At 45.5% G+C, this 144,179-nt stretch overlaps 2 protein-coding genes and 1 long non-coding RNA gene across 3 annotated transcripts; 2 read left to right on the forward strand and 1 right to left on the reverse strand.

The window, feature by feature from the left end:
* The first annotated feature begins 11,809 nt into the window (after positions 1-11,809).
* On the forward strand, positions 11,810-99,155 carry LOC8026679 (nuclear RNA export factor 1). The gene is made up of 24 exons (XM_040498951.2): positions 11,810-11,988; positions 15,290-15,472; positions 19,447-19,552; positions 19,621-19,685; positions 21,278-21,345; positions 66,077-66,160; positions 71,187-71,291; positions 73,745-73,816; positions 75,128-75,286; positions 76,400-76,507; positions 80,015-80,124; positions 83,692-83,728; positions 84,950-85,018; positions 89,814-89,869; positions 89,958-90,018; positions 91,132-91,172; positions 91,287-91,345; positions 92,216-92,331; positions 92,572-92,614; positions 94,256-94,328; positions 94,957-95,014; positions 95,598-95,719; positions 96,154-96,214; positions 98,907-99,155. Exons 1-24 carry the CDS (start codon positions 11,949-11,951, stop codon positions 98,943-98,945), a joined length of 1,935 nt encoding a protein of 644 aa, XP_040354885.1. The 5' UTR covers positions 11,810-11,948; the 3' UTR covers positions 98,946-99,155.
* On the reverse strand, positions 87,197-87,430 carry LOC120851167. The gene is made up of 2 exons (XR_005718252.2): positions 87,369-87,430; positions 87,197-87,272 (listed from the first exon to the last, which is right to left on the reverse strand). It is a non-coding gene; the product is annotated as an uncharacterized LOC120851167 (long non-coding RNA).
* Positions 99,156-102,265: 3,110 nt separating the features above from the next.
* On the forward strand, positions 102,266-105,170 carry LOC8026683 (40S ribosomal protein S12, mitochondrial). Its single transcript, XM_029971467.3, has 3 exons — positions 102,266-102,402; positions 102,617-102,699; positions 103,894-105,170. The coding sequence occupies exons 2-3, from the start codon at positions 102,627-102,629 to the stop codon at positions 104,391-104,393; spliced, it is 573 nt and encodes a 190-aa protein (XP_029827327.2). The 5' UTR covers positions 102,266-102,402; positions 102,617-102,626; the 3' UTR covers positions 104,394-105,170.
* The last annotated feature ends 39,009 nt before the right edge of the window (positions 105,171-144,179 follow it).

A 144,179-nucleotide genomic window follows, 5' to 3' on the forward strand; every position in this document is an offset into this window, starting at 1 on the left:
AATTTACAATCCCATCTGTCATTTGCCCCTCGTGAAAAAAAAAAAAAAAAAAAAAATTCAATGCGTTTTCGTTTTTGCTTTGTATGTTTTCTCCCTTGAAGTAGCTAAAAGAGACGCCGGGCTCTGGGGATTCGAGAGTTGACATGTGGACCGAAAAACACGTTCGGCCCGTTAGTGCATGCGAGGGAAGACAGAAAACAAAGGCCCCCCCCCCCCCCCCCCCCTCTTTTGCAGCCAGCTTGCTGATCAGAAACACAAGATCCTCCCGAAAACGACGTCTTTTAAAAGCTGCGGAGCGCAAAGTTCTTCGCCTTTAATTGGGTCGGGGTCTCATGCAGACTTGTGCATATATCTTGAATACGTTACTCAAGATAGTGTAGTTCAAGTAGTTCTGGTAGAATTTCGGTATTACATTTGTATACCAATACATTTCGTCTAGAGTATTTGCTACTCTATCTTAATTCCATTTCTCACTATATTGTACTCAGTATCTCAAATACATTTTTCAACCTTCGAAAATATTTGTCGACGGAACATTCTATTTGTCGCCGGAACAATCACAGGACCAAACACAAGTACGAGCAAAACGCGATTTCCGAATGCCAACAAAAGATCAAATAGATAGTCCCCTGTACGACCGCCTTTTTCTTTCATTCATTCATTCATTTGTTGATACTGCCAGCCCATTGGGCTATTACAGGAGTGGGTATACAAAAATAAAAGATGAAAGTAACCACTATACAAAGAGTAATTAAACAAGACAATGAATGGATTGCACAAGACCGCTTCATACACTTAAACGCGCACAAGAAAAAGTTACAAAACTGAAAGCAGCACAGGTATTAACATTTCACAAGAAAGCAGAAACTTGGTCCGTATTTGTACGATTACGGCTTTTCACGACAGTCACATTCGACAATATTATGTATACTTTCTAAAAAAAGCATTAAGGGATGTTGACGAGACAGCAGAATCGGGCAGCATATTCCACTCTTTGATGGTTCTAGGGAAAAAACTGAATTTAAAACAATCATTTCGTACAGATGGATTACGAATGAACATGCTATGGCGATGCCTTGAGGATTCGTTAGTGCTGATTTCAAAGTAATCCTATTTGTTGGTCTTTATAAAGTTATGTATAATTTGGAAAAGGAATTTCAATCTTTTGTACTTGGTCCTCGATTCCAAAGTTGGGAGATTTGCGAGTTCACATAGTATTGTAGGAGAAAATGCTTGGCTGAATTTGTTAAGGATGAACCTGGAAGCAAATCGCTGAATTTTTTCCAAGTTATGGCAATTTGTTACAGTATGTGGATCCCACACAATTTTCGCGTACTCAATAATCGGTCTTGCCAGAGCTGTATAAGTCAGGCTTCTTATTTCCGGAGTTGCACTAGTAAGGTTTCGCCTGAGGCACCATAGTGCTTTGTTGGCCTTAAGAAAGACTTTATCAATGTGGCTATTCCAACGTAGGTCTTGTGTAAATACTAAGCCTAGGTATACTTATGCTCTTTTACTCTTTTAAGTCCGACGCCGTCAATGTGATAGTTGTATGCTAAAATATATTTTTTTTTGTAGATACTGACATGAAGACCGATTTTTCAAGATTTGACACCATCTGCCAATTATCACACCATTGTTGAATTTTTTGTAGATTACGATTTAGTTCGTCCTGGTCATCTGGAGTTTCTATTTTATGGTATATCACACAGTCATCTGCAAATAGTCTGATTGGAACGGTTATGTCTTTATGCAGATGATTTATTTATGAATATTAAAAACAAAAGGGGACCCAAAACACTCCCCTGGGGAACCCCTGAAGATACAGGTGAAAGGCTAGACTTATGTCCCTTAACTTCTACAAACTGTTCTCTAGAAGAAAGATACGATGAAAACCACTGTGCGACGGCTGAATTTTTAAAAATGACGTCAATTTTCAGTAATAGTTTAGAGTGCGACCTTTATGTGTCTTGTTGTCCGCTTCTTTTTTTTTTTTTTTTTTTTTCAAGTTATTTTTAAATGGAACTTAAAACGGCGTTCACACCCTTGTGACCGAGTTAGACCGAGAGAGACCAGACCGGTTTTTAAGCCTTTTGCGACTTCTTAGGACTGGATCCAATGCAGCGGAGCTGGTCCTAACAAGTTGCAAGAGGCTCTGGTATCTCTCGGTCGCAAGAGTGTGAACGGGCCTTAACTCTTGGGGCTAGCAAAGTGCTGGTGACGTCATCCGGATTTTACACTTTTTGTCTGAAGCTGGAGTGGTTCAGTGAGCGGAAAATCGTGACGCCAATGCTCGGTAGGTTCACAATGGACCATTTTCGGAAATCGCCGGTTCAGGGGATTCTGGTGTGCTCGAGCACGTTTTCAAGTGAGCACGAACACCCCCTCGGCCAAAAAAGCTAGATCCTGCTGGCCTTATTGAACTGCAGTGACTTAGATTGGGCTTCCCCAAAATCCCTTGTGTGCCTATCGTGGCTTAACTTTGGCTCCCAAGCTCGTTCCAAAACGTTCTTTTATCCGCTTCCGAGTGCGCACATTGCTTCATTACCAGAATCCTCCAACCCAGTTCTCCGCCAGGTGGAGCCAATGATTGAAAGCAGTTTCGTGGGCACCCTCTTGGGTTACTTATATTTTCTTAATCTATTTCTTGACAGTTTGAAGCAGGCGCTCCCCCTCGCCCTTGGCTGGGAAGGCAAAAAAATTGCTCTTGGTTGTTGACCGGCGAAAGAGGCTGTTTTCCTCTAGCCGATGTTTTTCCTGAGCTTGCACGTTTGTCGTTCACTCGCGTACTCATCATCAAGTCTGGCTGGTTGATCAGCTTCTAGCTCGGTGGTTAGGGATATGCGTCAAGTCTGCCGAATCGCGTCACGGCCTTACCGAAAAATCCGGTATAACACTTCGCTATCCGGATTATGGAACCGGAAATCTATCTGGATTTTATCTGGACTCTATCTGGAATTTAGGTTTTCAGAAATTATTCTTTTGTCTGCAATCTGGATTTCGGGTTTCCAGAAACAAATTTCCGGTTCCATAATCCGGATAGTGAAAGGTTATACTGGATTTGTCGGTAGGGGGGATATTACAAACTGCGCCATGGGCCGAGCCTAGTGCCAAACTAAATCACGCCGGTTGTCATGCCTACAATACACGAGTCCCCCTAGTTCCTAAAATGTTTTGGTACCCATTATGTTGCATGTCCCGAATTATTTTAAACTACACTTCGATTGCAGCAGCTAAGTCGGTTCTTGAAAGTCCTAAAGATCACAGCAGAATGTAATTTTCGGCGAAGTCATCACAAGTAGAGCACCCCTTTTTGAATTGTTTATTCTTGTAGCACCATGCTCGCAACCTACTTGCCGAGGATCTTCGCATGTAATTCAATCACTTTCTCAATGTAAAAATAGTCAGAGTGCAGGCGAGCTGGTGTAAGTTGAACATGATTGTAAACCTGAGACTGGGGCAGAAATAGAACACAACAGAAGGTAGTAAAAGAGGAGGCAACGTTGAGACGTTGCCTCCTCTTTTACTACCTTCTGTTGTGTTCTCTTTCTGCCCCAGTCTCAGGTTTACAATCCTGTTTCTCAATGTATTTGTACTCTACTCAAGATAGTTCGTAATACAAGTAACTTCAATACTATTCTAAATGCATTTTCAAATAGGCATTTATTATCTTATCTTAAATACTTTTGTTGCGTATTTGGCAGAACACTCGTCTCGTGCCGCCTGGTGGCGGGCTGTCAATACTTGTCGGGAAGAAGAGGGTGCGGGAGGGGCAGCCAGTGGCCAATGGGGAGCGGGCAGGAGTTACTCAAGGTTCCCATATGACACTCCACCGCTCACTCCACAAGCGCTCTCTCTCTTACTAAGAGAGGAGGTTCGCCAGGATAGGGTGTAATCTTTCATGATGGTTGTTGAAATGCCGTTTGATTCCCCGACACAATTATTTTCTTAGAGTGTATGAATTAGGTTATTTTGACGTGGTCAGGGGAAACTGAATTGGAGTAAAGCTCATGTGACATAAATTCCTCACAATATTTAGCGAGTAAAGAAGGTGAACTGGGCGTAGAGGCCGCGTTACGCCAGGTCACGTGACATCGATTTTTCTCACCGGAAATAGCGGGTAAAATGAATTGGTGTAAGGTCACGTGACATCAATTTTCCCGCTAAATATAACGGGGAAACTGAATTGGTGTACAAGTCACGTGACATCAACTATGCCGCTAAATTTAGTGAAGAAACTGAACTGGCGTATAGGTCAGGTGACGTCAGGGCCCATTTGCTCGAAGCGCTGACCGCGGCTAAAGTTAGCCACAGTACCTAGGAGAGGGATTTTGAAATCACGTGACTGGGGCTCGGTAGGGATGCGGGGAAACATGGCGGTACTCCGGTGAGTGAGCGCCGCTCGCTTTAAAACTAATAGACTCTTTCAGGCAACATTTCATGGGCGCCGCCATCTTGACGTCACGTGACCCTGCCGCCATAGCCGACCTTCAGTTGCTCGCCATTCCTCCGCGTTGTGTGCTGCGCAGGCCACTACCGGAGCTTTGTTTTCGTGTACTTTTACGTTCCGCGTTGAAATTGTGTGTTTTCTTTCGGTCTTTTCGATATCTCGGGCTTTCATTTAATCATTTGATATCTATATTTCAACACAGCTCTTGTATTTTCGTATTTATGAAATGGAATCGGACAGCGAGTGGATCGACGATAAAAGAGAATGGCTTCAGAGACCCATATAAGTTCATCTCATTCTGACGTTTTTCTCGCTAGTAATGGGCAGTCTACAAAATTGCGACATATGCAAATTTCAACCGACGCAGTAAGGCTATCCAGTCGTGCTTCTCGCTGCATGTGCGCGCTCGTTTCCGTAAAGCCGACCCGCATGTAAGCGATTTAGCGTGCGACGAGACGAGTGGTGGCGACAACGATGAGAGTCAGCGACGAGCGACGGAGATTTCTTTCTGTCGCCCGTCGCGTCGCTCCGTTCCTGGGATTCTAGAAAACGTCGCTCACCGTCTTGGTCGTTTGCTCCCGTTGTTTCCATGCGGTTTGCCTCGTCGCGCGACTGACCGAGCGACAGCCAGAGATGGGCAAAATACATGCAAATATGTATCGAAATAAAAATACAAAATACTTAGTCAAAAATGTATTTAATTACAAATCTAATTACATTTCCAAAAAAGCATTTAAGTACAAGATACAAATACAACCAAATGCATTTGGTCTCCTCTAAATACTTTTTCAAATACATTCCTCAAAATTTGCGTCAGCGACTTCAGGGCACTTGCAGCGGGTTTCTGTGTATCTCATTTTAATTTTGCATCGCACACTCGGGAGTTAGTGTGCGAGGCTCTAGTAACGCAATAGAAATATAATAACAAAAAAATGTAATAAGCTTAGACGTAATAGGTGAAAAAAAGTACAGAGCTTCAAGCAGCTTTTTTTCTCGATTACATTTCGGTATAGACCAACAAAGAACAGAGACGACCAAGACGCGCAGCACTAGCCAGAGAATTTTGTATTGTTGCAACTCGCACCAGTTACGAAAATCTGGACGACCCGCGCATTTAGAATGTTCCAGGCAAAAATATGGATGGAAAGCAGGCTGGGAAGCATCACAAGTTGTCACAGGCACTTATTTAGCCAGTCTGCCTGTGAACGTCGATTTCGTCACTATTCTTGCCCTGGACTAGCACCGTAATCAGAAAGTCACTAAACGCTTGTGCTAGATTGAGAGACGCTGCATTCGGTGCAGAAAATAGTTTTCTTCAGGGATGGGCAAAATACATGCAAATATGTATCGAAATACAAATACAAAATACTTCGTCAAAAATGTATTTAACTACAAATCTAATTACATTTCCAAAAAAGCATTTAAATACAAGATACAAATACAACCAAATGTATTTGGTCTCCTTCAAATACTTTTCCAAATACATTCCTCAAAATTTGCGTCAGCGACTTCAGGGCACCTGCAACGGGTTTCCGGGTATCTCATTTTAATTTTGCATTGCACACTCGGGAGTTAGTGTTCGAGGCTCTAGTAACGTAATAGAAATGTAATCACAAAAAAATGTAATCAGCTTGTACGTAATAGGTGAAAGAAGTGCAGAGCTTCAAGCAGCTTTTTTTGTCAATTACATTTTGGTATAGAGACCAACAAAGAACCGAGATGACCAAGACGCGCAGCACTAGCTAGAGAATTTGTTATTGTTGCAACTCGCACCAGTTACAAAAATCTGGACGACCCGCGCATTTAGAATGTTCCAGGCAAAAATATGGAGGGAAATCAGGCTAGAAAGCATCACAAGTTGTCACAGGCACTTATTTAGCCAGTCTGCCTGTGAACGTCGATTTCGTCACTATTCTTGCCCTGGACTAGCACCGTAATCACAAAGTCACTAAACGCTTGTGCTTGATTGAGAGACACTGCATTCGGTGCAGAACGTAGTTTTCTTCCTGCTCTGAACAGTGACAATAAATTTGAGGGATGTATTTTCGCCCACAAAATTGTATTTAATTACAATTGTATTTGAAATACAAATGTTTTAGTATTTAAATACACACGTCAAATACATTACCCAATTTGTAATTAAATACAAATGCAAAATACACAAAGTATTGGAAATACGTATTTCAAATACTTGTATTTGAAATACTGCCCATCCCTGGTTTTCTTCCTGCTCTGGACAGTGACAATAAATTTGAGGGATGTATTTTCGCCCACAAAATTGTATTTAAAATACTCACGTTTTAGTATTTAAATACACACGTCAAATGCATTACCCAATTTGTAATTAAATACAAATGCAAAATACACAAAGTATTTAAAATACGTATTTCAAATACTTGTATTTGAAATGTATATCGAGGCGCCAATGTTTCAATGTTGTGTGCTTGTAAATTCAATTGTAATATCAATTTTCCCACTAAATTTAGCGGGGAAATTGACGTCACGTGACTTGGTGTCACGTCACCTATGAACAAATTCAGTTTCTCCGCTGCATTTTTTTTTTTTCCCGCCACATCATTATTTTGTTTGTTGCTCATGAACACAACCGCATACGTCGACTACTATCATCTCGGAGAAAGAATTTTCAATTGTTGAGCCTAGGCTCTTTGATAAACTTATAACGGAGCATGACTGGAATTCTTTTTTACTAACTGTGTCTCCAGTTGATATTTACGAGCAGTTTGTAGCCCAGATGAATCTCTTTAAACGAGCGGCTACTCGTATGATAAAAATTAAGCAACGTAAACAAGACCAGAAATGGATGTCGGCTGAGATTCTCGTAGCGATAAAAGAAAAAGACTTGCTCTGGGTCCAGTCAAAGCGATCCCCCGGTTGCATTTCGCTGCGGTTGAATTTCAAGCAATCTAGGAACAAGGTGAATGCTATGATTCGTCTAGCTAAACGAAAGTACTTTAGAAATGAATTTAGAGACGCTCGTTTCGACATTAAAAAAAGCTTGGTTGCTTGTCAATAGTCTCAGTGGTGCAAAGACATATGTTACTAATAAAGATAGTTCTGTTCTCTCAAACTTTACTACTGATGGCAGACTGCAGTCAAAGATTTCAATATTTTTTTTTTTTCTGAAGTATCGGGTGTCGAGAGGCAGCATCCAGACTTTTGTACTTACAGGATAGTGTATTGGGCTCGGCTTACCTCCCTTTCCTTACTGAAAACGATCTTAAATCGCTGCTTTTTAATCTGAAACCCAACAAATCCCCTTGGATTGACGGCATCTCAGTTAATGTTTTGGGCAGAAATTACGAAATAATTAAAACGGTTTTGCTCTCTCTCTTGAATAATGTGATCTCTAATGGCATCATCTTATTAAAAATGAAAACTGCGCTGATCATTCCCTTGTTCAAGGGTGGAGCGCGAAATAATGTAGAAAATTACCGTCCGATTTCGATCTTACCTTGTCTTGCTAAGATATTAGAGAAACATTTGTGGAGAGTCATGACAAGCTTTTCAGATAAACATAATATTCTCTCACCCTATCAGTACGGATTTTTACAAGGCCGAGGTACCCAAATGCTGCTGAAAGATTTTTCTGATGAGGTTAATTTATCTTTTTAACGTAATCAGGCGGCCTATGCGCTTTTTTTTTTTTTTTTTTGGACGTTAGCAAGGCTTTTGATGGGGTTTGTCACGATATTTTACTGACAAAGCTTTCAATGTTAGGTTTCCGTGGTTCTTTCCTACGGCTGCTGGAGAACTTTTTGCAAAATAGGCGTCAGTGTGTGTCTGTTGGACAGTTTCAAAGCGAATTTTCTCTTATCAAAGCTGGTGTCCCACAGGGTTCAATTTTAAGTCCGCTTTTATTTAATATTTATGTTAATGACCTACATAAAGTTGTGCCAATTTCTTTATTTCAGTATGCCGACGATACTGTCCTGTTAGCCAGAACGTCCAACTCTTTAGAAGCTATGTCAGCTTTATAATCTGCGGCTATTAAAGTTATGAACTGGTTTGCAGCTAATTTAATTTTAATTAATGCTTCTAAAACTCAGCTTATTTGTTTCCACAGCCCTCTAAAGAAAGTTTCTCTAACTTATTCTTTATTGTTGCATACGACAGATTGTTTGCATTGTGATTGTGTTCCTGTAAAAGATAAATCTTCTGTGAAATACCTTGGAGTGTTTTTTGACGGCGATCTTGCGAGGAATTCTCATCTTTTGCATGTTTGTAAGAAACTTCGTGCAGTATGTTGTATGTTGTATAATATCCGATATTTGATGCATCTTTCGGTACGAAAGGTTGTTGTTCATGCCCTTGTATATAGTGTGCTTCGGTATGGTGTGACTGTTTACGGTCATTGTGCTCTTCGCTGGCAAGATAGAATTAACTGCCTTTTACGTTCTTTGTTAAAAAATATTTCATATGACCTGTGTCTAGAGAAGGATGTCGATGTATTTAAAGTATTGGGCTTTCCACACTTTAGCTCACTTCTGATAGAAACTATTGTTCACAGGCACTATTGGGCTAGCCAATTTAAAACCCCGTACATTCCGCCGCGTTATCTTAGACCCAAATACTCTTACTGTATACCTCGATGCTCAACAAAATTTGGAAAACGAATTCGTAAGTATTACATGCCAGCAATCTTCAACAAACTTCCTTCTAAAATGCATAACATAAAAAAGAAATACCTTAAGAAGTATTAGTTTTTAATATTGTTTAATGAATGTTGTGTTTTGTTTCTGTTTCATTTTTTGCTGACTATATCTGTGCAGTTTCGTTTCACTGACTGCCAGGCGCTGCCAGACAAGCCCGGTGTGGCTTTGGCAGGCCTGATTCTGTACTTTTTTTCTGGTCAAGTAATAAAAATAGTATCATTTATTTATTTATTTATTGATTTAGCGGGAAAATTTACGTCACATGCGGACGACGTGGAGTGCAAGGTATGGAGGAGGGGAAGAGGAGGAGGAGGGGAGGAGGGGGTAGAAAGGAGGAAGAGGGGGAGGAGAGGAGTGGAAGAGGAGGGGAAGGGAAGTAGGAAAGGAGGGGAGGAGGAAGGGCATACTCTCCCCTCTATACTGTCCCCTGCTCCTCCTCAAGAGCTGCGCTCTAATTTCCCGTTACAGAGATTCGTAAATGTCTAACTTCTTTTTTGTTTTGTTTTCAATTAAGTTTTATAAACTAACACGCTGTTTATAAACAAGCCCGTATTTGCTTACATAAGGTGTGGGCACTGCGCGTGCGCAGAAACCAAATTCGGGAGGAGTGAAGCGTCTGCGCATGCGCAGTGCCGTCGACAGCGCCGCCGCATCTGCGTGACGTCGGGGCGGTGTGTTGGTCTATATGAGGTAGCATAACACAAAAAAGACCTTACTTTAAAAATCAAGCTTCCTTGTTTTTGTAAAAAAAAAAAAAAATAGCGTTTCGGAGGAGGAGGAATTACGATTACGCGCAGACGCAATTTTGAAGGCCACAGGTGTAAAAAAAAAAAATTAATTTGCTACAACGTAAATATTTTTATGTGTAAAGCACGCGACCTAAGACATAGTTTATTTAAATGTGCAGTTAAAGTAAAATAAAATGGCGAACTTGGTCTCTTGCTCAACTTTTTTATATTTAGGCATTTTTAGCGATGTTCAGCACTTATTAGAAATAAGATTTTAGGGTGAAAATGTTTGTATACGGAAAAGGTATTGCTTTGTTCATTTTTAACGAAAAAAATTCTCTCAAGTATCTTAAGTGGCTTTGAAATTGCGTCCAAAAGGTTTCAGAAATTTAAAAAAAAGAAGTCAAAAGTGTCAATTTTTGTGCGGTGATTAAAAAAAAATATTTCTCAATTATTTCAGATTTCCCTCGATGAGCCCCCGTGCTCACACGCAGAAAAGAGTTGATGCAATTTTCCGTCGTCACCATTAAATTTTATGTTTCTTGCACTATTTACACAGACAGTTAAGAGCTATAAACGTGTTTTTATACATTTAAATGGCGTTGAGTATACTAACTCCTCTTTCTAAAACAATTTATTTCCAAAAACGATTAACGTCAGAGCAGAACCATGTCTTTAGTTATCATCATCACCGGCACGGGGTATCACGTGAAAATATCGCGTCCCTGGTTGGCCTGCTGCCGCTTCAGACGTCTTCAAATTGCTCCGAGTTGCTCGCTTGTTTTGAGCCGCTTCCGATCTCAGCAATCGTGTCGATCTATAGGGAAAGCAATAGCGAACAACCTGCCAGCAACCCCAATTGCAGAGAAAGTTGCCCCGTCTGAGCGGGCCTTTAATGGGGGTAGCCTGTTGACAAAATGATTTCATTAATTTATCTAGACATCACACTACCCGGTTTCTAAATTCGATTAATTGTAGAGGATTGGCGTTCAGCTAGCTCAGCCTATCTGGCGTACCAAGTGACAACGCGTCACTTGTGCACCTCTCAAATATCACGTGGAGCTCATATGATGATATTTATTTAACCCACAGGGCTGGCCAAACATTACACCTTGAAATATTTTTTAACCCCCCTTTTTTTCGAGCATAGCATGGTCCCAAGCTGTCTGACCACTCAATAAGTGAGTCACAAGTGGGTCGCCCTTTTCGGAGGCGTTGTAGGGGATGGCGGGTGTATCACTGGGGCGAAGCTGCGTAAACGTTTACGCCGCTTCGCGGCGACAGTCTGCGGATGGTCTATTAAAAATATTAACCTACCTGAACCGCCCGTACACGCCGCTTCGCGGTGCCCCGCCGGCGGCCCAAGCCCCGCTGTCCCCCATTGCACCCCCGAAAAGGCACAAGTGGGCACGCTAGTAGTCCCAAAGTCATCCTAGTATTGACTTTGTGACTAGCGTGGTCACACCAAGTCACACGATGAGAAAAATACTAACACATGTTGGTCATAACCGAATTCTGAACAAAAGAAAACGGCATGCTTCTATTCGTTCGAATAGGTTAAAGCCGATCATTTCACTCTCTATTTATTCAATGCATCGCTCACCGATGTGCTCTTAATTACTACATAAAAAACACGACCCCTTCCAAAAGAGAACTTCAGTGAAACCAGCAAAACCAGTGGGTAAAACTGTGAACGATTTTGTTTAGTTTCGGTTTCGAAACCGACATGTTTGAGGCCATGGTTACTGACGCTGCTTTTCTAAAGTTCGCCAACATTGGCGTACTTTAAACAAATTGTAAAAAAAAAATTTTTGCTTTTGAATTTATATTGTTACGTTTTTGTTATTTTACACACTGTTTTGGTGAATCACTAGGTTGGAAAAACTGTGCAACACCGTAATCGTAAAGGTCTAAAGGCACAACCAGCTACAACAGTCCAATCCAATCCAAGCCGTGCTTGTGTTGGTCGCTGATGTTAGTGTAGCAGATAAGGCGATTGCAGATCTCGTTTCCTCGTGTTACCACGTGTTTTGCTTATAGATTGAAATAACGGCACGTTTTATGAACTATAACAAACTCTAGATCGGGCTTATCGCCATGTCAAGTCGGGGATCAAGAGGAGGACACGCTTTCTACGGTAAGGCAACCGCATGATCTAAGCCTAACGGTCTCCGCAAACTGGAAAGATGGCAAAGCAATGTTATCATGAAGGTCCAATTCGCCAACGGTCGTCCACACGTTTACACACGTACAAAAGAAAAAAATGACAGCACATAGCCCCGTTCTTTGCATCTTGTGAGTAGGGATGTCGATATTTTTGCATCGCACGCATGTATGTTGCTTGGAAGCGAGCCCACTCGTTACAGGAAAACTCGTCATAGGAGCACTGGTCAAATCGGACATCTTGTCCTAGGTGACAAGAACGGCCTTATGTCAGCAGGTGTCTTTGGAAAACTTCGATCGTGGTGCCCCCTCACCTTCACCGCATCTTGTGCGCCAAGTCCTTTTGCACGTGACTCTCGAACCTACAGGGTGATTCAAGGAGAGGCCAGGCTCTTTAAATAGACCGCAAAATTCGTTTTCTTAACCTATCGCGCTACGACTTTGTGCAGCGTTGCCCACAGATAATTCTTTTTTTTTTTCTTTTTTTGTAAAATTTGCAAAGAGCGAACTTACCTGAGGGAAAAGTAAAGAAAGAAAACGGCTTAGCTCCTATGGAAACGCAGCGAAGCCACTGGTCTTCAAACAACACGGCGCCGTTTCGCACGGGAGACAAGAGATGGCGCAAGCAGTTGTGACGCCAACTGCCGCCAATGAACGAGCATATGATGCCGAGAGCCGGCGTCTTTAGCAGACAAGAAACTGCAGTTTCTTGTTGTTACCGCTCCTGTTTTTGTTTCTGCGACTGTCGCCGCCTGCGGAACGCGCCGTTTTTGAGTCGAAAAGATTGTCTGCTAAAGACCCTGGCTTTCGGCGCCGTATGCTTGTTTGTTGGCGGCGTTCGCTGCGCCATCTCTTGTCTCCCGTGCGAAACGGCGCCGTGTTGTTTGAAGACCAGTGGCGTCGCTGCATTTCCATAGGAGCTAAGCTTTTTTCTTTCTTTACTCTTTCCTCAGGTAAGTTCGCTCTTTGCAAATTTTGCAAAAAAATGCACCATTTGTGGGCAACGCTGCACAAAGTCGTAGCGCGATAGGTTATGAAACCGAATTTTGCGGTCGATTTAAAGAGCCGGGCCTCTCATTGAATCACCCTGCATACATTTTGGACAAAGACCTGCTTACTCGAATCCGCGTCGCTAGTAGGCATGTCGAGTAGTGACCTAACAGAGATCTTTTGCCTTACCTGTAAGCATGTGCTCCATCCCAATGAGTGGAATGGGCGCTCGGTCAGGGTAGTATCTATGCATGCACTGACACCACGTCGGCGGCCGTTGTGAAGATCCTTGCTGCAACGCGCTTACCTTCTGCGGCAAATATTTTGCACCATCGCATTTGCTTTGCTTGGCAGGAACAAGTAGAAATGACCATTGGTACGGTGTGGTAACAACAATTGCAAGCCATGCACAGAGTAGTCCACTTTTAAAAGGAACGCCAGAACGCGTGGCTTGTGCTCCGCACAATGTCAACTGCCGCCGCCCACGGAAGTTTAGCGTAGATGTGGCTGGTGTGTGCCGTGCGTCAACAGCTATGCCACCCCTATTTTGCACACTGCATCTGCGCCGTAGAGGACGCATGACATACACCACCTCTTGTGCTCTCTGCGTCTGTGCCAAGCTTCGACGAGTTCTTGGAGCCGGCGCTCTGCTGAGCGGCAGCCACACAATCCGGTGTTCCCTTTAAAAGTGTACTGCTCTGCACATCTGTGCACCCTGCTGAAAACAAACATCCTGTTCGCTTTTCTAATTCAAGGAGAAACGGGCAAGGGTAGGTCACGGTGGTGACTGTGACGCCTTCATGTCGGATAGGACAAGGCAGTCATTGTTTGCCTGACGTACGGCGTGACTGACCACACAGGCAAGGCCTGGCAAGGGTGCTACAATTTGCAAATGAGCAAAAACAGCTTTAAAGGGATTGTTTTAGGAGGCAGCTTTCATTCCTTTACTCAGTACAAAGCAGACGACGTCCAGCGAAGCAGCTCGGCAGTGGCGGTGACACTCCAGTGCATCATACGCAGTGTACCCTGTGACGATATTAACCATAGCATTTTCAGGTCACTTTACAGAAATTGCTGCAAAAGAGAACTAGTACCACTGCAGTCTTGCAGTACAGTAGGAGGCAGGAGCTGGCAGCAAACAAACAACGGGAGGCAAAGAGTGTCTGGCCAAGCGCGGCAGCCACGCTATACTTAACCACTTGAGCTACTGCACATGTTGAACACTTAGATGATGATGATACTGCCACTGAATTCTTATGTCACTGCACAGAAAGTACTGCTAACAATTGGGGACTCTATTACAACTCTTTGACACAAACCTGGTTAGGTCAAGACCGGGATAGAAAGCAAAAAACCTGCTGCAAAGGAGTAGTGAGCATTTCAAACAACCCTCTTGCTAAGCGCAAGCTGCCATCATGTTGAAAGCAGTTTTCTTTATAAAACTGGAAGCAATTGGCTTGCAGACTAATAATAATTCCTTTGAAGGGGCATGAGTCGCTACATTCGTAACGTGTTACTTACAGCCAAGTCCTCTGAAACCTTGAGGAAACTCTTAACACTACTCTGTAAGTCTGTGTTACTGCATTTGAACCCTCGCGTGTTGGAACATTGACGAGAAGAAAAAAAAAAACCCCGGACAACCAGCTTTGTGCATATGCACATGGTACACAAAACATATCTGTATAACTATACCCATAAAACACCCCTGCCATGTGCTTGCTTTGCAGTGAGCAAATGAACTGTAAACCAAAAACCACGCCTAATGGAATGGTTACCAAATGTGAATTCTCTACCGAGATTAATCTTGATAAAACAAATTGTAATCATATGGCTAATTCAGACTGTTCTATATCAGGTTTTCCACAGTACATCCAAGTTTCCAAGCACAACCCTCTCTAAATCAAGCGTCCTGGGATTTTGAATTTGCCACAAAATTGTCATTAGATACAATATGTCTCCTCAAGCACGGGTACAAAGGGCACCGTTTCACATCTGTCGGGCCATTTGTCGTAAACCCGACAGGTTTGGATTTCAGACATGTTGAACACACGTTGAAACGTGAACAAAACGCAGCTGCCATGTCTCAGTTTCATCAGTTCAACGTGACGTAGCATGACCCATAGTGTTGCAGGTGGTTCGCTCTCTGCAGGGAAAAAGGTCATGAATGGTAGCGCAGTTGTGCCAATCGTCCAGTTTCCAAGATGCCTATTGGCAGAACTCCTTGATGAGGAACTCGACCCAAATAGTGCAGCTGCGAGTGATGCAATCAGGTCATCCCGTTACAGGTCACGACGATCGCGGCGGCGGTGGCGGCAGCGGTGGCGGCGGCAGCGTCGGAAACGGTGGCCGCGGAAGAGGAAACAATCGGGGCGGAAGGATGGGCAACCGAGGAGGCTTTGGGGGTCCTATCCTGAAGCGCTTCGTCCGCCAGAAGTTCAGGGCACCCACCGGCGCTTACAACACCTACGGTGAGTACGATCGCACTTGTTGCAAACTCAATGACTTCAGACGGGGCTTCTTAAAGGAGATACCGTCGACGGGCCACTGTTTTTTCAGTTTGTATATTTTTATGTTTTTAGTATGATAGGGAATTGGGCTGTCCACTCTTACAAAAAAGACACTGAAATTTAAAAAAAAAAAAAAAGTTTTTTAAGGGTTTTTTTAATGTTTAAAACATTTTAAAATGTTTTTAAGTACTTAAAACTAATATTTTTATTTTTCTAAGAATATCTGCTTCAAAAGCCACTTTCTCTGCTCCGAAACATTGTCTTGGCTGCTCCAAAAGCCACTTCTGCTGCTTGAAAACACTGTTTTGGTTGTTCCAAAGGCCACACTTGTTGCTCCAAAACACTGTTTTGGCTGCTTTGAGAAGTGCTCCAAAATGGCTTAGGCCAATCACATCACTGTCATTATCTACAGACATGTCTCGAGCATGTTCGAAGCATGTTTTATTCGTACATGCGTATGCTTCGAACATGTCTGCACACTTTTTGTGTGACCAATGTGACAGTGTGTGCATACTGTCCTGTACCGTGTGTGAGTGGTGTGACCACGACTTAGTGGCGGCAGCACACAGGTGCCAAAATTTGATGGAGCGGAACTGTCCTGTTTCCGCATAGGCTCACACTTATGCGAAGAGCAAGTCGTCTGCTTCTTGCGCAGGTGGGGTGGTGACGTCAGGACGACGTCGAGCTCTGATTGGCTTTCATGGAAAGAATAGTGGGTAGACCTCAGTGGTAGGTGCCTTGAGGTCTACCAACTATTTTTTTCAATCGGCCAATTAGAGCTCGGCATTCGGACATCATCGCAACACCTATGCAAGAAGCAGACGAACTTGCACCCCGCATTGTCTTCAGCTGGGTTTTGACTGTGTATGCTACCAAGTGTTGTCGAAGGCGGAAAGCTGACGCCTGTGGTAGAGTCGTCGCCAACTACAGTGGCCATTGTTTCTACGGACTAGTCACGACATGTGCAAAGGGGTCGGTGCAGTCAGTTTTTTCGGGCGACTGATCGTTGAATATGTCAGTGATCTGATTGCTGCACCATTTGCGCCAAAGTGGTTACCCTGCTACATACACCCTACCACATTTTACCCGGAATGCGGGTAATTTGTGCCAACGCTGCACCAAAAGCTCATTTCATTTTATCAGAACAGAAACTAATGGCTTAGTCATCTCTACACTGCCAGATTGTTACAGTTAATAGTTTATATGTGACTGCAACATTCTGACAAGTTGCACACATCATTTGTCAGTCTTTTTTTATTTTATTTTTTTATTGAGATTTAGTGAAGGGTTTGAACTTGGGTATTGGGAAGTGGTTGATGAATCACAGGGATTAGGTATAGACCTTTTTCTTGTACTCTTGTCCCCTGCCACCTAATAGGCATATCTGGTGTGGGCGACGGAAAAATACTAAGACGTTTCAACCTGTAACTAGTACAAAAATAAGGGGGAGGCAAAACGATAATGTGTGACGGTTACGCTTATATCCTAAGTGTCTTCCTTCTACTGGCGTGGCGACAGCAAAACATTGTTTTCGCCCATACTGGAAGTGACAACAATTCAAGATGGCAGCGCCCTTGAAGAAAAGGTCTATAGCTGGGCTGCGCCAGAGTTTTTTTTTTTTTTTGTATGTTTAGTTAACACCTCTAGGTAGGCCCCCAAATGCTTGTGAACAGAGTCAATAAAGTTTAGATTTAAATTAAATTGACTTAGTAGTGGAATGAAAACTGGAGAATACCATTAATAAGTTTAGCTGTATTTTTATGACATATTTATTTTCCACATGCTTACTATTCATCATCATAAATCTCCAGATGTAGGATGCAGCTAAAGTGCAGAACTAAATTACCTTTGAAATTTAATTTTATGCTTTGCTATAGATTTTAACAAATTGCTGCACAGAAATGAAAAGGCGAATTTAAAGCACTGTTTTTTTTTTTTTTGTTTTTGTTTTTTTTTTTTTTTTTTTTTTACATGCCAAGTTATGAGTCTTGAAATAGTATTCACAGTAGAATGAAGGGTCTGCTTGTGCTCCAATCAATTTTTTTTATGCTCCGAAATTGACCTCCTGGCTGCTCCAAGGTGCTCCAAAATGACTCGAACCAATCTCATCACTGATATGTTATCTCTCTTCAATTATCAAGCAGTGGGCTTCAAATCGTGTTGCCAGATTTTGTTTCTCTGCGTTTGTGCCTTGGGAACCTTTCTCCAACGTCGTGAGCTTGGCCATGCAAAAATGCAGCTTTCGGTTTCGAGAGGGCCCCTGACACAAGCCGCTTTTAAAGTGGACCATCCAAGCGCCTAGATAAAATGCATGCTTCACATTTCTTACAAGTAACCATTGTTGTGCAGATGCTTAAGGCACTCGCCACGCGCGAGTGCCAGGCCGCCATTTCCTTCCAAGGGCTGCTCATTTCAGTTCAGTGCCACTTTTTGCTTCCAAGGGCCATGCGAGGCACAGGCCTCGTGACGGCCTGAAGCTTCAAGTAAGCAGGCCTCGTGCATTGGCGCACACGTCACTACCCGTAAGACAAACACAACTGCATCGAGGTACTTCCGGCTGCACAACTTTGAAATGCTTCAGGCTTTTGCCACAACGTGGTGCTATTCTGACAAAAAAGTGGTGATTCGAAGCTTGCTCCTTGATTTTGGTAGAGAATCAATCAGCTGCCTGGGCAGCTCCTGTTGTACCTCGTCCCACCTTAAAGGACACATGCAAAGGAAAAAAACATTTTTTTTTAGACAGCTTAGATGGAAAAAGGATGTCATAAAACAATTTTACAACGAAGAAAAAAAAAATTTTAGAGCTATATTTACGGCGCTATACGAATTTGTAGTTGGCGCTCGCGGGAGCCGCCGCTGGTCACGTGGTAGGCCCGCGCGCCGCCGCGCTGCGTCGCCGCCGCACGCTGAGCGTTGTGCGAACGCCGCTTCAACGCGTTTCTCCACGCCGCCGTCGCCGCCGCCGCACAAGTTCGTCTGCTTCGGGGCGCCGCCGCCGTCGTCTGACCGGCGCACAGGTCTATCACGTCTGCTGGCGCTTTTTCAGGAGTTTCCTTTGGGCTCTAAAAGTTACTTATTCATCTTAGTTTTTTGTTGTACTTCAAACAAAGATGAGTACGTTACTTTTAGAGGCCATAGGAAGCTTCCGAAAGAACGCAAGCACCACGTGATAAATAAGAACCAGTCACGTGATAAATACGGACCACTTTTCCGCGGTGCCCGCGGGCGCCAACTACAAATTCGTTTTGCGCCGTAAATATAGCTCTAAAAATTTTTTTTCTTCGTTGTAAAATCGTTTTATGGCGTCCGTTTTCCATCTAAGCCGTTTAAAAAAAATGTTTTTTTCCTTTGCATGTGTCCTTTAAGCCAGAGGTTGGACCTGTCACGTCACGAGATCGGCAGCTGTTACTGTAGCCGCCAACATAATGTCGCCTCCGCCAATGTTGAACACTTTGGCTACGGTGTGCCCTATCTAAAGATCAGTTTTTACTCGGAGAAGAGTATTTCTTGAATGACTATTTTTTTTAAAGCAATAACTTTATGTGGGAGCCTTCCCCAGACCTTGCTTGCTCTCGGTGCCGTCAGTCACACTGCAGCAAGGCCACGGGAGAGTGCATCATTAAAGGAGCGAAGCTGTTGGTTTGACCTCGTAGCTGCTGCAACAAGAAGCAAAGTGTCACGTGATATCACAGTGCCATGTTACATTGTGTTGTCCCGCGATGATGCCTTGTAATGTGACGTCACAATTTCCCTGCCATATTTCGATAAAAACTGTTGCTCATCGCCCAGCTTGACCGAACGTTTAAGCCACGTGATTTTTCACCGTCAGCTTGAGACTCCCCGAACAAATCACTTTCAAGCTTTGGAAGCTATTTGGTGGTCCAGTCTGACTCAGATTGCTTATGATATTGCTACTTGGTTTCGTTCTCTACCAGGTCGAAGAGACGCAGGCGGAGACAGGGCAAGGTTTCAGGATGACGACGACGACATCGACATGCTCGGTGGTGGCGGCAACCTGCCCGACAACATGAGGGGAAGATTGTGAGTCGGTCTCCCCACCCCTAGGTCAAACTCAGCTGGGCTGACACGTGTGCTTTCCTTGTCTGCAGCAAGCCGTATGGACCGTACAACCGCAACCGGAGGAAGCGTGGCGGAGGCAACGAGAGGAGGCCGGGTAAGGGACACGTTTAGAGGAAATCGTAGCACTGGAATGCAATGGAGTATGCTGTAGTTAGCACCGGGAAAGTGCAGGCGCCTGGTGTTTGCACGTGGGCGTTGATCTGGCAGTGGTGGCAGATAGCACAATTTTGCCGATTGTTGTCGTACCTCGAGCCACTGCTATGCTTAGAGCACCGGCGCTCCCTTCCCGGACCGTCTTGCGGACACCGCCATTTTGGTGCTCGGTGCGAACCAGGTGCACTTGACGATCGTTATATTTAGAAAATTGTTTCCTTTGTTGCGGACTCCTCTGTTGCATTTTCCTTTGTTGTGGGTTTCTAGGGGACGGAAACGCAACCCCTGCAGGTTTAGGTGACTGACGACAATGATTTTAAGTACCATGGTGGCAGGAGTGTCGTCGCTCCAAAGCTACGCTTTTTTATCTACTCTAGTCACACCTAAGGTTTGTCACTATTTTGCAGAGTGTGCCCGCAAGCACCTTTTTGTACATCCACGCTGACAGGCCGGATTGACGTTATTAAAGTCCGTCGAGCCAACAACGAATGGCGGCTGTTTTCACTCAGAAAAGTGACAGTTACAACACTCCCGGTGCGACGTAGCACGCCCCTTATTTGTGCGAACGAATGCACAAACATTGTGGTACCAAGGTGGACGCCTGTGTGGCTCCTTTAGTGGTTTTGTTGACTCAGTTGTGCACAAACACGCTCGTCACGGTTTTTGTCGATTCAAGGTGGCTCGATTGTCAACACGTCGGTCGTTCAGCCGTGCCGGCATTGGTAGACCTTTCGCTAAATTACTGGGCATCGAGAGGCATGTTGTGAGCGTAGTTTCACTCGCTGGACATGCTGGTGTCTGCAGCATGTCCAGTACAAGTGTTCCGAGACTGAAACCTAAGAGCAAGCGGCACTTTGCACGAGCGTTTGTCAACGGCGCATTACAATTACTGATTTCAAATCTTCTTTACCGATACTGCGAGCATTTGTACCTACTTTCCCAGCATTCTCCTTTGCTTGGGTAATTGGTCTGTTAGGTCTTTTTTGCCAAGTCTATGTCAGTCTGCAGTCAGACGAGTGGCGCCAAAAGCCCTATTCCGCAGTTAAAGGGCAACTCCGCTCAATTCCAAAGATTTCAGGATAATGAATGATTTCACATTAAAAAGCCCTAGTAAAAGACACTACGTTGTTTGCTTCACGAAAAATGGTATATATATTTTTAAATCAAATTTTAAACACAAGCGGAAATCGAAACCGAAACTTCGGCTCCGTCCGGCAACATTGGCCTCGGGCCGCCAAGAGCATGGCCGTCACGTGGTATGAGATGTCATGTGATCATTTACGCAACGACGGGCGGGATTGGGGCAGGCGTGTGCCAGGCACAAGTGTCCTCTGCACCAAACTCTTCGCGACATTTTGGCGTCTACGACGTTCGACGACGTTTGGACAACTGCGGCATAAGTCTGCGCACGTGGTGTTTGTAGTTTGGACAACTCGGCAGCAGAACGAGGTGCCCTGGGAGCGTTTGGTGGTTCCGCTCATTTGGGGCCCTTGGGAAGTTGTTTCTTGAACCTTGGGTGTGTTTTGTTTCCAGGAAATGAGATGTACGTGCCTCCACACCTCCAGAAGAGAGATGGGGAGCTGGTCTGGTTCAAGGTTGTGGTGAGTGCAAGTCTTGTAACTAATAATCTAAAGCTTAAGAAAAATAATTTTTTTTAAATTTGCAAAAAAAATGTTCAGCCCTTCCACTCTCATGAAGAAGGAAGACCAGCTGAGCTGTACTCGATACACTGTGTGCTTCTTCGTCGTCGTCTGTTTTTCGCGCTGTTTCCTACGATGAATTCCCACCAGCGCGCCCAACTATCCATTCTTCTATTATAGCTGGAAAGGTTGCCGCCATCTACGAGCGACGGCGGAAACCATACTGGTTGTGTGCTTGCTGTTGTCGCTTATAGATGGCGGTAGCTTTCCAGGTAGGTTTGTGTCGACATACACGGACACGATCCTGGGGAACCTAGCCCTTAACAGCTCTGCTGTAAAAGAAAAAAGATTTATGAATCTGACAATTTGTTTTAAGAGGTGTAAGCCAGCAATTTTTTTGAAGACATGTACCAACTTAAAACAGCAATGGCAAGGGTGTTCTTGGACAGGTTTTGCGGTAGGTGTTTGAATTATATACGGGAGCTTTGTCAATCGAGCTGCTTTTTGACTACGCATCTGGTGATAGCGATCCGCTTTTCGTCATATCAAATGCTGTATTGGGTTTACTGGAGCGGCTAACTTGCCGCCACCGTTTGTCAATTGGGGTGTTATATTGCGCAGAAGTATGTACATACGGTGGTGCACTGGCAGCTTCTCAGTTGTAGTCGTCTACAAATTTTGGCCACACTGGGGAAGTTAATTAGACCTGTTTATTCTATCTTGCTTCTTCTTTCTTCTCCTCCCCGCCATTCTTGATCGTCATCCTCTTCTTTTATTACCAGGCTCGCTTCACTACCCCGTACTTCAGAAGTTATCCGTTCGGGGATTATACTGGCAAACATTTCCAGTTCAGGCAGTCTCCGTCGTCTCGTTAAGGTCCAAGTACCAAATCGTCTTCAGTATGCTGTGCAGCAGTTTTCGCAACGCGGTAAGGCCCGGAAAAGACTGGCGCTTGACTGAGGATTTCCTTTTCTGACGAGAACGAGATGATGAACCTTTAGGTTTGGTATCGAGGTGTTGTATTTTTCTATCAAAGTTTTGTTTCAGGTTGCCCCTGTACTTTTGTTTTGCAGCGCCTGTTTTGCGTATTTCTGTCAGTTGCAATTTCTCTGTTAAACTCGGCTTAGGATCGGCCGATAGAAAGGGAACTTTCCCAGTGGCAGCAAAGATCGGGCTACATCCCAGGCCCCTCGTGTACAATCTGTTGTGGTGAGACACAGCTACTTCGAGACAGCACTTCGAGCCTCCTGGAAAACTGGGTACATTTTCACGTATTGCTTAATGTCCAGAATTGCTCATTCAGCAAGGCTGCTGGATGATATGGTGCAGAAAACTTGAGTGAAATACCTTGCTGTCTTGCTCATTGTTTGAGCTTCTTGCTTCCGAAGGCTGGTCCATTGTCGGATTTGATTACCTTGTTGTTCTTCAACATTTCTCGGTTTAGTAGAGCCATGATGCTGTTCGCATCTTCTCTTCCAGCTCGTATAGCTACCATTCTTGTGCATTCATCAATACAGATGAGAAATGCTTGCGTCTGTTTTACTCCTTCGCTCTTCTCTTTCAACTCTGCGAAATTCAGGTGGACAACCCCAAATGGTTCCTTTCGGCACTCTGGAGTTGCCATTACGTCTGTAGCTTGCTTGAACTTTGCCTTGTGAAGTTGACATTCGTGACAAGACTGAATGTACAGTAAACCCTCACTTTGGCGAACGTCGGTTTAACGAAAATTTCAGAATAACGAACTTTTAAAAAAGCCCCGGTGGTTTTCCTATGCATTTGCGCAAAAATATTTCAGTTGAACGAATTCTGGAATGTAGTTAATAATTCAGTTAAACAAACTTGATCGGTGGACCCAGGATTATTTGCAATCAGTTCCTTGAAGTTTTGTGCTCCGCAGTGCTGGCGTAGCCGATGCCTGCCACCACCTCTGCAGTGATGGTGTATCATTGCTGGCGTTTGCAGCGCGCCTAGCCAAAGTGGCGGTGCGGTAGATGAAAAAGAACCACGGTGTGTATCTGTTTTTTTTTTACAGCGGTGCTGTTAAGGGCTAGGTTCCCGAGGATCGTGTTTGGTACCAAACAAATGTTGACACAAAGCTCTGGACAGCTACCACCATCTATGAGCGACGGCGGCAACCGGTTTGCCGGCCTCTTTCACAGATTCTAACGCGCAAGATGTGCGCATTAGAAACATGCAAACGCAGTACACAATGCGAAGGTCATGCGGTAACCTGCTGCAAACTCGTATGTTATGGGAACCGATGCCGCAAATCACGGATGCAGCAGATTTGCATTTCACAGTGCAACTAACATTTAGGATAATTCGTATGTCACAGGAACAGATATCACGTTTGCAGATCGCGGACAAAAAACTCAGGAACCCACTGCTAACGCGCATGCCACGGGGAAAAATATTGTGGACTCAGCAGACTCGCATTCTACGATGCAATAAACACGCGGGATCAACTTGCACGTCCCATGAACCAGTATCATAACGCGCAGATCACGGACAAGACAAAAACGCGGGCAAGGCCAGGATTTTTGGACATCCCATCTTAGTTGTAACGACCGTCGCCACGTGGCGCCTCGATCGTAGCAAGGCCGAGCGAAGAGAACCCTTTCTCGCACCCTTTCCCCTTTTCCCCTTGCCACCTTAGGAGAGAGAGAGAAAAAAAGGGGGAGGGGAAGTGTCCTTCTAAAAATAAAAAGAGGGAAGCTTTTTTTTTCTTTTTTTTTTTTTTTTGGCGGGGGGGGGGGGGGGGAGGGGGGGTCCCAGCTAATACGAGCTAATCCTGCCCAGTGGCCAAATTCGTCAGCTCAAGCGACACGCCAGAGATCGAACGCAGGACCTTGGGAAGCTGAAGTCAACCACAAGCACCGTTGCATCTTTGGAATCCTAACTGAATGTTTCTGGATATTTAGACAGCGCAATGCTTGTCGAATATTCAAGTGGCGACTGCCGCTTGTTAGTTGCCTCTACGATGTTGATAAGAAATTTAACCATTGCTGTATGACTTATAATCCGTTTCACCCTAAAATAGACCGCAGCAAACGCTATGATCCATTGGAGCATATTGACCGCTGATGACGTGTCACTGACATCCCGGCTTGGCAGAACGACATGGAGAAAGCGAAACCGCGTGTCCCGCCGATTGTGCTCGATTGACCGAGACGGCTCATAGTGTCCGCTGCGGACCAGCCCAAGAGAGTACAGACTGTATTTTGTAACGAGCAGTAACCAGTAGTGATACACAACTGCACGGCGGTACGAGGCTCATCCAGATTCAAACGGGCAGGGTCGGGACAAAATGACTAAACTCATGATCTTCGGGTTCTGCAGGGCGAGCTCTCGATACGCGCTCGCTTCAAGCGCGAGCGTGGGGCCCGGGATGATGCTTGCTCTGCACGTGCGCGTGCTTGGCAACATTCAAAGCGCGAGTAATACTCGCTTTCACTTCAAGTGTGAGCGCAGAAGCTACGAGTGCGAGCTCCCCTCTTTAAATTTGCTAAGCACGTGCACTCGTGCAGCGCAAGCACTGTTCAGGGCAGTATGCTCGAGCGTCTAGCTTCGGTTTCGCTCGCACTAAAAGGGATGCTGGATTTTAGTGTCTATAGTAATTGGCTCACAATCTTTCCACGAGCCAGCAGCCGCCGGTGTGCGCGAGCTTACGCAACGAAATTGACGTCATAGTCCCCCATTCACGCTTAAGATGACGGTGAAATGTCTGGGCTCCAGAGAAACGAAGAATAGTGACAAGCTTTTCATCTCCACAGCGGGGTCTGGTGTAAAAGGTAAGCGACTAATTGGTCTAACAAGCACGTAGGTTTTACTTTTGGAGATGAAAAGCCTGTCTTTATTCTGACTAGGCCTAAAGCCCATACATTTCACTGTCATCTTGAGCGCGAATGGGGTACTATGACATCAATTTCGTTGCGAGTGCATCCGCACAGGGGCGGCTGCTGGCTCATGGAAAGGTCGTTCGGCACTTATTATAGACACTAAATTGTTTGGTTCAGTATGCCTCTAAAATGAAACAGTGTATAGCATCGCACCCGCATCTGGTCGTGTTTCACTGCTGCGCGAGGCATGTTAATGTCCCCAGGCTAGCAGTCGTACTAAGTCGGCTAAATTTCAATTCCTCAGGTTAGAGACCTGTTGCCCCTTGCATGCCTGAAAATAGCCGCGATATCTAAATAGTCATACACACGAATTAAAGGCATTAGTTTTGTAACTTTTAGCTTCGATAACAGATGCTTTTTCCGCGGCACCAATTTCAACACAGCATTATCCTTCCCTCTAAGAAATGCCTGCGCATCTGGTTACCAGCAAAACACTCAAGGAGCCAATCTCTGCGAACTACGAAATCAGTTCAGCGAATGATGAGGCGGAAAATCCGTTTAGACTTAAAAATGGAGTCTGCGCTGTGGCAGTACGCAATGCGAATTGCGTCATGCTTGCAGCGCGTAATGCCACAGAGCAGACTTAACTTTGAGGCATAAACAGATGTTCCGCCTCATCATTCGCTGCGCTGATTTTGTCGATTGCAGAGATTGGCTCTTCGAGTGTTTTACGGACAAGTGGACGCGCAGGCATTTCTTAGAATGATGTATTGCCAAGTGACTCGCATGCACTCTAAAAAAAGTCCCGTGCGTCTACTTTCACGCACAAAACTCGGATAGCCAATCACCGCAACTTACGGAGTAACTTCAGCGAATGACGATACCGAAACATATGTTTCGACCGAAAAACGCAGTCTGAGTTGTGACATTAAGCAATGCAAAACGTCACGCTTGCATTGCTTAATGTCACAACTCCATCTGCGCTTTTTGATCTAAACATATGTTTCGGCATTGTCATTCGCTGAGCTGCCTCCGTAAGTTGCGGTGATTGGCTCTCCGAGTGTTGTGCGGGAAAGCAGACTCACGGGATTTTTTTAGAGTGTGCTTAAGAAGCCTTGCCTTATGGCGAACTCCACTAGTTGTTTTGGAGCGCGCCGAGACCGCCTATTTCACTGGGCGATCGGGATCGAGACGGACGTGTTCCGCTCGTCTTTTCGGATCAGCTCCCACTACAGCTCTTGGTCTGAATCCGAGAAAAGCCGCTCCTCCGATTTCTGTGGATTCGACCAGGCCAGCCTTCGGCGCGAACACGTGGCTTCCTTTCTCGCCGGGCATCTCGCATCTCGCCTCGAAAGAATTGGGGTGGCCGCTCGCGAAGTGCTGCCCGCTTTACTGCTGCTGCTGCTTGATGACAGTTCGTCTTCAAGTTGCTCGAGCAGCTCCTCCAGCAGCGGTGGCTCGAGTAGCACGATAACAAGGAGTGCTGAGATAACCTTCCACATACGAGCACGAAGCGAGTCTTCAAACCTTTCAGGAACATTAAAACGTTCGTAGAAACTTCAAAACGTCGCCGTCTCTCTTGCTTTAGACTCTGCCGCTCCACACGGGCCTATATATTTATCTTCGAAATATTTTCGGCTTCTGCCATTTGTAACCACGGTCGGAAGGAGCTCGTGTGGCCCGTCGATAGTTTCTGGCCGTGTTACAAAACTTACTTGATCTAACTCTAGGGTAAAGGTGGTTATCGAAAACCTACCTGCGTCCAGCGTTTCTTTATTTTTTGTTGTCACGTGACATAATCCGCCAGGGTAACTCGGATCCATTCGAGTAGGTTTGGACCGCAGCCTCGGTGTGTCGCGCTCCTGTACGCTATTCGTCGTTTAGTTGCGGCGCTCGGAGTATGAAACTCGGAGCGTCGGAGTAGGAGTGAAGGAGCGCCGACCTTAACGCGCACAGTAAATCCACACCTCCGCCTGCCCTACGCTAGGCGGAAATGAGCACCGAATGATTTCTGAAGACTGCACGCTTGGCGTTTTAGAGTGACCGCGTAGTAAAATTTCCGAAAAGTAGCGCTGCTTCCGGTTGTCTGTCTTCCGTCTTGACTTGGAAGCTTTTGTGTTTGTAGTATGAACGGTTAATTTCTATCAATGACTGGCGTGCTTCTCGAGGCGAATGTGGCACACTGGAGTCAGTTGTTGACGGACGTAAAATACAAACACAACCAGCAACAAAAAAAAAAAGTTTGTGCGTGAATTTTATACTCTGCGTGATGCGATTCTAACAAAAGTTGGATAGCAAGAAAAATATCTTTGATAAAATAATAAACAACTCAATATAAATGCACGCATAAGTATCCTCATTCACTAGTCAAAGGCAAGAAGCCAAGCCAGGTTTTATTGTGGCTTTACTTGTTCGCTCCCTATATATTTCCCAGCGCTGTCACAAATTATATTTTTTACTGTCATTGTAAGATTGAAGTTTACAATTGCAGAGGGTGCTTCCGGCAAAAAGGTGTTCAGTTGGATTGCGCCTCAATTTTGTTTGACGTCAAAAAAGAGTAATTTTATTTATTTAAATGAGGAGTGAGAAATCGACGTAGTAGTTCATGACGCTCAAGGTGTACATGTCACTGGCGGTAGGAAAATTGGATTAGAAGAATAAAAATTAGAGACCAGACAGGGGGCGTGCTACCTTGGCAGGATAGACCCCCCGTTTAATGCGAATATCTCGGGGAGTAGCGGTGAAAGGGTAGAGATGCGCCCGATACGAGGAATCACGAGAACAATGCTCAAGCACGAAAAAAGTTATGTGCTGCAGCAACGGCGTTCCTTAAAGCGCACAATCAGATGTCGATGTTTTAGGGAAGTTCTTAAAAAGATTCGGCGTAACCGGTCTTCGAAAAACAATATATTAAATAATAAAAAAAGTTCCTTTTTTTCTTTTGTAAAGAAATGTTTATATAAAAAAAAGGTCAGAACTGTCCTTTTCACGACAATAAAGGGGGAAAGGGGGATGCAACGAATTCCGGACTTCAGTCAAACATTTTGGGAAGTCGCCACAGACACTTCTAAATAAAGAACAAAAAAACGATTTCGCCTGCGTGTCCTGGTTGTTGTGTAAAAAAAAAAAAAAAAAAAAAGGTAAATATTGGCATATTTCGCACCCCTCAACTCACTCCCAGTCTTCAGGGTCACACCTGGTCCCCCTTCTACTCACGTAACTCGAGGTGCCGTGTAGCTTCCCGTGTGCTCTCTCGGAGGACGCCCGCTTCCTCTCCCTCTCTCTGCTGACATTAGCGGGCGTTAAGCTGCAGCTTAGAGGCGAGAGCGAGGTCACGTAAGCTTTTTGCCGTAATGCCTTCGGCTGCCACTCTCGGCTCCAGGGGGAAGGGGGGGGGGGGGGGGGAGAGCTCGACATTTGCTTTGCGATTAGGCAGCGGAATCGCGACGTTTTTTAATGAAGGAGATTTTTTCTCTATCCTCCGGCACCCGATAAACAACATAAAAATGACAAGATGCAAGTCCTTTTAATCTTGAAATCGTTGCACCCCCCACCCCTTTACTAAACACTCCTTGCTCCGTGCTCAGGGTCAGTTTGCTAGGAACCGTAGCGGACGCAATCTTTTCCAAAACGCTGCAACAGAAAACACAGTGGCGCCAGGTAGCTTCCTCCAGCGGCCTCTCGGAAAGGATTATGTCTCAGCTAAAATATCTTAAAAAAAGCATTATATATATATATATAAAAAAAAAAAAACGAAGCTCTTTCTCTCCTCCCTCCCCTCCCCCGCACGCGGGAGAACATGAAACAAGCTGCAAGTTTGACTCAAGGCCAGTGCGAAAACAGCACCGCCGTTTTTGACGGTTGGCAGTGCAAAACCACAGATGTAACATAAAACCGCCAAACTTACAAACTTGAGTTTCGCGTTAAAATTGCCATTTTTCCTTCACGAGAAAAGTAATAAAAGCATTATATTTTATCTCTGAGCGTGAGCCTGGGCTTCTCGAGTAGATTGTCGAACCGGACCCACACAAAACCGAAAACAAGACAAAGACCGCTTCTTTTTTTATTGATTCAGAACGGATCGAAACCAAACTGCATTCTCATATCATGGGTGCGGGTGGTTCGGTGACAACCTCGCTACAGTTAAATCAGAGCGATACAAAAGCTTTAAGAAAATTATTGTTGCATGAAACAACAATGTGTTAAAAAATATAATATTAAAAGATGGAAATAAACAATTCACGCGCCTTCGAAAACATGGATCAAATATCTTCCTGTTTGTAAGTCGTGTGCAAACAAAACTTGAATGCCCCACACGTGACACGCGAGTAATTAGGCAATAGAGATGATTGCTCTCAGCGGTATGCCAATATAGGGGTATGGAACTATCCTAAAACTCGGGTTTGATCCAAGTCGGGGTTCTAGTCTTTGGGCAGGAGACATGCGCGTTTACCCGAAAATCGAGCTTGGAGAGTATAATTTCGCTATTGTAACCATTGGGCTCCTCTTTAATGACGTGACACGCGAGTAATTAGGCAATAGAGATGATTGCTCTCAGCGGTATGCCAATATAGGGGTATGGAACTATCCTAAAACTTGGGTTTGATCCAAGTCGGGGTTCTAGTCTTTGGGCAGGAGACATGCGCGTTTACCCGAAAATCGAGCTTGGAGAGGATAATTTCGCTATTGTAACCATTGGGCTTCTCTTTAATAACGTGACACGCGAGTAATTAGGCAATAGAGATGATTGCTCTCAGCGGTATGCCAATATAGGGGTATGGAACGATCCTAAAACTTGGGTTTCATCCAAGTCGGGGTTCTAGTCTTTGGGCAGGAGACATGCGCGTTTACCCGAAAATCGAGCTTGGAGAGGATAATTTCGCTATTTTAACCATTGGGCTCCTCTTTAATGACGTGACACGCGAGTAATTAGGCGATAGAGATGATTGCTCTCAGCGGTATGCCAATATAGAGGGATGGAACTATCCTATAACTCGGGTTTGATCCAAGTCGGGGTTCTAGTCTTTGGGCAGGAGACATGCGCGTTTACCCGAAAATCGAGCTTGGAGAGGATAATTTTGCTATTTTAACCATTGGGCTCCGCTTTAATGACGTGACACGCGAGTAATTAGGCGATAGAGATGATTGCTCTCAGCGGTATGCCAATATAGAGGGATGGAACTATCCTAAAACTCGGGTTTGATCCAAGTCGGGGTTCTAGTCTTTGGGCAGGAGACATGCGCGTTTACCCGAAAATCGAGCTTGGAGAGGATAATTTCGCTATTTTAACCATTGGGCTCCTCTTTAATGACGTGACACGCGAGTAATTAGGCGATAGAGATGATTGCTCTCAGCGGTATGCCAATATAGAGGGATGGAACTATCCTAAAACTTGGGTTTGATCCAAGTCGGGGTTCTAGTCTTTGGGCAGGAGACATGCGCGTTTACCCGAAAATCGAGCTTGGAGAGGATAATTTCGCTATTGTAACCATTGGGCTTCTCTTTAATAACGTGACACGCGAGTAATTAGGCAATAGAGATGATTGCTCTCAGCGGTATGCCAATATAGGGGTATGGAACTATCCTAAAACTTGGGTTTCATCCAAGTCGGGGTTCTAGTCTTTGGGCAGGAGACATGCGCGTTTACCCGAAAATCGAGCTTGGAGAGGATAATTTCGCTATTGTAACCATTGGGCTTCTCTTTAATAACGTGACACGCGAGTAATTAGGCAATAGAGATGATTGCTCTCAGCGGTATGCCAATATAGGGGTATGGAACTATCCTAAAACTTGGGTTTCATCCAAGTCGGGGTTCTAGTCTTTGGGCAGGAGACATGCGCGTTTACCCGAAAATCGAGCTTGGAGAGGATAATTTCGCTATTTTAACCATTGGGCTCCTCTTTAATGACGTGACACGCGAGTAATTAGGCGATAGAGATGATTGCTCTGAGCGGTATGCCAATATAGAGGGATGGAACTATCCTAAAACTCGGGTTTGATCCAAGTCGCGGTTCTAGTCTTTGGGCAGGAGACATGCGCGTTTACCCGAAAATCGAGCTTGGAGAGGATAATTTTGCTATTTTAACCATTGGGCTCCGCTTTAATGACGTGACACGCGAGTAATTAGGCGATAGAGATGATTGCTCTCAGCGGTATGCCAATATAGGGGTATGGAACTATCCTAAAACTCGGGTTTCATCCAAGTCGGGGTTCTAGTCTTTGGGCAGGAGACATGCGCGTTTACCCGAAAATCGAGCTTGGAGAGGATAATTTCGCTATTTTAACCATTGGGCTCCTCTTTAATGACGTGACACGCGAGTAATTAGGCGATAGAGATGATTGCTCTGAGCGGTATGCCAATATAGAGGGATGGAACTATCCTAAAACTCGGGTTTGATCCAAGTCGGGGTTCTAGTCTTTGGGCAGGAGACTGCGCGTTTACCCGAAAATCGAGCTTGGAGAGGATAATTTTGCTATTTTAACCATTGGGCTCCGCTTTAATGACGTGACACGCGAGTAATTAGGCGATAGAGATGATTGCTCTCAGCGGTATGCCAATATAGGGGTATGGAACTATCCTAAAACTCGGGTTTCATCCAAGTCGGGGTTCTAGTCTTTGGGCAGGAGACATGCGCGTTTACCCGAAAATCGAGCTTGGAGAGGATAATTTCGCTATTTTAACCATTGGGCTCCTCTTTAATGACGTGACACGCGAGTAATTAGGCGATAGAGATGATTGCTCTCAGCGGTATGCCAATATAGAGGGATGGAACTATCCTATAACTCGGGTTTGATCCAAGTCGGGGTTCTAGTCTTTGGGCAGGAGACATGCGCGTTTACCCGAAAATCGAGCTTGGAGAGGATAATTTTGCTATTTTAACCATTGGGCTCCGCTTTAATGACGTGACACGCGAGTAATTATGCGATAGAGATGATTGCTCTCAGCGGTATGCCAATATAGAGGGATGGAACTATCCTAAAACTCGGGTTTGATCCAAGTCGGGGTTCTAGTCTTTGGGCAGGAGACATGCGCGTTTACCCGAAAATCGAGCTTGGAGAGGATAATTTCGCTATTTTAACCATTGGGCTCCTCTTTAATGACGTGACACGCGAGTAATTAGGCGATAGAGATGATTGCTCTCAGCGGTATGCCAATATAGAGGGATGGAACTATCCTAAAACTTGGGTTTGATCCAAGTCGAGGTTCTAGTCTTTGGGCAGGAGACATGCGCGTTTACCCGAAAATCGAGCTTGGAGAGGATATTTTCGCTATTTTAACCATTGGGCTTCTCTTTAATGACGTGACACGCGAGTAATTAGGCGATAGAGATGATTGCTCTCAGCGGTATGCCAATATAGAGGGATGGAACTATCCTAAAACTTGGGTTTGATCCAAGTCGGGGTTCTAGTCTTTGGGCAGGAGACATGCGCGTTTACCCGAAAATCGAGCTTGGAGAGGATAATTTTGCTATTTTAACCATTGGGCTCCGCTTTAATGACGTGACACGCGAGTAATTAGGCGATAGAGATGATTGCTCTCAGCGGTATGCCAATATAGAGGGATGGAACTATCCTAAAACTTGGGTTTGATCCAAGTCGAGGTTCTAGTCTTTGGGCAGGAGACATGCGCGTTTACCCGAAAATCGAGCTTGGAGAGGATAATTTTGCTATTTTAACCATTGGGCTCCGCTTTAATGACGTGACACGCGAGTAATTAGGCGATAGAGATGATTGCTCTCAGCGGTATGCCAATATAGAGGGATGGAACTATCCTAAAACTTGGGTTTGATCCAAGTCGGGGTTCTAGTCTTTGGGCAGGAGACATGCGCGTTTACCCGAAAATCGAGCTTGGAGAGGATAATTTTGCTATTTTAACCATTGGGCTCCGCTTTAATGACGTGACACGCGAGTAATTAGGCGATAGAGATGATTGCTCTCAGCGGTATGCCAATATAGAGGGATGGAACTATCCTAAAACTCGGGTTTGATCCAAGTCGGGGTTCTAGTCTTTGGGCAGGAGACATGCGCGTTTACCCGAAAATCGAGCTTGGAGAGGATAATTTTGCTATTTTAACCATTGGGCTCCGCTTTAATGACGTGACACGCGAGTAATTAGGCGATAGAGATGATTGCTCTCAGCGGTATGCCAATATAGAGGGATGGAACTATCCTAAAACTTGGGTTTGATCCAAGTCGGGGTTCTAGTCTTTGGGCAGGAGACATGCGCGTTTACCCGAAAATCGAGCTTGGAGAGGATATTTTCGCTATTTTAACCATTGGGCTCCGCTTTAATGACGTGACACGCGAGTAATTAGGCGATAGAGATGATTGCTCTCAGCGGTATGCCAATATAGAGGGATGGAACTATCCTAAAACTTGGGTTTGATCCAAGTCGGGGTTCTAGTCTTTGGGCAGGAGACATGCGCGTTTACCCGAAAATCGAGCTTGGAGAGGATATTTTCGCTATTTTAACCATTGGGCTTCTCTTTAATGACGTGACACGCGAGTAATTAGGCGATAGAGATGATTGCTCTCAGCGGTATGCCAATATAGAGGGATGGAACTATCCTATAACTCGGGTTTGATCCAAGTCGGGGTTCTAGTCTTTGGGCAGGAGACATGCGCGTTTACCCGAAAATCGAGCTTGGAGAGGATAATTTTGCTATTTTAACCATTGGGCTCCGCTTTAATGACGTGACACGCGAGTAATTAGGCGATAGAGATGATTGCTCTCAGCGGTATGCCAATATAGAGGGATGGAACTATCCTAAAACTTGGGTTTGATCCAAGTCGGGGTTCTAGTCTTTGGGCAGGAGACATGCGCGTTTACCCGAAAATCGAGCTTGGAGAGGATATTTTCGCTATTTTAACCATTGGGCTTCTCTTTAATGACGTGACACGCGAGTAATTAGGCGATAGAGATGATTGCTCTCAGCGGTATGCCAATATAGAGGGATGGAACTATCCTATAACTCGGGTTTGATCCAAGTCGGGGTTCTAGTCTTTGGGCACGAGACATGCGCGTTTACCCGAAAATCGAGCTTGGAGAGGATAATTTCGCTATTTTAACCATTGGGCTCCTCTTTAATGACGTGACACGCGAGTAATTAGGCGATAGAGATGATTGCTCTCAGCGGTATGCCAATATAGAGGGATGGAACTATCCTAAAACTCGGGTTTGATCCAAGTCGGGGTTCTAGTCTTTGGGCAGGAGACATGCGCGTTTACCCGAAAATCGAGCTTGGAGAGGATAATTTTGCTATTTTAACCATTGGGCTCCGCTTTAATGACGTGACACGCGAGTAATTAGGCGATAGAGATGATTGCTCTCAGCGGTATGCCAATATAGAGGGATGGAACTATCCTAAAACTCGGGTTTGATCCAAGTCGGGGTTCTAGTCTTTGGGCAGGAGACATGCGCGTTTACCCGAAAATCGAGCTTGGAGAGGATAATTTTGCTATTTTAACCATTGGGCTCCGCTTTAATGACGTGACACGCGAGTAATTAGGCGATAGAGATGATTGCTCTCAGCGGTATGCCAATATAGAGGGATGGAACTATCCTAAAACTTGGGTTTGATCCAAGTCGGGGTTCTAGTCTTTGGGCAGGAGACATGCGCGTTTACCCGAAAATCGAGCTTGGAGAGGATATTTTCGCTATTTTAACCATTGGGCTTCTCTTTAATGACGTGACACGCGAGTAATTAGGCGATAGAGATGATTGCTCTCAGCGGTATGCCAATATAGAGGGATGGAACTATCCTATAACTCGGGTTTGATCCAAGTCGGGGTTCTAGTCTTTGGGCACGAGACATGCGCGTTTACCCGAAAATCGAGCTTGGAGAGGATAATTTCGCTATTTTAACCATTGGGCTCCTCTTTAATGACGTGACACGCGAGTAATTAGGCGATAGAGATGATTGCTCTCAGCGGTATGCCAATATAGAGGGATGGAACTATCCTATAACTCGGGTTTGATCCAAGTCGGGGTTCTAGTCTTTGGGCAGGAGACATGCGCGTTTACCCGAAAATCGAGCTTGGAGAGGATAATTTTGCTATTTTAACCATTGGGCTCCGCTTTAATGACGTGACACGCGAGTAATTAGGCGATAGAGATGATTGCTCTCAGCGGTATGCCAATATAGAGGGATGGAACTATCCTAAAACTCGGGTTTGATCCAAGTCGGGTTTCTAGTCTTTGGGCAGGAGACATGCGCGTTTACCCGAAAATCGAGCTTGGAGAGGATAATTTCGCTATTTTAACCATTGGGCTCCTCTTTAATGACGTGACACGCGAGTAATTAGGCGATAGAGATGATTGCTCTCAGCGGTATGCCAATATAGAGGGATGGAACTATCCTAAAACTTGGGTTTGATCCAAGTCGAGGTTCTAGTCTTTGGGCAGGAGACATGCGCGTTTACCCGAAAATCGAGCTTGGAGAGGATATTTTCGCTATTTTAACCATTGGGCTTCTCTTTAATGACGTGACACGCGAGTAATTAGGCGATAGAGATGATTGCTCTCAGCGGTATGCCAATATAGAGGGATGGAACTATCCTAAAACTTGGGTTTGATCCAAGTCGGGGTTCTAGTCTTTGGGCAGGAGACATGCGCGTTTACCCGAAAATCGAGCTTGGAGAGGATATTTTCGCTATTTTAACCATTGGGCTCCGCTTTAATGACGTGACACGCGAGTAATTAGGCGATAGAGATGATTGCTCTCAGCGGTATGCCAATATAGAGGGATGGAACTATCCTAAAACTTGGGTTTGATCCAAGTCGGGGTTCTAGTCTTTGGGCAGGAGACATGCGCGTTTACCCGAAAATCGAGCTTGGAGAGGATATTTTCGCTATTTTAACCATTGGGCTTCTCTTTAATGACGTGACACGCGAGTAATTAGGCGATAGAGATGATTGCTCTCAGCGGTATGCCAATATAGAGGGATGGAACTATCCTATAACTCGGGTTTGATCCAAGTCGGGGTTCTAGTCTTTGGGCAGGAGACATGCGCGTTTACCCGAAAATCGAGCTTGGAGAGGATAATTTTGCTATTTTAACCATTGGGCTCCGCTTTAATGACGTGACACGCGAGTAATTAGGCGATAGAGATGATTGCTCTCAGCGGTATGCCAATATAGAGGGATGGAACTATCCTAAAACTCGGGTTTGATCCAAGTCGGGGTTCTAGTCTTTGGGCAGGAGACATGCGCGTTTACCCGAAAATCGAGCTTGGAGAGGATAATTTTGCTATTTTAACCATTGGGCTCCTCTTTAATGACGTGACACGCGAGTAATTAGGCGATAGAGATGATTGCTCTCAGCGGTATGCCAATATAGAGGGATGGAACTATCCTAAAACTTGGGTTTGATCCAAGTCGAGGTTCTAGTCTTTGGGCAGGAGACATGCGCGTTTACCCGAAAATCGAGCTTGGAGAGGATATTTTCGCTATTTTAACCATTGGGCTTCTCTTTAATGACGTGACACGCGAGTAATTAGGCGATAGAGATGATTGCTCTCAGCGGTATGCCAATATAGAGGGATGGAACTATCCTAAAACTTGGGTTTGATCCAAGTCGGGGTTCTAGTCTTTGGGCAGGAGACATGCGCGTTTACCCGAAAATCGAGCTTGGAGAGGATAATTTCGCTATTTTAACCATTGGGCTCCTCTTTAATGACGTGACACGCGAGTAATTAGGCGATAGAGATGATTGCTCTCAGCGGTATGCCAATATAGAGGGATGGAACTATCCTAAAACTTGGGTTTGATCCAAGTCGGGGTTCTAGTCTTTGGGCAGGAGACATGCGCGTTTACCCGAAAATCGAGCTTGGAGAGGATATTTTCGCTATTTTAACCATTGGGCTTCTCTTTAATGACGTGACACGCGAGTAATTAGGCGATAGAGATGATTGCTCTCAGCGGTATGCCAATATAGAGGGATGGAACTATCCTAAAACTCGGGTTTGATCCAAGTCGGGGTTCTAGTCTTTGGGCAGGAGACATGCGCGTTTACCCGAAAATCGAGCTTGGAGAGGATAATTTCGCTATTTTAACCATTGGGCTCCTCTTTAATGACGTGACACGCGAGTAATTAGGCGATAGAGATGATTGCTCTCAGCGGTATGCCAATATAGAGGGATGGAACTATCCTAAAACTCGGGTTTGATCCAAGTCGGGGTTCTAGTCTTTGGGCAGGAGACATGCGCGTTTACCCGAAAATCGAGCTTGGAGAGGATAATTTCGCTATTTTAACCATTGGGCTCCTCTTTAATGACGTGACACGCGAGTAATTAGGCGATAGAGATGATTGCTCTCAGCGGTATGCCAATATAGAGGGATGGAACTATCCTAAAACTCGGGTTTGATCCAAGTCGGGGTTCTAGTCTTTGGGCAGGAGACATGCGCGTTTACCCGAAAATCAAGCTTGGAGAGGATAATTTCGCTATTTTAACCATTGGGCTCCTCTTTAATGACGTGACACGCGAGTAATTAGGCGATAGAGATGATTGCTCTCAGCGGTATGCCAATATAGAGGGATGGAACTATCCTAAAACTCGGGTTTGATCCAAGTCGGGGTTCTAGTCTTTGGGCAGGAGACATGCGCGTTTACCCGAAAATCAAGCTTGGAGAGGATAATTTCGCTATTTTAACCATTGGGCTCCTCTTAAATGACCTGACACGCGAGTAATTAGGCGATAGAGATGATTGCTCTCAGCGGTATGCCAATATAGAGGGATGGAACTATCCTAAAACTCGGGTTTGATCCAAGTCGGGGTTCTAGTCTTTGGGCAGGAGACATGCGCGTTTACCCGAAAATCAAGCTTGGAGAGGATAATTTCGCTATTTTAACCATTGGGCTCCTCTTTAATGACCTGACACGCGAGTAATTAGGCGATAGAGATGATTGCTCTCAGCGGTATGCCAATATAGAGGGATGGAACTATCCTAAAACTCGGGTTTGATCCAAGTCGGGGTTCTAGTCTTTGGGCAGGAGACATGCGCGTTTACCCGAAAATCAAGCTTGGAGAGGATAATTTCGCTATTTTAACCATTGGGCTCCTCTTTAATGACGTGACACGCGAGTAATTAGGCGATAGAGATGATTGCTCTCAGCGGTATGCCAATATAGAGGGATGGAACTATCCTAAAACTCGGGTTTGATCCAAGTCGGGGTTCTAGTCTTTGGGCAGGAGACATGCGCGTTTACCCGAAAATCGAGCTTGGAGAGGATAATTTCGCTATTTTAACCATTGGGCTCCTCTTTAATGACGTGACACGCGAGTAATTAGGCGATAGAGATGATTGCTCTCAGCGGTATGCCAATATAGAGGGATGGAACTATCCTAAAACTCGGGTTTGATCCAAGTCGGGGTTCTAGTCTTTGGGCAGGAGACATGCGCGTTTACCCGAAAATCGAGCTTGGAGAGGATAATTTCGCTATTTTAACCATTGGGCTCCTCTTTAATGACGTGACACGCGAGTAATTAGGCGATAGAGATGATTGCTCTCAGCGGTATGCCAATATAGAGGGATGGAACTATCCTAAAACTCGGGTTTGATCCAAGTCGGGGTTCTAGTCTTTGGGCAGGAGACATGCGCGTTTACCCGAAAATCAAGCTTGGAGAGGATAATTTCGCTATTTTAACCATTGGGCTCCTCTTTAATGACCTGACACGCGAGTAATTAGGCGATAGAGATGATTGCTCTCAGCGGTATGCCAATATAGAGGGATGGAACTATCCTAAAACTCGGGTTTGATCCAAGTCGGGGTTCTAGTCTTTGGGCAGGAGACATGCGCGTTTACCCGAAAATCAAGCTTGGAGAGGATAATTTCGCTATTTTAACCATTGGGCTCCTCTTTAATGACCTGACACGCGAGTAATTAGGCGATAGAGATGATTGCTCTCAGCGGTATGCCAATATAGAGGGATGGAACTATCCTAAAACTCGGGTTTGATCCAAGTCGGGGTTCTAGTCTTTGGGCAGGAGACATGCGCGTTTACCCGAAAATCAAGCTTGGAGAGGATAATTTCGCTATTTTAACCATTGGGCTCCTCTTTAATGACGTGACACGCGAGTAATTAGGCGATAGAGATGATTGCTCTCAGCGGTATGCCAATATAGAGGGATGGAACTATCCTAAAACTCGGGTTTGATCCAAGTCGGGGTTCTAGTCTTTGGGCAGGAGACATGCGCGTTTACCCGAAAATCAAGCTTGGAGAGGATAATTTCGCTATTTTAACCATTGGGCTCCTCTTTAATGACCTGACACGCGAGTAATTAGGCGATAGAGATGATTGCTCTCAGCGGTATGCCAATATAGAGGGATGGAACTATCCTAAAACTCGGGTTTGATCCAAGTCGGGGTTCTAGTCTTTGGGCAGGAGACATGCGCGTTTACCCGAAAATCAAGCTTGGAGAGGATAATTTCGCTATTTTAACCATTGGGCTCCTCTTTAATGACGTGACACGCGAGTAATTAGGCGATAGAGATGATTGCTCTCAGCGGTATGCCAATATAGAGGGATGGAACTATCCTAAAACTCGGGTTTGATCCAAGTCGGGGTTCTAGTCTTTGGGCAGGAGACATGCGCGTTTACCCGAAAATCGAGCTTGGAGAGGATAATTTCGCTATTGTAACCATTGGGCTCCTCTTTAATGACGTGACACGCGAGTAATTAGGCGATAGAGATGATTGCTCTCAGCGGTATTCCAATATAGAGGGAAGGAACTATCCTAAAACTCGGGTTTGATCCAAGTCGGGGTTCTAGTCTTTGGGCAGGAGACATGCGCGTTTACCCGAAAATCGAGCTTGGAGAGGATAATTTCGCTATTTTAACCATTGGGCTCCTCTTTAATGACGTGACACGCGAGTAATTAGGCGATAGAGATGATTGCTCTCAGCGGTATGCCAATATAGAGGGATGGAACTATCCTAAAACTCGGGTTTGATCCAAGTCGGGGTTCTAGTCTTTGGGCAGGAGACATGCGCGTTTACCCGAAAATCAAGCTTGGAGAGGATAATTTCGCTATTTTAACCATTGGGCTCCTCTTTAATGACCTGACACGCGAGTAATTAGGCGATAGAGATGATTGCTCTCAGCGGTATGCCAATATAGAGGGATGGAACTATCCTAAAACTCGGGTTTGATCCAAGTCGGGGTTCTAGTCTTTGGGCAGGAGACATGCGCGTTTACCCGAAAATCGAGCTTGGAGAGGATAATTTCGCTATTTTAACCATTGGGCTCCTCTTTAATGACGTGACACGCGAGTAATTAGGCGATAGAGATGATTGCTCTCAGCGGTATGCCAATATAGAGGGATGGAACTATCCTAAAACTCGGGTTTGATCCAAGTCGGGGTTCTAGTCTGGGCAGGAGACATGCGCGTTTACCCGAAAATCAAGCTTGGAGAGGATAATTTCGCTATTTTAACCATTGGGCTCCTCTTTAATGACCTGACACGCGAGTAATTAGGCGATAGAGATGATTGCTCTCAGCGGTATTCCAATATAGAGGGAAGGAACTATCCTAAAACTCGGGTTTGATCCAAGTCGGGGTTCTAGTCTTTGGGCAGGAGACATGCGCGTTTACCCGAAAATCGAGCTTGGAGAGGATAATTTCGCTATTTTAACCATTGGGCTCCTCTTTAATGACCTGACACGCGAGTAATTAGGCGATAGAGATGATTGCTCTCAGCGGTATGCCAATATAGAGGGATGGAACTATCCTAAAACTCGGGTTTGATCCAAGTCGGGGTTCTAGTCTTTGGGCAGGAGACATGCGCGTTTACCCGAAAATCAAGCTTGGAGAGGATAATTTCGCTATTTTAACCATTGGGCTCCTCTTTAATGACCTGACACGCGAGTAATTAGGCGATAGAGATGATTGCTCTCAGCGGTATTCCAATATAGAGGGAAGGAACTATCCTAAAACTCGGGTTTGATCCAAGTCGGGGTTCTAGTCTTTGGGCAGGAGACATGCGCGTTTACCCGAAAATCAAGCTTGGAGAGGATAATTTCGCTATTTTAACCATTGGGCTCCTCTTTAATGACCTGACACGCGAGTAATTAGGCGATAGAGATGATTGCTCTCAGCGGTATGCCAATATAGAGGGATGGAACTATCCTAAAACTCGGGTTTGATCCAAGTCGGGGTTCTAGTCTTTGGGCAGGAGACATGCGCGTTTACCCGAAAATCGAGCTTGGAGAGGATAATTTCGCTATTTTAACCATTGGGCTCCTCTTTAATGACGTGACACGCGAGTAATTAGGCGATAGAGATGATTGCTCTCAGCGGTATGCCAATATAGAGGGATGGAACTATCCTAAAACTCGGGTTTGATCCAAGTCGGGGTTCTAGTCTTTGGGCAGGAGACATGCGCGTTTACCCGAAAATCAAGCTTGGAGAGGATAATTTCGCTATTTTAACCATTGGGCTCCTCTTTAATGACCTGACACGCGAGTAATTAGGCGATAGAGATGATTGCTCTCAGCGGTATTCCAATATAGAGGGAAGGAACTATCCTAAAACTCGGGTTTGATCCAAGTCGGGGTTCTAGTCTTTGGGCAGGAGACATGCGCGTTTACCCGAAAATCAAGCTTGGAGAGGATAATTTCGCTATTTTAACCATTGGGCTCCTCTTTAATGACGTGACACGCGAGTAATTAGGCGATAGAGATGATTGCTCTCAGCGGTATGCCAATATAGAGGGATGGAACTATCCTAAAACTCGGGTTTGATCCAAGTCGGGGTTCTAGTCTTTGGGCAGGAGACATGCGCGTTTACCCGAAAATCGAGCTTGGAGAGGATAATTTCGCTATTTTAACCATTGGGCTCCTCTTTAATGACCTGACACGCGAGTAATTAGGCGATAGAGATGATTGCTCTCAGCGGTATGCCAATATAGAGGGATGGAACTATCCTAAAACTCGGGTTTGATCCAAGTCGGGGTTCTAGTCTTTGGGCAGGAGACATGCGCGTTTACCCGAAAATCGAGCTTGGAGAGGATAATTTCGCTATTTTAACCATTGGGCTCCTCTTTAATGACGTGACACGCGAGTAATTAGGCGATAGAGATGATTGCTCTCAGCGGTATGCCAATATAGAGGGATGGAACTATCCTAAAACTCGGGTTTGATCCAAGTCGGGGTTCTAGTCTTTGGGCAGGAGACATGCGCGTTTACCCGAAAATCAAGCTTGGAGAGGATAATTTCGCTATTTTAACCATTGGGCTCCTCTTTAATGACCTGACACGCGAGTAATTAGGCGATAGAGATGATTGCTCTCAGCGGTATTCCAATATAGAGGGAAGGAACTATCCTAAAACTCGGGTTTGATCCAAGTCGGGGTTCTAGTCTTTGGGCAGGAGACATGCGCGTTTACCCGAAAATCGAGCTTGGAGAGGATAATTTCGCTATTTTAACCATTGGGCTCCTCTTTAATGACCTGACACGCGAGTAATTAGGCGATAGAGATGATTGCTCTCAGCGGTATGCCAATATAGAGGGATGGAACTATCCTAAAACTCGGGTTTGATCCAAGTCGGGGTTCTAGTCTTTGGGCAGGAGACATGCGCGTTTACCCGAAAATCAAGCTTGGAGAGGATAATTTCGCTATTTTAACCATTGGGCTCCTCTTTAATGACCTGACACGCGAGTAATTAGGCGATAGAGATGATTGCTCTCAGCGGTATTCCAATATAGAGGGATGGAACTATCCTAAAACTCGGGTTTGATCCAAGTCGGGGTTCTAGTCTTTGGGCAGGAGACATGCGCGTTTACCCGAAAATCAAGCTTGGAGAGGATAATTTCGCTATTTTAACCATTGGGCTCCTCTTTAATGACCTGACACGCGAGTAATTAGGCGATAGAGATGATTGCTCTCAGCGGTATGCCAATATAGAGGGATGGAACTATCCTAAAACTCGGGTTTGATCCAAGTCGGGGTTCTAGTCTTTGGGCAGGAGACATGCGCGTTTACCCGAAAATCAAGCTTGGAGAGGATAATTTCGCTATTTTAACCATTGGGCTCCTCTTTAATGACCTGACACGCGAGTAATTAGGCGATAGAGATGATTGCTCTCAGCGGTATGCCAATATAGAGGGATGGAACTATCCTAAAACTCGGGTTTGATCCAAGTCGGGGTTCTAGTCTTTGGGCAGGAGACATGCGCGTTTACCCGAAAATCAAGCTTGGAGAGGATAATTTCGCTATTTTAACCATTGGGCTCCTCTTTAATGACCTGACACGCGAGTAATTAGGCGATAGAGATGATTGCTCTCAGCGGTATTCCAATATAGAGGGAAGGAACTATCCTAAAACTCGGGTTTGATCCAAGTCGGGGTTCTAGTCTTTGGGCAGGAGACATGCGCGTTTACCCGAAAATCAAGCTTGGAGAGGATAATTTCGCTATTTTAACCATTGGGCTCCTCTTTAATGACCTGACACGCGAGTAATTAGGCGATAGAGATGATTGCTCTCAGCGGTATGCCAATATAGAGGGATGGAACTATCCTAAAACTCGGGTTTGATCCAAGTCGGGGTTCTAGTCTTTGGGCAGGAGACATGCGCGTTTACCCGAAAATCAAGCTTGGAGAGGATAATTTCGCTATTTTAACCATTGGGCTCCTCTTTAATGACCTGACACGCGAGTAATTAGGCGATAGAGATGATTGCTCTCAGCGGTATGCCAATATAGAGGGATGGAACTATCCTAAAACTCGGGTTTGATCCAAGTCGGGGTTCTAGTCTTTGGGCAGGAGACATGCGCGTTTACCCGAAAATCAAGCTTGGAGAGGATAATTTCGCTATTTTAACCATTGGGCTCCTCTTTAATGACCTGACACGCGAGTAATTAGGCGATAGAGATGATTGCTCTCAGCGGTATTCCAATATAGAGGGATGGAACTATCCTAAAACTCGGGTTTGATCCAAGTCGGGGTTCTAGTCTTTGGGCAGGAGACATGCGCGTTTACCCGAAAATCAAGCTTGGAGAGGATAATTTCGCTATTTTAACCATTGGGCTCCTCTTTAATGACCTGACACGCGAGTAATTAGGCGATAGAGATGATTGCTCTCAGCGGTATGCCAATATAGAGGGATGGAACTATCCTAAAACTCGGGTTTGATCCAAGTCGGGGTTCTAGTCTTTGGGCAGGAGACATGCGCGTTTACCCGAAAATCAAGCTTGGAGAGGATAATTTCGCTATTTTAACCATTGGGCTCCTCTTTAATGACCTGACACGCGAGTAATTAGGCGATAGAGATGATTGCTCTCAGCGGTATGCCAATATAGAGGGATGGAACTATCCTAAAACTCGGGTTTGATCCAAGTCGGGGTTCTAGTCTTTGGGCAGGAGACATGCGCGTTTACCCGAAAATCAAGCTTGGAGAGGATAATTTCGCTATTTTAACCATTGGGCTCCTCTTTAATGACCTGACACGCGAGTAATTAGGCGATAGAGATGATTGCTCTCAGCGGTATTCCAATATAGAGGGAAGGAACTATCCTAAAACTCGGGTTTGATCCAAGTCGGGGTTCTAGTCTTTGGGCAGGAGACATGCGCGTTTACCCGAAAATCAAGCTTGGAGAGGATAATTTCGCTATTTTAACCATTGGGCTCCTCTTTAATGACCTGACACGCGAGTAATTAGGCGATAGAGATGATTGCTCTCAGCGGTATGCCAATATAGAGGGATGGAACTATCCTAAAACTCGGGTTTGATCCAAGTCGGGGTTCTAGTCTTTGGGCAGGAGACATGCGCGTTTACCCGAAAATCAAGCTTGGAGAGGATAATTTCGCTATTTTAACCATTGGGCTCCTCTTTAATGACCTGACACGCGAGTAATTAGGCGATAGAGATGATTGCTCTCAGCGGTATGCCAATATAGAGGGATGGAACTATCCTAAAACTCGGGTTTGATCCAAGTCGGGGTTCTAGTCTTTGGGCAGGAGACATGCGCGTTTACCCGAAAATCAAGCTTGGAGAGGATAATTTCGCTATTTTAACCATTGGGCTCCTCTTTAATGACCTGACACGCGAGTAATTAGGCGATAGAGATGATTGCTCTCAGCGGTATTCCAATATAGAGGGATGGAACTATCCTAAAACTCGGGTTTGATCCAAGTCGGGGTTCTAGTCTTTGGGCAGGAGACATGCGCGTTTACCCGAAAATCAAGCTTGGAGAGGATAATTTCGCTATTTTAACCATTGGGCTCCTCTTTAATGACCTGACACGCGAGTAATTAGGCGATAGAGATGATTGCTCTCAGCGGTATGCCAATATAGAGGGATGGAACTATCCTAAAACTCGGGTTTGATCCAAGTCGGGGTTCTAGTCTTTGGGCAGGAGACATGCGCGTTTACCCGAAAATCAAGCTTGGAGAGGATAATTTCGCTATTTTAACCATTGGGCTCCTCTTTAATGACCTGACACGCGAGTAATTAGGCGATAGAGATGATTGCTCTCAGCGGTATGCCAATATAGAGGGATGGAACTATCCTAAAACTCGGGTTTGATCCAAGTCGGGGTTCTAGTCTTTGGGCAGGAGACATGCGCGTTTACCCGAAAATCAAGCTTGGAGAGGATAATTTCGCTATTTTAACCATTGGGCTCCTCTTTAATGACCTGACACGCGAGTAATTAGGCGATAGAGATGATTGCTCTCAGCGGTATGCCAATATAGAGGGATGGAACTATCCTAAAACTCGGGTTTGATCCAAGTCGGGGTTCTAGTCTTTGGGCAGGAGACATGCGCGTTTACCCGAAAATCGAGCTTGGAGAGGATAATTTCGCTATTTTAACCATTGGGCTCCTCTTTAATGACGTGACACGCGAGTAATTAGGCGATAGAGATGATTGCTCTCAGCGGTATGCCAATATAGAGGGATGGAACTATCCTAAAACTCGGGTTTGATCCAAGTCGGGGTTCTAGTCTTTGGGCAGGAGACATGCGCGTTTACCCGAAAATCAAGCTTGGAGAGGATAATTTCGCTATTTTAACCATTGGGCTCCTCTTTAATGACCTGACACGCGAGTAATTAGGCGATAGAGATGATTGCTCTCAGCGGTATTCCAATATAGAGGGAAGGAACTATCCTAAAACTCGGGTTTGATCCAAGTCGGGGTTCTAGTCTTTGGGCAGGAGACATGCGCGTTTACCCGAAAATCAAGCTTGGAGAGGATAATTTCGCTATTTTAACCATTGGGCTCCTCTTTAATGACGTGACACGCGAGTAATTAGGCGATAGAGATGATTGCTCTCAGCGGTATGCCAATATAGAGGGATGGAACTATCCTAAAACTCGGGTTTGATCCAAGTCGGGGTTCTAGTCTTTGGGCAGGAGACATGCGCGTTTACCCGAAAATCAAGCTTGGAGAGGATAATTTCGCTATTTTAACCATTGGGCTCCTCTTTAATGACCTGACACGCGAGTAATTAGGCGATAGAGATGATTGCTCTCAGCGGTATTCCAATATAGAGGGAAGGAACTATCCTAAAACTCGGGTTTGATCCAAGTCGGGGTTCTAGTCTTTGGGCAGGAGACATGCGCGTTTACCCGAAAATCAAGCTTGGAGAGGATAATTTCGCTATTTTAACCATTGGGCTCCTCTTTAATGACGTGACACGCGAGTAATTAGGCGATAGAGATGATTGCTCTCAGCGGTATTCCAATATAGAGGGAAGGAACTATCCTAAAACTCGGGTTTGATCCAAGTCGGGGTTCTAGTCTTTGGGCAGGAGACATGCGCGTTTACCCGAAAATCGAGCTTGGAGAGGATAATTTCGCTATTTTAACCATTGGGCTCCTCTTTAATGACGTGACACGCGAGTAATTAGGCGATAGAGATGATTGCTCTCAGCGGTATGCCAATATAGAGGGATGGAACTATCCTAAAACTCGGGTTTGATCCAAGTCGGGGTTCTAGTCTTTGGGCAGGAGACATGCGCGTTTACCCGAAAATCAAGCTTGGAGAGGATAATTTCGCTATTTTAACCATTGGGCTCCTCTTTAATGACCTGACACGCGAGTAATTAGGCGATAGAGATGATTGCTCTCAGCGGTATGCCAATATAGAGGGATGGAACTATCCTAAAACTCGGGTTTGATCCAAGTCGGGGTTCTAGTCTTTGGGCAGGAGACATGCGCGTTTACCCGAAAATCGAGCTTGGAGAGGATAATTTCGCTATTTTAATCATTGGGCTCCTCTTTAATGACGTGACACGCGAGTAATTAGGCGATAGAGATGATTGCTCTCAGCGGTATGCCAATATAGAGGGATGGAACTATCCTAAAACTCGGGTTTGATCCAAGTCGGGGTTCTAGTCTTTGGGCAGGAGACATGCGCGTTTACCCGAAAATCAAGCTTGGAGAGGATAATTTCGCTATTTTAACCATTGGGCTCCTCTTTAATGACCTGACACGCGAGTAATTAGGCGATAGAGATGATTGCTCTCAGCGGTATTCCAATATAGAGGGAAGGAACTATCCTAAAACTCGGGTTTGATCCAAGTCGGGGTTCTAGTCTTTGGGCAGGAGACATGCGCGTTTACCCGAAAATCGAGCTTGGAGAGGATAATTTCGCTATTTTAACCATTGGGCTCCTCTTTAATGACCTGACACGCGAGTAATTAGGCGATAGAGATGATTGCTCTCAGCGGTATGCCAATATAGAGGGATGGAACTATCCTAAAACTCGGGTTTGATCCAAGTCGGGGTTCTAGTCTTTGGGCAGGAGACATGCGCGTTTACCCGAAAATCAAGCTTGGAGAGGATAATTTCGCTATTTTAACCATTGGGCTCCTCTTTAATGACCTGACACGCGAGTAATTAGGCGATAGAGATGATTGCTCTCAGCGGTATTCCAATATAGAGGGAAGGAACTATCCTAAAACTCGGGTTTGATCCAAGTCGGGGTTCTAGTCTTTGGGCAGGAGACATGCGCGTTTACCCGAAAATCAAGCTTGGAGAGGATAATTTCGCTATTTTAACCATTGGGCTCCTCTTTAATGACCTGACACGCGAGTAATTAGGCGATAGAGATGATTGCTCTCAGCGGTATGCCAATATAGAGGGATGGAACTATCCTAAAACTCGGGTTTGATCCAAGTCGGGGTTCTAGTCTTTGGGCAGGAGACATGCGCGTTTACCCGAAAATCGAGCTTGGAGAGGATAATTTCGCTATTTTAACCATTGGGCTCCTCTTTAATGACGTGACACGCGAGTAATTAGGCGATAGAGATGATTGCTCTCAGCGGTATGCCAATATAGAGGGATGGAACTATCCTAAAACTCGGGTTTGATCCAAGTCGGGGTTCTAGTCTTTGGGCAGGAGACATGCGCGTTTACCCGAAAATCAAGCTTGGAGAGGATAATTTCGCTATTTTAACCATTGGGCTCCTCTTTAATGACGTGACACGCGAGTAATTAGGCGATAGAGATGATTGCTCTCAGCGGTATTCCAATATAGAGGGAAGGAACTATCCTAAAACTCGGGTTTGATCCAAGTCGGGGTTCTAGTCTTTGGGCAGGAGACATGCGCGTTTACCCGAAAATCGAGCTTGGAGAGGATAATTTCGCTATTTTAACCATTGGGCTCCTCTTTAATGACGTGACACGCGAGTAATTAGGCGATAGAGATGATTGCTCTCAGCGGTATGCCAATATAGAGGGATGGAACTATCCTAAAACTCGGGTTTGATCCAAGTCGGGGTTCTAGTCTTTGGGCAGGAGACATGCGCGTTTACCCGAAAATCAAGCTTGGAGAGGATAATTTCGCTATTTTAACCATTGGGCTCCTCTTTAATGACCTGACACGCGAGTAATTAGGCGATAGAGATGATTGCTCTCAGCGGTATGCCAATATAGAGGGATGGAACTATCCTAAAACTCGGGTTTGATCCAAGTCGGGGTTCTAGTCTTTGGGCAGGAGACATGCGCGTTTACCCGAAAATCGAGCTTGGAGAGGATAATTTCGCTATTTTAACCATTGGGCTCCTCTTTAATGACGTGACACGCGAGTAATTAGGCGATAGAGATGATTGCTCTCAGCGGTATGCCAATATAGAGGGATGGAACTATCCTAAAACTCGGGTTTGATCCAAGTCGGGGTTCTAGTCTTTGGGCAGGAGACATGCGCGTTTACCCGAAAATCAAGCTTGGAGAGGATAATTTCGCTATTTTAACCATTGGGCTCCTCTTTAATGACCTGACACGCGAGTAATTAGGCGATAGAGATGATTGCTCTCAGCGGTATGCCAATATAGAGGGATGGAACTATCCTAAAACTCGGGTTTGATCCAAGTCGGGGTTCTAGTCTTTGGGCAGGAGACATGCGCGTTTACCCGAAAATCAAGCTTGGAGAGGATAATTTCGCTATTTTAACCATTGGGCTCCTCTTTAATGACCTGACACGCGAGTAATTAGGCGATAGAGATGATTGCTCTCAGCGGTATGCCAATATAGAGGGATGGAACTATCCTAAAACTCGGGTTTGATCCAAGTCGGGGTTCTAGTCTTTGGGCAGGAGACATGCGCGTTTACCCGAAAATCGAGCTTGGAGAGGATAATTTCGCTATTTTAACCATTGGGCTCCTCTTTAATGACGTGACACGCGAGTAATTAGGCGATAGAGATGATTGCTCTCAGCGGTATTCCAATATAGAGGGAAGGAACTATCCTAAAACTCGGGTTTGATCCAAGTCGGGGTTCTAGTCTTTGGGCAGGAGACATGCGCGTTTACCCGAAAATCGAGCTTGGAGAGGATAATTTCGCTATTTTAACCATTGGGCTCCTCTTTAATGACGTGACACGCGAGTAATTAGGCGATAGAGATGATTGCTCTCAGCGGTATGCCAATATAGAGGGATGGAACTATCCTAAAACTCGGGTTTGATCCAAGTCGGGGTTCTAGTCTTTGGGCAGGAGACATGCGCGTTTACCCGAAAATCAAGCTTGGAGAGGATAATTTCGCTATTTTAACCATTGGGCTCCTCTTTAATGACCTGACACGCGAGTAATTAGGCGATAGAGATGATTGCTCTCAGCGGTATTCCAATATAGAGGGAAGGAACTATCCTAAAACTCGGGTTTGATCCAAGTCGGGGTTCTAGTCTTTGGGCAGGAGACATGCGCGTTTACCCGAAAATCGAGCTTGGAGAGGATAATTTCGCTATTTTAACCATTGGGCTCCTCTTTAATGACGTGACACGCGAGTAATTAGGCGATAGAGATGATTGCTCTCAGCGGTATGCCAATATAGAGGGATGGAACTATCCTAAAACTCGGGTTTGATCCAAGTCGGGGTTCTAGTCTTTGGGCAGGAGACATGCGCGTTTACCCGAAAATCAAGCTTGGAGAGGATAATTTCGCTATTTTAACCATTGGGCTCCTCTTTAATGACGTGACACGCGAGTAATTAGGCGATAGAGATGATTGCTCTCAGCGGTATTCCAATATAGAGGGAAGGAACTATCCTAAAACTCGGGTTTGATCCAAGTCGGGGTTCTAGTCTTTGGGCAGGAGACATGCGCGTTTACCCGAAAATCGAGCTTGGAGAGGATAATTTCGCTATTTTAACCATTGGGCTCCTCTTTAATGACGTGACACGCGAGTAATTAGGCGATAGAGATGATTGCTCTCAGCGGTATTCCAATATAGAGGGAAGGAACTATCCTAAAACTCGGGTTTGATCCAAGTCGGGGTTCTAGTCTTTGGGCAGGAGACATGCGCGTTTACCCGAAAATCAAGCTTGGAGAGGATAATTTCGCTATTTTAACCATTGGGCTCCTCTTTAATGACGTGACACGCGAGTAATTAGGCGATAGAGATGATTGCTCTCAGCGGTATGCCAATATAGAGGGATGGAACTATCCTAAAACTCGGGTTTGATCCAAGTCGGGGTTCTAGTCTTTGGGCAGGAGACATGCGCGTTTACCCGAAAATCGAGCTTGGAGAGGATATTTTCGCTATTTTAACCATTGGGCTCCTCTTTAATGACGTGACACGCGAGTAATTAGGCGATAGAGATGATTGCTCTCAGCGGTATGCCAATATAGAGGGATGGAACTATCCTAAAACTCGGGTTTGATCCAAGTCGGGGTTCTAGTCTTTGGGCAGGAGACATGCGCGTTTACCCGAAAATCGAGCTTGGAGAGGATATTTTCGCTATTTTAACCATTGGGCTTCTCTTTAATGACGTGACACGCGAGTAATTAGGCGATAGAGATGATTGCTCTCAGCGGTATGCCAATATAGAAGGATGGAACTATCCTAAAACTCGGGTTTGATCCAAGTCGGGGTTCTGGTCTTTGGGCAGGAGACATGCGCGTTTACCCGAAAATCGAGCTTGGAGAGGATATTTTCGCTATTTTAACCATTGGGCTTCTCTTTAATGACGTGACACGCGAGTAATTAGGCGATAGAGATGATTGCTCTCAGCGGTATGCCAATATAGAGGGATGGAACTATCCTAAAACTCGGGTTTGATCCAAGTCGGGGTTCTAGTCTTTGGGCAGGAGACATGCGCGTTTACCCGAAAATCAAGCTTGGAGAGGATAATTTCGCTATTTTAACCATTGGGCTCCTCTTTAATGACGTGACACGCGAGTAATTAGGCGATAGAGATGATTGCTCTCAGCGGTATGCCAATATAGGGGTATGGAACTATCCTAAAACTCGGGTTTGATCCAAGTCGGGGTTCTAGTCTTTGGGCAGGAGACATGCGCGTTTACCCGAAAATCAAGCTTGGAGAGGATAATTTCGCTATTTTAACCATTGGGCTCCTCTTTAATGACGTGACACGCGAGTAATTAGGCGATAGAGATGATTGCTCTCAGCGGTATGCCAATATAGAGGGATGGAACTATCCTAAAACTCGGGTTTGATCCAAGTCGGGGTTCTAGTCTTTGGGCAGGAGACATGCGCGTTTACCTGAAAATCGAGCTTGGAGAGGATATTTTCGCTATTTTAACCATTGGGCTTCTCTTTAATGACGTGACACGCGAGTAATTAGGCGATAGAGATGATTGCTCTCAGCGGTATGCCAATATAGAGGGATGGAACTATCCTAAAACTCGGGTTTGATCCAAGTCGGGGTTCTGGTCTTTGGGCAGGAGACATGCGCGTTTACCCGAAAATCGAGCTTGGAGAGGATATTTTCGCTATTTTAACCATTGGGCTTCTCTTTAATGACGTGACACGCGAGTAATTAGGCGATAGAGATGATTGCTCTCAGCGGTATGCCAATATAGAGGGATGGAACTGTCCTAAAACTCGGGTTTGATCCAAGTCGGGGTTCTAGTCTTTGGGCAGGAGACATGCGCGTTTACCCGAAAATCGAGCTTGGAGAGGATATTTTCGCTATTTTAACCATTGGGCTCCTCTTTAATGACGTGACACGCGAGTAATTAGGCGATAGAGATGATTGCTCTCAGCGGTATGCCAATATAGAGGGATGGAACTATCCTAAAACTCGGGTTTGATCCAAGTCGGGGTTCTAGTCTTTGGGCAGGAGACATGCGCGTTTACCCGAAAATCGAGCTTGGAGAGGATATTTTCGCTATTTTAACCATTGGGCTCCTCTTTAATGACGTGACACGCGAGTAATTAGGCGATAGAGATGATTGCTCTCAGCGGTATGCCAATATAGAGGGATGGAACTATCCTAAAACTCGGGTTTGATCCAAGTCGGGGTTCTAGTCTTTGGGCAGGAGACATGCGCGTTTACCCGAAAATCGAGCTTGGAGAGGATATTTTCGCTATTTTAACCATTGGGCTTCTCTTTAATGACGTGACACGCGAGTAATTAGGCGATAGAGATGATTGCTCTCAGCGGTATGCCAATATAGAAGGATGGAACTATCCTAAAACTCGGGTTTGATCCAAGTCGGGGTTCTGGTCTTTGGGCAGGAGACATGCGCGTTTACCCGAAAATCGAGCTTGGAGAGGATATTTTCGCTATTTTAACCATTGGGCTTCTCTTTAATGACGTGACACGCGAGTAATTAGGCGATAGAGATGATTGCTCTCAGCGGTATGCCAATATAGAGGGATGGAACTATCCTAAAACTCGGGTTTGATCCAAGTCGGGGTTCTAGTCTTTGGGCAGGAGACATGCGCGTTTACCCGAAAATCAAGCTTGGAGAGGATAATTTCGCTATTTTAACCATTGGGCTCCTCTTTAATGACGTGACACGCGAGTAATTAGGCGATAGAGATGATTGCTCTCAGCGGTATGCCAATATAGGGGTATGGAACTATCCTAAAACTCGGGTTTGATCCAAGTCGGGGTTCTAGTCTTTGGGCAGGAGACATGCGCGTTTACCCGAAAATCAAGCTTGGAGAGGATAATTTCGCTATTTTAACCATTGGGCTCCTCTTTAATGACGTGACACGCGAGTAATTAGGCGATAGAGATGATTGCTCTCAGCGGTATGCCAATATAGAGGGATGGAACTATCCTAAAACTCGGGTTTGATCCAAGTCGGGGTTCTAGTCTTTGGGCAGGAGACATGCGCGTTTACCCGAAAATCGAGCTTGGAGAGGATATTTTCGCTATTTTAACCATTGGGCTCCTCTTTAATGACGTGACACGCGAGTAATTAGGCGATAGAGATGATTGCTCTCAGCGGTATGCCAATATAGAGGGATGGAACTATCCTAAAACTCGGGTTTGATCCAAGTCGGGGTTCTAGTCTTTGGGCAGGAGACATGCGCGTTTACCCGAAAATCGAGCTTGGAGAGGATATTTTCGCTATTTTAACCATTGGGCTTCTCTTTAATGACGTGACACGCGAGTAATTAGGCGATAGAGATGATTGCTCTCAGCGGTATGCCAATATAGAGGGATGGAACTATCCTAAAACTCGGGTTTGATCCAAGTCGGGGTTCTGGTCTTTGGGCAGGAGACATGCGCGTTTACCCGAAAATCGAGCTTGGAGAGGATATTTTCGCTATTTTAACCATTGGGCTTCTCTTTAATGACGTGACACGCGAGTAATTAGGCGATAGAGATGATTGCTCTCAGCGGTATGCCAATATAGAAGGATGGAACTATCCTAAAACTCGGGTTTGATCCAAGTCGGGGTTCTGGTCTTTGGGCAGGAGACATGCGCGTTTACCCGAAAATCGAGCTTGGAGAGGATATTTTCGCTATTTTAACCATTGGGCTTCTCTTTAATGACGTGACACGCGAGTAATTAGGCGATAGAGATGATTGCTCTCAGCGGTATGCCAATATAGAGGGATGGAACTATCCTAAAACTCGGGTTTGATCCAAGTCGGGGTTCTAGTCTTTGGGCAGGAGACATGCGCGTTTACCCGAAAATCGAGCTTGGAGAGGATATTTTCGCTATTTTAACCATTGGGCTTCTCTTTAATGACGTGACACGCGAGTAATTAGGCGATAGAGATGATTGCTCTCAGCGGTATGCCAATATAGAGGGATGGAACTATCCTAAAACTCGGGTTTGATCCAAGTCGGGGTTCTGGTCTTTGGGCAGGAGACATGCGCGTTTACCCGAAAATCAAGCTTGGAGAGGATAATTTCGCTATTTTAACCATTGGGCTTCTCTTTAATGACGTGACACGCGAGTAATTAGGCGATAGAGATGATTGCTCTCAGCGGTATGCCAATATAGAAGGATGGAACTATCCTAAAACTCGGGTTTGATCCAAGTCGGGGTTCTGGTCTTTGGGCAGGAGACATGCGCGTTTACCCGAAAATCGAGCTTGGAGAGGATATTTTCGCTATTTTAACCATTGGGCTTCTCTTTAATGACGTGACACGCGAGTAATTAGGCGATAGAGATGATTGCTCTCAGCGGTATGCCAATATAGAGGGATGGAACTATCCTAAAACTCGGGTTTGATCCAAGTCGGGGTTCTAGTCTTTGGGCAGGAGACATGCGCGTTTACCCGAAAATCGAGCTTGGAGAGGATATTTTCGCTATTTTAACCATTGGGCTTCTCTTTAATGACGTGACACGCGAGTAATTAGGCGATAGAGATGATTGCTCTCAGCGGTATGCCAATATAGAGGGATGGAACTATCCTAAAACTCGGGTTTGATCCAAGTCGGGGTTCTGGTCTTTGGGCAGGAGACATGCGCGTTTACCCGAAAATCAAGCTTGGAGAGGATAATTTCGCTATTTTAACCATTGGGCTTCTCTTTAATGACGTGACACGCGAGTAATTAGGCGATAGAGATGATTGCTCTCAGCGGTATGCCAATATAGAAGGATGGAACTATCCTAAAACTCGGGTTTGATCCAAGTCGGGGTTCTGGTCTTTGGGCAGGAGACATGCGCGTTTACCCGAAAATCGAGCTTGGAGAGGATATTTTCGCTATTTTAACCATTGGGCTTCTCTTTAATGACGTGACACGCGAGTAATTAGGCGATAGAGATGATTGCTCTCAGCGGTATGCCAATATAGAGGGATGGAACTATCCTAAAACTCGGGTTTGATCCAAGTCGGGGTTCTAGTCTTTGGGCAGGAGACATGCGCGTTTACCCGAAAATCGAGCTTGGAGAGGATATTTTCGCTATTTTAACCATTGGGCTTCTCTTTAATGACGTGACACGCGAGTAATTAGGCGATAGAGATGATTGCTCTCAGCGGTATGCCAATATAGAAGGATGGAACTATCCTAAAACTCGGGTTTGATCCAAGTCGGGGTTCTAGTCTTTGGGCAGGAGACATGCGCGTTTACCCGAAAATCGAGCTTGGAGAGGATAATTTCGCTATTTTAACCATTGGGCTTCTCTTTAATGACGTGACACGCGAGTAATTAGGCGATAGAGATGATTGCTCTCAGCGGTATTCCAATATAGAGGGAAGGAACTATCCTAAAACTTGGGTTTGATCCAAGTCGGGGTTCTAGTCTTTGGGCAGGAGACATGCGCGTTTACCCGAAAATCGAGCTTGGAGAGGATATTTTCGCTATTTTAACCATTGGGCTTCTCTTTAATGACGTGACACGCGAGTAATTAGGCGATAGAGATGATTGCTCTCAGCGGTATGCCAATATAGAGGGATGGAACTATCCTAAAACTCGGGTTTGATCCAAGTCGGGGTTCTAGTCTTTGGGCAGGAGACATGCGCGTTTACCCGAAAATCGAGCTTGGAGAGGATAATTTCGCTATTTTAACCATTGGGCTCCTCTTTAATGACCTGACACGCGAGTAATTAGGCGATAGAGATGATTGCTCTCAGCGGTATGCCAATATAGAGGGATGGAACTATCCTAAAACTCGAGTTTGATCCAAGTCGGGGTTCTAGTCTTTGGGCAGGAGACATGCGCGTTTACCCGAAAATCGAGCTTGGAGAGGATAATTTCGCTATTTTAACCATTGGGCTCCTCTTTAATGACGTGACACGCGAGTAATTAGGCGATAGAGATGATTGCTCTCAGCGGTATGCCAATATAGAGGGATGGAACTATCCTAAAACTCGAGTTTGATCCAAGTCGGGGTTCTAGTCTTTGGGCAGGAGACATGCGCGTTTACCCGAAAATCGAGCTTGGAGAGGATATTTTCGCTATTTTAACCATTAGGCTTCTCTTTAATGACGTGACACGCGAGTAATTAGGCGATAGAGATGATTGCTCTCAGCGGTATTCCAATATAGAGGGAAGGAACTATCCTAAAACTTGGGTTTGATCCAAGTCGGGGTTCTAGTCTTTGGGCAGGAGACATGCGCGTTTACCCGAAAATCGAGCTTGGAGAGGATATTTTCGCTATTTTAACCATTGGGCTTCTCTTTAATGACGTGACACGCGAGTAATTAGGCGATAGAGATGATTGCTCTCAGCGGTATGCCAATATAGAGGGATGGAACTATCCTAAAACTCGGGTTTGATCCAAGTCGGGGTTCTAGTCTTTGGGCAGGAGACATGCGCGTTTACCCGAAAATCGAGCTTGGAGAGGATAATTTCGCTATTTTAACCATTGGGCTCCTCTTTAATGACCTGACACGCGAGTAATTAGGCGATAGAGATGATTGCTCTCAGCGGTATGCCAATATAGAGGGATGGAACTATCCTAAAACTCGAGTTTGATCCAAGTCGGGGTTCTAGTCTTTGGGCAGGAGACATGCGCGTTTACCCGAAAATCGAGCTTGGAGAGGATAATTTCGCTATTTTAACCATTGGGCTCCTCTTTAATGACGTGACACGCGAGTAATTAGGCGATAGAGATGATTGCTCTCAGCGGTATGCCAATATAGAGGGATGGAACTATCCTAAAACTCGGGTTTGATCCAAGTCGGGGTTCTAGTCTTTGGGCAGGAGACATGCGCGTTTACCCGAAAATCGAGCTTGGAGAGGTTAATTTCGCTATTTTAACCATTGGGCTTCTCTTTAATGACGTGACACGCGAGTAATTAGGCGATAGAGATGATTGCTCTCAGCGGTATGCCAATATAGAGGGATGGAACTATCCTAAAACTCGAGTTTGATCCAAGTCGGGGTTCTAGTCTTTGGGCAGGAGACATGCGCGTTTACCCGAAAATCGAGCTTGGAGAGGATAATTTCGCTATTTTAACCATTGGGCTCCTCTTTAATGACGTGACACGCGAGTAATTAGGCGATAGAGATGATTGCTCTCAGCGGTATGCCAATATAGAGGGATGGAACTATCCTAAAACTCGAGTTTGATCCAAGTCGGGGTTCTAGTCTTTGGGCAGGAGACATGCGCGTTTACCCGAAAATCGAGCTTGGAGAGGATAATTTCGCTATTTTAACCATTGGGCTTCTCTTTAATGACGTGACACGCGAGTAATTAGGCGATAGAGATGATTGCTCTCAGCGGTATGCCAATATAGAGGGATGGAACTATCCTAAAACTCGAGTTTGATCCAAGTCGGGGTTCTAGTCTTTGGGCAGGAGACATGCGCGTTTACCCGAAAATCGAGCTTGGAGAGGATAATTTCGCTATTTTAACCATTGGGCTCCTCTTTAATGACCTGACACGCGAGTAATTAGGCGATAGAGATGATTGCTCTCAGCGGTATGCCAATATAGAGGGATGGAACTATCCTAAAACTCGAGTTTGATCCAAGTCGGGGTTCTAGTCTTTGGGCAGGAGACATGCGCGTTTACCCGAAAATCGAGCTTGGAGAGGATAATTTCGCTATTTTAACCATTGGGCTCCTCTTTAATGACCTGACACGCGAGTAATTAGGCGATAGAGATGATTGCTCTCAGCGGTATGCCAATATAGAGGGATGGAACTATCCTAAAACTCGAGTTTGATCCAAGTCGGGGTTCTAGTCTTTGGGCAGGAGACATGCGCGTTTACCCGAAAATCGAGCTTGGAGAGGATAATTTCGCTATTTTAACCATTGGGCTCCTCTTTAATGACGTGACACGCGAGTAATTAGGCGATAGAGATGATTGCTCTCAGCGGTATGCCAATATAGAGGGATGGAACTATCCTAAAACTCGGGTTTGATCCAAGTCGGGGTTCTAGTCTTTGGGCAGGAGACATGCGCGTTTACCCGAAAATCGAGCTTGGAGAGGATATTTTCGCTATTTTAACCATTGGGCTCCTCTTTAATGACGTGACACGCGAGTAATTAGGCGATAGAGATGATTGCTCTCAGCGGTATGCCAATATAGAGGGATGGAACTATCCTAAAACTCGGGTTTGATCCAAGTCGGGGTTCTAGTCTTTGGGCAGGAGACATGCGCGTTTACCCGAAAATCGAGCTTGGAGAGGTTAATTTCGCTATTTTAACCATTGGGCTCCTCTTTAATGACCTGACACGCGAGTAATTAGGCGATAGAGATGATTGCTCTCAGCGGTATGCCAATATAGAGGGATGGAACTATCCTAAAACTCGGGTTTGATCCAAGTCGGGGTTCTAGTCTTTGGGCAGGAGACATGCGCGTTTACCCGAAAATCGAGCTTGGAGAGGTTAATTTCGCTATTTTAACCATTGGGCTCCTCTTTAATGACCTGACACGCGAGTAATTAGGCGATAGAGATGATTGCTCTCAGCGGTATGCCAATATAGAGGGATGGAACTATCCTAAAACTCGGGTTTGATCCAAGTCGGGGTTCTAGTCTTTGGGCAGGAGACATGCGCGTTTACCCGAAAATCGAGCTTGGAGAGGTTAATTTCGCTATTTTAACCATTGGGCTCCTCTTTAATGACCTGACACGCGAGTAATTAGGCGATAGAGATGATTGCTCTCAGCGGTATGCCAATATAGAGGGATGGAACTATCCTAAAACTCGGGTTTGATCCAAGTCGGGGTTCTAGTCTTTGGGCAGGAGACATGCGCGTTTACCCGAAAATCGAGCTTGGAGAGGATAATTTCGCTATTTTAACCATTGGGCTCCTCTTTAATGACCTGACACGCGAGTAATTAGGCGATAGAGATGATTGCTCTCAGCGGTATGCCAATATAGAGGGATGGAACTATCCTAAAACTCGAGTTTGATCCAAGTCGGGGTTCTAGTCTTTGGGCAGGAGACATGCGCGTTTACCCGAAAATCGAGCTTGGAGAGGATAATTTCGCTATTTTAACCATTGGGCTCCTCTTTAATGACGTGACACGCGAGTAATTAGGCGATAGAGATGATTGCTCTCAGCGGTATGCCAATATAGAGGGATGGAACTATCCTAAAACTCGGGTTTGATCCAAGTCGGGGTTCTAGTCTTTGGGCAGGAGACATGCGCGTTTACCCGAAAATCGAGCTTGGAGAGGATATTTTCGCTATTTTAACCATTGGGCTCCTCTTTAATGACGTGACACGCGAGTAATTAGGCGATAGAGATGATTGCTCTCAGCGGTATGCCAATATAGAGGGATGGAACTATCCTAAAACTCGGGTTTGATCCAAGTCGGGGTTCTAGTCTTTGGGCAGGAGACATGCGCGTTTACCCGAAAATCGAGCTTGGAGAGGTTAATTTCGCTATTTTAACCATTGGGCTTCTCTTTAATGACGTGACACGCGAGTAATTAGGCGATAGAGATGATTGCTCTCAGCGGTATGCCAATATAGAGGGATGGAACTATCCTAAAACTCGGGTTTGATCCAAGTCGGGGTTCTAGTCTTTGGGCAGGAGACATGCGCGTTTACCCGAAAATCGAGCTTGGAGAGGATAATTTCGCTATTTTAACCATTAGGCTTCTCTTTAATGACGTGACACGCGAGTAATTAGGCGATAGAGATGATTGCTCTCAGCGGTATGCCAATATAGAGGGATGGAACTATCCTAAAACTCGAGTTTGATCCAAGTCGGGGTTCTAGTCTTTGGGCAGGAGACATGCGCGTTTACCCGAAAATCGAGCTTGGAGAGGATAATTTCGCTATTTTAACCATTGGGCTCCTCTTTAATGACGTGACACGCGAGTAATTAGGCGATAGAGATGATTGCTCTCAGCGGTATGCCAATATAGAGGGATGGAACTATCCTAAAACTCGGGTTTGATCCAAGTCGGGGTTCTAGTCTTTGGGCAGGAGACATGCGCGTTTACCCGAAAATCGAGCTTGGAGAGGATAATTTCGCTATTTTAACCATTGGGCTCCTCTTTAATGACGTGACACGCGAGTAATTAGGCGATAGAGATGATTGCTCTCAGCGGTATGCCAATATAGAGGGATGGAACTATCCTAAAACTCGGGTTTGATCCAAGTCGGGGTTCTAGTCTTTGGGCAGGAGACATGCGCGTTTACCCGAAAATCGAGCTTGGAGAGGATAATTTCGCTATTTTAACCATTGGGCTCCTAATTAATGACGTGACACGCGAGTAATTAGGCGATAGAGATGATTGCTCTCAGCGGTATGCCAATATAGAGGGATGGAACTATCCTAAAACTCGAGTTTGATCCAAGTCGGGGTTCTAGTCTTTGGGCAGGAGACATGCGCGTTTACCCGAAAATCGAGCTTGGAGAGGATAATTTCGCTATTTTAACCATTGGGCTCCTCTTTAATGACGTGACACGCGAGTAATTAGGCGATAGAGATGATTGCTCTCAGCGGTATGCCAATATAGAGGGATGGAACTATCCTATAACTCGGGTTTGATCCAAGTCGGGGTTCTAGTCTTTGGGCAGGAGACATGCGCGTTTACCCGAAAATCGAGCTTGGAGAGGATAATTTCGCTATTTTAACCATTGGGCTCCTCTTTAATGACGTGACACGCGAGTAATTAGGCGATAGAGATGATTGCTCTCAGCGGTATGCCAATATAGAGGGATGGAACTATCCTAAAACTCGGGTTTGATCCAAGTCGGGGTTCTAGTCTTTGGGCAGGAGACATGCGCGTTTACCCGAAAATCGAGCTTGGAGAGGATAATTTCGCTATTGTAACAATTGGGCTCCTCTTTAATGACGTGACGCTCGAGTAATTAGGCGATAAAGGTGATTGCTCTCAGCGGTATGTCAATATAGAGGTATGAAACTATCCTATAACTCGAGTTTGACCCGAGTCGGGGTTCTAGTTTTTTGGGCAGGAGACATGCGCGTTCACCCAAAAATCGAGCTTGGATTGCGTAATACCGCTATTATAACGATTTGGCTCCGCTTTAATGACGTGACACACAAGTAATTAGGCAACTTAAAGGATTGCTCTCAGCGGTATTTTAATTTAGAGGACGGAACTACCCTCTAGCTCGCGTTTGACACAAGTCGGGATTCTAGCCTTTGGGCAAGAAACATGCGCGCTTGTCTGAAAATTGAGCTTGGAGAGCGTATAATTTCACAATTTTAAAGAATTCGCCCATTTTTAATTACGTGACAGACGTGTAATTAAATGAAATCAACAATTGCTTTCATTGGCATGGTCATTACACTTCAACGGTACTGTTGTCCAACCGTGGTTTGAATGGATAAAATCCCTATTGATTTTAAACCCGGGTTCGAACCTCGGACCTCAAGACCTGTGTGCAGGTTTGGTGTGTTTGCTGATACTGTTTATGTACTGTGTGAATATTTTGTGATTGCACCTATTACACATAGAATGCGCTCATTTATGCTTTTTCTAAACCTTTAAAGACAGATGCCGCGCTTCGTTTAAATATCTGAAATGCTCATGGACCGTCGTAATATGGATTGATCAAAGAAAAAAAAGCGTCATAGTTTAGTTGAGTTCACTGTGTACCCGTTATCGATGAGAGCAATTATGTATGAGCGACAGTTCTTATCAGGACTGGGTTCTTGTACGAAAACACGGTCTTTTTTTCGGGTGCTCCCGTAGGCGCAATGAGAAAGTTTTCGATTGGCCCTTGGCTAAACTTAATATGGTCAAACGAGTTTGGAATTTCGTCTGCAGATGTAAGTATTCCAACTCAATAGATCTCCAATGAGAGCAAGCTGATTATTTGCGTTGGTATTGAGCAATTAAAAATAAACTGGTTTCGCCCATTGAGTTACGGTCAGTCCCGTTCCCGGATGCCGAGAGATGGCGCAAGTTGTGAGGACGCGCCCATGTCCGAAATTCCTGGGGTTGATCCGGATAAAACTCCTTTGTCAGACGTACCGGTACCGCAGATCACGCAGTTGGTGTGATTTCCGTCGGACATTGCGTGATCTCGGACGGGAATAGGGAGTGGGCGATTATTTGGAATTTTTTTGTTTTAGATATTTAGCAAGAAAAACGGAACGGGCAATCTCATGGTGGAGGGCGCCCTTTCGCATGCGTGCCAACTCTTCCAAATTTTTCATATAATGTATGCATTGGGGCTAATTTTTTTATTGTACCAATCTTGCTTCAAATTTTACGATTGTACCAATCTTGCTTCAGATTTTACAAAAAATGTTATAAAAAATTGTAATATTTTTTTTTTTTTTTGTAAAATTGTTTTTGGATATTTGTACCTTGCACCGCCACAAGAGGGTGATAGGTGCCGTCCACGGCAGCGTCGTGAATTTTACTGTTCGTCTATCCGGTTGCCACGGATCCAAAGCCCAAAGCCTTTGTTTGTGTGTTTGGCGGCGCACGTTCGTTCGGCGTGTTCAGACGTGGTTGGGCCTCTCTGTTTTGGCCAGTTTCGAGCCGAGCAGTGCGGCGTCTCTGTGTGTTTGTTGTACGTGTAATCGTAGCATTCCCCTGGCCGCAATGGTGAACTCCAAACTTCAAAAGAGGTACTTTCAGGTCCTCCTGAAGTCTTACACATCGGAATTTCCGTGCTTCGTGCTGTCCAAAAAGGGAAAGAAGTTGGAATTCTGTAGCACATGCACGTGTGATGTAAGCGTTTCGCACGGTGGCAAGGCTGTGATTAAGCTGCACATCACTTTGCGTAAACACCCCTCCGCAGCCGCAGGAGTTTTACGAATTTGAAAGTTCACAGGTTGGCAGGTATGCTACGGGATTTTACGGTAGTTTGAATGGGAGTGTAAAAGCTGGTAAAGATAGGATGGAGTCCGATGAGATCTCAGAAAGAGAATACAGCGCAAACAAACGACTGTCCAGTAGAAGAGTATACACACAGACAAGGGGCTTACTTGCAACTGAAATTTAATAGGAAAAACATTAAAGGGGTACGGAAACGAAATTTTAGCGCCGATTTTTCTGCATAAATATGGGCTAGGGGCAGGCACCACCTCGGAAGTATCAATATCCCGCTGTAAAACACAGGAGAACTAATTTTAAACCTAATTAAACAATTTTAAATTCACATCTGGTGGATGGTGGGAAAGTTCTCGTGACATCACTTGTGGCATGGGAGCAGCGCCGTTCTGCGGCAATACGGCGTGCCGGCATAATTAGCCTAGGCCTGAACGCGTTTGCAAAGACTTGGCGGAGAAAGCCAAAGCGTAGTTGGCCACAGTGAGCTCGTTCTCGTTGCGGCTGTTTGCACGACACGACCCGAGCATGCTTCTGGCACGGCCGGAATTTGTTGCTGCGAGCTGCGGGCCGACATTAAAAAAGATATGTTTGAACTACGAGAGTGTCAGCAAGAGCCACGCAAATACCTGTTCACACTCGGAGCGGACACGCGCGTTTGATCAAAGTGCTGGATTCGCTCTGTTAGACCGCGTTTCGCTAAGCGCTTCTGACCGATCTTTCACGATAGCAACTCGATACTGACATGACACTCGGCAAAGAAAGGTTGGGCCGACATCGCGTAGCTCCCACGAACTGCTATAGCTCGACAGTAACGTAGCGTCGTGTCAGAATAAAAATGGCATACTAATAACAAAGTGTACATACCGTGTTGCGAAGGTAATCCGTATGGCGTTTATTTGAGCTCAATATCACACAAAACAAGGAGATGGAATCAATGAGAGTCCCTTTTCGACGACAGCGTTCGTCACCGCTGTCTCGGAAATTAAGGAGATAGAATCAATGAGAGTCCCTTTTCGACGACAGCGTTCGTCACCGCTGTCTCGGAGAACAGGGAGATCGAGATGATAAGGGGCAAAGATTGACCTCTGAAATTTAGTTCAGGGATCAAACTATTCATCCGGGACCGATCCACAAGGGTCACGCGGCCATATTCCATTCAGCAGGCCAGCCGGTCATGGGCAGACGGTCTTGGCCAAGGACCGCCGGAGCAACGGAGCGCCGAGTCGGTGTTGCTGCTAGGCCTACTATATTCTGCCGAGCTCGCTTGGTCGGTAGAATCGTAGCCGTTGTAGCTCTTCTCGGGTGTTTGTGGACCCTGCGTTCTTGATCGTTGTGGTCTGTTTCAAGTACTCCTTCCTTTTTCTTGTTGGTTGAAGTCTGGACGCACGAGAAGAGCACGTAGAAAAATAAAGGTCCGTTGGTCGTCGCTACCAGGTAACTGAGCAACGGTGTCTGCCATGTTTTATTTGATCGTAAAAAGTGCGTAAGACAGCTGCGGAGCTGTCGTAGGATTCTGTCGTAACCTGCGCAAAAGTTACGACAATTTCGTTTCGAGAATACAGGCTTTCTGTCAAATTTGTCGTACTCACTTTTTTCGTCGTAAGTTTGCTTTGAGAATCCGGCTTCAAAGCTGATTTTGTCAGTGGTGCCGTGGTGCAGCGTGCGTGCAGCCGTTGCACATCTCGAACGGCCACGTTGTCACAGGTCGTAAATCGTCAACGCGCCAACAAGTAGCAACGCTCGTAACCACAACACCACGCCGTAGCCTTTCCCCTCTGGCACAAGTGACATCACGAATGCGCCCAATGTCCCAAGACGCATCGCACTCTCCGATGGCTGATTTTAGAGCGCGCGCCCATTCCGGCCTCTCAGGGTGAAAAATATAGCCATCCGTTCAAAATACAAACGCGCGATTATGATTTACGGATATCATTGAAGATATTAAACCTATTTCTGACCATAATAGGAGTATTTCAAGTTTCGATTCAATATCCCTTTAAGGCCACGAAAAAACCCGAACAATCCACCACACCCACGTCATCACACACCACGCTCCCATTGGCCGAAATATTCTCTCTCTTTTTGATAAAGGGCCACAGGAGGGACACTGACACACTTGCCCTCCCTACATCGTGATAAATAAAATGCCTCCGTTATCTCCTTTGTTGCATAGCCTGCATGGCATAGAACTTCAGCTGGTAATCTGAACGGTTTGTTCAAGTGAAGTTTTGCTGTGCACAGTGGAAGGTAAGACAGCCAGAAAAGCTCTTTCTTTTTTATTTTACTCTCTGAGCTTAGAGGAATTACAGAAGGGGTTGGAACTATAACATACAAAAAATAAACGAAACCGGGAAATTGTGAAACGGGTTCTAGTAGTTCGGTTACAGCATTTTTATAATCAACAGATTTAAGAGTTGTAACAGTGGATGTGGGAAGGTGATTCCAATCAATAGGCGTACAAGGTACGAATGATTTGGAGCAGGTATTAGTGTTACGCTGGAATCCCGACTCTGTCGGTCATCGTTGCGTGATGATATGCTTTCAGATTCCCCATGGCAAAAAGTTTGGCAAGGAGTTCATCTACAGGGAGATCAATGCCAGGACCAACGGGCCTTTCATCCCCTACAATGTGAGTGGTGCTTCGTTTGTTTGTTACACCGCGAGAGCTCCCGTTTCCAAAACCGGAGCCAAGATTATGTCAGCTCCAGGTTGGAGACCTTGCAGTCCCTAGCTTCTAGAACTTCCGCACAACGTTTTCCAGGGGATGTAGTTGCTGAAAGGGAATTCCTTGTTTTTTGTTATCCTTAACCACGGACAGAAGTGCTGCGCCATTTGCGCCGTGAACGAAGGTCTGCTATTTCTTGTGCCAAAATGCCACACCTCAAAAGAATTGCACCACACCTGCACCAAGATGGGCCTTGACAAAAAAATATATATTAATATTGCTTGACCCCAATATTTGGAGAAGTAAAGGGGAGGAAATCGTACAAATATGTATCTCTCCGTGCTACGAACCAAGGTGAAACAAAGCATAGAAATCGCTCATCAGCCGCATTGGTCACGTCATCCTCTGAACTTCCAGACGATGTCGGCGATGTCAGTAGCTCGAAGTCATGAGAAAAATTAGTAAAATACTGGTAAGGCGGCCACTGCGACGAGACGCGACCGGGGTCTGTTACCCTTATGAGATCACTTGATTATCGTGTCTCCCACATGCCTCTATGCCGTGGCTAGACTGTACCATGGCACTTGCACCGCCCGCATCGACCTTCGTCACTTGGCACCGTCGCATGTGCGTCGAGCTCCACCTCTTTACATCGGAGTGCAAGGAGCAGCGGCTAACACGGGGGAGCTGCTGGGTTAGCTCGATGGGCTCGGAAAGTATGCTCGGTACTATTACAGGTCGACCTTCTTCAGTCGTAATTGTAGGCTGATTTTTAATTTTAAAGAGCTGTGCCGAGAAATGAAAGAAACAAAATTAGCGCAGATCTATATTTGAATAGACACGGTATTCAGCGGGCAGCGAATTCTGACTGGACCCTAACCCTAATGCCACTGAAGCGCGGCGTCACCTTTAACGCGCAGCTGTAGATTTTTATGACATATGAAGCTGGTTGTTTTTGCAGTTTATGATATTAGAATCTTGTCTTCGGTAGGTTCATAATATAGAATGGGAGGCAAGGGGGTCGGGGGGCATGTTTTCAGTGATCAACATTTCGGGGGTATGGTAGTTTTTTCCGGCATTTTACCAAAATTTATTTAGAGGCTAAATAAACTATGAGCATTAAAGCGGGAGGGGCATAGGCTTTATCTCAACGAAAGTGTTGCGCTATGATCAGTTTTTCAACCTTTTTTTTTCTTGCTACACATTATAAACGGAACCAATATATATATTCAAATAAAACTTGTGTGTTCCTTTTCTGTCCTATGCATTTTTATTACACAAGGCAATAAGCCTTGTGCAATAAGCAGTATGCTTCAGTATCAGAGAGGAACCCTCAATCATGATAAAAAAATTAACTCATTTTGCTACAAATTTTTTTTTTTTAAAGGGGTTATGACACGCCAAAAATAAAATATTACATAACTATACTGCTAGGACCCATTGTATGTTCCTATAATCCTGCTAAATTTGTTTTGAAAAAGGCGCGATAGTTTCGTGGATAAATCGATTTATATGCGGGCCCCTCGGAGGGGCAGATCCGGGCGGACCTGGAGGCTGATGACGTAGCCAGCCTCCAGCGTGGTGTCTAATTGCACGCACTCACAGTTTTGGCTCTCTTGGCGTATCGAGCCTCAGCTTCCTCGTTTACCTTCCACGTTTCCAGCATCCGGTCTGTGACGATTACGTCTACGGCATCGATCGCCTTGTCGAAGTGTTCGACATTGATCGCAGCAGCGATGAGAGTGATTGCTATCAAGAGATGTTGGAAGCTGTTCATTTTGACTGCGACCCGCTGGCGACGAGTTCCAGCGACGACGAGTTCGCCGTGGTCACCGTCGTCCGGGAATGTCTCGCAGGCGCCTGCAGGGTGGAAGGTCAACCGGCCGGGGGGCGAGAGCGAGAATAGCTTTCAGTTTACCGAGCTGTTTGGGCGGTTTTGTTCGTACCGCGACGAGAAGAGCTTGGGCGATCTTGGGGGCGCCTAGAATGAGAGAGTGTTCATGGTCACGTGGTTTATGGACACCATGGTGTGACTAACTTGAGCAGTGTTGCCTGGTCGCCAGATGAAAATTATAAAAATCCGTAAATTGAATATTGCAATGATCAGAGCTCTAAAAATTGCGTTACTTGGTGGATATGCTAAGTAGCCTATGAGCATTCCATTTCAAGAATAATCTATCCGTTTAAATTTCGTGTCATAACCCCTTTAAGTGGTTATGCTTTTGAGGCACAAAATGTATACCAAGTTCATCCGTGGAATGTCGCCAAGCAACGCACCTGACATTTTGTGTTACCACTGCACTCGCAACAGTAATGTAGGAAAGGGCCAAGTTTTATAGCTCTTATATAGACCTCCCAGCTGCATCAGCTGCGCCGGCATTGTGCTGGGCAGGAAACTCCATTCCATGAGCACTCGAAAGCGCGCATTGCCCTGTGATGCCAGGCAAAGCACACGCACTTGGCTTTTGCCATGTGTCAGCGCCATCTACTTATGTGATTGCAGAGGAGAGACGCCGCTTCACATTCCTTATCATCAAACCCAATTCGCACGTACTGTCGGGGGTTATGCAACTCGCCACTCATAATGGTACCCGTCTTAGCCTCAGGCAGGAACATTGACTCCTGTTTGACTCGCTTGTGCAGCGTGTTCCCTTTCTACATATACTTCAGTGACCGCGAGGTTATGTTGAGTATGATGGAGCAAATAAAAAGTCGTTACGCACAAAGGGGAGTGCTACTAGTACATGCAATAATGGCTATCGCTGTCACTCCTTTATGCAGATTTTTTTAATGCGAAGGCATTAACTGGGTCTCATAGAGCGAGCCGACGTCATCAGCTTTAAAACCGCGCCAAACCACACCTTAAATTCTTTCCACAAGTGAAGCCAGCTCCCAGCTATGAAACCACTCGAAAAGCTAGCCAATGCAGCATCGACGAAGCTCCTATTGGCTGCTGCACGTCAGTTTCAACCACCGCTCACCCCATGGCGCCGTGTGTCCGTCAGCGCGCCGCTAACCCGGAGCGGCAAGGAGAGGTGCCCTCTCCTTGCCGGCAGAGCGCACCACTTTGTCGTGGACGCAAATGCGCTGCAGAGGAAATAAGGGAGTGGAAGAATGACATACATGCTTTCGCATTCACAACTCATAAGAAGTGCTTAAAGGGACCATGAAATGACTTTTTTACTTTTTCTAGATAACTTTTACATTCAACCGTCAATGTTCACTGAATGCCGAACAGGCATCCGTTTTCGTCTCGGTTTATTAACTTCTACACAAAAAATTAATGAAATATCGACTTTTTCTTGACCGCAAAACAAGCCGTGACGTACGCTATTTCCGGAACCGGAACTTCTCTCGGCAGTAGGAGATGGGAGCATTAGCGGCGACGAGTTGGGGTGCGTCGGTAGGTTTTACTGCGCCGATGTCACCGATGTATTTTCTGGATCGGCGCCTCTCATCGCCGCATCGCAGCTGAGTGAAATTCAACGAGATATGTTGCGCTACAGCGACAGCATGGGACTAGTCCCATACACCGGTATGCCTGTTGGGAAGTGCAGCGAGTCTTCCGGTGAAGACTCCAGAAGTCAACCCAACTGTCATTGTTGGCAAAAGGCGGCCAGTGTCAGTCGTTTGCAAAGCGACGTAGATGGAAACAAATTGCCGCGGCGTTTTTCGCGGTCTCGGAGATGCAGGAGCGAGCCGACGTTAAAAAAGATACGTTTGAACTACGAGTGTCAGCAAGAGCCACGTAAATACCTGTTAACACTCGGAGCGGACGCGCGCGTTTGATGGAAGTGCTGTATTCGCGCTGTTGGTAAGCGCTTCGAGACTGATCTTTTACGATTGCAACTCGATACTGACGCGACACTCGGCAAAGAAAGGTTGGACCGGTATTGCACGTATACCTCTCACGAACTGTTACAGCTCGACAGTGACGTGCAGTCTGTCAGGATAAAAATGGCATACCAATAACAAAGTGTACATACCGTGTTACGAAGGTAATCCATACAGCGTTTATTTCAGCTCTATATCACACAAAACAAGGAGAGAATCGACGAGGGTTCCTTTTCGACGAGTGTTCGTCAACACTGCCTCGGAAAACAAGGGGAAGAGATTGACCTCACCTCTTAACGTAAAATTGAGGTCAGCGATCAAACTATTATACGGGAAGAGTCCACAAGGGTACCCCACAAGGGTAGCGCGGGCATATTCCATTCAGCACGCCAGCCGGTCGCAGGCAGACAGACGGTCTTGCGACGAAGCAACGCTGCGCCGAGTCGGAGTGCCTGCTAGGCCTATATTCTGAGAGCTTCGTCGGAGCGCGATTCGCAGCTGTTGTCGCTCTTCTCGGGTGTTTGTGGATCCAGCGTTCTTGTTCGTCGTGGTCTGTTTTAAGTACATTCTTTTCTTGCTGCTTGAAGTCGGCACGCGCGAGATGAACACATAGAAAAATAAACGTTCAGTCAGTCAGAGTTTTGAGAGGAAGGAAACCAAAGAGTCGGCCTTGCCAGCCCTGCCCTACTGCGCACGCGCAGTAGTTGCTTCGTTTACCACACGATAGATGGCGCTTGGCTCTCAGCATTATCAAATTTGGCAATTTTCGCCACACATCTCTAATTATGCTACAAAATGTGGGTCTGAATATTATTTAACAAAACTTTTAGGAAACATTCGCCGGCTATTTATTGTTTACGATCGCGGTGCTGGTGAGGTAGGCTCTTACCCAATAGGCGACGTGGATTCGGCTGACGTGCTCCATTTCTGCGGATGCATCGTAGTGAAAAGGCAGAGCTTTCGAAGGAAAGAAGTTGCAAAAGGGTCCAGTTTTCTTTTAAAAGTTCTATAGCAAATAATTCTTTTTGGCTCCCTAGTTTTGTGTTTTTGTGTTTCTTTTCACACCTTTTACGACGTGCGGTGGATGAAATTAGATTTTAAAATCATTTCATGGTCCCTTTAAGCAAACCTCAAGCTTTTTTTTTTTTTTTTGCAGTATCAGCACGACGGCAGCTATGCGGTGTTCTTTGTGAACGACGCGGCAAGTGCCACGGCAATCAGGAGTCTGAACAAGACCATCGATACCCCTCAAGGCTTCAAGGTGACGTCTTCTTCCCCTCGCCCGCCCTTCTCTTGCACCCCTCTCGGGCAAACAAAGGTCGCTGGAAGCGTTGGAAGTCGGGACTTGGATTGTTTCGACCCAGACGGGCATCCTACCGGCACAGTGTCTGGAACGCGTTTCCAACCGCCAGGACCACGACGTCCGACAGCGTGACGTGCTAGCTCCCGTGACCTTATTTGTTGCCACTTTGGAAGGACCACCTTTGATGTAGAGGCAGGACAGGACGCTAAGCGTTTGATTTCTCGCCTATGGCCTGCCCGGGACCGACCAACTTCCCGCCGGAAAAACGTACATGCAACGCAATTAAAGAAGGCGTACTAAGCTTCTTTTTTTTTTTCTAGTTTTGTTATGATTGGCCTTTAGATTTCTGTGATTGACCTTATTTTCACGGGCACAATATTTGAAAACTTTTAGAAGTATGCGCTTGGCGAGTATTTTAAGGGTTCGACAATTTTGCGATTGGGAGCGCACCACGTCGGCTCGTTACCGTGGGATTGTGCGTTTGCGTTGCCGATTTTTCGCCGTATCGTTTTAAATCTTGCAATTAGCTAGAATTAGGCTCTTCCAAGTATTAAGTAACTCACAGTGTGCTCATTTGAACTGCTATTCTCTTGTATGGGAAGTTCGGTGTGTCGGTAATTCTGCTTTCTGAAACAAGTCGACATTGGTCTTAGAATGGGCTATCGGAAGCTCCAGGTCTTGTTTCTCACTCTGCTGTCGCGGTACAATAACACACAGTGCAATCCACTTATAACAATAGCACATATAATGATGTACCACTTATCACGATCAGTTGCTATACCCATTTTCACCTCAAGAAAGAAGCAAGTTTTGCGCATCGTTCATACGCGGCGCAAAGTAGTTCTTGCGAGATTTGGTTGTCGGAGGAAAAAGCAATGCTTTTGGCGGTTGGAATGTGTATGTCTTGATAAGATAACACATATCTAGTCTACGATTCACCTACATATATCTTAATTCTCTACATAAAGGGGGAAATCAGTAATACTCCGCGAGAAGCCGGACTTTTTTTACTACGGTTCTTGAGGTGAAAACGGGTATAGTCCAGACAGACTGATAATTGGTTATAACGATTGAAATTTTGGGTTTCCTCATTATCGTTATAAGTGGATTGCACTGTAGACAGTTTATGGACATGCAGGTATAGGAGGTTTTGTGTTTGAAGGCAAATTCCTAGCCAAGTGGTGTGAGACATTCTCTGCCCAATTATGGGGATGTCGGGCAGTGTCGATTGGAAGTGCTCCTTGTTCCTGTCTAACCCCGTTTGAGGAAAAAATTCCCATCTAATCCTTGAATTTGTGTGAGGAAGCGGCAGGGTGGGGCGGAGGCTTCTGATATTGTCTCGGGGACCGCATGAAACGGCCTCGCTGGTTGCCGAGTCCTGCACTGGACGATAGCAACAGGAGTGATAACTACAAAAGGGTATGAAAGCTCAAAGGGTTTGGGTGTCAGCGACAAAGAGGTCTTTGCTTCGACTTGTCTCTGGACAAAAGTGGATGCGACGAACCCTCCTGGTGCTTCACCGTTTACCCTCCATTGCCAAGGCCCAGCGTCAACATCAACCTCGATGACAACATTGACTCTAAGCGTGCCAGAGTACTGGGACCTTCTTTTCAGTGCTGATGCGATAAATCAGATTATCGCGGATTTCATCGTATTATTGTGTAAATTTAGATCAATTTTGAATCTAGGTAACTTGCAAAGATTTTAGCCCTGTGCCATATAAGTTTGATGTGAAGAGAAAATTTGATATAAAAGTGTGCAGTTAAAAAAGCAGATGGATTTCGGTGAAGTTTTTGTATAAATTGCCAAGCGCCCAAAGGGCCAGAAGAGAAAGTATGCTGCGCATTTGCTTCATGCTGCTGTGCGAGGGCTGAAGCAAGCTTTCAAAGCAATCGTTTGACATCATCAAACTTCTCGTAATCACTTGTGAACAAAATCTACTGCCCAAGTCACATTTTTATTGTTGCCGGGAGAGACTTCCAGTTTGAGGAGCATGGTAAGAACCAAAATTAAAAATTCAATAACTGTGCATAAAAAAAAATTATTTTGGCTTGACATTTGGGGGACTCGCTTAGCAATGTCTGTTGATGTGTTGAGACGCTGCCTCGGTGGCTCCGAGGCGAGAGCGCCGGCCTGCGGATCCCCATGTGGTGGGTTCGAATCCCGGCCAAGGTGCCCGCAATCTTATGGAGGCCTGCAAGCTTTCGGTTGCATGTCAACAGATCCCCAGGTGGTCGAAATTAATCCTCACTCCTTCGCTGGGGCGTGCCAGATGCCCGGCGTTGGTTTGGCACGTAAAACCCCCAAATTTGACTTTTTTTTTATGTGTTGAGACAATTTGAGGCAAATCGGAAATTGCTTAAGGTGGGAACTGATTGGCTCATTGACTGTTTCAATGTGGTGCCCTGCAGATGACCATCATGCTGAAGAACTCCGAGATACCCACGGTCACGATGGATGACGATATCATTGAGGCCCTCAAGGTTGGTTTAAGACATGTTTTTTTTCCAAATTTGGATGGTGTCATTTTGGTGAAACGTGTCGGGTTTCTGGTAGAAACAGAAACTCCCTCGACTGTCTGAAATCCTTACCCAGTTGTGTCCGTGTACAAATGTGTTTTTGTTCGCAGCAATTTTTTTCTGAATTGGCGATGGCACAAAAGATTTTACATTGTACCTGGTTTAGGGCTGGTTAGCAAGCCCAGAGCATCACGCATTGTGCCGCTCAGTGGGAATCGAACCACTGACCTCTCGCTTAACAATCCTATATCCTCTACCAGAGGTCTCAAACTTATTTGAGTGTGGGATCCAGATAGCCCACCCCCTAAAGGCCAAGGGCCAATGGCGAGGGGGGAGGGTGTTGCTTTTTTGGGACAGAAAACAAGCAAACAAACGGGAGGGGGGGTATTTTAGCTTCGTGCACACTTCTCTACTACTTATAAATTTGCATAGCAGTCTAACCTAGAGATTTCATTGTTATAAAATGAGTGATTCAAAAGGCGAAGGAGGATTGTGATGCCCCACCCAACCTACCTTTTTGCGCTGGCATCACTGTGGCTCCAACCAATTCATTGGCAAGCTCGACGAGACCAGGGGCTCCTCACGATAATTTGCATGGCAGTCAAACACAAAGTTAATGCGGAGCACAACTTTGTCTGCTTCTTGTGCAGGGGTTGCGAGGATGTCAGGACGCCGAGTTCTTATTGGCTGATTGAAATAAATTGTGGGTGAACCTCAAGGCATCTTGCATTGAGGTCTACCGACTATCCTTCCAATCGGAGCTCGGCGTCGTTTTGGACGTCACTGCAACTTCTGCGCAAAAGGCAGTCGACTTGCTCTCCGCATAGCCAAAGTTCACGGAATGCGCCGATTGGTTCCTTGCGACGACGGCGCGACGTCTCTGTCGCGAAAATCCTGTCGGCGTGCTTCATGAACCTCAACCACAACTTTGTGCTTGACGAGTCTAGCGCCCCTGGCTACATTGGAGTCTAAAGCATAAAAACAGTGTACAAACCACACAGAGGCATGAAAGTAGTAAACAGGATGAGCACTGACTCTCAATTGAAGATTTATGAACGGGACGAGCACGGACTCGACTGAGGGCTTATTTTCGGTCAATGACTAATTGTCTTGTTTACTTCTTGTTCCGCTCGTTCCGTTTCCCTCGTTCGTCTGTTCGCGCCTTTTGTGCGCCGTTTTTATATTTACGACCACGAGCCGCCCCGTCCATATCCCCGCTTTAGTTCAATGCCGGTGTACTGATGTGGGCGGTTTGGGCGTGTCGTTTGCGTGCAGCTGGTGATGAGTCAGCGGTACGACACGTCCCTCAAGCACCTGAACCTCTCTGGTTTCCACGAGGAGCCGTTCCTGAAGCAGCGTAACCTGTTCGTGCCCCTCTACCGCGTCAGCGTGCTCTCAGTGGCCATCAAGGTGGTCACCGAAAACATTCCTGAGGTGAGCGACCCTCGTGCTTGCAGTTTCTGAAACGACCTTATCTCGAGGGACGCGTGTGTGCCTCAAATGGCAGCCGAAGAACCCGTGTCCCCCTCGGCAACGTCACAATTGGGCATTACAGAGGCCTGCAGACTGTTAACGATAAAGCACATAAAAGGTTGTGTTTGGTTCGTAGCTGGGAACCAGTGCCTAGCCCAGGTGCGCTAAAATACTGCTTGAACCGGGAAAACACTTTGCGTGGGTACGATCGAGAGAATGTGGCTGTTTGGGGAGCCCTAGAAGGCACGTAAAACATTTTTTGGCCAGGTGTTCTGCATTTCATGAAGCCCGAAAGTGAAGCTTGGATAAAAGTGTGGCCACGAAGCTCGACACTGATTGGTTGGCGGGTGGGAGAGGAGGATTGAGGTGCTCGATGCTGATTGGTTAACTGGGAGGTCACGTTACCAAAGGGGTAGGTGAGGAGGAGCTCGACCACCTGTGCGCACTGAAGGAGAGGCGCTCAAGGGTATGGAAGGCTCTGGGAAATTGCCTAGGAACAACTATAAAGTATACACGTGGTACACGTTTATCTGATTAAGAGTGCCGTGAACGTAGCCGTCTGGTGTCTTGAAACTCTGGAGTATCGCTAAACGTTTGTGATGCAAACGTGTAGCGACGTTTCACGTATGCAGTGCAGTTGCCTAGCAGTTTGCCATATTTTTTATCTACCCACTGTGTCCTTCAATTAGAGCTTGGCACCGTAGAGTGTTTGGTTTTCCGTGAATCACGCACTATACTAACATCAACCAAACACCAACCAGATTGTGGTTCTTAGCACGCAGAAATTTCCACTACCGAAACTAGCCGAAATCTCGCTAAAGACGGTGGAGCAAGTACCGAGCCAATCACGAAAGGCACGCTGCGTCGACGCTCTCGGTTCCTTGTTTGCGTTGGCACGCAAGATCGGCATCGTTTCTTTCTCCATCATCACAAAGGATCGGCGTAGGGCTCCGTGTTTCGACGAGGGTCGTGCTCCGCGTTTTCTCATTGTGTTCCTTGCTTCTGGGGATCTTCGTGGGCATGTGGCAAAATAGAATTTATTGATTGGTTGGTGCACGTTTCTGTGTGCTGCAGCTCGTCTCTCTGGACCTCTCCAACAACAAGCTGTCGGTGCTGTACCCCTTGGCGCCCCTGCATTCCAAGTGCACTGGCCTGCTGTCGCTCAATCTCAGCCGCAACAAGGTGAGGCTCGTGCTCCCACACGAGCGTGGAGTCTGTGTGTGCCATTGCGGATAACATGAGCCGAAACGGTCCTTCGTGCTTGCCGGTTTTTTTAGAGAGCTGCGGCCTAAACTAGGAAGTCCCGTACTTCGGTCTATTTGCAAAGTTGAGAGACGGTAGAGATTGTGGGGACCGCAGTTTCAGAAAAAGGGCAGGATCTGGTGTACCAACTCGTATTGTTCAAGGGGGGTACCAGAAACAGCCGCATTCACTAGCCCCATCTTTGCAAATCGGTCGTGGAAGGGCAGAAATATTGCGACACGTGTAGAATGGGGCACTTTAAGAAACACAAATTATTTCCTAAGTTGGACGCTTGCACGAATTGGTTATGCGTAGGGTTCTGTGTTTCCAGTGTTATTTCTCTTCAAAATCAAGCCAGTAATTTTTTTTTACATTTTTTGTTTGTTTTCTTACAATTTTTGTTGATGGGAGGGGAATCTGTTTCTTGGTGCTCACATAAAACAAAACATGACTGGGTGTAGAATTCTCTACCTCCGGGGAAAATGCTTACAATTTAAATACTTGGAAATTGGCCCGGTGCCTATTAGGGAAGACAAGGGAAGGGGTGTAAGAAACAGCCTCGCAGAAAACAAAGCTGCTCACAATTTAAATACTTGGAAATTTGCCCGGTGCCTATTAGGGAAGACAAGGGAAGGGGTGTAAGAAACAGCCTCGCAGAAAACAAAGCTGCTCACAATTTAAATACTTGGAAATTGGCCCGGTGCCTATTAGGGAAGACAAGGGAAGGGGTGTAAGAAACAGCCTCGCAGAAAACAAAGCTGCTCACAATTTAAATACTTGGAAATTTGCCCGGTGCCTATTAGGGAAGACAAGGGAAGGGGTGTAAGAAACAGCCTCGCAGAAAACAAAGCTGCTCACAATTTAAATACTTGGAAATTTGCCCGGTGCCTATTAGGGAAGACAAGGGAAGGGGTGTAAGAAACAGCCTCGCAGAAAACAAAGCTGCTCACAATTTAAATACTTGGAAATTGGCCCGGTGCCTATTAGGGAAGACAAGGGAAGGGGTGTAAGAAACAGCCTCGCAGAAAACAAAGCTGCTCACAATTTAAATACTTGGAAATTTGCCCGGTGCCTATTAGGGAAGACAAGGGAAGGGGTGTAAGAAACAGCCTCGCAGAAAACAAAGCTGCTCACAATTTAAATACTTGGAAATTGGCCCGGTGCCTATTAGGGAAGACAAGGGAAGGGGTGTAAGAAACAGCCTCGCAGAAAACAAAGCTGCTCACAATTTAAATACTTGGAAATTTGCCCGGTGCCTATTAGGGAAGACAAGGGAAGGGGTGTAAGAAACAGCCTCGCAGAAAACAAAGCTGCTCACAATTTAAATACTTGGAAATTTGCCCGGTGCCTATTAGGGAAGACAAGGGAAGGGGTGTAAGAAACAGCCTCGCAGAAAACAAAGCTGCTCACAATTTAAATACTTGGAAATTGGCCCGGTGCCTATTAGGGAAGACAAGGGAAGGGGTGTAAGAAACAGCCTCGCAGAAAACAAAGCTGCTCACAATTTAAATACTTGGAAATTTGCCCGGTGCCTATTAGGGAAGACGAGGGAAGGGGTGTAAGAAACAGCCTCGCAGAAAACAAAGCTGCTCACAATTTAAATACTTGGAAATTTGCCCGGTGCCTATTAGGGAAGACAAGGGAAGGGGTGTAAGAAACAGCCTCGCAGAAAACAAAGCTGCTCACAATTTAAATACTTGGAAATTGGCCCGGTGCCTATTAGGGAAGACAAGGGAAGGGGTGTAAGAAACAGCCTCGCAGAAAACAAAGCTGCTCACAATTTAAATACTTGGAAATTGGCCCGGTGCCTATTAGGGAAGACAAGGGAAGGGGTGTAAGAAACAGCCTCGCAGAAAGCAAAGCTGCTCACAATTTAAATACTTGGAAATTGGCCCGGTGCCTATTAGGAAAGACAAGGGAAGGGGTGTAAGAAACAGCCTCGCAGAAAACAAAGCTGCTCACAATTTAAATACTTGGAAATTGGCCCGGTGCCTATTAGGGAAGACAAGGGAAGGGGTGTAAGAAACAGCCTCGCAGAAAACAAAGCTGCTCACAATTTAAATACTTGGAAATTGGCCCGGTGCCTATTAGGGAAGACAAGGGAAGGGGTGTAAGAAACAGCCTCGCAGAAAACAAAGCTGCTCACAATTTAAATACTTGGAAATTTGCTCGGTGCCTATTAGGGAAGACAAGGGAAGGGGTGTAAGAAACAGCCTCGCAGAAAACAAAGCTGCTCACAATTTAAATACTTGGAAATTTGCCCGGTGCCTATTAGGGAAGACAAGGGAAGGGGTGTAAGAAACAGCCTCGCAGAAAACAAAGCTGCTCACAATTTAAATACTTGGAATTTGGCCCGGTGCCTATTAGGGAAGACAAGGGAAGGGGTGTAAGAAACAGCCTCGCAGAAAACAAAGCTGCTCACAATTTAAATACTTGGAAATTGGCCCGGTGCCTATTAGGGAAGACAAGGGAAGGGGTGTAAGAAACAGCCTCGCAGAAAACAAAGCTGCTCACAATTTAAATACTTGGAAATTTGCCCGGTACCAATTAGGGAAGGCAAGGCAAGGGGTGTAAGGAACAGCCTCACGGAAAACAAAGCTGTGGTTAAAGATTTCTTCCGTGAAGCATGGGAATATCTTAATCAATGACTGCTCCGATTTGGGGTCTTTCGATTTCCTCCAGTTTTTATAAAACCGGTCCTGGGGTTACTTTCCAAGGTTCATCGGTATAATTTGAAAATGCAGAACCATCGTTACGTGGCATTTTTTTCTGTGCTCGTACACTGCGCGACGCTAATAACGCGAACGCGACTTTGGCACTTTTTTACGTTTGGGTTATGGCTGGGGTCGAAATTTACCACTTGGATTAGTACCTCAAATGAGCACTTTCTACCACTACTGTAGTTTTGAAGGCAATCCTTCACTACCGAGAAATAAAAAAAAAAATTGTGGTGGCTTAGCTCAGCTAAGCCAGGATATACGTAGCGTGAGCTTATGCGCACAAAATGAGAGGCGCTATCAAGCGGCTCAGGTGCAGCATCAGACTTGGCTACTGTGCAACGAAGGCGCACAGCTGGGCACGCGGCGGCGCCAGTGCGTCTGCCGCGGCTAGGACGTTACTCCTCTGGAATGCACAGACCGGCGAGGCAAGCATGGCGGCGGCAGAACGCACGGCGGCGGCGGCTCCGGCGCGCCAGCTGTGCGCCGTGTGACGTCACTGCTCCTCGCGCATGCGCAGCACAGAGCACGGCTCATTATGCGAGCCACGCGAAACTGCTCAACCTCGGCTAGTGTAGCTCACGCTGCAAAAACGGAGGGAAAATTGGTGACGGTTTTTACATACTAACGGAGCCGTGTGTGTATGCACATGTCGCGTTTCGGAAGCTTGTAGACTGCGTACGTGCGTTGTAACGGTGAGCCCGTTCCCGGGCCTGCCCGTGCCATGCAGATCCGCAAGATCACCGAGCTCGACTGCCTGAAAGGCACAGGGCTGCAAGAGCTGGTTCTGGACTCAAACCCCGTGTGCGACGCATTCACGGACAAGACGTCGTATGTCAGGTAAAGCGGTGACCGGCCGAAGCGACGCCTTGCCACACCTCTTCAAAGTGGAAACAACCGAGCTTGGAACTTTCAAACTGGCCGTGACCCACCCAGAGGATTCAAACTGGCCGTGAATGAGCTAGAACAAATGCCCAAGTGCTCGGCAGGTCTGATAGCCCGCTTGCGAGCTCGAGAAGTGCCACTAGGAACGTCGCAAACCTTCCTCAAGGTTTGAAGTTGGACGAACCTTCGACTTTTAACGTAATTCGAGGGTGATTCACGCTGTTCCCAGACTTTTTAATGGAACGTTTTAATTTTTAAAGAAAGTTGTTCAATAGTTGGTTTTAAGGTTTAGCGAGTTTATTACCGCATTTATTCAATATAATACTAGGCGTGAATTTTTCACTATTCTATTTACGAAACTAAACGATAAACGAAAGTGCCTGCTGTTCCACCATTATAAAACCCAAAATGCAAGGCCTCGTTGTCGCATCAGAAACTCCAGAATCAAGTTGCAGTTTTGTCCACTCAAATGGGACCAGCTGTCTGAAGGCTGTATTTAGAAACTCTTTTTTTTTTTTTTTTTCTCATTTTACTCTGAGAAAGATTAAGCCAAACGTTAAATTTTACTATTTAAACTGCCACAGACTCGCAAAACGAGTTGTGTATTGTCTTGATGCGTAACGCAAACGCACCATTGGCACTATTTCATGAGGCTAATATTGAGCACTAAGTCTTAAGTCATCCTTGAAGACTTATTTTTGCGTACTTTTCCGCTTTACATTTGCGATGCCTGCCACGTGTGCATCATACCCGGTGGCCAGACCTATCTCAGGCTTGCACGTGGGCATAATAGTGGAATGTCAGTTTTGACAAACTTTGTGTTAGAAGTTCAAAAAAGTCGAACTTGATCAAACTTCGTTCTCGGCAGACTTGTATCTCTACTCGCTGTACCACTTGCCATCGATATCCTCACCGCCATTCCACCTCCCGTGTGGCAGTCTTATCTACACCCGCAAAAAGTTAGTTCAGAAGATTTCATTGTTGAGACACTAGTATGACCTTATGTTAGGTTTACCCGAGACTACTGAGACAAAACCTTTCGAAGTACCCGTTTGAATCGGAACGAAACAGCCGGTGACCTGAACAACCAAGTATGATGGCACGGGCCTTAAACAGAGACACAACTAAACGACATCTCTAGGTTGGCAGAGCCGCTAGGCGAGCTTTGACCGTCGTCTTCCCTCGGCGTGGCCCGGGTCAAAAACGAACGGGGAGAATTCGGCAGGAACCTAGCTGCTCGGATTCTGCAACCATCTCCCCACACGACATATTCGGGTTGCCATCATTGCGAAAGATGCCAAGGTGTCCTCAGAAACTTCCTTCTGTGCGCGGAAGTTGCACCCCGAGGGACAAGCGAAGCCCTGCCGTCTCGGCGGCGCGTTGCACATTCCTCCATACCTTGGAACGACGGGGGAGTCTCGAGAGGCTGGACAAGGTCCGCAGGTGTGCCTTTGTCTTGAGACGCTGGTCGGAAACGTCGGGTCATGGTGGCATGCACAAGGCCCACCGAAGGGCACGCTTGCGTGAATTCGAACGGACAACAAAGAACACTGCTGTACAACAGAAAACTAGGGCCCCACACAGACAGCATCCTCAAAGCAAAGGTGCACATGAGAAACATGGCGCCCCACTGCCACAAATCTAGCAGACATGCGAGGCGTTACATTCGTGGTTGTAGCCCCTTCCTCCATCTCGACGTGCCGCCGCGGGCCGTACCTCAGCACGAGGAGAAGGGCCGTACCTCAGCACGAGAAAACCTATTGACTTCGACTCGGCGCCGAACGCAATTAGCCATTCCTTTTTTTCGTCCCCCTCGGTCGGCACGGGAGCGGCGCAAGAGGCCCATCCGCGGCGGGTAAAAGAGTGCCCTGCGGTCATCGTTTTTTTGCTAGGGTCTCGCTTTTTTTTTTTTTCTTTTCGCGGCGCACACGCGCGGAAGAGGAGGAAGAAGATGCATCTCCGGCACCCCACGACGGCCGTCGCTGCATCCCTGCGTCCCGGGAGCCGCGGCCAGCAGGGGCCGGCCCGCTTGGTTCGGATGTGAAAGGCCTCTCTTTGCCCCCCGCCGCCGCCATCCCGCTCTTTCTCGATTTTTTTCCTTCGTAACTTCTGAAAGTTGGGCAAGAGTGCCAGAGGCCTAACCTCGGCGCTGCCAGACCGCACCTGCGGCCGAAGAACCCCCACTGCCATGTAGCGAGACTGACAGTCCACAGAGTGAAGACCTCTGTAAGGCCGACCTTCGTACGTGTGGTTTGGGCTTTGAGGCTGCACGCCGATGAAGGAAGAGGGCTCCCAACGTGGGCCTCCTCAAACTGAACATTTTCAAGGCATTAAAAGGCCTTTGGCAAGTCATGAGGCACAATGTAAACTACACTTGGGGCTAAATTTTTCTTACTATTGTTACGGGGGAAAGTTAACGTGCTACAACATAAGACAGACGACACAACACAATGCACAACATGTCTCACGATAAAAGGTGCCATAAAATGGAACCCAAGGGTTTGAGGGGAGATGGAAATGACGTTGACTTTTCCTGCTTGCTTCTCGAGACAAGAGCACAGCGAGCAAACCTTGTCTTTCTTCGAAAGGCTCTTCCAGTCCATTCAAAACTAATCACCATGCCCTTGTGCGGACCCAGTGTTCGTGCCAAAATGACGAAACCATTTTTCTCGGGGCACCTTCGTCACGTTGGAAGCTTCTGTGGATTCATTTTCTTTCCTAAATATATGGACTCAAACTTGAGGTGTTCATGCGGGGAGGTTGTCCGAAGAAACTTCGGGACAGCGGGGAAAGAGGTGGTGGAATGACCAATGACTTTATCCCCGAGCCACGCTGGGGAACGACGACGGCAAGCACACTGGCTTGTTGTATTTTCTTTGTTCCGCAAGAGATTCGAAACCTGGCAGAAGAAGGTTTAAAGCAGGGGAAAGCTTCTCTAAGGTCTCTGGCCGGTACTGTGGCCTAAAAATTGTCTCTCGAAGTACTCCAACACACGAGCTTCCTAACATTCTTGTGAAAATTAAACGAAGAGCGTCTGAGCTTAGACAGCCAGCGATTAATTAATTGCTGCGCAGCCTCCTTCATAACGTATCCAATACATTAAGGTGGAGGCTTATTACCCAACCATCCACCCGGATGGTTGGGTAATAACCGTTCCCTTTGAATGGGGCAGCGACTTGCATCACCTAGGTAAGCCCACTGCAAATTAAAAACTTTAGATGAAATTGTAGTTGCGGCCATGCTCGCTGCTAACACCTGTACTTGTTACCTCGGTTGATTTCCGACCTCAGAGTGGCGGGATGCGGAGCGAATCCCAAACGGGCGCAGTCGACTGTAGGATGTCGTTTGTGGACCTTTACGGTGTGGTGGTGCCGTGTGTCATGAGTTGTCTGCTTTCCGGTGTGCCGCCCTGGTGTGCGGGATCCTGCCGTGCGTCGCCGGCGGCGGTCTCTTTCTCGGGAGAGGCGAGAGGAGTCTGTGAACCGGCGCCACGGGCCGTCTCTGTGTGTCTCTTCTTTTCAGCGCCGTGCGGGAGCGCTTCCCCAAGGTGCTCCTCCTGGTGAGTGCCCTTCCTCCTCTTGGCGGGAAAAAATATAACTATCGTGTCCGACGAACTTAGGAGACGTGCAAGATGTTTTGCGAATGAGCTGGGCATCTGATAAGCGTGCGTGTGAGGTCACGTGACTCTGTGACGGCACGGGATGTCATAGTGTAACTGACCTCTCTGTGGAAAAAAAATTATTATTGTGTCTGATAAACTTGGAGAAGTACCTAATCTGTTGCGAATGAGCTCGGCGCATGCTGTGCCTGTGTGTCACATCGCGTGATGTTGTCATCGTGCGGTTCTGTGACTCTGATGTCATCCGCGGTCAAGGGTGTGGCGCGGCGTCACTGAAGTCGTGATCTCGCATAATATTCTTGCGTCGGAATGTCGCATGACATCCTGATGTCAAGGTCACATAAGCAAAATGTAGCTTATATTAGCTTGACCTGCGCGTTGGTCGAGCTTTGCGTGTAGCTCTTTTCAAGAAAGCCAGCCGTGTAACAGAGTGCATGTTAAGAATTGTATCGCATCACAGAAATGGTAACGCTGTAATGGATCTAACGTTCGCTCGCCCCTAAATTTCGTGAGTGGGAAATTTGCAGAGTTTAAGGGCTTGCAAATACTTTTATTGTCTAGATAGGCAAGTTCCGACCTTTGGAATTTGCTATTTTTAATAGTCACAAATACATCCCTCTGCCCTTTTCAAAGAGCAATTTGATACGCAAGAAATAAGAGGTTCTGCGGTAGTATGACGTCTATTTTTAGAAATGCCGTCGCGGTGCCTCCACAAATTCTCTTTAATGCCGGCAAGGGCTTCGAGTGCAAACATGCGGTTTTCAAAAGCACTTTCTACGTGCTAGTGCACGCAAAACATTTCAACGGAACCGTCCTTTCACGCTCCTGCCTTTTCCGGCGTTGGTGACAACTTGTAGGGGAAGGGATAGTTGTCTATCCCAGCTGTAGTCTGTTGAAGGTGTGGATTGGCGGGACAAACACCTCATATAGCTCTCTGCTCGCCATGGTTGGTTGGTTTTCTCCTCTACAGCACTTGCCCCGCTAAACTGTGAAGAGTCAAGTGCTTTTTGGGAAGAGCCTGTCTTGCCATTCCAAACTTGCAACAAACTGTGACGGCATGGAATGGGGTACCCTTTTAAGTAGCCCTTAGGACTGTCCTGTGTGGCACTGCTTTGCTCAGGAATTACTCACCTTGTGTGTGCTCTCTCTCTTTCTTGTCAGGACCGGCAACAGCTTCCGCCCCCAATCTCCTTTGACCTCGGCAGTCCGGAGGTGATCCCCGCAAGTAAGGTGAGTGCCTTCGGTCTCACCAATGCTTCTCCCTTCCGTGTTCTGACCGTGAAGCTTGAGCTGGCGTTAGAACGACGCCACTACACTGGCCGTCGACTCTTCTGTGCCACATTGTCGAGGCTAGCTTAGTTTCCGCGGCGCTGCCGCGCAAGCACGTGGCTACTTCTTGCGCCTTGTTCGAATGCACGTGCAAAAGACATTGTTGTGGAAACTGTGCTAGCCTCGACACCGCGTATGAAAAACTTTGACATTGCTGCGGAAACCATGCTACCTTGACGGCGTAGCAGAAAAGAACTTGACAAAGATTGTGGGTGCGGCTGACTTACCTAGAGTGCCTCAATGTTGTTGGCTGCCGCCGTCCCAGAGTGGAGACAACTCTGTCGTCTGCTAGCGGAGCCGCCATATTGCCGCCTTCTTCGCCAGTCGAGTCTATGTGAAACGGGGCTTATGCAGCCGTTTATGAGCTCTCTACGCAGTTAGTGAGCATTCTCACCTGTGAAATAGAGCGTGACCACTTCAAAACACGTAACGTCATGTGTTTAGTCAAGTATGCGTTTGATTTCCTATTTAAAATTACGATTTAGTCCGCATACAACGCAAATGTGCTCGCGAAAGTTCCGTCGGCTGCCGCTGGCATTCTGGTCCAGTTGTTAGAGATGGTCGTTTTATGCAAGTACATTTGATACCGGCTATGTTCGTTATAATCTGCTGCAATACCTACCCATGTTTGGCCTTGCATTGAATGAAAAAAATGAAAGCGATCAACGAGCGAGGCGCAGATATGAGCATATACGTTCTGCTTTCTATCGCCTCTTATTCGCCGAGATTATTATCTTGATTAGTTCTGGATTAGCATTCAGAGCTTCTGAAATAAGAACTCCATAATAACAGACATTCCATCAGGACCTGTTGAGGTTTTTTGTTTGTTTTTTCATCGGAAGGGACTGAAATGCAGAAACCGAAACTATGCCAATATCGCTGGAATTCTGAGTATACTTGGACGCGCTGTCCTTCCAAGAGTTATGAAACTGAAATGGGTCATTTGATGCAAGAAAAACCACTGAACAGGCGGCCGCCGTGCAGAGTTTAGAGGTAATTTGACAAGAAAACATTTCCGTTTTTTCCATGGCTCATTTAGAATTTAAAAGTTCCTCACCTGTTGGGGTAGCTCTTCTAAAAAAACCTTACAACTTACCTTTAAAAAAAAAAAGTTGCTTGCCTATTTTGTGTGCGCTGGTGCCCTGTAGGCAGCAGCACACACACAGAAGTACACGCACGAATCAAGACAGATTCAAGTTTTTTTTCTATATTCCCCTAAACGGCCGCAGTAGGTATCTATAAATTTTGTTTGCTGGCCTGTTTTCTCAAAATACCTTCCGCAGACAGAAATCAGAATATTTTATTTGTTACTATTACAATATGTTTTCTCACCTGTTTCCTTTAAATGCACTGATGGCGAAAGAAATCAATAGATGTACGTTTAGTTTACAAATATCTTTAGGTAGTAACATGTCATATTAGATACGTTTAAAGTACTGAGGACTAAGATAAGAAAAGGCTTAACATTTAACTTACAGGCTCCCGTTTTCGTATGGAAGGTAATTCTCAACAGAGTATCAGCAACGTGCAGAAGTCTTACGAAGCAATTTTAAAGTGGAGAGAATGGAGATCGTTATGTGGTGCACTCAGTACAGGATTCATTACTTACAACACTTGTTTACTTGACATTTTGAAGGCAAAGATAAGGGCCGTAATTAAAATTAAGAGTATTGTTTAAACATGGGTAAGATTTGATGATGAAGACCCGAGACTAAGGAAATGGAAATAAAAAAGGCAGAGAACGAAGAGATCTCAAACACTAGGATTTATTTGACACAGCAGCTTGATATATACAAAAAACAGGACTCGCAAATGCCTGTAGAGGAAAACCCAGAAATAAAACACACACTAAATTCAAAAAGAATCAATCACACACAACCAAACACAGATTCCAGAAAGAAAGTGATAACACACCTAAACGAACCAACTTACCAAAATAAGTAATAGAAAAAATATATAAAAACATTTCTGGGACTGTACAACAATACCATACAAAAAACGGGACACATAGATGCCTGGATAGGATCCACAGATATAAAATCCACATAAAATAATAAAAAAAATAATCACACACTTTCCATGCTGCTCCTCGACCATGACCAGCGGAAGTTATTTGCGGCGCTTCATTGCAGTACCAAGTCGAAGAAGCCTTAATCTGAAGTAATTGATCACGACCTGAAATAACACCTTCTAGCAATCAACTGCGCGGCAAAGGACCCGGCGATTGCAAGGAAACAAAGTTGGTACTCACGCCGCACGCAGACGACAAAACGGCTCGGCTCCCAGTCGTCGCGCTTTATCTGTACGAGCGCCAGAAGCCTCCGTTTGGCGTTTGTTGGGACGCCGTACACCTTCCACCCATTCGTCGAGTGATTCGAACACTGCGGCACGCAGCAACCCGGCATTTGCAAAAGAACAAGCCAGTTCAGCGATCCCACGCGTGCATCGGCAGCCGATCGGGGAGGCAAAATGGCGGCGGCGGCCGGGAGCGAGAGGGGGAAAACAAGAAAAGGCGGCACTTGCCCTCCCAAAGGATGTCCCCACTCTAGCAAGGCGCAGCCGGCAAGCAACATTGAGGCACTCTAGACTTACCTACTTTTTCTCGTAGAAGGAACCTCCCTTGAGCAGAAGGAACCTCCCTTGAGCTCCTGTACCCATAGCGGGTCGCAAAGAGGGCTGTACAATTGCAGACAGAAGAAAAAAAATGGTTTCCAGCTTCTGGGAAAAAAAATTTTATGGTTCAGCCTCTTGATTATTCTTGGGGACACTGTTTTCCTTTCCCTGTATTGGACTTTGATCTTTTATGTATGGATTGGGGTGGGGAGTGGTGCTGGTTCGTTTTCAAGCGATAGCTTCACATGGGAACTCTGCATAGACTTGCTTGCTCGTGTTGCATTGGTTGCACCCTAGTAAGGTTGTGGGAGAGGGTTTCAGCAATGGAATGCAGCTGTGTTTCGCCTAATGTGTGCAACCAATGGCAGGGGCAGGGGTGGGGGGCAACCAGTGGCAGGGGACGCAGCCAATGCTACGATGTAATAGGGCCGATTAAGCAGCGTCAAAAGCTCCAGTCACTGGGTTTTTCTGTTCATGATTGGTTCAGCGATGATGAACACGTACAGAAACGTGACGGATGGTGCGTTTTTGATGCCGTCCGATAGGTCGCACCAGCTCGTACCTTTGGCCGCGTCTGGACTTAAGCTGAAACAAATTACTCTACAGTAAAACCTCATTAATTCAACCCCCGCTAATTCGGAAATTCGGATAATTTGAACTGCCGATCTGGTCCCGTCAAACGTATGTATTAGTCAATGGTAGCAAACGCTCATTGATCCGGAGGGAATGTGGTACGCTATGGTTAGTTCAGACGAATTCGGCAGGTGGCGCAAGCTACCGTCCGTTCCAAAGCCATCCGAGGGGCATACATGGTTTTTCCGGTTTCCCCATGGCTCTTCACTCTTCCGGTTCTCCGTGCGTGTTTTGCACCAGTCTTGCCCTGTATTGCCGTGCTTCAGCGCGTTACTCTCCTGGCATGGAAGTGGCAGAAGCATAGCTGCAACGAAAAAAGGGTAGCACAAGTGACCGACGACCGGAATGGCAAAATTGTGACACGCGGGGCTATTGTTCCCGAGTGTGGTGATAGCAAGAGTGACAGTCACGTTTTATGCCTCAACGCGGGGATCCTAGAGCCCGCCATTTTAACAGCTATCTTATCCCTCACTTTTTTGCCGGCCACCCCCGCGTTGAAAAATGCAACGTGAGTGGCACTCTCGCTATCGGCGCGCTCAGGAAAAATAGCGCCGGGTGTCGCGATTTTGCCGCTTTGATTATTGGTCCGTTGTGCTACTCGTTTTCCATTGCAGCTGTACTAGGCTAAGAATTTAGCGACGAAAGTGGAAATACTGAGGGCCTTGAAGGACGGCGTCTCCCGACAAGTGACGGAAAGTTACGACGTCGAGAGAAGCCGTTTGGCCACGTACGTGAAAATTGAGGCCAATATCGAGAGCGAGAAGTTCAACGCGAAAAGAAAGCGGCCGTGGAAGGTGGTACACCCGAAACTAGAAGAGGCCTTGCTGTGCTATATTGTCCGCACACAAGATGCGTAGCTCCGGCAGTGCGAGTGTGGTGGAGCACTCGACCGCGCTAAGGAAAGTTGCCGTCTCCGCCCAAGTATCGTCCGGAAAGCAGGCGGTAATAACAGATTTCTTCTCAAAATAAAGGTATTTCTAAGGGAAACGTTTTCGCACTGTTTTCTTTGTTCTTTCGATTTTTCGACTTTCGGGTTATTCGGACATTTTTGCTGGTTCCATGAGATCCGAATTGACGAGGTTTTACTGTAACACTTCTTCCCCCTCCCCCCCTCCCCTTTACCCCCAGTACGAAGGCATTCGTATTGTATTTATTTGCATTCTTATATGTTAGGTTCTGCAGGCCAAGGTCGGCATTCGGAGAAAATAAGAAGAAAACAAAAGTTATTTATACATTCACAATTCCTTTGCGTGTGTCAAATCGCACCTTATTTCGATAGCGAGTGCTGTTCATTAAGGACCACATCATGTGCTGTCGGAACTTTTTTGCATTTGACAGAGTGTCTCTGAATCAAAGGAGCATTTGGGACCTTTATCGCCCTTTTGTGGGATGGGGTTTCTGTGTTTTCATGCCAGATGTCTCATTCTCTGCCCGCAATTTTTTTCTGAAGCCAAGCTACTTCCCGTCGGAGGACGTCAAGCAAGTTGTGGTGCAGTTCCTGGAGCAGTGAGTTGTCGCCTTTCTGCTTCATTCTTCTGGCTCCCTGGAAGCCAAGCTACTTCCCCAGAGAGCTGACGGGCGTCTTGTCTCACAGGTACTTCACCATCTTTGACTCCAAGGACCGAAGCGGCCTCTTGGATGCATACCACGACAATGTGAGTCCTCCTTTTACGACACTTCTGGCAAGGTGTCAGACCTTTTTGCATGGATACACTATTTTTACACAGATTTTACATTGCGTTCCCATGCTTTCACACTGCTTTTTCATGCTTTCACATTGCTTTCTTATGCTTTCACTCTGGTTTTATGTTACTTTCTCATGCTTTTACATGACTTTTGCATGCTTTTACAATGCTTTTCCGTTGCTTTTTCATGCTTTCGCACTGCCTTTTAGATTAGTTGTGCATGTGTTTATGCTCTGGCACCGCTTTTATGTTGTTTTGACGCTGCTTTATTGCTGCTTTTACATTGCTTGCATGTGTTTTCATGCTGCTTTTACATTTCTTGCAGATACTTTTATGCTTACACATCCAAAAGCATAAAAGCATGCTTTGCATACTGCTTTCATGTTTGTGATACAGTGATTATTGCGGTCTGGGACTATGTTCACCCATATAAAAAGCAGCGGGACTGGAATTGCAATTATTATGCCAAAGTTTGTTATGTGAGCTATTCACAGTTTTTTTATACGCTGACATTCGTTACTAGGCGTAAAAATATATTTAAATAATTGATTTGTGGCAATTGTTGCTTTCATATGTAGCAGAGCCTTGAACCAGCCAGGAAGAATGGCTTGGCCACTGACTTCTTGTCAAATGTACTGCTGAACTAGGGGAATTGGAATAGTTGGGAGAGAAAGCTCCCCTAACAAATAACACTGCATTTTTAGTAATAATCACTGAATGGCTTTAAAAAAAAATACTTAGTTTAGCAGTAATCTATGCTTGTTTTCACCTCAAGAAAAAAGGAAGTTTTGTGCATTGTCCATGCACCGTGCGATGTATAGTCTTTACAAGATTTCGTTGTTGGACGAAAAAGAGATACTTTCGGCATTTGAAACGTGTACATCTTGTTTAGATAACATATGTATAATCGAAAATTCACCTACACATATCTTAATTTTCTACATAAGGAAGGAAATTAGTAATGCTAGGCAAGGAGCCTGACTTTTTTTTACTATGGTTCTTGAGGTGAAAACGAGTATGGTAGCTTTTTTCGTGGTTTTGTACTTGAAATGTGATAGGCTTACCCATAATTTTTTCGTGCAGGCCATCTTCTCCATGAATTCATCCAAGCTCCCCATGGCCAAGTAAGTGAAGTCTTTTCTAAGCTCTTTCGGGTTAAACATCCCACTAACCGGGGGTTAGGGCCCAATCAATTACTCGTTAAGACCCCTCTGACGACGGGTTACCTCTTCTTCCAGGACGGACGTTCGGGAGTTTCAGAGGGACAGCCGCAACCTCCTCAAGTTGTACCACTATGGTGAGCCGCCCGTGGCATATTTAACCAGGAAGAAACATTTTGGAGGAGGAGGGGAAAATAATTTGAAGCAACCTTTATTTTCAAGCTCCTCCGACGCATGGATTGCACTGTTTAAGGCACAGTTGTTTATAAATTTGTTAGAAGGTGTTTCGGGCAGTGGAGATGATCATATTGTTTATTAGTTTGCCATCACCAAGGTTATCGTGCACTATGGGGAGCACTTGCATGAGGTTAAAACACTAGGAGATGTAGGGCTAGTACAGATAGAGGGTTGTCTAGCCGGGATTAGAGGTAGGGCAACGGGCTGCCTCTAATTTTTCCGCTAAATTTAGCGGAAAACTTCCTCACTAAATTGAGCGGAAAAATTTTTATGCTAAATATAGCAAAAATTTCATGCTAAATGGGAGGAGAGGGGGAGGATGGGCATACCCTCCCCTCCGTACCTTCCCCTCCTCCTCCTCAGGAGCTGTGCTCTAATTCGGCATTACAGAGAATTGTAAACGTCTCTCTTTTTTTCTTTTTACTTTATTAAAAATATGCGTGATGCCGTAGCAAAATATCGAGTGGGTAGTCTTCCGACATTGCCTGGCAAAAAATAAACAAAAATTTAGCGGGGGGGCTGTCAGCGTCAATCTTTGTAGGCTAGAGAAAGTTTATTGTGCAGGGTGGGGTGTTCAATCTTAAAAATTGGCTTTAATAACCATCTCTTTTTATGTCATGACGTTTCAAGCTATACCGACATGTGAATGGGAACGTTCTCCTCTGGCAACACTCGCATGTGTACCTTTGGCGTCCATGTCTTCGGCACGGGTGCCCTTGATGTGCCTTAAGCACACGGTTGTCAACACACTCCGGTATTGTTTCATGCAGAGGCGAGACGGGAGAAGCTCAAGGTGGGGCGGGTGAACATCGTGTCGTGCCTGAACCAGATGCCACAGACCCAGCATGACCCCTCTTCGTTCACTGTCGACGTGCCCTTGGTCACGGTAAGTTTTGCCACTCCCTTTCTATGCACTACACTTGGCATTTGTTTGTTTTCACACAAACACGCTCGCACCTTCAAATGGAAATTTAAATCGAGCACCGGGAAATGGTCGCTACCTTTTTTGCGCGAGATTGGGTGCTCGGTGTCTGCGAGCATACTCACAAAATGAGCTGTCGTGTGAAGCTGCGTTCAAACTCTTGAGCATTCACCCTGCGTGACTCGGTTTCGCTCTTCTTTGCAGCCGACAATGATGTGCTTTGCCGTGTTCGGAGTCCTACGTGTTGGTGAGTGAAGGGCGTGTGCTCTCTGTCCCCTTTATTGTCTTGTGTCCTCCGTGTTGTAGGGATTTGGTTTCCTTTAAAGACCAACGACCAGTTGGCGCTTCCCACTTTCCCCCTGCTTCTACCCTGTCCACCGTTGCCCCATTTCCTCCTGCCCCATGATGAGGAGGATGTTCTGCTTTGCAGAATCTCGAGTCTGGTCGTCGGCCTTTAGATTCAAAAGAGTTTTTTCAAAGGGTTGTTTTTTTGTTGCTGTTTTTTTTCCCTTTTTGCGGTCTTTCTGTTTTTTGTGTAGGAAAAAGAATGCATTTATTGAGGCTTACGTCGGAGAAAATGCTATACAGGGCGATTCTGAAACTGAGTGCCTAGAAACCCAGATGTCCCGTAGCTTGCACTCACGGGTCCCCCCCTCCCAAGCTCCCAAACGTCCTCGACCGTCTCTGCTTCCAATTGAAGCAATCTTATAACTTGAGCACTCTTTTAGCACATCTGGGCCACCTATTTATGCATAATCAGGAGCCAAGCACTGCTCAGTATGTGCACTATTGTTGCTTTGGTGCACCAGTGCTGACTGAGACCAGGGGCCTTGGCCGTCAGTCAACCGAGTTTGAAAAAGAACCTCTTATAAACAGGTCTCCCCAAGCTCGAGGGAACATGCGCGTGACCAAAAGACCCTGGAAACGTCTAGGTACCAACTGGAGACAAAAACGCGGGGAGGGGGGGGGGGGGGGGGTTGCAGTACCGGAGAAAAGAAGCGCGGATATTTCAGTGCAAACTGGGCTCCGTGTCGCCACGAAAAAAATGAAAATGCAGGACGTAGATGAAGACTTCTTCCAGGGAGGCTTGGGTTTTTCTCGTTTGAGCGCACCTCCAATTCGGGTTTGTTTTCGGTTTTCCCGACTTTGATAGCACTAGCTCGGGAAGGAGTAACTTTTTCTGAGTTTATCGGTATGTGTGGAAAGCATAGGAAGAAAGAGGGAGGAAAGACAAATGGTGGTATTGGAGAGATTGGCAGTCTTAAAAACGATGCCGGCTGCTTCGTGTTGTAGCTAGGGTCCATATATTCAGATAAATAAAAAAAAAATTTTAAAAACTCCCTGGCAACTGTTTTGTCAATTTGGATCTATCCGAAAAACTCAGATTTTCAAGGTCGCAACGACAAAATAAAAAGTGAAAAAGACGGTGTTTTACAAATGAACTTTATAAGATCCTACTCAAGATCAGTGGCCCTGAGAAGATGCAACTTCAGTTTTCTTTGAAATCTCAATCTACTGACGAAAGGGGTTTGCCATTTAGCTCTTCGAGGTTCCTTCAGGAAAACAGGTCATGGTGCCTGGAATTTATTTTGTTTTGCTTTTGAAGGTTGAAAATTGGGAATACGGTAAAATGAACTCCAAATTTCAGAGAATTTGAGGATATAACATAAGAAAACTCCGATCAACCCCAAATGTTCAGCGAAAAATAGACTTTGAAGAACACCCTCCGAATTTCACGAGAAATGAACTGCAAAAGCGCGGAATCCTGGTCATGACCTAGTTACCCTATTTCCACCCTAGTTGTCTCGTTTTAGACTAGCCCAGAGGCAGTACTGAATGGGAGCACCTGATCTGGCGTAAATGTTTCATCGGTTTTGTGTCGTTGCAGTGCACAAGGATGTGGTGCTACCACCCCTCAAGAGCTTCACCAGAACCTTCGTGGTGGTGCCTCAAGGTGCAGGGTGAGTGTGGCATTCCCCTTCAGGCGAGCTCTAATGCAGATGGCGTTTTTAAGCCGAATCCCATTAGAGAACCGTCGCATCAGTTATTCGCTAGATATAGCGAAGAAATTTTTGTCACGTGATGTCATTTTCTCTGCCAGGTTTAGTCGTTGCTTCATGCTTTTGCTTCAGGACAGTCGGTACTGCAGACGCCAGCACATGCGGCATGTGGGTGCGGTGCGAGCGTAGTTTTTAATCACGCACACAAAAGATCCATGGAACCCTAGCCATAAACACCTCTGCTGTAAAAATATTTTTAGGTTCAGTGTCTTTTTAAGACATTTAAATTTTGCATAGCATTCATCGGGCCAGATCTTTGGGCTTCGATGTTCGTGGCCGGTTGCCTCTAAGGGGACGTCACGTCATATAAGAATGTGCAACCGCGTGCTTTTCCGGTGGTCGCGTGACAGTATTGCACCATGACGTCACAGAGGATTTAGAAATGCTACATGCTTGAAATGCCTTTGAGATACACAGAGAAGAGAATAGTTCTCTTTTTCTTTTTTTTTTTAAAACAGGGCGTGATAGTCATGAGGTGTTTCCTTGCTTTTTCTTGCTGCCCTTGTTCATGCTGTTGCTTCTTCTTCAGGTTCTCCATAGTGAACGAGACGCTGTGCATCACCGGTGGAACCGAGGAGCAGGCCAAGGTGCGGAGAGTTTCCTTAATTTACGATGCATGCGAGCATAAATTTTTGAAACTTCGGGGTAAAGGCAGGTTATGGACAGTGGTGCCCTGTTGTAAGGAAAGAGCATTGCATATAAGGGTAAAGGAAAATGAGACTAAATAATTTAAAAAGTTTCAATAATTGCTAGATGCAATTTCGACCGTGCAGACTTCTAAATCGTTTAAATAAAAAACTATGGTTCTTAATTTATTTTTTTTATTCTCATATTTCGTTTAAATTTGGCATGCCAATGTTGCGCTAGTATATTTTCTCGGAAAATTTGGCAAAATATGACGTCCTAGTTAGCGCCTCTTCGTTCGGGTCGTCTAGTGATTTTCTCATCGAGAATGTTTCAACTCTGCAAAGGTTCCCAAGGACTCGCCGTTTATACTTGCATAGTGCAGGGGCTTGCTCCAGTGAGTTTGATACCGAACGCGATCTGCCTGTCACATTGTCACTTCTGTTCATTCATACTGCACCGACCACACCTCCTAATTGCTGTTCACCTCTCCAACATTGAGTGAACCATACCGTGTTTCACTTACTCTTCGTCCTCGTGTTGCAGGCGTTCCCAATGCGCGACAGCGCGCCACCGACTTCGGCCCTGCCGAGCCCAATGGGTGAACAGGAGAGGCTCGTCTTGGAGCTGTGCGCACAGACGCGGATGAACAGGCAGTTTTCGGAAAGGTGGGTGGAGCGTTTCGTCTCGGCTCGGACGTTGCCCGACGCAGCTGTCCAAATATATGTTAGAGTATCGTACAATATGCATTTCAATCGTTCAATGCATTCGTGAAAACAACCGCTGGCAACTGATGGCAGGTGCTCACTGAACATCAAGAGAATGAACTACCAGTTCAAAAGAGGTTGTCTAGACCCGTTGAATGCATTTTTTTCGGCCCTAACCGCCCTGGGTGCATGCAATTTTTTTTTTGGGGGGGGGGGGGGGGGGGGGGGGGGGGGGTCTTTGTATTTGTGTTTTGCGACAATATTTGTTTTTCCCGTTACAGAAACTACTATAGCATGTACCTATTGCTACAAAGACTACTATGGTCTATTCTTACTTGTTGTGAAATGCGCTGAGTAGCTATATCCCCTCCTCTTTTTTTTTTTTTTTTTTCTAGGTGTTTGGAACAAAACAGCTGGGACCTTCAGAAAGCGTTTGCAGTGTTCACCGAACTCAACGTAAGTCTCGGTGCTCGAATTCCCAACCAGCAGTTATAAATTCAGTGCTGAAATAAATGCATGAAACATTGCTTTGTGCAGTTGATGAAGAGTGTAAAATAAATGTAGGCATATATTGAAGAAATTGATTTTATTCAATGAGTCTGGCCAGTTAGAGAAGAGGTCTCATATTTTGCAAAACTGGATGCAAAAATCAGTTTATTCTTTTAATAGGTCTTTTTACCTGGTGATTTCAAGATTCTAGCGTTCCTAAGTTGTTTTTATGTGTGTGTGTTTTTTTTTTTTTTTTAGGATAAGTGTGTTTTTATGTGTTTATACAGTAGAACCCTGTTGGTCCGTTTCTTGGGAGATCGTAGTAAAACAAACCTACAATCAGGTAAAATCTAGTGACCGACAGTGCTCTCGGTGAATCTATAGGCAGAACGGAGGGGTAACTTTCACTTAATCATTTTATACGTAGGTTTTCACAGCTTCAAAACATTTCGTATTTATTTAAATATAAGTTGTTGTTTTGTGTTTTTTTTTTTGGAGGGGCGGGGGTCTTTTTTTTTTTCCGGCACTGGCTGGACCTGAAATTGTAATCGAGGAATGCGAACCTATAAAGGCACAGCCACTTTTGCACTGATTTCGGTTTAAAGTGAGAGTTTTGTTGATTATTCTTGCTGCCAGTCTAGTAATTAGTTCTAAACAAAATTAGCAGAACCATGGTAAGCGAGTACAACAGAAATGCGTACTGAAGAATGAGATGGCAGGGGTAAATGGGATTTTGCGAGTCCTTTCCAAACCCAGTCTAGGGTCACGTCCGTCCAGGCAGGCAAAAGGTGAAAAAAAGGCAGTGCCAAGCAAAAGGAAGGAGTTGGCCCAAAACTTCAGGCGTCAGTTTTTGGAAGCGAGGAAGGCAGACGGAAAAGTAATGCATATACCCCTATGGGAGCTCAATGGAACCAGCATTTGTAAGCGCTAGACGCCAGGAAAACATATGAGTTGAAAACATCAATGAGGTTCTGCTGTATAGATGCATACTTTACCTTGTTTTCTGGATAGTTTTTTATTTTGAAGATTAATATTTGAGCCATTCTGTGTGGGACTGAAATTGCACAGTAAGCTGATGCTGAAACTACATTTTCTCAAAACTCACATTTTTTGGGATCGGAACTTTTCGGGGGAAATGTCTCTGCATCTAGGGCAGGTTGAAATATAACTTTTCTTAGCAATGTGGATTTAAGTGTGCAAAGCATACAGTGTTAGCAGCAGATTTTTCAATGTAAGTGTAGGAAAATGTTTCACTGAACTAATAGACCATTGGCAATATCCCCCAAGTGCCCCGGCCCACGCTAGAGGAATAATGGGAACGGTGTTACCTCAGCTCCTGAGTGATCGGTAATTTCGACCCTATCCTTGGTTACACAGTTTTTGAGCGTAATTCGGAGTCGCCCTGAACAAGCACCTGATATACTCCAATGACCTGTCGTATCGCTTTTAAAATTTCTCCTCAATGGCAGCGTTTTTGATACTGTGCATGCTGTCTACCCTTCAACCTGGATGGGCTGTAGAAATCTGAAATGTCTTACATTATTATCATTCTCATACAGCTTCAAAGACGCTAAAAATGCTATAAACAGCCCTGCTGAGTCCGAGCTAAATCTTGGTTTTTGTTGTTGTGAATTCTCAGCTTTTTAAGCAATTCCCGCTAAACAATCACAAGAATTATAATATTGTAAGAGATTTGTGCAGCTCAGGCCAGGTTGAAAGGCGGTCGCATGCACAGTGTCAAAAACGCTGACATTGACAAGAAAGTTTAAAAGTGATATGACAGGTCCTTGGGGTATATCAGTCGCTTGTTCAGGGTGACTCAGAATTACGCTCAAAAACTGTGTAACTATGGAATTGGTCGAAATTAGCGATCACCAAGGAGCTGAAGGAGCACCGTCCCATGATTCCTCGAGTGCGGGCCGGGGCACTTGGGAATATAGCAAATGGTCTATTGCTTCATTGCTCGGTAGCCACACATTGAGTGCTAAACTTTGATGTGTCGTAGTCACTAATAAAGGTTCAATCTAGAAAAGTGCCTCCAACATTGTATTCTTTATAATTTGTAGTGTCTGACCATAGGTTAAAACATTCTTTTTTTTTAAAAATGGATTTTCACTATTGCCTCTGGAAAGTCTGGTTAATTATCATCATCCTAAGAAGTAACTTACTAATTAAAAAAGAAAACGGATATTAGAAATCAGCACGAGAGCCTGAACATCTCTTTGCTGTTTCATCGGGCTTGGCTGAAAAATAAGGAAGGAATCTCCAAGATCGGTGTTCCCCCTTAAGATGGCGATTGAGAAATTGGTCCTTTGGTGGTTTGAATGGCCCCGGTACAGGCTGCTGTGGTGACTCCGAAAAGAAAAAAAAGTACAGTAAGCATGAGTTTATCTGACCCAAATACGTCCCCGCTCATACTTACCATGACGGTGCCACTCGCCATGCTTGTGCGTTTCACCAACACCGAAAACGACGCCAATGACTAATCGTCTGCATGCAAACCGATCGGGAAAGTGGTGGATACTGTTCGTCAATGTGGCGGAACGTGCCCCGCCCCCGCTGGAAGTGAAAAGGCTCTTCATGAAACTGCCTTGTAGGAAATAGTGTTTCCCACGTACTTCGCAACGGTTGCTGATAAAAAATTTTTCCATGCTCGCAGGTCCGAGGGGGCATACCTCCAGAGGCGTTTCAGTCCTAGCATCATCCTGGAGTCCGCCACCCTTCTAAAACCAGTTTGGAAGCTGGCTAACGAAAAAACAAAAATAAAATTGTTTGTAAATATGAATGAAACACATTGTAAATGCACATTGAAGAAACCATATGCAGGGTTGTACTTGAGTTGTTTTAGTTTATTTTTTATGTCCCCACATTTAATGGGGGTGAATAAATGTGTCAAAATCGATCTTGAGCTGTGTGTTTGTTGTATTGTTAATATACCCTTCCTAATTCTATTCTCTGGAATATAAAGAAGGGAACTTAGCACTGGTACTATGTTGGCCAAACGAGGACCAATAGTTTATGCATATGCATAATTTCATTCAAGGGCTGGAAGAGAAATGAAAGGAGGTAATACATAGAAGTAACCTGCAGTACAAAAGGATTTGGTGAAGATCTAGTGCTGCCCAAGTTTTAAAGCATACCCAAGATCACTGCTAGATTTAATTAGTGTGCGCAGCAGTGTGTGTGAACATGCCACGAGGCTAAACATTATTCTTAAAGTTGAGTTTTCGAGAAGCCTACTCCATCTTGCCATGACCCTTTCAATGCGCTATTTTCTGAATTAATGGTACAAGCTTTGTTCACCTCGGATGACCAGATGCAAATGTGAGCATAACTAAAAGTGGGGGACGTCCCGTCGAGCTCTAATTGGGGACCTGATGTTTTGAGGCCTGCTCTGCCTTTCCTTCAGAGGACTTTTGGACTGCCAGCATAAAAATACTGGCAGTCCAAAAGTGCTTGTTCATCTCGAGGTATCCGATTTACCTTGAAATGGGCTCAACAAACGAAGACACTGTTGGACTAGTAATGCAAACAATATGTCAACATAGCTTATTTAAACTTTTGGTTAGTATAGTGCAGTGGTTCTCAAATGGGGGTCCGGGAAGGTATTCTAGGGGTCCGTGAAGCCCATCCTCATCAGTCAAGCCCAGCAATAAAACTTGTCTCAGATTGAGAAGAAACGTTACAATTTTCGAGCGAGTTTTCTCGGGTGTATGTCACTATCCCACACTAGCCCTTAGTTATATTTATTTATTAAATCATTTTTGTAATTAAACCATAACTTTTCGTTCCTCTCACAACGAACAAGGTTTTCCATCATATCCGCCAATTCACAAGGGGTCAGCGAATCATCAATGCTTTAGAACCACTGGTATAGTGTAAAAACTTAACATAGAAGTACAGAACACTGACGGCGCATAATGTGTTCTGTCCTTCTATATCAATTTTTTTCCCCCAGCTTATATGATTTTCTGCAAGGTTATTGGATGTTCAAGCTTCATCGTTTGCATTTCTATCAACGAAGTCTTTGGGAAACACTGTAGCTTCACTCTGCTATAGAATCTGTTCCTAACTGCTTAAAGTTTCCCGTGAGTTGAGGCGGGTCGCTACAAGAAGGTGGGTGGGGGTGGGGTTGGGGGAAGTGCTCTGGCGAGATGTAGTAGATGCACATAAAATGAACCCCACTGCTGACTCTGCCCACGCTGTACCTGCAACCCTCAAATTGCTAATCCCCAAATGTCATCTCTGAAAACAAGTTATTTTATTGCAAGATATGGGCTTTAATTCCACTAATGCTGAGCATACCTCGGCAAACCTCACTCATGAGGGCCCTCACTCACCCTCACTCACCCTCATCTTCACAGGTGAGGTGAGGGTGAGTGAGTTTCTGATCCAGGAAAATTCATGAGTGTGAGGGTGAGTGAGGGCCGTGAGGGCTGTGAGGGCCGTGAGGGCGGTGAGGGGTATGAGTGCGTGAGGGGCGTGAGGGCGGTGAGTGGCGTGAGGGCCATGAGCGCGTGTGTGGTGTGAGGGCGGTGAGGGGTGTGAGGGCCATGAGTGCGTGCGGGCAGTGAGTGGCGTGAGAGGCGTGAGGGCCGTGAGGGCGGTGAGTGCATGAGGTATGTGAGGACCGTGAGGGCGGTGAGAGCGTGAGGCCCCCTTAGATCGAGCATCTTTTTCAGCAATTTTGGTGTTAATGACGGGTTGTTCTCTAGCTTTCCCTAGATTGACACGAATTGCTGAGATCGGGTCCTTCTCGAAATAAGCAAGCTACTCGGAGCAATTCGAATACGTTTGAAGCGGCTGCATCCAATCGGACGCAAAATTTTCACGTGATACCTCGTGCCGGTGATGACACCGAAAGACTTGATTCTGGTTTCAAATCTATCGTTTTTTGGAAATAAACTGTTTCAGGAAGGTCCATTAGTATTCTTAACGAGATTTAAATGCATAGGAACACGTTTATAACGCGTAATTGTGTCTAAATAGTGCAAGAAAAATAAAATTTTATGATGACGATGGCAAATTGCAGCAATTGGTTGCTGCGTGTGATCGTGGGCGGCCCGTGTTGCTGGTGTTGCGACGTAAAGTTTCTGGGCGAAATGCCCCATCTGAAGCTGGCCTGAGTGGCATGAGGGCCATCAGCGCGTGAGGCGCGTGAGGGGTGTGAGGGCCGCAAGGGCGGTGAGGGGCGGTGAGTGGCGTGAGGGCAGTGAGTGGCATGAGGGCGGTGAGTGGCGTGAGTGGCGCGAGGGCGGTGAGTGGCGTGAGGGCTATGAGTGCGTGAGGGCGGTGAGGGCTATGAGTGTGTGAGGGCGGTGAGTGGCGTGAGGGCAGTGAGGGCGGTGAGGGCTATGAGTGCGTGAGGGCCGTGAGGGCGGTGAGTGGCGTGAGGGCGGTAAGTTTCGTGAGGGCCATGAGTGAGTGAGGGGCGTGAGGGCCGTGAGGGGCGTGAGGGCGGTGAGTGCGTGAGGGCCGTGAGGTTCAGTGAGGGTGAGTGAAGGGCTGAAGGTGAGTGTAGCTGTGAGGGTGAGGGTGAGTGAGGGGCTTAGGTGAGTGTGGCTGTGAGGGTGAGTGTGGCTGTGAGGGTGAGGGTGAGTGAGGGCGACCTAAAATGCCGACCTCTGATGCTGAAGCTGTGGAGGAGGGTCTCAGACCATCCATGAAAATCAATTGGGGGTCTGAGGCCCTCTGAGAACCCCCAGACTTTAAGCCCTGTAAAACAGACGACCTGAACTGCCGCAAAGGCGCTCGCGGGTCCCCTATTACTCGCGGGCTTCTTTCAAAATATTAGTTCAGGATTGGATTGGATACTGCTGTTTGCTGGCAGTAACGTTGGCTGGCAGTATTGGCTTGGGAAATGTTTTGAACGATTTAAACATTTTAGCTGGAACTTGGCGGAAGAAAAAAATGGAGAACACAAATATCTTTTTAAGTTCTAAAAATTATTGCCCTAAGGTTGGTGCCCCGTTTTCTTCGCAATTATTTTTCACTTTCAACTCCTGGCTAGGTGGCACTAGTTACCGACTTTCTCATATCGAGCTTGAACTTGGCTTTATCGAGCCATCAGTACAATTCGTTAATGGTCGCCTCCACCAGCCTCCACTTTTCTCCACTACGCCGGTTTGATCGTTTGATCAACTGCTGTAACAGCGGTAAGTAGTGCGTCGTGTTTGTGGTAGCTTTAGCTACTGCCACCGCTCTTCTGCATGAAAACAGATATTGATCTGATCACGAAACGTGTTTCGCGGGCCAGTTGCAATTGCTGTTTTCTCTAAAACCGTAGCGGCCACTGCCACTGATCGTGTGTGCACCGGTCAACGCTGGTGCAGTTGTTTAATTTTGTACCGTTTTTTCTCCGAATTCCAGGTAACCTGCAATGAGTCTTCTTTTGCGGAACCTCGGCAAGCTCTTTTCCCAACTTACCTTACAAAACTCTGCTCCTGCAAGATGTAAGTTTTTGATCTCGCTTAAGCAGCACGCCGAACGCACGCTGGTTTTTCTTATTTCGATGTGTTTGAATGGGCTTGTTTCTATTCAGTCAACACGGAAACTATCCCCCTTCCCCAATGCAAACGCACACAGTTGCCACAAATTAACATTAAAAATATGGCGAACCGGCACCGCCAACCTAAGTTACGCTTTGCCTTGATGCGCCAGTGCTAGCTGCTTTTGCCTGCCTTGTCCACAAAACATTTCCAGCTTTTGAGGCCACTTTAATTTAGTTCTTACTTCACGCTGTCGTTAGTCTCTTGCTTTTTTAAGCTTACATATTTTACGATGAAGAAATAAGAAAAAAATGAACAGAAAAGAACACTCGACTTCATTCGTCGACCACCCATAATAGTACATGGAGGTAGGTGCACATTTGGCACGCCTTAGAAAACTCGAAATCCAAGCGTGCGTACCTGAAATTGGGCTCGCAAACGTTGTTTCGCTAGAAGCATTTAAATTTTTTTTTTTTTAGAGCCGATTATGGAGGTGGTGAAGTATAAAAAATAAAACAAAAACGGCAGCTGAGCTTTTCTTTTCTTCTTTATTTTCTTGTCCTCTACACTAGTTTGCAATGGGGTCATTCCATTTATCTGCACCAGCCTACACTTGTGTAGAAAAGTGTGGGGAAATCTACTTTCGACGTGCGTTCTAAGATAGGCTGCACTCGTAAATCTAATACGGCGGCATGCACCAAGTGGAAGTGGTGCAGCAGGCAGGGTGCAGCAAACCCTGAGCTCTGACATCAGTGGTCCAGAGAGAAAGAATAAGAAGGAGAGTGACAGAAAAGTGAAGAAGGAAAGCGGACGATAGGCTAGGCGTGTTTGTTTTGTCATGTTGAATTCAAGTTGCTCGAGTGATCTTCAATTTAAATTTTATGAAATGCGCAGTGCTGGTGTTTTTTTATTTTTTGTTTTGCGAAGTAAGCTAGGAACGAACTAGGTGCAGACCTTACAGGTGATGGTTTTGTGCTTCTTTTGTATAAATTAAGGCGTCGCCAGCAATTTGGGCGCATTGGGATGGCACACTGAGACCACCGATGTTTGCACCTATGCATCGTTGTTCCAAAGGGGCCAGAATGCGCGGGGCCTTTTCCTCTAGATCACTATATTAACTCCACGTTCTACGCTACGCACCACACTTTCCTCTCGCAGGCCTGGCCTCCGCCGCCACCCTCTTCCCCCCAGCGCGTCCTTCCCTCTTGTCGCGAGGCGTGCTGTCCGCATCTCCCCAGCAGCTTCAGGTGCAGCCGGTGCGCCACCTCTACTACGTTCGCATCCGGGGTGAGCGCCACGACGGCCTGATCTATGACCCCGTCCTGGAGGTGCTGAACGCGGCGGGACCCCCGCCCCCGCGGAAAAAGCGGCGCCACCCGCTGGACAACAAGCCCTTCATGAAGGGGGTGGTCATCAAGACGCTGGTCAAGAAGCCCAAGAAGCCCAACTCGGCCAACCGCAAGTGCGTCCTGGTGCGGCTGAGCAACGGCAAGGAGGCCACGGCCTACATCCCGGGCGTGGGGCACAACCTGCAGGAGCACAGCGTGGTGCTCGTGTACCGGGCCAGGACCAAAGACGTGCCGGGGCTCAAGCTGAAGGTGGTGCGCGGGAAGTATGACTGCGCCCATGTCATCCGGAAGCCCCAGTCGGGCTCCTGAGCCAACATCTCGTGTGTAACTTTAAAAGAATGTGGGGCCGTGCTCCATCTCGCAAACATCTGTGGTGTGGACAGGGGTAAAGGAGTGCGAACCTGGTTAGCTTCTACTATTCCCCCTTTTTTGTTTGGTAATAAACTCGTTGGCGCCGTCTGCCGGGTAGCCCTGGCATACTTTCGGTCCGAGTATATATATCCTAATTTCTTACGCTTCATCCTTTCACCATAAAAATTAATTACATCTTAGAGCACTAAAAGCGACTATTCTTCCAAAGACTATGCGTAAGCATAGTCTCGCAAATGCTACCAAACCCGCTGCTTAGTTCAAGGGTGGAAGTGTAAGTGCTATTTACACACCGGCACCATCTCGTTTTAACTTGCTTGAGAAAGAGCTAATGGTCGATGAGAGGATGAGGACGGTAGGGAGGTGCTTCACTTACACTGCCTCCAGTAAGACTTTCCTACCTTAGATAACGCTTCGGTGTCTCGCAAATGGGTCAAAGACCCATCCAGCGAAGCCGCCTAAAACTGCCTTGTCGTATGGGCCTTTTTTATCATTTGAGAGTGTGCCCGCACCCTTTGCATTTGTTGCAACTGCAGACGTTTATGAGATGGAGCATGGGAATGCCCTTGCAGCCTGTTCAAATGTGGTGCTGTTGCCATCTGGAGAAGGCGTTACCCAAGCAGTGTCCCAAGGGGCAGCAAGGTGTATTTGGGATGCTAGGAAGGCAGTTGGCAAATTCATTCTAGAGACTAAAGAAAGATGTTTGCCGCCAAACACTCTGTCTCGTTTTATTTTGGTGAGAAAAATCAGAACAGAACACGAATGTAGTGAAAGCTGGTATGAAGAGCTTGTGAAAGGACCTTCTCTATGCCCCAGACTGGCAGCTGATGTTTTGTTAAGAGACTTACCGTAAAATACCGGGCAAGCGCCCACTCGAAATTTAGAGATAATCACGAAGAAATGGAAGATGGGCGCTTGTCCGATCATCAATTTTACATATAAATGCAGGGTGCATATTTTTTCATATCTTGGAAATTTGGATATGGGCGCTTAATGTGGAATGGGCGGATGTGCGGTAATCTACGGTAGTGCTTTGAGGACAAAAGATTTTTAACAAAAAATTTGCTAAGACACTTGACTCCTTCTGGACTAAGCTTTTCAGCAAAATGTTTCCTAGGAGACTAGCTTCTTCATGACAAAGAGTCTTGGCGAAATGTTTGCTTAGTTTGCTTAGCTCCTTCGAGGCTATGCTATCACAGAATGTTTGCTAAAAGAAATTTCTCCTGCAAAGCACCATTTTAGCAAAAATGTTTGCTAAAAGACTAGGTTTTTCAGGCTAGATTTCTTGAGAAAATGTTGGTTGCTACTCTGAGACCACCGGGAGGTTTCTTTCGACCCAAGTGAGAAAACAGCCCCACAAAGTTTAAGCTGATGAATATTATGAATAACAAAATGGACTGAGATTGGCTCAGCCAGGGGTCTGCTAAGAGGATAAGATTGACAAATTAGAGCATTTTATATACTAAAGCCTTGGGTGTGAAAACAAAACAACTAGCTATTGACTGCGGCAATATATCTCAAGACAATGCGGCAGGCTGTTAAAGGGGTACTCGGGCGTTTTTTTTCATAGTCCCTAATTTGCGTGAAAATTTTCTAAGCACACCAACAAATATTGCTGAAAGAGTAACCCAAATATCATTTAGATAAAAAAGCGCCATCTGTCGCATGAAAAGGCGACTAGCCGATGACGCCATCTTGGATGGCATCACGCCAGTCTGCGCACATTTCAGTGTTGCCAAACTAATCACAATACAGTCTTTTTTTGTTGTGCAAAGTTAGATGGAAAGTGGTTTCGTTTGCCAGAATTAGAGAAAAAATCGTATTTCTCTTGCTCTGCAGTGATATCCAGGCTTAAAGTGAGCTGTGATTGGGGTAGCGATTGCCCATTCAATGTGGCATTTGACACGAAGATCGGCAAGTGAGACTGATACACTACAGATAGAGTTACGGCTGTTATTCATGAAAAGTGTGTGGCGATAGGTTTTGAATATGCCTTTATTCGTGTTGGAAGTTGCGTTCATGGACACGAAAGATAGGTAAAATTATGGCCTGGCGTTCTTGTGTGGCAGATTTATACAGCTGATTACAGCGTTCAGACTGCTAAGTACAATTCAAAGTGCCGTTATTACAATAATTTGGTAGTTAATATGTGTTCCAATTATTTTCTGAGGATTGGTCCTTTTAGCAAATATGTTCGACAAGGCTTGAGAAAATTATTCGGCCGTGAATACGACTTAGTGAACAATATAAATGAAAATTAATTTTGTGCAACAGATTTTAATCTAGATACTTAATTTGGCATGATAAAATCCCAGAGACTATGGGTAAAAATGAAACATATTCAAGATGGTCTCAATCATTTGTGTGTGCAGAAATGGTCGAATTAGTTGCATAACTTAGAAACAGTCCAGTCACCCCAGTGAGAATTGCAATATAATCAAATTTTGATTTTACATAACCAGTCTACACAGATGATGTGCTATTGCCATCCAGGCAAACGGAAAGAGACACTGCTTTCGCAAAACTGCTTCTAGACATGCAGCCTACCTGCTTTGTGTGCAATCTTCTAGCGAGTTTGGCAACTGTGCAATGTGTGTTACATAAGCTCGCGACCGATCGGGAGTAGACAATAGAACAACAGGATGATGCTAATGCCACCCTTCCGACTTGCGTAGCCACAAGCACTCACTTATCTTTCACAACAAGGTGGCTGTGAGCGCGTCACTGGAACACATAAAGAACGTTCAAGGAACTAATCCACTCTCACTTGTAATAGATGAATGGTACCACTCAGTCTCATGTTCTTACTCCAAGCAAAAAGAGAAAGAATTTCTCAGGGCGTGATAAATAAGCGACAGTTGTCTTGCACCCACACCCTCCTCACCACACCACCAAACTCGTACCGGGGCAACGTAAACAAAAAGGGAGCATCCTTCGAGATTGGATCCACTGCTCAGTGAACCCAGCCAGATCTAGCTTTTTTCACTGTTGTCAGCTTTCTGAGAAGGGTCTATTGGGCCAAAACTTTTTTTTTCCCGAAGATATTGAATTTACAAGTATGGTCCTAACCATGTTTTTCAAAGTGAAAGTCTCTACTGGTGACAATACGTGGCTTGCACTGGCATCACATCACATACTCTTGAGCACCATGTTGGAGGAAGAGAGGGAAGCTGCTTTTGGTAGAAAGTTTGAGTGACAGGTTAATCTTCTGGGAAGAAAATACCGACGTCTGTACAAATTTGGGAGGCACAAAAGAGGATCCTGGTAAGAGGGCAGCTCCTTCTTTTCCCCTTCTCTGGTGGTCATTGGAGCACTTTCTGAGTGACGTCATGTGCAAGCCATCTATGAAAAAGTTCCCAACTGATTACAGCACCCGTGCAGCAGCACGAAACAAATGATCAGCATACCGTAGTCCATTTTTAGACTGCCTGCTCTACTTACAAGCCTACCTTCCACTGACATCATGGCACTGAAAGGCATGGGTGTATTTGAATGTTGGTTTTGGCTTCATTTTCACTTGCTGATTTGACAATAAGTATTCTGAATTTCACAATACTAAATAGCATACCGGAAAAGGTAAAGACCGGTGGTTCCGAAAACATTGTCAGTTGAGGTAGCTAAAAAAGATCGCCAGAGTCAGGGCCGTACCCAGAAAAAAATTTCGGGGGGGGGGGGGGGGGGGGGTTTCCGGGGACAACGGCGGCCATTTTGAAAGTGTCTGTTGTCTTATTTTCGCCTATGAATCATGTGCATCGGTGGCATATAATGGAGAGTTACAGCAAACCGGAGAACCGGTCCCGGTTTGGTACCCGGTAGCCGACCGGCGCCACTGCGCGTGCGCAGAGGTGGAGATTAAAATCGGCTGGCTGCCAGTGCACCGGCCAGGGCCGTACCCAGAAAAAAATTTCGGGGGAGGGTCAGAACCCCCTAACCCCCCCCCCCCCCCCCCCCCCTGGTTACGGCCCTGGCCAGAGTACCCCTTTAGAAACTTCGTTGTTCTTTCTATTCGACAGTGCTGTTTCATATAGAGGGTCGCAATATTTACAAATGAGAACGCTTTTATATGTTCCTGCTAAAAGTTTCTGTTAATTGCATTTGTACAAGAAAGTGGCCTTTTTGATGCAGTTCAAATGTGCAAGGGTCATTCACTCGTCAAAACTGCAGACAGGCCCGGAAAGATATTTGTCTACAAACTCTGGCTCTGGTTTACAGCTTTTCATTAAATGTTTAAAAAATTAGAATGTGTTTGCAAAACAATTGATCGTATTTTTAGACAACGTTTTAACAAAAAAAGGTGAGCCTATACAGCTATATCTCTTAGTAATAGCCCAAAAGAAAAATATGTTTAATTTTATTAACGTTTTCATTGTATTGTAAACTCGTTTTTACAAGATGTCCACAGAGCTTTTTTTTGTATAATACATAACCAATTAAGCAACATGTTTTTATGTTCATTTAAAGAAAACAAAATATTTAAATGTAAATCTACACATACATTTATGCATATCAGTTCCTGACTGACATTTCTAGTTAAGAATGCTATGCGAGAGGTAATGCGATTGCTGCGACAAACTGCGCCGAGAGATTGGTGCCGCATAGCGACAAAAAATGATTTCACTTTCTCGCTGGTGAAACTAATAGTGATGGAAGTGTTGCGCCATATTCGTTGGCCACGTCATCGTCTGAACTTCCAGACGATGATGTCGGCGATGTCACGGAGCTAGAAGTAGGGAGAAATATTTATAATATGGTTGTATGGCGACTGCTGGGATAAGACAGAACCAGAGTCTCACGCTTCTGATGAGATTACTTGATTGTCATCTCAGCTAGATGCCTCTCCCGCGTGTAGCTGAGATGACAACCTCCACCACCTTGCGCGGGCGCGCGGTCGTCGAGCTTCACCGCGTCGCATCGGTGTGTTCGGAGAAGTGGCTTTCGCAGGGGAACACCCGTCGGTTACCGCGATAGACTCGGACGACCTTTTGACGTAGAACTATGTCTTTCTCCGCACTGGGAAGGGGGTGCAAAGTTGGGAGCTCGATGTCACGAAAACTTGGTCACGAAAGTGACGTCACGCGGATAACACCGGAGCGGAACCGTGCAGTGCGCACGCAAGTCCTTCCTTATCAGCTGGCCTGCTCGTTTGCTCGCTTCATCACGACGCGCTCGTCTGATTGAAACGGCGATAGACGCCGCTCCGGCAGCCGTGATTTCACAATAGAGCGGCCGAGCTCGCGTGCTCTGCGGCACGAACAGTTCACGCGACTCGGCGAAGCGTTAAAAACAATCGCACGCAATTCCGGATATCAGGGGTGTGACATCCGCGCCAATTGCGCCATTTTGATATAAACCGGATTTTGTGGCATAGGTGCGCCAAAAAAGCGAAATCGGTCGAAATTGCGCCACACTGTGCCAAAGTGACTCAAATCTAAAAACAAAAAATGTCTACAACGACATTGGATTTAGCGGGAAACGAGAGCTTGGGTGGCAACATTCAATCACGTCGTAGTAAAGTACACGGCACGGGTACAGGGTGGCGCAAGCAACCGCCGGTTTCGAAGATTTCAGCTGTAGTACCCTTCTCTACCTATGCTACGTGGTCGTTTCCCGATTTTCCTACTATTTTCCGCTGTCATTTGTGACTGCATGCCACCGGTGTGCTGTCACGCGGTCTCGCTGTCTGGCCGCGGGAGGCACGACGCTCAGGCTATCAAGATAAGCAAGTATTTCCTTCGTTTTGAGAGTAAACCTTTTCTTATTTATTTATTTATTTATTGCGCATACCCTTAAGTGCCGAAGCATTGTAGAAAAGAGGGGCAAAGCAAAAAAAAAGAACTGACAAAAAAAAACAAAAAAACATGAGGTAAGAAATTTAAAGATAAAAAATGCACTGCGATTGGCAAAAGCTTATGCAATATCTGTTACGAACGAAATAAACAAAATAAAATGACTCATGTTGGCTCATCAAGCAGAAATGTAGACAAAGATTGGCGAAGAAAATAATCGGGTATAGTTTCGATATCTGCTGGAAGGTGGTTCCAGTCGTGCTATTGAGCACCTTTATTGTGTAATTGTTCATTCGTGTCCGTAATCTTGTCGTCAAAATGGACGGCGCCATCGCCGTGAGTACTTTCGGTTATCCCAGACGTGCTTCCAGTGCGTGAACAATTGAATGAATCGGTCACACACCCGTAATTAGCGTACTGGAGCTCCTCATAGATTTTCTACCAATTCACTATTTACCCTGTGACTCATTTTTAGTGAGGAGTGTTTCTTTTTTTTATCTGCACGTGCTTTCTACGAGCGTCTGATCGATGTCTGGTTGTAGCAAACAGTTCTTCCCTGTTCATGCTCTCGAATCACCGTTTTGAAAGGTTTTGGACTACAATGGACATATCTCACCAAGCGTTCGGCGCATGCGTGTCGCCGCCATAACTTTAGTTCACAGGAGGCAGGCGGCCGTGCATGCGAGGGCTCGTGCCGTTTCGTGCTCCACACGCGCAGAGCTCCAGCCGGGTTGTCGCACGTGCAGGAATACTAAAGTTCCCTCGATGCCTTGCGGCAGCGGTGGCGTAATCAAACTGCCTGGTGAGATCGGTCTATTGCGATTTGGCACCAGTTCGTATAAGCTTGAGGTACTTACCTGGTGCTCACCTAACTCTGCAGCAAGCCTGTGTTTCTTGTACTTATCTATGCGCACTGGACTCGCATGTGCCTTTTCCGTTTTTATTATTTTTTTTTTTTATTTTATCTTGGTGCGTATTGACGCTGATGAGTTATTGAAACCAGGGTAGAAAAAAATAACGATTAAAAAAGAAAAATCAGATTTATGTGATTAAAATAAGATTTTTTTTTTGTGATTTAAATTGCTGATAAGCTGCTCTAACATTTTCTGCTCCTAATCTGCTCCAAACTGTAGACTTTTCTGCTCCGCAGTTGCTCCAAGATGCGTAAACTGCTGCTCTAAAACTAGAATTTCGTGCTCCTAAGCTGCTCCAAAATCCAGATTTTTCTGCTCCAAAAATTGCTCCAAAACCTGTTGCACCTGTCTCACCCCTGGGATATGCGCCTCGAAGATGGCGACGCGGGGGGCTGCACATTTGTCTCTACGTGATTCCGAGCCACTGGCATTCGCTTCTTGCGCATCGTCTTGAAACAGGAGCCCGTAAACATTTCTTGAGCCGCGGCCGTAGGTCTACGGACATTCATGCAGCATAGTAAACCAATGCACCGAGCAATATTTTGGTCTTGATTGTAAGTGGACCTCTAATTCTAAAGACCGGTGCCGAGAAAGGAAAACAAAACAAAAAAACGCAGACCTATATTTGAATAAGCACTCAAGGTATAGTTCCCGCTAAATTACAAATAGCGCTAGGACGAGGACAGACGAAGAAGTGGACAGGACAGGCGCTAACTCACAACTGACGGTTTTATGTACAACGTTAAAGAAGAAGGCGAAGGAAGTGTCTGGAGTTGAAAAAAGAAGAAAGAGGTCTTTTTCTAACCGGGGCGCTCTAAGAAGGTTGTTAGACTAGAAAGACTAAAGCACAGTAGACCAAAACAAAATCAGTAAAAATTAAACAAAGGTAATGATTTTGAACTCTATACGATACTATTCTGAAGGCTTAGAAAATAACCCCTGGACCGTGGGAGACAAAATAAGAATAAAAAATGAAAAAAAAATGGATAAAAAATGAATAGAAAATTCATAAGTGATTGTCCAAAGGCCGCCGATCAGTGCCTCGTACAGCTTATTTTCTTTTTTTTATATCCAACAGGCACCACAGCCAAAGCTATACCGGCGCGAGCGCAAAGACCCACCCGGTGCACCACCTCACGCGCTCACGTGCAAACGTGATTGTGTATAATGGTTCAAGTACTGAACCTTTTCGTCAGTCAACGCCAAAGATGGTGCGAAGACGCATTTTTCTCCATTGGCTTGTATGGTCTGTGCTTCGAAGATTTCCCTGTTCCTCTTGTCTTTAAAACGTCTGATCACTTTTGCGTTTGAAAGCAAAGGTGTGCAGGAGCAATCTCGCACATGCATAGCTAAATGTCCAGAAGGTGTTGACTGCAAGGTCAGGGCATGTTCTCTCAGTCGTGTATTTATGCAACGTCCAGTCTGTCCTATATACAGGGTGTCACAAATGAAAATTTACACGGTCTTTTTTACCGCAAAAATAAACTAGGCGTCGCCGAACGCTCATTCTCCGCCCAAAGGTAGAGCTAGAGGTCACAATCAGATGCCAAAGTTTCAGCCCGATCCGATAACTTAATCAAAAGTTATAAGTGATTTTCTGAAATTTTCAATGGGAAAATGGCGGCCGACGGCGTTTTTAAACACATGGGGCTCTATGGCACCAGAAACCGAAAACGGGCGAAAATGGGCTCCATTTTCCCATTGAAATTTTCAGAAAATCGCTTATAACTTTTGATTGAGTTATCGGATCGGGCTGAAACTTTGGCATCTGGTTGTGACCTCTAGCTCTACCTTTGGGCGGAGAATGAGCGTTCGGCGATGCCTAGTTTATTTTTGCGGTGAAAAAGACCGTGTAAATTTTCTTTTGTGACATCCTGTACACTTTCCCACATGTGAAAGGGATTTCATACACCACTCCGCTGTTGCAGTCGACATAATGGTGCTTGTGGTTTATGTTGCATTCATGATGTTGTTGCTTGACATTGTTATGTATATAGGACAGACTGGACGTTGCATAAATACACGACTGAGAGAACATGCCCTGACCTTGCAGTCAAGGCCTTCTGGACAGTTAGCTATGCATGTGCGAGATTGCTCCTGCACACCTTTGCTTTCAAACACAAAAGTGATCAGACGTTTTAAGGACAAGAGGAACAGGGAAATCTTTGAAGCACAGACCATACAAGCCAATGGAGAAAAATGCGTCTTCGCACCATCTTTGGCGTTGACTGACGAAGAGGTTCAGTACTTGAACCATTATTCATAATCACGTTTGCACGTGAGCGCGTGAGGTGGTGCACCGGGTGGGTCTTTGCGCTCGCACCGGCATAGCTTTGGCTGTGGTGCCTGTTGGATGTAAAAAGGAAAACAAGCTGTACGATGCACTGATCGGCGGCCTTTGGACGATCAATTATGAATTTTCTATTCATTTTTTATCAATTTTTTTCATTTTTTATTCTTATTTTGTCTCCCACGGTCCAGGGGTTATTTTCTAAGCCTTCAGAATAGTATCGTATAGAGTTCAAAATCATTACCTTTGTTTAATTTTTACTAATTTCGTTTTGGTCTACTGTGCTTTAGTCTTTCTAGTCTAACAACCTTCTTAGAGCGCCCCGGTTAGAAAAAGACCTATTTCTTCTTTTTTCAACTCCAGACACTTCCTTCGCCTTCTTCTTTAACGCTGTATATAAAACCGTCAGTTGTGAGTTAGCGCCTGTCCTGTCCACTTCTTCGTCTGTCCTCGTCCTAGCGCTATTTGTAATTTAGTATGTATAACCAACTAGCCCGCCAGAATATTTTAATAGTTCCCGCACTGCAGTCGATCAAAAGCAACTCTGGCTCCAGTGCTGCCAAACTCTAATGTTCGGTAATATTTCTTGGTGGAACATATTTTCATTGATTGACGTTTTTACATATAATTAATTATTTGTTAAAACGTCAATAAAGGAAAGAACTAGTTTAAACTAGTTCTTTTTTGGCTTTTGAATTTTACATAAATGATATGTGCAGGCTACATTAACTATGAGTGTAAATTATGGAGTGAGAGAAACACTTTATCTCAACTGAAGTTTCCTGCTATAATTATTGTTTTAACTTGTTTTTCTTTTTTTCTTAATTCCCATTGTAAACGAAACTTACTATGACCTGACCCTTATTTCTAAAAAGACAGTTCTACGTATTTTTTGTGATTATTTATGAGCATTATAATTACAAAAGGTAGTAAGTAATATCCTTCAATAGCAAAGATGAATTCCCAATTATCAAACATTGACTCATTTAGTGATGTCATCATCGTTTAATTTTCAAGTGATGTGCTCACAGATCTTGGGATCTGCTCCAAAGGGTTCAATGGCTCCTAACCAATCTTTCGCCTGCTACTAAGCCTACTACAAAAATTCCAATGCCGCTGCTATTACTGCTAATAGGAAGTTTTAGAATAACGTACGCAATTTTAGCGCACGCTGGTGCTAAATGTAGCGCTTGCGTTAGCGCACGCGACGCAAGAGAGTTTTAGAAGAGCGTTTCTCCGCCGCGACGCAAAAGCCCAAGCATCTCGCGCCTGCAACACCACCGAGATACAGTCCAGATTTTTATTTCATAGATGAAATGCTGTACCTTCAGAAAAACAAGATTTTTGGTTCAGAGTAATATTTTACATTTGTTTAAACGTGAGACTACGACGCGAGCGGTTGACCGGTCGTGCCCGCATGCGTCGCCTCGACAAGAGTGTACTGACCTTCGCCGACAAACGTTCGCTCGTCGCAAGCACCAACTTGCCGGTGATCGTTGCCAACCTTACTGGGTTTTTCAAACCGACTGCAATGTCGTCAATGTCATCCTGTATTGAAAATCGCAGTCGCGAGGATGTTGCCGATGTCGCGCTCATAACGCCGCCAAAGCGGCCGCAGCCATCGTCCTGGGGGCCGCCATTTTTTTTAACTGTGCTCGTCTTGGCTTAGCCAACTTCTTATCACGAATCCCCCTTGCAGAAGCGCAAAGACCCTTTGCGTACGCACGCAATTTCCGAGAAATAGCGTGCGCTAAAATAGCGCACGCAAAACGTGGTTAGCGTTTGGCGCATGCGCAGTGGTGACGACGCTATTCTTTGCGTACGCAAAGCTTTAGCGTACGCTCTTCTAAAACTCCCTAATAGCTCAGACCTCTCTGCACCGCCGGGGTCGTAACGCTAGGCTCGCGAGAATTTTCAGAACTTTCGATTGTTGCTTCGGATTAACGTAACGTCCTTTTTATAGCGAAGCTGTTTATGGTTAGGGTTCCCTGGACCTTTCGTCTGCAGTGACTAAAACTTTACGCTCGCACCGCCGCACGCGTTCCCCGTATAAAAGATTTAAAGTAAATCACGAAAATAAAGCATTGACGAACGCGCGTGCAAGATACCCTTTGTTTTAGGCTTTTTACTTTAGAACAGTTACTGCTGCAGACGCCGGCACGTGGAACACCATTCCCTGCATTCTCCTTGATGGTCGGGTAATTTAACAATAGGTTTATTTCACTTCTCTCGTCGTAATGGGGAGGCCGCGTATAGTCCGGACTCCCGAAGAGCAACGGCGGGAACGGCACCGAGAATGTCAACGGTGGCGGCGGACGGCAAACACCTCCGATGAAGATTGTCCACAAAACGCCAAGCGCATGCGGCAAACCAGACAAGACTGCGAACGTCGCGGGGTGGAGAACAGATAAATACGACACAGCTACATGCTGCTAAATTGGACAGCTTTAATAGAGCGTGCGCTAAATTCTGTGTCACGTCTGTGTCGTGTGCTAAACAGCTTCGCTGGTCATCCACCTACAGAAAGTGGAATGGCTCATGATTTTTTTTTATTCTTTTATAGGGAACCCTGACAGTGACAGTCAGGATAAAGAATAGAAATCAAGATGACTTAAATTGTTATTTACATCATGATTTAGATCGCACGGATTTGGTTATAATGATTTAAACCAAACACTTTTCCCGCAAGATAATACTGAAAATATTTTCTATTTGCCGTTTGTCTACTAGAGTTTGCTTTCCGTGGGCGTTTAATCCGTATTTGAAGCAGAGAATGATCAAGTAGGAAATATTTATATCGGGCAGCGATTAAAAAACGCCTATCTAGTGATAAAAAAAGTAACTTTTCTAGCCAGTGATTTAAATCAGGTAAGTTTGATTAATCAGCAAGATCAAATTATCTTATGTAAGTCAAAATTATTTGATATAAACCAAATAAATTTGATTTTTCTGATTTCTTTAGAAACAATCATAATTGTTTTCTAACCTGGTGACAGTACTCGGACGTTTCGCAAAACAATTGATGTTCGTGGCCTGTTCGGGCGGCTTAGCTGGCTCCTTTGAGTGCGCTTCTCATTACGCACTGGTGCACTGCGAAAAAGCGGCACCCGCAAAATTGACGCCCTTCTTCACATTCTGCTTCACCGCAATGCAGCCGTGTGCTAAGGGAAACAGCAGTTCTCCAGAGCAGGATGATTCGCGCGAACGCGTCGCGTCATCTTGGTGAAGGCTGATGTGACATTTTAAATCTACACTAATGTGCTCTCTGCAGGCTACTTGGGGACACAGTAGGGAGACTTCGTAGATCGCTTCCGCGACACTCGCCACAACCAGCTACGAGGTTCCGGAACTCTGCAAACAAAGCTAGTAGCGATGCGCATGCGCAGTACTGGTGTCTCCGTTGTGAAGAGCGTAGCATATAGGGGGGGGGGGGGGGGGATGGTAGCGACATTGTCCCATAATGCTTGAAGTGCATTATAAGACCTTGAATTTTCAATTTTACCCCTAAATTTAGCAAGGAAACTATATTGGTGTATAGTTCACGTGACGTCACGTTACGTGACATCAATCTCCCCTCCAAATTGAGCAGGGAAATTGAATTGGCGGGCAGATCACGTGACGTCAAGTCACGTGACATCAATTTCCCCGACAAATTTAAGAGCGAGACTGAATTAGTGTACAGGTCACGTGACATCAATTTTCCCGCCAAATTTAGCGGGGAAACTGAATTGGTATACAGGTCACGTGACATCAATTTTTCCGCCGTATTTATCGGGGAAACTGAAATGCTGTATAGGGTCACGTGACATTAGTTTTTCCGCCAAATGTCGCTGGGAGACTGAGTTGGTGTACAGGTCACTTGACATCACTTCTCCCGCCAAAATTTAGCGGAGAAACTGAATTGGTATACAGGTCACGTAACATCAATTTTTCCGCCGTATTTATCGGGGAAACTGAAATGCTGTATAGGGTCACGTGACATCAGTTTTTCCGCCAAATGTCGCTGGGAGACTGAGTTGGTGTACAGGTCACTTCACATCACTTCTCCCGCCAAAATTTAGCGGAGAAACTGAATTGGTATACAGGTCACGTAACATCAGTTTTTCCGCCGTATTCATCAGGGAAACTGAAATGGTGTATAGGGTCACGTGACATCAGTTTTTCCGCCAAATGTCGCTGGGAGACTGAGTTGGTGTACAGGTCACTTGACATCACCTCTCCCGCCAAAATTTAGCGGAGAAACTCAATTGGTCTGCAGCTCCTGTGACGTCACGTCAGGTGACATCAAATTTTCCGCTAAATTTAGCGGAGAAACTGAATTCGTATATACATCACGTGAAATCAATTTCCACGCTTAATTCAGCGGGAATTCACGAACGGACGGACGAACAAAAAGGGGGGGGGGGGGGGGTTGAAGGTCAAGCGTTACGATAAGTTGAACCATTCAACATAAATGCGTTCAATCATTTGTAAATTATAATCTGTAAATTTTAGAAGTATTTGGAGGGCGTAGGGAGCACGGTGGGGCGCAGGACTGACGGCGCGAGAACTCGGTGCGCTACCATTGATAGCCCGAATCACTCGGAGTACGAGACAAACGAGGGGCCACTTACGAAACACAACAACAACAGCATGTAAAAAGGGTGTTGAGCCGGAGCTTTGGTATGCCAGTGTGCCTATCATGTCGGAGCAATGCAACGCGGAGGTGGCGGGCAGAAAAGTAAGCGTGGCTTCCGAGGGGAGGCGCCAGCCGGTGAAACCTCCGTCGCGCGCAACGTTACTAAAGGGGTATCCACACGAAGGAGAAATCCGCTCCTTTCCTCCGCGGATCGCGCATCACGTGAGACATACGTCATTCCTTTTTGACGCCTCGCGGCGCCGTTCTCCCGTTCTCCTCCGTGGCGGAGGCGCGGAGGCTTCGTGCTGTCAGCTTGAAAGCTCCGCAGGTGCACGCGGCGGAGCCGGGGACGGAGTTTCCCGGGGTGTTGACGTCACGACATCCGTCCGCGGAGTTCTCCTTCGTGTGGATACCCCTTAATAGCGAGTTCGTTTCACGGCACTCGTGCCCACGCGTGCCCACTCGCAGCGTGGAACGGGTTCGTTTCGGCCGGCACTCCGCGAGCGGTTGCACTTTTTGAGTTCGTTTCAGCGCTGACGCGTGCATGCACTCGCTGCACCGAGAAAATCGGGAGTGCGCCAAAATACAATCCCGTCATGCCTCGCTCCGGTGGGGCTGGCGAGGAGCGGGAAGAGACGACGGGGGTTCGTCGGCTACAATGTGTCGCGGAACCGAACGGAAAAAAAAAAAAAAAAAAAAAAAAGTAGATTTTCTGATAGAAATTGCGTCCCGCGGGCAACGAAATCAAGCGCGAGCTTGAATTGTGAGTGTCTGCTATTTCACGAAGGAAGCAATTGACAACCCGTGAATAATTTGCAGGTTTTAAATCGCTCTGTTGCCGTACAAACGCTGAAATATACCAGTGTGTAAAGACATGCTCAGAACAAACGCAACAGCGGCCCCCGAGATGTCTATCACCATCCGTGTGCGGGTGAAAAATTGAACATTTGTCGACAAAACTCCCCCTGCAGAAAGCTCTGACTGCCAAATAAGCATCAGAGGAAGCTAAAGATGGAGACTTTACCAGAGGATTGGGAAACATCATCATGTTTAACATTTACCTACGTCAGCTAACTTGCCCCGTCGTATTTGTTCGAGAAAGCTCTCGTTCTCGACGCCCTCACCAAGGTTAATATCTAATCCACCTATAGTGCCGATCCAAATCGAAAGTCCCAGTTTTGCTGGATATTCCAACAGGCTAGTTTTAAGCCGTACCCTTTCAGTGGTTCACGCATAATACCATGCTCAAACGGATCAAGCTTCTGCTCGGACAGCATCATCAGTTTTCTGCAGTGTAGACGGTTATAAGAATTGAAAGATCGCAACGAGCTGCTTTGTAGACAGCTGGTTGCGGAAATTTACGCCGTCTGTAATTATATCTACGTCAGCCTAGCTGCTTGAAGTCATCGCAACTATAAACTACAGGTTGCAGCGACCAACGTTTGTAGATAAACGTTGGTAGCGACCGCATTCTCGCATTCCCACGCATCACTCCGAACAGAAAGGCGCTAGTTTCGGTTTGAAGTCGGTACCTTTTCTACAACATAGATGGCGGCAGCATCAGTCTTCCGCACTCGGTGCATTTGGCGGGTTCGTTTGAGTCCAGTTTTCCGTGCAACACTCTGTGAGTGCGATGCATTCTGGGAGAGAACTCGAACGGTGCCAGTGCGTGTGAAACGAACTCGCTATAAAACACTCAGTTGGCAAACTCGCCGTCGAATCTTGGGCCGCTGTCGTCCACCGAGACCGAGCTAAATACGACAACAGCGCCACTCTTTATCAATTGTCTGTCCTGTGGTCACCTTGAGCTTCTAGAAAGCATGTTTTTGCGTAAAAACATACGGAAAATACTCTTTTCTTTATGAAATTAATTGGAGTTTAGTACCAAATGATGGGCGCGTGATGTTTTTACAACTTTTAAGTTGCAGGGTTTTGCGGCAAAATTAATATTGTTTTTATACAACTATGCCTCAGCGGTGCTTTCAGGTAGCGCTTCCCGACCTAGGTGCATTTTAACTTCGGTAGTAAGTCGCGGCGCGTCCGCTGGGGAGAGGCGGGTGGCACCCCTGTGACCTCTTCCGCTGTTTCCGTTTCGGCTCCAAAATGGCCGATTAAAGCCTAAATAGAAGTAACGTAGAGTTCCTCGAGTGGCCGCGGCGGGAGAAATGGCGGCGTTGTGTTCGTTATTAGCTCGGTTCTCGAGGACAGATCGGGGCCACTTTTTCAGACAAGTCTCTATGGCAGTTTCCCAACTGAGTGTTTTAGTAACGTTGGTCGCGCGCTGCGTGGTGTTTAATTTGTTTAGTGGCCGGTAGGCGGCGCCACCGGGTTTCTTTTTGCTGAACCTCCACAAGCTTTTGCGAGAAAAATGAAGGAAAAGTGGGTTAGCAATTATTTTAATTTTGAACATCACTGGAAAGCTCAAACTTCGCTCTTTTTATTGAAGACGAATTCAATATAATGTCCGTGTACGTCTTCTGTAATCCTTCATCTTGTTTGCACTGTTCTTTCCTCTTTTTTTTAAAGATATTAATGAAAAAATGTTTTGGAAATCCAACAAATTCGGAACTGACTTTCTAAACAAAGGAACGATTTTTATATGCTTCGTGTTTTTGTTGGTATGATTATTATTTATCAACATTTTTTTTTAGGTAGGATTATGGTTTTCAGCAAATATAAACAGAAAATGCTATTATTTTGTTTGTATGATCGCAAATAAAGCTTGCATCTTGTCAGCTGTTCGTTTTGACGGAGTCCTCAGATAAGCACTATTCTGGCCAACATTGTAGCGTGGTATAGTTTGTTACCTAATATTCATATTTTAATTATCTCGTAACCTTAAAAGTAAGTAAAATTGTAAGTAATGCGGAGTAAAGAGTATTTTACTCCGCAGCAAAGCTCGCCGCTTTACAACGCACATCTGACATGGTTCAAGCATATAAACAAAATACTGTACATTATATTTATTAGCAAAGTATAATAAAGCATTATTATACTTTGCTACTAACAAAAAATTAGGCAAATAAAAAATTGGGATTTTGGGGAAATCGATTTCGTATTCGCTAGATTTTTAAAACGTTCGTTCGTTCGAATTCATGCAAAATGTGAATAAAAAGAAAAAAAAAACGCAAGTGAGCTCGTGAATTAACCCAAGACAAAGGAATAATAATAATAAAAAAAAAAAACGGACAGAACAACGAAGTCTTTAACACAGCTTTTAACTTTTAAGTTACATAGCTATTTTATTTTATGCGTATAATGGTCAAATCTGTATTAATTGAAAGGCCGAGATTTCAGATTTCTCGATATCGTAAATAGTTCGCACGTAAAAACTCGCTGAAAATCATCATAGGAACACAGTTCGATATTTCTTTTAATTATTCCAAATATGGGGGGGGGGGGGGGGGGGGGTTCAGTTTTTTATGCCTAATTATTTCTACTTCGAAAGCGTCACAAAAAGTATTAGTGCTTCAATTTTGAGAAACTAGAAAATAGTAAGGATTTAAGCATGCGATCCGTGACCGGTAGGAGAAACGTCGCCTCGGCCCCATCAATGGTCCCCCCAATAACTGAAAAACAAAACAAATAAAACAACATATCCACAACGCTTGCCGTTTGCAGCTTTACATTCCGAGAATGCTCTTGAAACATATATATGTTTGGTCAAAATGGCAAATGCGACTCCAAAACTGTGCCTGAATTGAGATGAAAACACCTACCAGACAAGGAATTCGAATACATTGCGCCATCATTGCAATGAGAGTAGAATTCTGTGTTTTCGGATAAATGCGAAAACTCCGAAAAACACCCGCCAGCCCTTAAAATTTCTCGATTCGAATTTATCCAATAAACTCAAAATTTCCAGTTTATGACGTTAAAAAAAAAGTAAAACATATTTGGCATTGGGGGGTTTTGTTTGAAAGCAATTCATGCCTTTAAAAGCTGTAATTCACAACTATACTTACCTTACGTCCGGACCAACGTTATTAGATTAGCTCAGTTACGGAACTGCTCATAGGCGCCGCATACACGAACAGTACCCCCCCACACTCACCACGACTCGCCAAGCGTCGCTCGACGCGCCGCCAGACGGCTGCTTTGGTAACTGAATCAGGATACGTACGTTTCAACGTTACTCAAATGTAAAAACCAACGGAAAAAACTCTTTTTGTAGTAACTTTTATTGGAGTTTAGTACAAAATGGGGGGCGCGTGATGTTTTCTAAAATATTTAGTTTGCAAGTATTTGCAGTAGAATTAATATTGTTTTCATACAACCATGCCTCAGCGGCGATTTCAGGCAGCGCGTCCCGACCTAGGCTCATCTTACCTTCGGGTCAAATTCGCGGCGCGTCCGCTGGGGACCCGGGGGTGGCATCCCTGTGACCCTTTCCACTGTATCTGTTTCGGCTCTGAAATGGCCGATTGAAGCCAAAATAGATGTTACGTGCAGTTCCTTGAGTGACCGCTGCAGGATAAGTGGCGGCGTTGTGATCGCCATTTGGCGCTTCAGCTGGGCTCTTGGGAACGCATAGTTATGAAACGAAATTATAGATGGCGCTTCGATCGACGCTTGGTGGATTGGAGTGAGTGAGGGGGGATACCCCCCTCCGCGGGAGTTCCACATTTGAGGTAATCTAATAACGTTGGTCCGAACACAGCGGACGCTTCGAGCTATCCCAGCCAATCCCGCTTTGAGGAAGTAGGCTGTGATACGCTTTTCGCGCGTCGCTGTGCCCCCTCTCTAAGGTCACGTGACACTGACACGGCCTCCGATTGGCTCCGATAGCTCGTAGCATCTGCTGTGCTCGCACGTACGGTGAGGGTCAGTAAAAGTGATCCTGAGTAGAGGCCATCTCCAGTTTCCTTCCAAATCTCAGACCACTGACGAAAGTGGGTGTACTGTTTGTTTCCTCAGATGTTTGTTCAGGACTACGGATCGTTGTACTTTTGGGCTCCGGCAAAAACCATTATTTCAATTTCCGAGTTGGACCCTACTATTTGTGCGTCTGAGAGGGAGGAGGGCTTTTGTTTTTAAAGACCGAAGGCTATGAAATCGCACACTTCATTGGGAAGGGAGGGGGCAGTAGAAATCACTTCTGCACCCCTCATCGCGCTAAGGTCACTGGATTCAGTGCCAGGGCTGGGCAAAGACACTCTAAAAAGTATCCTGGAATGGAAATAGGCGCGTTCATACCAGCAAGGCAAAGCTGTCGTGTGACACCTTTTGTCGCAAAAGCGAGAGCGACACGATTGGAGCAATCGCTTCAAGAACGAATTTTGAGACCTGTCGCCGAGTCGCCCGGCGGCTGAGCCCATCAGTGGCGCCTCGGAAGTGACGTGAGTGCACCTCGTATTTGTTTACATCCGGCTCGCCGAACTTCCGTGGGAGATGCATCCAACGTGTCCGTTCATCGCCTCAGTTCGCGGTAGCGGCCGTGGATACAAAGCTACGGACGGACGTCTCTACGGCGCGGCTTTGGTCAGCACTATTAAGAATACCCGTTGCTTCAGAAACGCAGCACCCCGATTTGAACGAGCGCCCTAAAAAGAACTCGGCCTGGCAGGAAATCCGTGCCACTTCTTGACGTGCTGCGACGCGGCAGCTCGAGCGAGTGCACGCCGATGTAGCGATTGAGCTTCTTTGTATTGTTCCGAAGGACCCAGGTCAACATGACGAGTGTTTTCCATATGGCAACGACGACGAATGTGTAGCTGCAGGACAACGAAAATGTTAAAGCAGCGAAACCTGAACCCGAGCTGTGGCGGGGTACACTGAATCGATGGCGGCTCGTGGGTATAGCGACTCGCCGATCGCCCGCAGTGTGAACGTCGGTGGTCACTTGTCGTCCCGCGACTGTCGCTTTAGTCGTCAGTGTGAACGCAACTTTTACTAAAACACATTTTACTTCTTTTTTTTTTTTATGTAGCAGGACATTTCCGAGTAGTGGCATAGCCAGGGTGGGGCGCTTATGGAACTTCAGTTTCCACCCACGACATCCAGCCGACCCTGAAATATGTACACGCATTTCGACTCCCCCTACCTTGAGAAACACTTCCTGGCTACGCCACTGTCCCTGAGATACTTTTGCAAGAACGTTAAAAATGTATCCCGAAATGCAGATACAGATACATGGCACGAAATAGGAACATTCGAATTCTCAAAAAACGCGCAAGTTTATTTCATCAGAAAACGAATTTGCAAACTCCGATGGAAGTGAACTAATTACACTTCAGCATGAGTAGTTTTTCAAAGAGCTTATCATCAAGCTACCGACGATTTGGTCGGAGTACCAGACCAGCGAAAGAGAAAAATACCTCTACAGCCGCCGAAACGAATAAATATCGCCTTAATGAAGAAAAGTCCTGGAGCCTTGAGACGTCTTTCCTGGGGGATCGTCAAGATAGCGAGAGACTTTCGCCCTTAACATGGGCGTGTCCTGATCTTGTTAAAAAAAAAAAAGGAATCACCGTATTCGAACTCATAGAAGACGTGGACATGGTCTGCCAGAAATGAGCCCTGTTTTGCGCCAAGGTACCATTTCAAGGAGTGTGTACTCCTTGAAAGAAAAAATAAACCGATTGATTGATTGATTGATTACCTCATTTCCTGTCTGAAACATTACGATTTTCAGTTTTGCCGGTAACTTGAAATGGCGAGGTTGCTTCGCAAACTGTCGTCTTTAGTGATTCTGAGTAACCTAACGGAGGGGAGTAGGAGGGAGGAAGTAGGAGGGGGTGGGAGATATAACAAGAAAGCCGGACCCAGGGAATATACACAGGAAACTGAAGACCAGAGAAAAACGACCAAATTCACTGGCCACTTTTTTTTTGATGACTGTGTATTATGCTCTCTCTCCCTCCCCCCCTCCCTCTTTTCTCCCCACTTTAGGAGGATGATATGTGACGGTTTTATATAATAAATTCTGGGAGCCCCTCGCACTCGTCAATTTTTGACAACAAATATGTCGAGATACCCAAACCTGACAAAATATCGTGATAGAATTGATATATCGTAAAAGTATTTCGCTCCATACAGAGATACAGATACTCAAAAGTATCTCTAAAATACAGTCGCGAAACATTTATATCGCGATACTGGCCAGCCCTGCCCCGCGCACATAAATGTTATATCGTATTTAAGTTAGGGTGTAGAAGGAAAAAAAAATCACTATAATTTAAATCACAAAAAAGCATGATTTAAATCGCGATTTAAATCACACCGATTTCCCTCCGATGATTTAAATCACACAGTTCCTACGTGAATATTCCCCCAGATATATTTTTATTTACTGTCTGCCTGTGATATCTTGCTCTCATTGTATTTAAATTATCTTTAAATCAGATAATCATTAAGCAAGAAATATTTATAGCAGGATGAAAATTAGTAATAAGTGGTGCTCTTCCGGTCAAATCGGAGTTCGTCAGTTACGCAACGTCGTAGAGGGGGAAAAATCGGAAAGCGAGCGGAAGAGTTAACTACAAGGAAAATGATTTCATATTGTAAGCAAATAAGAACACGAAAAAAAAAAAAAAACACTTTTACACACACACAAAAAAAAGTATTAAGCTGCATTTGTTGAAGCGTAGCGGTGTAAACATCAACCAAAAGTTGTTAATTAAGAGTAATTCCTTCTTCCGCATTGTTCAGCGATCGCACGGATTGATACGTCAATCTGCCATAATAAAAATACATAAAAAATGTTTTTTTTTTGTTTGTAGCTACTGTGATTTAAATCGAATTTTATTTTAATCGAATCTGATTTAAATAAAATAAATCTGATTATTTAGTTTTAAAAATATCACGGATTTATTTTTATTTTTTTCTTTTAGTATACCATAACTACGCCCAGGAGTTCACTGATTTTAGACTATTGAAGGTTTGTAAGGCAAATATCAAGGGCACCAACCCCGAATCCAACTGGAGAAATGTCACTTGATACATGCGAGTTCCTATAAACGTAGTGCACTTTTATCTCGGGATATGTTCTTTTAACAATTGGGAGCACAACACAATTAAACTCCGAATTTTCGGAAATTGTAGGTCTAACAAAATAATCTGCGTAAATCTCCGAATGTATTGCAAAAAAAAAAAAAAAAAAAACTGCGAAAGCACGGAATAAAACTGCATATATGTTTCTGTTTTTTCACATCATACAGTCGAATCTCGTTAATGCAAACTCTCTTAATTCAAACTTGCGGATAATTCAAACTAACTTGCAGGCCCCATCCTATGCGTCTCCCCGATGGGGCGATACTCCCGATAATTCAAAATTTTCTTTATTCAAATAAATTTGCGGTCCCCTTCGAGTTTGAATTAACGAGATTTGACTAAGTTCAGTTGCTAGCAGCGTACTGCTTGTCCTCTTTCTAGTCCTTGTTCCCTGGCGCCTTCGGTATTCTTGGCTGACGCTCTGCCACGAGAGAGCTTTAGTCGGTCGTTTTGATACCTCCGATAACGCGCAAGCCTTGAGGCTGTCTAGAAAGGGCCTTTGAGCCCTTTCTAGACAGCCTCAAAGCCTGCGCGTTACGTCACATGACGTCACGCCCGGGAGGCCTGCACGTGTGCTGATTGGATGCGAGTGCCGCGTCAGCGTTCGTGTGGGGCTCCTTTCCTATCATAGTCCCACGCGAACGCTGACGCGGCACTCGCATCCAATCAACGCCCGTGCGGGATTCCCGGATGTGACGTCATGCGACGTAACGCGCAGGCTTTGAGGCTGTCCAGGAGGTGCGTTGCCTTTGCGCACGCATCGCCTCGTTATCGGAGGCGTCGGAACAATTGACTAAAACTTTTTTTTTTCTGGAATTGCGCGATTCCGTTTTATCTACAGCTCGTGGTAAGTAGTTATGAAATCCCTGTTCTCGCTGTCCCTACCACACCAAAGTTTCACGTCGTTTTCGCTAGGATGCGTCTTTATTTTGTCAGTAAACTGTTACCCACTCAACTTTTTTTCTTTCTTTTTTTTTCAGAACGGCGCGTTTCATATATGCTTCACCCGTATTTAGTTATATTTAATTGGTATGGATAGCAAGCCGCCGCCCGATTAAAGGGGTTCAACCTGTAGTTATATCCATCCATTCATTCATTCGGTTCATCTGTGCGCAGACGACACATGAACCTGGAAGTGTATGTGACTGGTCACGCGCATCACAATGTGCGCACTGCTATTTGTACATTTCACTATGGAAGCGAAAGACTATCTTTGTGCGCCAATATGCTAAAAGTGGGTTCCGACATTTGCTTTGACTGCGCTGCGACTCGTTCACATGTACGATACGATGCGCGGCCCTCTAATTCCCATGGTCATCGTAAGTGGTGCGCTCCATACAGAAAGGAATTTTCGCGAGGGTACAACAACTAGAAAACTAGGCGGCCATCTTTGACATCTCCGAAAAATAACAACAAAAATTTGAAAAAAGAGATCACGAAGAATAGGAGGAGAAACAGGCGGAATCAACACGTTGAAGAGCGCTGCGCCTTGACTCAAGATTTTCTTTTAAAAAAGTTAAACAACAACAACAAAAAAAAGAAAAAATGAAATGATAAGTCTTGTTTCCTCAAAACGACACTCTCAAGTTGAAAGGTGACCGCCGACAGGACAAATTGGCCGAGGGCGACCCGAAAAATGCCAATGTTTGTTGGTGTTTCTTTTAGTGCTCATCTGGGACAGGGGCTTAGATAGAGGAGAGCCATCAAACGCTTCATCACTGCCTCCACCTTCGAGTAAAAAAAAAAAGAAACGTGAAAAAAGAGCGGTGTGACATAAATGTATTGCTGCCGTTGCGACTTCCCAAATTGGACGCGAGCGTCCCAAGAAAGCGCCAATGGGGCAACGGGTCGGTCGCATTGGGGAGCGCCTTTCTTGAGTGTCCCGAGGCTTTATGGTTTTATGGCTCCTTTTCACTGGACGCGGTAGGCGTCGACTCCTTGTTTTCCGGCGGGGGTGACCCACAGAGCCCAGATTTCAGAGAGGGAGCAACTCATACAATGCTTGCACTTTAACGGTAGACGCCTTCCGCGCACGTCGGTCGTGACTCGTGAGTGCGCACGCGTTGCGTTGTCGAATGACCCCACCTGAAAGCGCGGCCCATGAACCACGCGACTCCGATTGAGCGGTTGCAGACACTCTAAAATCTAAGCTCTCCAGGTTGACCGCTCCTTTGTGTTTCACGGTTAGGAGGGTTCCGCAACGGGGAGGGGCGTCCGCTTCTTTGGCGATAATTAAATTTTTGGTTGAAAATTGTTTTATTTTTTTAATGGGAGAGGTCGCTCGATCCTGGGAAATGTTGGAACTCGATGGTCAACGAGACTAACGCGTTCGCGACTCAAGTGGTCGAGATGACTTAGGTGGTGGTGCGCTGGTCCGGTCACCTCCACGTGCTTCGGCTGCTCTACCGGAACATCGCGCGTTGTGTGAGTCTCACCCTACTCTCCTTGAATTCGCCTTGGGTAGAGATGGCTTGCACATGACGTCGTCGCATCATGACGTCATTCCTACCTGTTTTTGTTTGTTTTATTTTTTGCTTAGGAAAACGAATATGATGGTGCGAAGTGCATGCTGCAGAGTGTACCCGCTCAGCAGCGAGGACACCAGAATGGCCGCTGTTGGAATGTCAAGGGAGTCACGTATAGTGTAATCGCTGAGACTTTCCAGGCAGAGTCAAAAGCGCGCCATGATGATGTTCGTTCGTCGTGTTTGTGTACGTGTTCTATCATCGCTGAGCCAATCGTACACAGAAAAGACCTAGTGACTTGCACTTTTGGAGCTGCTTGATTGGTATACCATTACCTCGTAGCGTCGACTGCGTCTAGGCGTAGGCTGAAACGAAGTATAGCGTTTTATTTTCTACCATTACTTCTCGCGACGGCGGTTTGTCTTCGGCAGTCGTCCGACTTTTATCGATGTTGAATTCGCCTAAACTTAAAGGGGTCATGAAACGATCTTGCTACTTTTGCCTCCTTAGCTTTAATCCTCAACTCAATTGTTAATTGTGAAATCACGTGGTCGTGACATTCCTTTGGCACCAGTGCGATGACTCCTAGCTTCCACCGTGCTTTTTATGCACACCATAAAACTTGTCATTCCCCAGTGACAATAAGTTCCGTCCGGGCACTCATTGGCCACGAACGCGAATCCAAATATTCGTCGACGGATTGATTGTTGACGAGCGTATACGTCCGAGTGACGCAGTTCTCGTGTCCAATGCGTGAGCTGGGCTCTGCTGACGTCAGTTTGGCGCCGGTGACGCGCTTTTGGAACCGCGGATGTATCATAGTGAAAAGGCGGAGAACTTTTGAACGCAAAAAGGTAGAAAATAGTCCGCTATATTTTCAAATGTTCGTACCGAAAAGCTGGCTTTTGACTTTCTAGCCTCTTTCTTTTTTTGGCCAACTAAACGATATGCGATTAGTAAAGCCCCAATTTAAAATCCTTCATCCCAACCCAAAATCCGTTTCATGCCCCCTTTAAGCCCGTTAAGACTATACTTTGTTTCATTATAAGTTAAAGGCTGTACTTCGTCTCACCCTACGATGGACTACAGGCAAGAGCTACGAACCACCAGATCCAATCACGAGACACTTAGAAATTGCCTGGTATTTCGCTCCGAGAAACGTTATACTGAGTGACTCATTCATTTTATATTGCGAAGCCACGACATACCGGCTCTTTGCAGAGTCGAAGCTATAGAAATGATGCAGCGCTTTTTGATTCAGAGCATTATTCGTCCTCCCCTAATCAATGTTAAGCATGTCATAGTAAGCGTGGAACGTAATTGGACCTGGTGGCCCGTAGCTTTGGCCTTTAGTCCATCGTAGCAGGAGAAGTATAGAGCATACTATACAGACGCAAGAACAGACGTTCTCAAAGCGCAATATCATATCGTGTGCTTTTTTTTCGATCGGCGGTGATATACGCGCAGAAAGACTACGAGCGCTGTGACCCTGCACTTTTTGTGCTGCTCCATTACCTTTACTTGCTGGCAACGCGTCGGCTAGGCTCTAACTTAAGATAAACCAAAGTATGGGATTTATTTTTATTTATTCTGCAATTTTATCCGACTACCTTAATGTTGCTGCGTCCGCCTAAATGTATAAAATCAAGAACCCGCTAAAGAAATCACAAAAAAAAAACTGCTAAAAAACACTAAATATAGTGCGCACAAAAAAAAAACAAAAAAACTCAACACTATTTATTGTTGTAATTCGCCTAGACAGAGCGCATTAATTACAATAACACTATACTTTCCTGTTTGATTCAGAGTGCTTCCATGCACAGGATGATGTCTAATTACGGTTAGCAGGTTTTATCAGGCGTGATGTCTTGCCATACCGACTAGGGCGTAAGATAGGCAGGTAGGGAAAATACCAGATTTGTACGTAGTTCAACTACTCCACTCAAGTTACTGTAGTTTAACTACCTTTCTGAGTAGTTTAGTAACCTTCATTTACATTTATATTTCGATAATTAGTAGTTTACTTTAATTACATTTTTTAGTAACTTATACTCAAGTTACAAATTACTTTTGAATTTTAGTGGTTGTTTTGTCCATCAACAAACATTCCTGCACAAAGGAGATAAGATGTTCGAAGATCAGCTGATATTTGCAAAAAGGGGAAACATGTGGCGTAGGAAAGGGGGGGGGGGGAAGAAAGTAGTTTGGAGTGTCCGAAACTTCCCCAACAATTTCACAAGCCCCCCCCCCCCCCCCCCCCCCTCACTGCAACAACACTGCTACGAAGCGCGGGGAGCGAACAGACACGACGCAAGAGAGGCCGAGTAACTGCGGGATTTGCGCCGAAGACTGGCGTTTTCTGTGTCCCGAAGCTCAAAGAGACTTGACCCTTTGAAAAAAAAAAAAAAAAAAAAAAGGCTGGTCTTTGTTGCTCCCCAACGTAGACACTCTCGCCCACTGCAGGAGGTGCACTCACTGCATCCTCACTCAAAGGAGGCAACAAAATGCAGCACCTGCTCTGAAACTCATCTTATGCTCCCGTAGTTTCTGCTGTCCTCGAAGAATCGCGTGATAAAGGGCACCGCAAAGGGGACATTTTTGTGTTAGCTTTCCTCCCAAAACCCAGGATATGCAGATCTTCAAAGATTCATAGATCGTTCGAGAAACTTGTAGTAATTCCCCTAACGTTTTTATATAAAAAATAATAAACAAGCAGTGTTGGGAAGTACTATATGTACAGGGTATTTAAAGTACTATTGTTTAGAAAAATCGTACTTTAATTGAAGTAAATTCTCTGAACGTGTACTTTTATTTTCCGAGGAAAGTAAAACTCCCGACTTCAATGTACATTCCCCGAATCTGAAAACAAAAAATTGCGGTATCATCGGGTGAAAACGCACTCTTTCGAGACGTCATCTGGTCATTTCTCTGAGTGAAGTAATGGCGGCTGCAAGACCGATGGAAATAAGTGCCTTTAAGTTGGTTGCGTCAAATAGTTCGTCAGCGGGAATAAAGCAGCTACTCTGCAGCGACTTGACCATGAAACAATATTTCCTGTCATTTCCGTAAAAAACTGATGCACCTCCGATTACTCCTGGAGCAATGCATACCAGTTAAAAAAAAGAACACTCTGTAGAGAATAAAAGGACATCATGAAAGATTGTTTTAGAAGTTATTGTACTTTACCTTTACACATATTGTATTTATATACATTACTTCATGTACATTGCACCCGGTGTACTTACTATACTAGAAGCACATAACCTCTAATTGACTTTGTACTTCACTTCAAGTACTTTTTAGATGCACTTTACGCAACATTATAAACAAGCAAACACTGTCTAAAAAATCAAGCTTAGACAGTGCTAAACCTCAAAGTACAAATGACACATTCGCAGTGCATCATTGACCAAACAAACAAGAAAGTAAAAAACAATTAGGCACGCAGAAGCAGGACCAGTTATTAAAGCATTTCTGTTAAAAACAAAAACAAAAAAACATTCATATTTGGCGAGCAGAATTTTGCTAACGAATCAAAACCTCTGTACTTTCTTTTTACCATAAAAACATATAAAAGTAACTTCAAAGTAACTTCAAAAGTAATTCGCTACTTTTTTGCGGTAATTAGTAATTTACTCAATTACTTTCTATTTGAGTAATTTCTACTCTACTCAAATTACTTTTGACGTCAATACTCAGTAACTTAACTTAATTACTTTTTTTGAGTAACATGTACATGTGAAATTGAACTGGTAAAAATAAGGACGCAGTGTTGACAATCTTAATTGACACAGAAATTCAATTTATTGTGACACGAGTTTCCCAAAGTTAAATCCATTGGCATAGATCTATTAGTACATCATAGCAAATGTAAGTACACGCAGTGCTTAAAGTCTCCCGTAAGTTGAGGGGGGTCCCTACGAGAAGGAAAGGGGGGGGGGGGGTTCTGACGAGATGTATTAGATGCACATAAAATAAACCCCACTGCTGACTTTACCCACGCTGTACCTGCAACCCTCCAATTGCTAATCCCCAAATGTTACATCCCTAAAAGCAAGCTATTTTATTGGAAGATATTATTTTTATTTCACTAATACTGGGGCTGTGGAGGGGGGTCTCAGACCATCCTTTAAAATCAGTGGGGGGTCCGAGACCCCCTGAGACGCCCCAGACTTTAAGCCCTGAGTACACGAATACACAACTTTGAGCTCAATAACATGCATAGAGGTTTACCATTTATTTGGAATAAAACCTCCAAAAACAAATCTCGCACACTTATCCTACGCAGCAGGTGGAGAACCGATTACTGCTGTTTAACATAAAAATGGCTGCGAATTAGATAACGCTTCAAGTAAAAATGGCTCTACAACACTGGGAATGATACTCGGCGAGCAGATTTCGAGCGTAAATCTATTATTTTCAAAATATATTGCTGGTTCTGGATGTTTTGGTAGTGAACGCGGTTATGGTCACTCGTAAAGTTGCCTAACGCGAGCATGTTTTTATACCTCTCGAATCATGAATTACAAAAGGATTGTGTCCTCGAATGCAAAGTGATATCTTGCTCGCCATTCTGTGATCTCCTCCGATAAATCGCAAATATTCTCTACGTACTGCACTGATTCATAAACGTGCCAGCTTTTTACCAAAATTGTCTTATTTGCGGCTATGTAAACAATTTCAGGGATCATAACATTGTATAGGAAATTAGCTCAAAAATTAACAATGCGCACAGCTATGTACCTGATAACGTTGATGGTCTATCTAGACCATAATTATAAACGCGCCCCCCTCCCCCCATTCAAAATGAACTAAAGAAAATTGCGTTGGGGTAGCTGGAAAATTGCGTTGGGGTAGCTGGAAAATACTGGCAAAAACAACTGGTTCTAGTTGAGACCGGCAACCGGCCTTTTATAAAAAAACGAAAAAAAAAATACCGTGTTGGTTAAAAACCGGGCAGGTGGTTGTATATGATCGCGCTAAAATTAGCTTTTAATGTAAAAAGTGTTTGTGTAATCTCATGCGCATAACGTCAGTATTGCGCAAAGAAATCGGAACTACGATTTTCGTCGGCAGCAGGGTGTAAGATAGGCAAGTAGCGAAGCGAGAGTCGATTGGGCGACCTCTGTTTTGTCCCCACTTCAGGAAGTTTTGTGGCACTCTGCATAGGTGGCGCCCCGCAATAAAGAAGCGAAAAACAAAATATCCTCATTAATTTTGCAGGCAATGCGTCGCAGTGGCAATTTATTTCGTAAACTGTGCGTGAACCACGCGAGTGTAATAGAGCGAACTAATAATATAAATATTAGTTCACCCCAGTTTCACTCAAGTGTACACAGACAGATCTACCGATGATCAAGGATCAGCTTCTGCATTTGTTTTATTATCTTTAGACATACATCGTTCCTTCCGGCTATCATATCGGTCCTCCTCTACAACAGCTTAGTTACATGCTGAACTGTCAGCATTACAATTTATTCGGCATGCATGCACGACAAAGAAGGGTGTTATATGCAGTGGCTCAAGTGGCTCTGACACCCATGCATACAATCAGTGAACTGTGAAAGCAACGACGGCGGATACATTTACGAAGTTCTGATTGAAATGACGGCGCCAATGAAGCAAGGCCACGACATTGCATTTCATTCGGTTCTAGGAGACTGTGGCCTCACGGGCAATGAAGCGGCAGACTGCCTCGCCAAAAAGTCACATTGGGACGGGCATTATCAACGAGTTCCCCTTTCCGGCGAAGACAATCGGGAGATATTAAAGGGGCTGTGCAACGACATTGGGTAAGAATATTTCTTACTTTTCAGCAGCTTCCTGGCACTATAGTGGGACCGAAGAATACTCGAATGCAACACCAGTGACCAAAGAAGCGGCTTCGTCGCGGCGGAATTCAAAGGATGAAAGCGGAGCTTTTCTTTCAGTCTCTCCTGCCAAAGCCGCCTTTTGCTCCTTCGCGAAATTTGATGACGGAGCTGTGGGGACAATGGCAGCAGTACGATCCCCGGGAATGCGTCATCGAGCTTGGCGGTGACGATATTCAAATGCTGCTCACACAGTGGACGCGAAGACTGCGTGCGCATTCGATCTGGGCTCGTGACAATCGATGCCTCGACATGCATTCGGGTAATGGTCCGTGTCCAATCGCTGCAACGACGACAATAGCCAAGCCATAACAATGTCTGGAACTCAGCGCGTGTCCTGTGCTTTGCCAACCCCAGCGTTTTAAAAACCGTAGTACGCAAAACGTGTCTAGTTCTATGTTGTTTGACGAACTGACGAACAATCTAATGCTCCCTTCTTTACGAAATCGACCCTTCGATAAACTTCCGCGTGCCCACTTCTCTCACACGCAGCATAGAAACACTACTACATAGACTTCGTCTCAATGACGCTTACACAGCTATCAGTTTACACCATATCCATCGCACAAATTCTCAAGAATGGGCACGTTGAAAGTAGGTCGAAGGCAAAACTCACCTTCTACTAGAATGCTGGAGATTAGACAAGTGTCGGAAAAAGCTCAATTTACGGCTCATGATACTTGACGACTGCCCCTTGTCGCTAGAGACGGTGCTAGGACCTTAGCCTACCCCTGTTTTACAAAATAAGACTCTGTTTGCTTTACGCTATCTTATCTTGGAAACTAAAATAGCAGACAGTTATTGAGATTAATATATCTTCAACAAGAACAACAGGGACGAAGCACAAAAGTAGAAACGTCATTATATGATAAATTGACATTATATACATTCTTCAACTCTAAATTCTGTATGCTAAAATCATATACCTTTTGTTGTAAATTATCTCGCTAAAATTAGCTCTTTATGTAAAACATGTTTGGGTAATCTTATATGCCTAACGCCCCCTTTAGTGTATATTGTACAGTACACGACGTACGTTTAAGTGTAGGAATTATATATAAATAGCATGACAAATCATTGCACCCTGATGTAAATACTAAATGTAAATGCATTGGCTGCTGTAGCAGCAGATGTCTCTTTTTTATTTATTTTTATGAGTTATTAAAGAAAGAAAGCAACTGGGCGATGAAGCCCTTTCGGATCAAAAAGGCACCATAAAGGACACCTCATAGGTTTTTTTGGCGAAGAACCCTTTTAGGGGGTGCTTAAAATAACCTTATAGTGTGCAAAATATGGACAAGCTGAAGAACTTTTGGCAGTCCTTTTACGACCAGACTTTTTTTTTTTTTCTAGAGTGAAAACTGTGAAACTGACAATACTGAAACATAATATTTGTCTACTGATACACACTATTTACAAACGAGTCGGGCTTTTGCCCGTACCAGGTCAGATTCCCATGAACTGCAGCGACGTGTGCGCGTGTGCAGTGCCGACAGTAGCGGCACCGCAGTGCCGTGACGTCAGAGAGTTCAGTGTTCACCAGGAACTCGGCCCTCACTGAACTGTTCGGAAGGCTGCTAGGCTTTTTGATCCTTCCCTCATCAATACCGAAATGCTTTTTTTTTTCTTTCTTGATAAACGTCGATTTTCGGTCTGACACCATGACTGTGACCCTCCGTTACGACTGCGCGTTTTACTGCCGACGCGTTGCGCGGACTTCGACTGACACCCCGTCGTCGTTAGCAGTCGTAAGCGGTCGTAACTTCGTAAAATGTGCGTCTTCGCCACTATCGATATTGTGTTCGATATTGTGTTCGCGCGCCAACTGTATCGCGCAGTTTACGTGACAGGGGACGTCAGCTTCGTGAGAAAATAGATGTGAAGCTTAAAAACTGTGTCGTAGCTGAATTTTGAGACAGCGTGACAAATTTATTAACTGGCAGCACCGAACATTTGATTTCACTACCCTAATAAAACCAAGCCCTACCGCTCTGTCAATCTCTCACTCAGTACATCCAGCGACATTTTCTGCCTCGGACACTCCATCGTGGGAGAACTGACCTCCGTTTCATTATGCAACAAACTACTGGTAACGCTACAATCCACGCGTCGGAGCCAACCCTGCGCCGCATAAGCATGTCACGTGACCGAGATCTATCGCAGCAGCGCTGAGCGGGAGCACAGTCACGCGACATTGATTGATTCAGATGACCCGTAGCCTTTTCCGTGATCAACCTAGAGCCAAAAGGAAACACAGAACGTTAGAAAACACCTCCTATAGACGTTTGCGAGTACGGCCTCTAAGCGCCGACATCTTGGTGCTCATGCGAGTAGATCGTCTGATAGTCAAGCATTGACGAGACCGTGGGGACGACTCAGCGATGCCAGTGCGGGACGCTCACTGGACACTTAGTGGTGCGTCAGTGTTCGGATACTATTCCTGTCCAATCGGTGAGAACACGACCCCCAGACGAACGCTGACGTCACCCTCGTGTCCAATACGAGCTCAGATCGCGTGCCAAACAATGGCGAACTCGGGTAAGAAAAAACCGGAAATGCCTCTCAGAGGAAAATGTAATCCTACGCCGAGAAACGCCAGCCAATCGTTTTCATGACGTCACGATTCCGTGGACCAATCGCGATCCTTTTGAAAAAAAAAAAGCTCAACATGGCTGCTGGCCTTAGCAACGCGACGCTAGTTTCTCGTGACAATTATTCTGCTTTTTTGCACCGTGTTTTACGTGCCCGAGGTTACGCCACGAAATCTTAATGGTATCGGCTTGCGTTTGCAGCAGTTTTTGCGCGACAACGTGAGAATCCAGCGACGCTATTGAGGAGTTTCAGCGAATATAGGGGGCGCTCCGATCGATCCAACATGGCGGACAAGAGGGGGATAGATTTGCGACGCCCGTAGACCGGTAGTATGGTGTACTAGAACTGGGCAGTGTGTCGTCCGCGCCGAGAAGCAACGGAGGGAGGAGGTCGGCGCAGCGATGACGGCGCGCAAGAACGCCAGGGGGCGCTGCGGGTAACAGGCGTGCTCCTTCCCGCTCGGATTGCCGTGTGGTCGTACTGCTTGTGATCGCGTGGTTCGCATCGTCGCCTTGTTTTGCTGTAGTTTTTTTCTTTTTTAATGGTTGAGTGAAATGGATTGTGATCGGCGCCGTTCAGTGTGATGTAGACAACGCGAGCAATGACGGAAGAACGGCGGGACAAGAGAGACGGGACGTGTTTTGTGTCGGGGCAGTGATTTCCCTACACCCCTCTACGGGGGTGTACTCCCATCTTGTTTTTCCGAATGCAACCCTTTAATTCGCAACGACTCTTATATTCTCAATGCCCCCCGAACACCCCCTCCCTAACCTCAATTCCTGGGGCCCGTGCCGGGTTGCAACAGTGGCTACCGGTCCTGCAAAGAAGACCGTTCCCTTTTTCGTGCCCCTCTCGAGTTCGATCGGCGTCAGTCGTCGTCCCGCAACATTAAAAGGAGTGACAGGGAGACTCTGCTTCATGTAATGCAGGCAGTCATGACAGTCGTCCTCTACATTTTTTTTTTCGGACTTTTTGCACGCTAAAGTATCTGCTAAATCGGTTTTATAGGCACTGGTTTGGACACACCGAAGGGTCCTGTGCACGCTGACTGCATCAGAAATGCTTGGAGAAGTGACTGTGAAAATGTGACGTTAAAGGTTATGGCCTCACATCAGCAAATTATTTTTTTTTTCCTAACAGCTTTAAAAAGATGAGGGTTGGCCCAGCACTCCGTCTCTCCAATAAGGAGGTGCTAAGAGGCCTCTCTTTTTTTTTTTTTTCACCGCAAGAAAATTGAAGGGCCTTATGGCCCAGCGAAAGATACTGAGTCATTTATCCTGAAGATGTCGAAGCTCATCAAGATCATAACCTCACGTTAAAGAATGTAGAGCAGGGGTCTCAAACACGCGGCCCGCGGGCCGCATGCGGCCCGCGACTGTTTGGGATGCGACCCGCAAGCCTCCCGCGGATTCGAACCTCAATTCCCATGCCTCGAGCGCCATTAAATATAGTTTTATATTTTCGATTCATTTTCGACCGAAAAAGCTCTGCAGCCTGCAGCCTCTGCTCATATAACATGTACACACATTTTATACTAATCTGTTGTGTGTGTGTGTGTTTGTGTGTGTGTTTGTGTGTGTGTGTGTTTGTTTGTTTTGACGGAGTATTTCTTTTGTTTAAATATTTGCTTCTTGGCCTTTTCTCATGTAAATTAACCGGAACGGCACTTCCACTAGTAGGCCACAAGTGCGAGATCTTTGCTCACAGAGGCACATCGGCTGCACGAACTGTTGCTTAGCAGAAGCAACTGCCGAAGATAAAGCTATGAGCTCGGGCTTCTAGCTGACAAAAAAAGAAAACATTTAAAATGCAAGTATTTTCTCCCTTGGAAAGAAAAGAACTGCCATATGAAGATATTCTTTTTATGCCCGTTGAGCCTAGTGAGTTATGCGACGGGTCAAGGACGGTGTGCTTGTTCTCGATTTAATGAAAACTGCCAGTACGTTGGTGTCTTATAACATCAGGAGTTGTCCCAAAGTAGTTGTATATGCAAATGAAAGCTAAAGATGGCAAAACGTTGGAGCTTACAAAAAGCGGAAAGCATAAGGTTCCTTCTCTAGAAAATCTCTGGGGTGTTACTGTTACAGTTGACGTTTGCAGCGTGAAACAACACCGCTGATTGTTTGTTTATATTTTTATTACAGAATAGCAAAACATTGCCCCGAAGAAACGGGAGCCAACGAAGAGGAGGGGGGGGGGGGGGGGGGGGGTTCTGCGTTGTTTCTTGCCCTTTCGGGGGAGAGCAATCTGGGCCCCACACTCGAATGAGTTTGAGACCCCTGATGTAGAGGTACAAAACGCCACAAGCGCCGACTACGGGGGAGCTCGGGAGCCCCCCTCTCCCGAGCTCTTGGGAAAATACCGTCGCCTCCGGAATCCTTGGGTGCACATCATTATTCTCATGAGTGCGCTGGTGCCCAGTGTATAATTAAAAATTTGTCTGTGCGCCCTGGTACCCACACATATCAATATATAGCTGGTGCTCAGTGGATAAATAAGAATTTATCCACTGTGGTTACTACCAGAGATGGTTGAGTAGATACATTCGCTGTTTCTTTTGTGTAATGATTTTTCATTTTTGTTTATGAATTTGTAAAGTTTCATTGTATAATTCCTCTGGTGCCTGCTTTGCGACTGCTTGTTTGGGGTGGCTAAGGGCCAGTCAAGCTGTTTTTACAGCTTTTTTCCTCAGTCGCCTTTCAACTTTTTGTTGGAAAAATAAAGGAATTATTATTATTATTATTATTATTATTATTCTAACTTCGCACAGTCCTGTCTGAAGACCTTACGCAGTAACAGCAAACACGATAAAGGCTAGTGCTGGAAATTCCTTCGAAAGCCCGTGGAAGTAGTTGCGAGAGTCGAAAGTAGCACCTCCATGCAGCTTACGGAAGTAGACGTTATAATACGTTTTGTAAGCCCCATTTTGTTTTCCCAAACGCTGGAACAATGCATTAGGGTAGTGCGCTTCAACCACGGAATTCATTGATCACAACTACAGTGACAGCGAAATTATAGGGTCACAAAAGCACATATTTGTTTAGGTATCATGCCATCAGCATGCTTATCCTACGTTATCCAGGGGATTACACACGTTTGGGACGTCTCTTTCAAGAGACTTCCCCAACGTTTTCCTGGGGGATGGATTTCCTGCCTATTCAGAACGCAACATTGTTAGCGCGAACAAGCGATCGCCGGTTTTTCTATGAGAAACCAAAGTATGTCAGCAAAGTTCTAATTGCTGGGGAGAAAGCTCATTCGGGTCTCTAATGCAGGTGATAAAAGTTCGTCCTCACTAATACTCTTTCGAAGTAAATCCGAGAAAGCGCCAATGTCTTGTTCGCGCTAGCAGTGTCGGGATGTGTACTGTGGCGTCCTGCCCGAAGATGCACGTCTCGGGCAAAGCATTTGGCAACGAATTAGTGCGATAAATAATATGTGAAACAGCAGAAATAAAGAATACTGTAAAGAGTTAGCCAAACAATATGAAACAATCGAACTCGTGCGGAACGCCAAGCCAGCCAAGCGCTACCGCTGCCTGAGCTCCGCACTCCGGCAGCACGCGTACTAGACGTTGCGCCCTCTCGCGGCCACCGATCCGGTCATCGCAGAAAGAGCCCCCCTTCCGCCGGCGCTCGCTACACTGCCCAGTCTTCTAGTACACCATACCGGTAGCGTATAAATTAAACAAAGCGTGTCGTTCTCTGTTTGTTGCCGTGTGCGAGACGATCATCGTTTCAACCAAGACCTACCGTGATGCTACAGATGAAGTATTCAAGCCAATCGAAGGCAAGAAATCTTGCCATAGTCAAGATATGTGTGCAAGTGTTCGACGTGAGCTCTCACGCTGGTGCAGCTGTCATCAAGTTGAACCGAATGTACGCGGGTCCAAAGAAAGGTACAGTGCCCCTCAAACCTAACGCCGCCACTCGGTTACACCCCGGTTACGCAAATATTGATCTATTGCATGCTACCCAAGGATAAATTGGTCGCTGCAGCTGCTCAAATACGTTCCCCTGATTGGGTTCTCATCGGGGACGCGAACGTTCACCAAGTAGTTCGACCACTAGGTTCAGGAATAGCTCGACAAGTGAATAAACCGAACGATCTAGTGGCGGCGTTAAGTTTGAGGGGCACGTACATATCAACAATGTTCGCGCGTTGAAACTATGACGCATACTTCATCTAAGACTAAACTTATCGGTCTGCGGCTACAAACATTTTCGTTGACGTTGCTTAGATGATGTAACCATTCAGGTCTCGCATTAAAAGGTGTTGCGAACTCTTCGGTTGTTCTAGTTAATTGTGCTAAAACGCGGTTGGATGGAAAGTATGATAACTACAGCATACAAGGGACGATTGAGGTCTTTATCCTGCGTTCTATGTATCGAAACATCGGTATCCTTGGTGTTATATTGCGATCAGCTGGTCGCCGATCGTCCTGTTTTTACGCATAATGTAAACAAGCCCCGGAAGCGCCAATCTCATTTCGATGTGCTTGTGCACCCCTAAAAGCCTCGTTTTGGCTCTTATGGAAAGCTTTATTGTAATAGCAATAGTCTCATCGGTCATTCGAGTTGTATGTGCCACGGTGATATCTGCTGCCAAACAAGTCTGTATTAAATGCGAGAAGGAGAACGAAGGTAAAGCTTTTTTAACTCTTTTCTTTTTACAGAACAGGGCAAAGCTTCTAAAACAAGAGCAAACTAAGCTGATATTTGAGTGTGCTCAAGAATGAATGCCAAAGGTGCTTATAATAAGTGGTAGATGTACGCAGTTGATTTTCTGTTTGCCTCTGCATTGTAAATTGGAAGATATGTATCAGCAGAAGACACATGTCCTTTCGAAAATGTCTTTTATTAGGGCAAAAATAGGTTTTCGTACACAACCGAAGAGTTCGCAACACCATTTAATGCGAGGCCTGAACGATTACATCATCTAAGCAACGTCAACGAAAATGTTTGTAGCCGCAGACCGATAAATTTAGGTTTAGATAAGTATGCGTTATATAGTTTCAGCCTCAAACAAGCAACATTGTTGATATGTACCTTTCTTGATAACTGCACCAACGTGAGAGAGCCCACGTTGTCGAACACTTGCACACATATTTTGACTATGGTATGGCAAGATTTCTTGCTTGAAGTGAAGATCATCTCGCTACAACTAGCTACGACCACCCACCACAGCGATGCAGGCGTCGAAAGGGCGCCACGCAGTCAGTCGCCGTCACCCGACGCTGCTCGTTTGGCATTCACGGCTTTCTGCCCAGGTGCTTCGTTTGTACTTGGCACCGAGTGTTATTTTCTGTGCTTGTGTGCGCTCAGTGGCTAGATATGGGCCTCAAGAGCAGTTCTTCAGGCTCAATAGCGTTCGCTGAAGAACTTCTGAAGAAAATGCCACCCAGGAAAAAAAGCACGAAGACGCAACACACCAGCTTGGCGGACTATGCACTGCGCACGGAAATTGGGCCCTGCGGATTATACACCAAATTCAAACTATCTAAACAAAACAAAAACATTTTTAGGCTCAAATTGGCTTCTGCAGACTATACGCCTGGACACTGGTGCCTGTTATTATGCATTGTATATTCACTGCTGTTTGTTGCGGCTTGAGACTGCCTTCCTGTAATGATGCAGAGGGGTCCACTGAACCTTGAAATAAAGATATTTAAGCACATCTAGATGCAATGTCCCTTGAAGCCAGATGGTCAGGGAAAAGGTGTGCCATTACCTAATTTGCCAATAGCACACTAATGGTCACGATCAAAACTCACCGAGTCAATGGGCAGTTTTTCACCACAATATTTATTGCCGTGTAATCACCAATTTGGTCTATTAAAAATCTTGAGGCTGTAGCCTATAGCACATCCATTCTGGATCTGCAAAGCTTATGCTGTAGACATGCATCATCACATGAGCATGTTTCTTATCAATCTTAAACGTAAAACGCTGGTTATGCAACGGAATTCCCACATCACCACATTTTTAGCAAATTGAATGGTCCCACCTGTCACACTGTTAGCTTTGGAAGTAAACCAATTCACAATACCACCAGTGGCATACATCGTGCCAAGCATTAGTGCCGCATGTGGCACAAAAATGTCCTAACTAGGGAAGCAAACTTAATCGATCATGTTGATAAAAGCACTTAAGTACGGGAGAAATTATCAATCAGAAGTTCACTCGAAAGGGAAGTTTTCTCGCTGAACGAATATGACTTTTTATTGGGCGTTCCGCAATTTAAGGCCGAAGACATTCAATCCGTGATCGGCACAAGAAGCATTTGCTTAGCAGTCGGTCGTGCGTGCTAAAAACAACAAAAACAAAGGTGGATTACAAACGCTATAGATTCGCCTTTGCACGGAGTACTTACACTCTAAGTCGTGTCAACATAAAGCGACTATGGCCCACCTTGCTAGCAGCAATCTTAAAATTTATCTGTGTAGTCGTCGCACCCGTGCACCAACAGAAAGCGTTGCTGCAAGCCCCTCCGCCGTCAACTTTGAGTCGCTGTTGAGTCAGAAGAACTGCTCTATGAGGTTCATATCCAGCCACTGAGCACATACACAAGCACAGGAAATAATACTCGGTTCCAAGTACAAGCGAAGAACCCGGGCCGGAAAGCCCTGAATGCCAAACGCCAAACGACCTGCGTCGGGCGACGGCAACTGACTGCGTAGTACACAGGTTGCGCTCCTTCGACGCCTGCATCGCTGCGGCGGGTGGTCGTAGCGAGTCGTAGCAGATCGTGTCACCTCTATTGCGCGTACCGAAACACTAGAGCCGCGTAATATTCTTGCTGCCGAAGTTTATAAGCCTACGTTCGCGGCCAACGCATGTACACAAAGCCAACGCCCAGCGAACCTATCCCCCTCGTTCTCTTTCGACGACCGGCCGCCAGGGCGGTGACACCGTCGCTGAAACTCCTCAATCGCCAACGAAAATTTCGAAGCGGGCGCAAGGCTTAGCACTGCTGAGAGCTGGAAGACGGTATGTTAGACAGTATCTTGGACAGAAAATGAATTGGGAAGACGGTACATTGGACATGAATTTCTTTCTTGCTTTACTAAACAGCTATTTCGTTGACAAAAACGTATTCTAACTTATTTAAATGTCCTGAATGAATTAAATAAATATTGTAGTAGTTTAAGACACGTTTCCTGGAGGAAGAAAAAGCAACGTTGCTAGCGAAATACTTTC

Source organism: Ixodes scapularis, unplaced genomic scaffold (genome assembly GCF_016920785.2).
Source record: "Ixodes scapularis isolate PalLabHiFi unplaced genomic scaffold, ASM1692078v2 PGA_scaffold10__122_contigs__length_95168666, whole genome shotgun sequence".
Taxonomy (NCBI): domain Eukaryota; kingdom Metazoa; phylum Arthropoda; class Arachnida; order Ixodida; family Ixodidae; genus Ixodes; species Ixodes scapularis.

What these genes read in the sequence shown, in the direction of transcription:
- LOC8026679 (XM_040498951.2), top strand. Translation starts at nt 11,949, where the DNA reads ATGTCAAGTCGGGGATCAAGAGGAGGACACGCTTTCTACG. An exon ending in AACAGGCAGTTTTCGGAAAG is followed by an intron (nt 95,720 to 96,153) that starts GTGGGTGGAGCG and finishes TTTTTTTTCTAG; the next exon opens with GTGTTTGGAACAAAACAGCT. An exon ending in CAGTGTTCACCGAACTCAAC is followed by an intron (nt 96,215 to 98,906) that starts GTAAGTCTCGGT and finishes CCATGCTCGCAG; the next exon opens with GTCCGAGGGGGCATACCTCC.
- LOC8026683 (XM_029971467.3), top strand. Translation starts at nt 102,627, where the DNA reads ATGAGTCTTCTTTTGCGGAACCTCGGCAAGCTCTTTTCCCAACTTACC. An exon ending in AAACTCTGCTCCTGCAAGAT is followed by an intron (nt 102,700 to 103,893) that starts GTAAGTTTTTGA and finishes TTCCTCTCGCAG; the next exon opens with GCCTGGCCTCCGCCGCCACC.